The 135,602-nt window shown below is 47.8% G+C and overlaps 2 protein-coding genes across 3 annotated transcripts in view; one reads left to right on the top strand and one right to left on the bottom strand.

The window, feature by feature from the left end:
• Window positions 1-52,005: 52,005 nt before the first annotated feature.
• On the top strand, window positions 52,006-126,883 carry DNAAF9 (dynein axonemal assembly factor 9). Of its 2 annotated transcripts, none has more exons than XM_060278335.2 (37): window positions 52,006-52,347; window positions 62,037-62,116; window positions 71,652-71,771; window positions 72,666-72,790; window positions 76,786-76,882; window positions 79,260-79,366; window positions 80,339-80,416; window positions 83,390-83,488; window positions 84,634-84,689; window positions 85,583-85,718; window positions 86,468-86,549; window positions 87,475-87,511; window positions 87,918-88,005; window positions 89,039-89,115; window positions 91,274-91,318; window positions 92,946-92,991; window positions 93,736-93,847; window positions 96,019-96,089; window positions 97,063-97,113; window positions 98,018-98,105; window positions 99,831-99,934; window positions 101,398-101,544; window positions 103,213-103,301; window positions 105,974-106,072; window positions 106,495-106,612; window positions 106,943-107,031; window positions 108,050-108,208; window positions 110,165-110,290; window positions 110,669-110,706; window positions 111,206-111,341; window positions 112,502-112,588; window positions 112,993-113,099; window positions 114,356-114,430; window positions 115,241-115,452; window positions 118,774-118,839; window positions 119,647-119,740; window positions 122,276-126,883. In XM_060278335.2, exons 1-37 carry the CDS (start codon window positions 52,253-52,255, stop codon window positions 122,386-122,388), a joined length of 3,549 nt encoding a protein of 1,182 aa, XP_060134318.2. In that variant the 5' UTR covers window positions 52,006-52,252; the 3' UTR covers window positions 122,389-126,883. The 2 variants fall into 2 exon arrangements, with proteins under 2 accessions (XP_060134318.2, XP_088517281.1); XM_088661155.1 differs by having other exon boundaries at window positions 80,321-80,416.
• Window positions 126,884-130,523: 3,640 nt separating this feature from the next.
• LOC118077542 (kyphoscoliosis peptidase-like) overlaps window positions 130,524-135,602 on the bottom strand; it is a 7,228-nt gene continuing 2,149 nt past the window's right edge. Inside the window, exons 4-6 of the mRNA XM_035101174.3 lie at window positions 134,784-134,975; window positions 132,480-132,670; window positions 130,524-131,845 (exon numbers count right to left, since the gene is read on the bottom strand). Of these exons, the coding sequence (XP_034957065.3) occupies window positions 130,524-131,845; window positions 132,480-132,670; window positions 134,784-134,975 (1,705 nt within the window). The remainder of the gene's footprint in view (window positions 131,846-132,479; window positions 132,671-134,783; window positions 134,976-135,602) is intronic.

Genomic DNA, 135,602 nt, shown 5'->3' with positions numbered 1-135,602 from the left:
TGAATAGGACGTCCCTGTTTTCATCAGAGAAATGTTGGAGGGCATGAGGTATAGTTACCTCAAGCCTCAGTGCTGAAGGTGGCCTTCCAATTCTCTCTCTCTGGAATCTTTTGCAGATTAAGGTTTAACTAGCAGACCAATCAACCAAACCTTTACAGATTAAAATTGGCCCAATTAATCCATACAAAGAGGTTCAGCTCTTTTTCTCCAAGGAAGTCTGGAAGGAGTCACTCTGCTTCTTCCCCTCTGACTGCGCAACCCTTTTTTAAAAAACAGCTCCACCGTCGTTCTTGTGCTGCAACCGAGACATGGAGAGAACGAAGGCAACTCGGGTGGTGGGGAGAGAAATTATTTACTGAATTTTGAATTAAACCCAAGAGAATTATTATACCAAGAAGAAGAAGAAACAACTTGACCGCCCCCTGGCCCCTTTTACATTACATTATAATGAGGCAGGCATCTCTGCACAACAGAGACCCAAGGGCTTTGTTTGTATAGAAATAACCTGTTCTCCAGGGAAGCCAATTCTGTAGTATTGCCAAACAACTGCAAGGAGCCTTGCATTGGGGGGGGGGCGCAGATGAGATGCTTTAAGAATCTGCACACAGGTCTTTTGGAGGAGAGTGTATGGCATGTTGAAGCTGCTTTACTACTCTTCTGACGTTTCACATGCCACACATTTCAGAGGGAACTAGTGCTCCCCTGCAGGATGGATTCAGGCCCCTGGCACTCAAGTAAATCAAGAGAAACAGAAGTTCCTGGGCGGCTCGTTCCAGCTGAAGGAACCAACAAAAAATAGTCCAACTGAGGAAGCAAAACAGGAAGCCACTTTGAGATGGGTTCCAAGAAGGCACATGCTTGGTCTCGTGGACTGTTTAGATGCAGATAAATGGTGGGAGGCAGCAGCTGGGGAACCCCCGAGGGGAGAAGGCTCAGGACCCAGGGAGTGCTGGTCAGAGGAAGAAGACTGGGAAGAGGGGGTGTCGGAAGCTGACGAGGTAACAGGGCTTAGTGAGCGGGGAGAGTCTGTGGCAGAGAGAAGTCCAGAATCAGAGGCAGGAGAAGAAGCAGGAGAAGAAGGAGGCCAAGAGGGTTAAGGCTGGTGAAGAGGAACAGGTGTCTCCCGCTCCTGCTGCGGCAGGCTCCCCTCCCCACTTGTCTTCCAGAACCAGAAGAGGTGGAGGAGAAGTTGACTTCACACTTTTTTCTCCAAGGTGTCCCCCAAGGATGTTCGGCAAAATATCAAGTGAATAATGGAAACCCCAGAGCCAAGAGTTTCTCCACACGGGGGGGGGGGGGAGAAAAACACCTGAAATAATTTATTTTGCAGACTTCCAGGGAAGAAAAAGCAGGAAATGGCCATATGTAAACCAGCCTGTGGCAATGTGCTCTTTGCCTCCACAAAATTGTTGTTGCGCAGAAGGGACTTTGACTTGGCTCTGGGGGAAATCCAAACCACACCCTCCCCGAGAGTTTACACATGAAAACAGGGGTGCCCCCCCCCCGCCGGTCATACCTCTGTTTTCCACACAGAGGAGCACACATGACTCTGCTCCCCTTCTGGCATTGCTGAAAGCTCCTCTGTCCGATGCGTTGCTGTGTAACGGGCACGGATCTGAAAGTAAAGAGGCTGTTTGTTCGGTTAAAGATATACCAGAAGAAGAAGAAGAAGAAACATAATTATCCCATTGTATGCTATTGAAAGTTCAAAGTTAAACTTACCCAGCTGAAGTGTGTGAAACACAAAATGCACACAACACAGCACATTAGCATTCACGAGTTCACACACACACACTTTCTGATGGCAGAAAGTGAGGAGGAATTAAAGAACCTTTTAACAAGGGTGTTATGTACTGAGCTGAATCCTAGAACAATAGGATTCAGAATCAGCGGGAGCTACCCAATCCAACTCCAGGTGGAAGTGAATCCGCAACCTGATTGGTCTGCTGGAGCAGCCAATCAGGCGGCTGGCAAGAGTGAATCTGCTACCTGATTGGCCTGTAGGAGCAGCCAATCAGGCTGCAGGCAGAAGTCAATCCATAATATAATTGGCCCACAGGTGTAGCCCTGAAGTAGCCAATCACGCAAGGCCCATTGTGTAAATAATGTATATAAGCAGATGGTTTGGGGAAAAGAGCCATTCGTCTTCTCTTCTCCTCCTTGATGACTATGAGCTGAATAAAGAGCATGAAATTCACTCTTGACTCCGAGTATATTTCACTGGCGACGAAGGTGGGATCCTGCTGAGCTGACCGCCACCACGCACTGCACCGCAGCACCGCCACCTGCTGCACCGCTGCATCGCACCGTGCATCCAGGCTTCAGCTCCAGGACCCAAGGAACCCAGAATGGCAACCGACAGCAGCTTCTCGCCATTCAAACCAGCATCAGGAGACTGGGAAGGGTACGCCGCCCGTTTCAACTTCCTCCTGCAAGCGAAAGAAGTCACCAACGATGCCATGAAGAGGGCGACATTCTTCAGCGTCTGTGGAGAGGAGACGTTTGAAATCGCCCGGGCTCTCCTTGCACCTTGAGATGTCGCTACCGTCTCTTACAAAACAATAATGGAACGGCTGAAGGAGCACTTCTCACCACAGCCCTCGGTGGTAGCTTGCCGAAATGCCTTCTACGCAAAGCGGCAAGCCCCGGGGGAAACCATAACTGGGTTTGGGACCTCCCTCCGCCAAGCCGCCCGGTTATGCAACTTCTCAGAATTGGAGAACATGCTTCGTGACCGCCTCGTCGGTGGCCTGAGGGACGAGATGTTGCAACGACGCCTCTACGCCAAAAAAGACCTCACGTTCCAGATTGCTCTGGAGGAAGCCCTGGCAACCGAAGCCGCCGAGAGGTCAACGCAAGAGGCATGACCGGCCCCGCCATCCCAACCGAGGGTCTACCACGAAGACCTCACCGACGAATCCGAATCTGACAGGGAGGAAGTACACCGAGTACAGCGGCGCACTCAAGCAGCACACACACCACAGCAGCCTCGACGAGAAGGAGGAAACTGTGCAAGCTGCGGGGAGAACCACGAGAGGAGGACCTGTCGTTTCCGCAACGCAGAGTGCAGGCAGTGCAGAAAATTGGGACACATCGCCCGGGTGTGTCGGGCTCGACTCACCCGTCGACAAGCATCAGATGACCGACCCAGGAGCCCCAGGTCACACGGCACCATGCACCAAGGCAACTCGACGGAGATCACGGACTACCAGGTATTCCAGTTGCCCCATCCCAGCACAGAGAAAATTTATATAGAGGTACAGATAGAGGGAGCCCCATGCCGCATGGAGCTGGACACGGGTTCAACTCTATCCATAATCTCGGCCCGAACATTAAGGGAACTGTGCCCTAATGGGGGTCCCAAACTAAGGCCGGCCCCATTCACCCTCCGGGACTTCCAGAAACGTAAGGTCCCTACTATGGGGGTGGGGACCTTCAGGGTGCAATATCGAGGGCGAAAGCAACAATTGGACTTGCTGGTAGTTAAGGGCCCCTACGTTAGCTTACTGGGACTGGCATGGTTTGGACCTCTGGGGCTAGCCGTTACCGGGGTGAACCGCACTAGCTTACAAGTGGACGTGGACGCCATATGCAAAGAGTTTCCAGGGGTTTTCGATGGGGCATTGGGACGATATACAGGACCCCCCATTGCCCTACAGCTGGACCCCGCTGTACGACCCATCAGGCACAAGGCCCGCCGGGTCCCGTTCGCCCTGAAACCCCGCATAGACGAGGAATTGGACCGGCTTGTGGAGCAAGGAGTGCTGGAGCCGGTGCCCAACGCCCCCTGGGAAACTCCAATTGTCACACCCGTCAAGCCTAACGGTTTGGTCCGCATCTGTGCAGACTACAAATGCACCATAAACAAGGCTCTCACGGCCCATGCATACCCAGTGCCAGTGGTCAGCCATGTCCTCGCCACCCTGGCTGGGTCAAAAATCTTTGGCAAACTGGACTTGGCCCAAGCGTATCAACAGTTGCCTGTGGACGAAGCCACAGCAGAGGCTCAGACGATTGTGACGCACAGAGGGGCATTCAGAGTTAAGCGGCTGCAATTTGGCGTTAGCGTGGCACCAGGCATATTCCAGAATCTAATGGACTCTCTCCTTAAAGGGATTCCTGGCGTCACCCCCTTCTTCGATGATGTACTGATCGCCGGGCCCACACCAGAGGAATTTGAGGACCGCCTCCGCTCCGTCCTGCACCGTTTCCAGACGGCGGGCCTCAAGGTGAAGCGGGAAAAGTGTTTACTGGGAGTGCCGCAGGTGGACTTTCTGGGATTTAAGGTGGACGCAGAAGGGGTCCATCCAACCGGTGACAAGGTACGGGCCATTTGTGAGGCCCCAGCGCCCAAGAGCAAGCCCGAACTTCAGTCATTCTTGGGACTATTGAACTTTTACCATGCCTTCCTTCCCCATAAGGCAGCGGTAGCGGAGCCCCTACACAGACTCCTAGATAAAAGGGCCCCTTGGGTGTGGGGCCAGCGACAAAGGGCCGCATTCCAGGCAGTCAAGGACTTGCTCGTCTCGAACTCGGTCTTAGCACACTTCGACGAGAGGCTGCCAGTGGTGCTGGCATGCGACGCCTCTCCCTATGGCATCGGCGCTGTCCTGGGACACCAACTCCCGGATGGAAGAGAGGTGCCGGTGGCATACTTCTCCCAGACGCTTGCTGCAGCCGAACGAAACTACTCACAGATTGACAAGGAGGGTCTGGCAATCGTGAAGGGCGTAAAAAAATTCCATGATTTCTTGTACGGGCGGCCCTTTACCATAGTGACTGACCACAAGCCGTTGCTTGGCCTGTTTGCCCCTGAGAAGCAGACCCCCCAAGTGTTGTCTCCACGTGTCCTCAGGTGGTCAATTTTCCTTGCCGGCTACCAGTATGCACTAATCCACCGCCCTGGGAAGGCGATGGGCCACGCAGACGCCCTCAGCAGGCTACCACTACCAGAAACAGGCCCCGACCCAGCGCCTGCGCAAGAGGTTATGACCCTGGAGCTGCTTCCCGACCGACCCATTCAGGCACAAGAAGTTGCGCACCATTCCACAAAAGATAGGGTCATCTCCCGGGTCCTGGACTGGGTGTGGCGAGGATGGCCCAGCAGCAGCCCCGGGCCAGAATTCGCTGGCTACACAAACCGCAAACATGAACTGTCGGCCCACAAGGGGTGCCTGTTATGGGGAAGCAGGGTTGTTGTTCCCCAGCCCCTCCGCAAAAGGGTCCTCACAGCCCTACACGAGACACACCCAGGGGTAGTGAGGATGAAGGCCCTTGCCAGGAGTTATGTGTGGTGGCCGGGGATTGACAGAGAGATAGAGGCCTGGGTCCAACACTGCCAGACCTGCCAAGAATCCCGCCCGGATCCCCCAAGGGCCCCAGTCCAGCCCTGGGAGTCCGCCCGACATCCATGGTCACGCTTGCACGTGGACTTCGCTGGCCCCTTCCAGGGAAAAACATTCTTCATAGTGGTGGATTCCTACACCAAATGGCTGGAGGTCGCACTGGTACCATCCACTTCTACGGCGGCAGCCATCCGGGTACTACGTAAGCTGTTTGCGACCCACGGGCTCCCTGACACCCTCGTCTCGGACAATGGAACCGCATTCACGTCAGAGGAGTTCCAGACCTTCACAGCGCAGAACGCCATCCGCCACATCCGCTCAGCACCATTCCACCCTGCCACCAATGGCCAAGCGGAGCGCATGGTGCGGACCACCAAGGACAGCCTCCGCCGCATGACACAAGGGGACTGGGAATACCGCCTTGCCGCATTTCTTCTAGCACAGCACAGCACCCCAAGCACAACGACGGGCCGGAGCCCAGCTGAATTACTAATGGGCCGGCGCCTTGCAACTAGACTGGACCGACTTCACCCCGACAGAGCTCAGGATGAGGTAGTGGTGGGGAAAGGCAGGAACCCCCGGACATTTGTGGCCCAGGACCCAGTGTATGCAAAGAATTTTGGGGCAGGCCCAGCATGGGTACCCGCCACAGTCACCAAGGTGACCGGTCCCGTGTCGTACGAGGTACTAACGGAAGGGGGGCAATGTTGGCGCCGCCACTGCGACCAGCTACGACGACGATTCCCAGGAGGAACCCGGGAGGAGAGCGGGACAGAGGGGTCCCAAGGGGACAGCAGGGCAGTGAGGCCTGTAGAGCGAGAGGGGTGGGCAGGGGAAGCAGAAGCAGTAGGCACAGAGGGGCGCCCCGAGGCTGGAAGGACACCGGAACCAGAGCTACAACCTAGTGGTTCAGTGGCGCCAGACCAGACAGCCCTGGCACAGCCAGCAGCCTCGGAACACGAGCCAGAACCAGAACCCCTGACCAAGGAACACCCCAGGCCACAACGCACACGGAGGCGGCCAGCAGACCTTGGGGACTACGAATGCAACTTCCCGGGCAGGACTGGAACTTAGAGGGGAGGGGTGTTATGTACTGAGCTGAATCCTAGAACAATAGGATTCAGAATCAGCGGGAGCTACCCAATCCAACTCCAGGTGGAAGTGAATCCGCAACCTGATTGGTCTGCTGGAGCAGCCAATCAGGCGGCTGGCAAGAGTGAATCTGCTACCTGATTGGCCTGTAGGAGCAGCCAATCAGGCTGCAGGCAGAAGTCAATCCATAATATAATTGGCCCACAGGTGTAGCCCTGAAGTAGCCAATCACGCAAGGCCCATTGTGTAAATAATGTATATAAGCAGATGGTTTGGGGAAAAGAGCCATTCGTCTTCTCTTCTCCTCCTTGATGACTATGAGCTGAATAAAGAGCATGAAATTCACTCTTGACTCCGAGTATATTTCAAAGGGTGAAAGAGGAGAGCGCAAAATATGGTCTGAAGCTCAACATCAAAAAAACTAAGATCATGGCCACTGGGTTCCATGATCACTGCAGATGGTGACAGCAGTCACGAAATTAAAAGACGCCTGCTTCTTGGGAGAAAAGCAATGGCAAACCTAGACAGCATCTTAAAAAGCAGAGACATCACCTTGCCAACAAAGGTCCGTATAGTTTTGTTTTTTGTTTTACCTAGAGACCATGTTTTATTGAGTCAAAATACTTTACAACGAAACGAATGGGAACTATCAAACATAAATCAGCTGGTAAAGAAAAGCAGCTGTATTGTTTATAGACTTGTGAGTTTGAATTTGCGAAAGGACAGAAGGCATTTTCAAAAATGTGAACCCAGGTGGGTTCTCAGTAATGCAACTACAATGTATACATTAAAGGTGATTGAGAATTAATATATATTCGAGAGCATTTAAAAATTCCAATAACACAAGTTTTATTGTAAAGATTAATATGCCTGAAAAAATGAGAAAAATCAGTGATTTTACGTCATGTACTATCAGTAGGGATGGGCTGAACAGCAAATTCCAACCTCTTTCAGTCTCATTGAGGCTCAATAATAGGTTTTATGCAGAATTTTTTTAACAATACATGGGAAGTCTGCATTTAGACCATGTGCACTTTACTACGTGAAACAGGCCATTCTCTATGCAATGCATTAATTTCTAAAATGTGTGTTTCTGTGTCCACCTTTTGCAGACTAAAACTGCATCACAAAATCTGGAGAAACACATAATCAGGCTGAGAGTTGCATTCCAATCTGCAAGTAAATTTGGGATTGTTTTATTAGGCCAGTCTGCTGTGAAAAGTGGACCAAATAAATGCCTTCCCCATCCCTAGTTGTCAGCTGAGAAAATGGTGTATTAGTTTGTGCATTTCAAGACCACAGTGGCTTCTACTCACCTAATGTTTGCTAGCAGATTATTTTCTTGAGGAAAATTCTCAGTAAGGACTCACCTGCTTCCAATACAAGTAGGTGATCAGTGCCCGGGGTCCTCCGTTTTATGAAATATACACAAGTTAACCAGGTTGTCTTTTACATGCATTTTGTTTTATGATCTGTTTTATGTGACATGTTGATAAGCAACCTAAAAATCTGGAACATAATCTTGATTAAACTGAGTATGAATGAGATCCTTAAGCATATAGAAAATCATTGTGTTCTCTTTCTCTCTCTGCCACTAGTGGTTTCCCAGACAAAAACACTTTATTGCTTTAGATTTATTTATTTTTTGCAAGAAATTAGTAGTTCCAAAGGCATACTAATAAATGTGTTTAAGACAAATACAATTTATAGCCACTTCTTTAAAGCTTCTTATATCCTGAACTCCCATTTCACAAAACTGAATAAAAATATGGTGCACACCAATTATACTTTGTTTAAAAATTAGAACATATAAAGCACAGGACATAGGTCCGAATAGTTAAAGCTAAGGTTTTCCCAATAGTGATGTATGGAAGTGAGAGCTGGACCATAAAGAAGGCTGGTCGCCGAAGAATTGATGCTTTTGAATCATGGTGCTAGAGAAGATTCTTGAGAGTCCCATGGACTGCCAGAAGATCAAATTTATCCATTCTGAAGGAAATCAGCCCTGAGTGCTCACTGGAAGGACAGATCCTGAAGCTGAGGCTCCAATACTTTGGCCACCTCATGAGAAGAGAAGACTCCCTGGAAAAGACCCTGATGTTGGGAAAGATTGAGGGCACAAGGAGAAGGGGACGACAGATGATGAGATGGTTGGACAGTGTTCTCGAAGCTACGAACATGAGTTTGACCAAACTGCGGGAGGCAGTGGAAGACAGGAGTGCCTGGCGTGCTCTGGTCCATGAGGTCACGAAGAGTCGGACATGACTAAATGACTAAACAACAACAACAACTATCTATCTATTTATCTATCTATATCAGGATCTCCAAACTAAGGCCCAGGGGCCGGATGCGGCCCAATCACCTCAACCCGGCCCGCGGACAGTCCGGGAATCAGCATGTTTTTACATTAGTAGAATGTGTCCTTTTATTTAAAATGCATCTCTGGGTTATTTGTGGGGCATAGGAATTCGTTCATTTTTTTTTTTCAAAATAGAGTCTGGCCCCCCAAAAGGTCTGAGGAACAGTGGACCGGCCCCCTGCTGACCCCCCATTTCTATCCTCCTTTTCCTCCAAGGAACTTCAGGGCACACCCAGGGCTCACCGGTGGCAGGGGTGGGCTTTGGGAGGGGAAGGGGGGAGGAGATAGGCCCGGCTATAAAATGAAACGCCTTCGACCGTCCAGCCTTCATGGGACTCTCTCGTGGCAGGAGGGGGCTTGTGGGGGAGGGATGGAAGAGGGCGAGAGAATATGAAATGTATGTCTTGTTTTATTTTGTAAAACTAATAAAAATATTATATATAAAAAAAGGAACTTCAGGGCACATACCTAAGAACCTATGAAGAGCCTGCTGGATTGGGCCAATGGCCCCTCTAGTCCAGCATCCTGTTCTCACAGCGACCAACAGACCTGTAAGAAGCCTGAAAGCAGAGCCTGAATAAGAGCCCTCTTCTTCCCTCCTGCGGTTTCCAGAAACGTATTCAGATGCATTGTGCACAACGTAGCCATGGATAGCCCTCTCCTCCATGAATTTTTATTGCCTTCAAATGTAATTTACAAGGAAGACTCACAGAATGATGGAGTCGGGAGGGACCCCGAGGGTCATCTAGTCCAAACCCCCTTCAATGCAACGGCTCAAACCCACAACCCTGAAATTAAGAGTCTCGTACTCTACTATAAGAGTAATCAAGTAGATCTCTAGGAAGACAGTACTTTAGCAGTGGCAGTATTTGTGGTTCATCTTTCCTCTTTTTTCCTGTCTGTTTTATATCTACAGTATCTCTGCTTTTCTCTCAACGGCCCCACTTTCCCCTACTAATTTCATCCTGATTTTACACTCCTGTTAATCAGGGTCCTTCTCATTTATTTGACTGCCTCGTATTTTAAGGGAAGGCAACCACCTCCCAAAGTTCTTTAAAACTGCCTGCCCCCAAATTCTCAGAGTATCCTCCATCGCCACCCGCTCCAGATTCTCACAGTGAGGGAAAAGACAGCATTTTGGCCCACCTATTTTAGCTTCTCCAGATCAAAAGCTGTCAGAAGGGCAAAGCTACTCTGCTTTGTTTGTTTTGTGGCCAGTTCTCAGCCTCCTTGGGAAGGCTGCAGTGTGTTTGTACACATTGCAAAACACAAACACCAAAATCCCCCCCCCGGGGAGGGGGATTAAAAAGCTGTTCATCCTTAAAGACTTGCCCAGGCTCGCTTGTCTGCCAGGGGCTTGCATCCAGCAGGCTCTCAGACAGCTGTGTCCCGAAGCTAGAAACCTCAAGCGATGCATTTCTTGCCCTCGCTAAACCGTTTCTGATTTGATTTATAGAGACAGATGATAAGCACAGGGTTTTCGCAGGGACTTGAGTTTGTGTCACCCACTGCTTTATACAGCTTTTAACAAGGCTGCACAGGTTCGGCGGGAGAGATGGGGCACAATGCAGCCATCATTATGGGCAGCTAATTTATATTAGAACAGTTGGGCAATGGCAGTGGCCTCCTTTACGTAGGCCCAGAAACCTTGGAGATGGTTGCACCGGTTCCACTGGTCCTGTTGACCTGAATTACCAGGACAGACAAGTCAAGACAGTGGCAGACGTCTGTGTGTGTGTGTGTGCCCCAACAAGAGCCAGTGTGGTGTAGTGGTTAAGAGCGGTCAGGCCCGGCTCGCCCATTGACTCTAGTGGCGCGTTTCGCCAGGGCGCCTGGGCGATCGGGGGGCGCTGAGGGGTGCCCCAGCAAGTGGGGAAGCTGCGCGGCGGCCTCCCTTTTCCCTCCACCAGCCGCGCCGGGAGAGCAGGGAGGTAAGCGAGCGGAACAGGGGCGCTAGGACCCTGTTCCGCTCTGCAGCGCCAGGGTCATCCCTCACCCCGGCGCTGCGTTTCATTGGTAGAGGCGACGCCACATGGCAGCACCTCTACCAATAAAACGCAGCGCCCTGTTGGCGGGAAGGACACGGCCGTGGACCCAGCAAGTGCTGGAGTCGCGGGAGACGGCCGGGAAGGCCCCGGCGCGGTGCGGCCTGCCCAGGCACCCCGGCCCGCTGGGAGAAGGGAGGAAGGCCGCACGGAGCAGCGGCGCCCCCTCCCCCACTCAATCTGGCATCGGACAGGCAGGCGGCCTCCGGCATAGCGCAGCCCCGCTGTGAGGCGCAGGGGCCGCCATGAGGCTCCCCCCGCTCCCGTCGCCCGGCACGCCAGGTAAGAGCTTTCCTTTTTTTTAAGAGTGGGGGGGCGTCCGAGGGATCCCTGCACCAGGGCGCCCGATGACCTTAAGACGGCCCTGAGAGCGGTAGACTAGTAATCTGGTGAACTGGGTCCGCGTCCCCGCTCCTCCACATGCAGCTGCTGGGTGACCTTGGGCTAGTCACACTTCTCTGAAGTTTGAAGTCTCTCAGCCCCACTCACCTCACAGAGTGTTTGTTGTGGGGGAGGAAGGGAGAGGAGAATGTTAGCCACTTTGAGACTCCTTCGGGTAGTGATAAAACGGGATATCAAATCCAAACTCTTCTTCTTCTTCCTTCCCCTTTACACCCCACCCACACCCTCACATATGCCCCAAATCTTGCCCCACCCTGTCCCCCCACATTTCACCCCTCCCCTTCCAGCCCAAGACCTACCCCCTCTTAAAGGGGAAGGAGGCACCTCCCCCCCACCCCTGTTAAACCTCACTGCAGGTGCGTTTCACAGAGGGCGCAGGTGTTCCCTGCAGCAGTTTGCTAAATCCTTGCAGCGTCTCCCCTCCATCCATTAACAGCTGGCCAGAGCCTGCCGTTCATTATGCTGCAGTTGCAGAGGGTGACGACACCTTACATTTCTATGTATATAGGAAGATAGACAGACACACATGCATTCTTCTTCCACAGATGTAATGATGGGAATGGCTTTTAGCCACAGTGGGAAACCTCTGGCCCGCAGCCTCTTTAGCTCCACCAGGCATCCCTAATTAGCTCACAAGGTCATTTTGGCCATGCACCTGATCACTTCTGGCCCGAAATGGGTCACTCGCAAATGTTGTGCATGGAGAATAAGCAGCGGCAGAGAGAACCTTTCTGAAAACTGAGCGTTCGTTTCTGTTCCTGCAAGTTCCCAGGGACATTTTTAACGTCTAAGGCAGGAGCGGCACATGGTTCCCCCTAAAGAGTATTTCCTGAAGGGAGATGGCAAGCTACTGATTCCATTACTCCTGCCTGCCAACACAAGACCTTCTCGGTCACCTTGCAGTGTAATCAAGCGCAAAATCCAACAGGCAGGCTCACCATACAATTTTTCTGTATCTGACACCTCCTGCAAATAGACAGAAGGATTAAACAGGATTAAGGAAGGAGAAGGAGTTTCTTGTATTTAGATAGATATCTTTGCTTGGAGGCTGATTAAAAAGTTTTTGTTTCCCCCTCCGCTGATTAATTCAGGAGATTGACCTTGGTTGCGATAATGCTGTAAATAACATGAGTCCGCCCAAGCTTAGAGGAAACTGGCTTTGGGTTTTTGCATATTTGTCTGTCTTCTGCAGCCTCTCTTCTAGCTTAAGACCAAAAAGAAGGGGGGGACATGTAATTAAATGTTGGTGGTATCTTGGGGCTCTGCTATGCCAGGAGAGGGTGCAGTCTCTCATTTATGGGAACCAAGGGTGACCAAGGGTGTCTCTGCACCACCTACTAAAACCAGTTATCCTGGGAACTGTAATTCTCCGAAAGGAAGGGAATGAAAATCCGCCTGTCTCAGGAGGAAATGGAAGAGTGTGCCTTTGAGGGTGAAGTCAAACTGTTGGAAGATTACAGTGTATGCTGTGGCCATAGAAACCAATACGGGAGAGACATGTTTTGTTGCAGCTGGGGCAGATGAAGTCATCCGGTTGTGCTGCTGCAGATTCACCAAGGCTTTTCTTCTCTCTGTGCTTCTCCCAGTGGTCATTCCTCCACTGTTCACTGTTGTGGATGTACAACCTGATTGCCTGTCCCAAGGCACTGTTCTAGATCCAGGTTCTAGATTTCCCAAGCTCTGGGAGGAAGACCTTTCATTGCATACAGACAGCCACCCAATCTTAAACAACTCCTCACCCACAATAATACAGCAAGCAGACTTAACATGGACACTGGTACCGGAGCCTGTAACAAACCCAGATGCCAACTTTGCTGCCACATACACCCAGACGACACCATCACTGGACCCAACAACATCCAACATACCATCTCAGGACTATTTAATTGCTCACCTTCCAACACTGTGGATGCTATCAAATGCCAACAGTGCCCTTCAGCTCTCTATATTGGACAAACAGGCCAAACTCTACACCAAAGGATAAAGGTAAAGGTAAAGGGACCCCTGACCATTAGGTCCAGTCGTGACCGACTCTGGGGTTGCGCGCTCATCTCGCATTATTGGCCGAGGGAGCCGGCGTATAGCTTCCAGGTCATGTGGCCAGCATGACAAAGCCGCTTCTGGCAAACCAGAGCAGCACATGGAAACGCCGTTTACCTTCCCGCTGTAGCGGTTCCTATTTATCTACTTGCATTTTGACATGCTTTCGAACTGCTAGGTTGGCAGGAGCTGGGACCAAGCAACGGGAGCTCACCCCGTCACAGGGATTTGAACCGCCGACCTTCTGATCAGCAAGCCCTAGGCTCAGTGGTTTAACCACAGCGCCACCTGGGTCCCTAACACCAAAGGATAAATGGACAGGAATCACAAGACAGAGAAACCAGTAGAAGAAAACTTCAGTCTCCCAGGACATTCTATACAAGATCTCAAAGTAGCTGTCATGTTACAAAAGAATTTCAGAAATAGACTGGAAAGAGAAGTTGCTGAATTGCAACTTATTACCAAACTTAAAACCATGGAGAGCCCTGGTCTGAATAGAGACATTGGATTGTTATCTCATGATACATGATAAAGCTATTTTTGGCCATCTCATCCCTTGCTTTTTCCTGTAAGACCAATTGCAGTCGTTAACAGTCATCAACAGGTTCACCACACCTATCAGCCAATCACCCATTCACACCACCCTTCTGAGTAATACCCCTCCCCACCTTCTCACTATATACAGTCATACCTCGGGTTACAGATGCTTCAGGTTGCGTCTTTTCGGGATGTGCACCGCGTGAACCCGGAAGTACCCGAACGGGTTACTTCCGGGTTTCGGTGCTCGCACATGCGCAGAAGTGCTAAATCACGCTTGGCGCATAAGCGCTGAATTGTGACCCGCGTGTGCGCAGACGCAGTGCTGTGGGTTGCGAACATGCTTCCCGCACGGATCACGTTCACAACCCGAGCGTCCACTGTGTAAAGGTCTGGTGACTTCTGTTTCAGTGTATCTGAAGAAGTGTGCATGCATACAAAAGCTCATACCAAGAACAAACTTAGTTGGTCTCTAAGGTGCTACTGGACAGTTTTTATTTTTAAAAAATATATTTCCCAGGCACTGTGATTGTCTTCAAGGGATTCCCACACAGCAGGGTTGACGTTGCCATCCTTCATGTCACGTTGGCAGACATTTTTCTAACACAGAGTTGGCCTGAATTTATTCCAGCATTCTGGGACAGGAGAGGACAGGTATGCTAAGTCTTGGCTAGGTGCCAAAGCCCACAGGGCGAGGCAGGTCAGAAGTTTCAGAACCACGGATAGCTCCAGGTGAGCAGCTTTCTCTAGTAAAGGTCAGGATTTAATGGTTACGAAAGGCCAAGGAAAGGCCCTATTACTGCCACCTGCTGGCAAGAGTGTGGTCACTTAGTAGGTCTCTGAGGTGCTAGGGACGCGGGTGGCACTGTGGTCTAGACTACTGAGCCTAGGGCTTGCCGAACGTTCAAATCCCCATGACGGGGTGAGCTCCCATTGCTCGGTCCCAGCTCCTGCCCACCTAGCAGTTCGAAAGTGTTGTTGTTGTTGTTTAGTCGTTTAGTCGTGTCCGACTCTTCATGACCCCATGGACCATAGCACGCCAGGCACTCCTGTCTTGCACTGCCTCCCGCAGTTTGGTCAAACTCATGTTCGTAGCTTCGAGAACACTGTCCAACCATCTTGTCCTCTGTCGTCCCCTTCTCCTAGTGCCCTCAATCTTTCCCAACATCAGGGTATTTTCCAAGGATTCTTCTCTTCTCATGAGGTGGCCAAAGTATTGGAGCCTCAGCTTCACGATCTGTCCTTCCAGTGAGCACTCAGGGCTGATTTCCTTAAGAATGGATAGGTTTGATCTTCTTGCAGTCCATGGGACTCTCAAGAGTCTCCTCCAGCACCATAATTCAAAAGCATCAATTCTTCGGCGATCAGCCTTCTTTATGGTCCAGCTCTCACTTCCATACATCACTACTGGGAAAACCATAGCTTTAACTATACAGACCTTTGTCGGCAAGGTGATGTCTCTGCTTTTTAAGATGCTGTCTAGGTTTGTCATTGCTTTTCTCCCAAGAAGCAGGCGTCTTTTAATTTCGTGACTGCTGTCACCATCTGCAGTGATCAAGGAGCCCAAGAAAGTAAAATCTCTCACTGCCTCCATTTCTTCCCCTTCTATTTGCCAGGAGGTGATGGGACCAGTGGCCATGATCTTGGTTTTTTTGATGTTGAGCTTCAGACCATATTTTGCGCTCTCCTCTTTCACCCTCATTAAAAGGTTCTTTAATTCCTCCTCGCTTTCTGCCATCAAGGTTGTGTCATCTGCATATCTGAGGTTGTTGATATTTTATAGTTCGAAAGTGCAAGTAGATAAACAGGTACCGCTCCGGTGGGAAGGTAAACTGCATTTCCGTGCGCTGCTCTGGTTCGCCAGAAGCGGCTTATTCATGCTGGCCACATGACCCGGAAAAACTGTTTGCGGACAAACGCCAGCTCTGTCGGCCAGTAAAGTGAGATGAGCGCCACAACCCCAGAGTCTGAAGACTCCGTATCTGAAGAAGTGTGCATGCACACGAAAGCTCATACCAAAATAAAAACTTAGTTGGTCTTTAAGGTGCTACTGAAGGAATTTTTTTATTTTACTTCGATCCAGACCAACACGGCTACCTACCTGTAACCCCAGAGTCGTTCGTGACTGGACTTAACTGTCAGGGGTCCTTTACCTTTTTTTTAATGTGCTGCTGCACAATTTTTTATTTTTTTATTTCTTTTTACTGCATCAGTCCAACACGGCTACCTACCTGAACTTAGAATCATAGAACTGTAGAGATGAAAAGGACCTTGAGGATCATCTAATCCAACCCCCTGCAATGCAGGGATATGCAGCTGTCCCTCGTATCATTCACACTCCCATGAAATCCCCAGCATTGAGCCCCAGAGATTCTTGTCCTGAAGGGCAGCCCCCCACAGACAAATCTGCATGACCCAAATCACTTAATCCAGTGAACAAAGGTGAACACAGCCTTTTTAAGCATCTGCTCCCTGGACACAGACACCCTCTCCTAGGCTCCACCCGTTGTGGACAACTTAAAGGACCAACTCTGTGGCCAGAACATAAGAATAGGCTGCTGGATCAGGGCCCATCTAGTCCAGCATTCTGTTTTCACAGCGGGGGAACAGTTGCCTGTGGGAAACCAAGGAGCAGAATTGAATGAGTGGAGGAGGCTGCTTTGCTGAAATACCACAGCAACTGAACTCTTTTTGCTCCCAAATGAGGCATAATATTTTCTTTTTTTGGCTCACGGGTAACACCTTTTTAATTCAACAAACAAACAAGCCCTAATCGAGAATCTGGCATCGATGCTTCGCATAGCTCAAGTCAATGAACATATATTGCCTCTCGGTCTGCAAGAAAAAAAATCTGTGCTTCTAAGGACCCCGGCCCATGTTTCCGTGGCAAGCTCTTATACATTTTACATGACGCACCGCCTCTCTGTGCTTGTAGGTCATGCCTTAAAACAGACAAGGCCTTATCAGTTCAAGCAAAGTGCAACAGTCTGTGTGGACTCCTCGTTGCCGTTGATGGTGCCAACGGAAAGAAGAATTCCCAGGAGACAATTCCGCTTGCAGGCTTATAGGAGGAACGGAGGCCGCAGCAAATTGGCCGAGCACCTGCTTTGCATGCCCAGAGCTCCAGTATTTCCAGATCAAAAGGATTTTGGGTTGAAAGGCTGGGAAAGACCTCTCCCTTAGCCCTAGAAGAACACCAAGCCAGGCAGAGGAGATAGAGCATTAGCTCAGAATAAAGCACGTGTTTGGATTCTTCTTTGCTAAATGAATATGCTTCTTTGATTTTAGAAGTGGTTTTTGCCTGGGTCAGAACAGTTTCCACTTCATAGAGGTTTCATGCAGCATTGATCAGAAAGCGGGGAAGGGGGAGGAGGAATTTGCTTTGAAGAAAAAGCAGGATGTGTGAAGGGCAGAGAAGAACAAGAACCATTTCTCATGTGGGAGATTTAGGCAAGGACCACACTTCATTGAAGCGGCATGCGAGGGCCTGAACAGATTGCATGGATCTGAGTCACCCTTGAGCCAAAGTAGGTGTGATACGCGATTAGGACTGGCCAAATTTTAACAAGAAATTAGTGGGCAGTGCCTGGCGTGCTATGGTCCATGGGGTCACGAAGAGTCGGACACGACTAAACAACAACAGTGGGCATCCAGTTGGGAGCAGGGAATTGGATTGTAGTATAAAACTGAGGACGGGTGGACTTTATTCTCTTACCTTTTTTTGTAAACCGCTTTGAGGGCATTGGTTTTTTGTACAGGCAAGCAGTATGTAAATGTTAAGAACTAAATAAAGATAAGAGGGGGCAGTTAGGAATGTCCTGGGCAGCAACTGCTGAGTCACTGCCTTCTGAAATTATGGCGTTGGTGGTGGTGGGAGCTTAGCTGGGTGTTTTTTCCACTAGTATTAGGTGACTCGGGGCTCTTCTTCATTCTTGCCAAGCTGAAATCCAAACCACAACAAACCAGCTGACCTCAGTTTTGGCAAGCGGGCTTAACTGGATTTTAAAAAAGCACCGAGTAGGACACAGTGAGGGATGGGCGGGACACAGTGATTATATACTGAGGTGTGGGGGGGGGAGAGACACAAATTCGCTCACCAATCTGTGAGGATCTATTTGTGGCTGACCTATGGACGTCATGAAACCCTGCTGGAATAAGTGGCTATGAGGGACACAGCCTCGTGGTTTTGAACTCAAGATCCATCCATGCATGCTTCAACAGTCATGAACTATTGCTTGCTTCGTTTTAGCAAATCATCTGGGCACTCTCTGCACTTAACTCAACCCCCCCCCCCAATCCCTCTGCTGTCTCCTCCACTATCAGTATTCAGATTGTAAATGCCTTGAGTGCAGGGTGGGTGTGCACGCGGACACGAACGCACGCATGCACACACACGCGCAAAGTGCCATTCACTTTGTGTCAGGTTTCAGGGAACCCGATCCCTCCCACAGTGGGCAGCCAAGGAACAAGAGTTCTTACCAAGCCCTTTATTCAATATTCACAGAGGGAGGCTTTGAAAAGTGCCACTACATTGCAGCAATGGCGCTGCTCCAAGTAATCTCCTCCCCCTTTTACTCTCAGTCGTCAGCAGCTCTAGCCCTTATATGGTGGCTGCGTAAGGCCCTTTCTTCGCTCTCTGCTCTCCCATTTCCACAGCCCTCCTGGTTCTAGGAGAAGGGGGGGGGTCGGGAATGCTTTATAATGATAATGTGTCAGCCAGCTGTTCTGGCTCTGCTGCTTCTCCCTCCTCCCCTTCCATTATTTCCCAGTTCTGTCTGTCTTCTGTCTCAGAGTCATGACCTTCTGCAAACCACCATTGCAAATCTATACTTCTTGGGAAGGTTCAGGAGGAGGGAGGGCAGTCTCCACCACTTTGAGTCCCTGGCGCTTTGAGATGTTCTGTATCCTAATTCTCCCTCTCTTTCCTATCCTTTCCATTGGCTGCATCTCCTCTCCCAAGAGTCTCACCATCAGAGACGGATTTAGGGGAGCCTGATCAGGTCAGCCGCACTGGGCGCGAAGCCTCAGAGGCGCCACAACGATGATCACGGAATCGCAGCCTTGTAGAGTCGGAAGGGACCCCTGAGGGTCCTCTACTCTGAGCCCCTGCAGTGCAGGAATCTTTTGCCCGACACGGGGCTCAAACCCACGACCCTGAGATTCAGGGTCTCATGCTGTATGTCAGGAGTATGGGCAGGAGTCAGGCTCTGGGGCCTGTAGTGCTTTGCAGGACTGGGGCATGCCTCAACTTGTGCTGGAGAAGCAAGGCGTGGCCACACAGGTGAAGTCCTCAGCTTGTGCTGGAGAAGCAAGGAGTAATCACCCAGGTGAGGCCACTTGAGATCTCATTGCACCTGGTGGCAGGAGCTGGGAGGGATAAAAGCCCAGCATTTCCCTTCAGCTCTTTGCCACAGCAACGCTATCCCTGCCTGGTTGCATCTGGCCTCCTGTTCCTTGGACCCTTGCCTTGTTGCTGCCGTGCTTCTTGGACCCCTGCCTCGCCTTCGCCTTGCTCCTGCCCCGTGGACCTTTGCCTTGCTTCTCGTTCCTGGATCCTTCGCCTTGCTCCTTGCTCCTTGGACCATTGCTTCGCCTTCGCCTTGCTCTTGCCCCGTGGACCTTCGCCTTGCTTCTTGTTCCTGGACCCTCGCTTTGCCTTCGCCCTGCTTCGTGCCCCGTGGACCTTCGCCTTTGCCTTCAACCCTGCTTCTTCACCACCATCTTGCCTCTGGTCCTGACGCCCGCCGACCGTGACACTGTACCAGCTGAGCTGATGCAGAATGGAACATGAGTGGCAGGGGTACCACTGGGCGTCACTGCAGTTTGAGACCCCCAGGTCCGCCACTGCTGCCATCCAATCAATTATGCTCAAAAAGCCTCTTTGGAGCAATGGACCTGCCCTTTCGCAACTTTGCAAAAATCCTAGGCATAGCTCACTAAATAAATAAAAATCCTAGGCATATCTCGCTAAATAAATAAATGGCCATAGCCTGATGGATGCACAGAAACTGCTCAGCCCTGGTAACTGCCAGAAAACCAGTCAGCCGGCCAGAGATATCTGTTCTCTTGGGATCTGAAAGCCACTTTCCCTAAACCAACTGTTTTTGGGGGCTGATAGAGCAGTGGCCGTGGCCGACACTCATCCATGCACACTGTCCTCATGCCAAGCACACATATGGGCAGGTTGGCAGGCACACAAACACACACTCAGCAGAGAAGGGCCCTGGAGCTCTGATAGGTGAACATACACACTCAGGCAGATAAGTGGACAGGCAGATCCTTGCTCCACAGATGAGGGGACATGCCTACAAACCTCTTGGGCATGGGTAGGCAAACTAAGGCCCGAGGGCCGGATGCGGCCCAATCGCCTTCTAAATCCGGCCCGCGGACGGTCCGGGAATCAGCGTGTTTTTACATGAGTAGAATGTGTGCTTTTATTTAAAATGCATCTCTGGGTTATTTGTGGGGCAAAGGAATTTGTTCATATTTTTTTCCAAAATCTAGTCCGGCCGCCCACAAGGTCTGAGGGACAGTGGACCAGCCCCCCGCTGAAAAGGTTTGCTGACCCCTGCTCTTGGGGGTCTGGATCTAGCCACTTGAGGCATTTCTGCCCTAACAAATGCTCTTGATGAAGCCAGAGGTTGACTTGCAAAGAACTACCGTACTCACTTGAGTACATCCTCCCTCTGTGATTCCATGTGGCAACTTACGGAGGTTAAATGTACCTGGGTTTCCATGCTTCTCATTCTTCCATGTTTCTTTTGTTGTATTGTTCCTTTTAAGTGTTTTCTTCTCTTGCCCCTTTGTTATTAATTCCTCCTCTCACATAGCCCCCCCCCCAAAAAAAACCTTGTATCAGAATGATATGAGTCCCACCCCACCCACCCCCAAAGTAAAAGCAGGCGATTCTTCATCTTGGCTTGGAACTGTCACATTTTTCAGTCGTCCTTGAAAACTGGTTGGGGAAGCAGAGTGGAAGCTTTTTTATATATACATCTGCCGGTACTGAATTATTAACATCTTTATGAATACCAGCCGTGCATTTATCCGTCCACTTGCCCCGGGGCGTTTTCTGTTCCTCTTGCGTTCTGCAAGCAATTAATCGGCGTGATTTCTCTCGCTGCTTCCAAGAGATGGTTTTGCACAAGTCGAAAGACAGGATGGGTGGAGAAGGACAACAAAAGCCCCAGCCGTGTGTGATGAGGCCAGCCAGTCTATCCCAGCTCCGGCAAGAACATCCTCAAAAAGTCATTTCAAGGAGCTCTGTCCAGTCCACGTTGCAAAGTCCAAAGAAAAGCTTCCTTTCTGCAGCTCCGCAGGAGCAAAACTAGCAGCAGGAAGGTCATTGCCATGCACCATCCCAATCTCCAAGCAATGAAATAATCCAGGGCACTTATTCAGGGTTTGTTTTCCTTGGAATGAAGGTCAGAGGAGACTGTGGTGTGTTTAGGACAGGCATCTCCAAACTTCGGCCCTCCAGATGTTTTGGACTACAGTTCCCATCTTCCCTGACTACTGGTCCTGTTAGCTAGGGATCATGGGAGTTGTAGGCCAAAACATCTGGAGGGCCGCAGTTTGGGGATGCCTGGTTTAGGATATAGGCTTTTATTAACACATATCTATGACCCAAGCATAAGCTGGAGGGGTTCACAGCATTAACACCCCAAGAGATCTTGCTTCTTTATTAGTCACAGTTTTGGATCCAGCCAGTGCCGTCTTTACCCAGGAGTGCAAGGGGTGTGGGGCACCTGGGCGCCGAATTTTGGGGGGCACCAGGCAGCCGCCGCTGAAGCCACCTAAGTTCTTAACTATCCGAGCGAGCGAGTGAAGGACAAGCTGTCCTTTAGAGTGCCTGAAAGGGTAGTGCGGGGAAGCGCGCAGAGGTGTCACAGGGTTGCTGCTGCCGCCACCGCCTATCACCACCCCACTCCCTGCCAAGCTCTTTGGTCCCGATACCCGATGCAAAACATTTCTTTATAACATCTCTTCCCTGCCTCTCTCTGCAAATCGCCCTTAGTAATAAAAACACAGCGATAAATTCAATTCCAAACAATAAAATTACAGTAAATCAGCAGACACAGAATGATATCGAACAATAGTGAGCAGATAAAGGCCATTAAAAGACCTCTAAGGCCATTAAGAGCCTGAGATAACATGGAGGACTTTGCCTGGTACCTAAAAGATAACAGAGCTGGCACCGCCCAGGTGAGCATACCTAGAAACAGTACAGGTTATTAAGAAGGCACAGAAGATCTGTTTTCTGTCATCTCTAGTTTCTGGAAACACTAGTTCTGGAACAACCACGCACACACTTCCAATTCAGTGCTCACGTGTAGATAAGCTGTAGGTAGGCATAGACTATTGAGAAGATCTTGCCAGTGCCTGGAGATCAGTGAACTCAGGGTCCCTTCCCCACTCTCCACCCACTGGAATCAGGCATTGTGTTGTGGGCAATTGAATGCTCCAAGCTTAGACCACATGGCTTCAGCAAGCCATCATTGTGTTTCTATACAAATAATTTAGAAACATTTACCATTTTGGAACCCAAGTTATACTGCCTTTCTCTTCTTGCTGCTGTATAGAAAAGTGTTTCTCAACCGGTGTTCTGCGGCACACTACTGTGCTGCGAGACGCTGGCTGGTGTGCCGCGACGAGAAGGGCGATTTCCTTTCCGGTGGGTCAGTGTTGTGCATAGGCGGCCGCCAGGCACGTGACAATGCAAATCGCCCTTCTCGTCACCGCACGTCGCGGCAAAATTTAGAGTCGGCATCCAGCCGGAGGCCAGAGAGGGCGCCGCCGCCGCCTGAGGAGGAGGAGGCAGACGGGGAAGGCTGCGCAGGGCTTCCCTTCGCTGGGCCAGAGCGGCGGCGGCTGCCTGGGGCGGCTGGGAGGGAGGCGGCGGCAGCTGCACGCCCGTGTCTGCCCGCCTGGGGTCTGTGCGTGCCGTCTAACGTGTCCCCGCTCGCTCCGCAGGCTCTGCGCCTGGTGGGTCCGCCTGGCTACCGTGCAGCAGTTCTTCAGTGGCATGCTTTACGTCTCCCCTCCAAACTAAACTAAATATAGGGCGGCACAGAGTTGGTGTGCCGCGGGATTTTTTTTCATAGAACAAGTGTGCCGTGGCCCAAAAAAGGTTGAGAAACACTGGCTATAGAAAAGGACATGAACAGAAGTAAGAGAAAGAGGAGGCTGGGGGTCCCCGATTTAAAATTATACTACGCTGCAGCCGGATGGTGCTGGATAAAAGAATGGCTGACTTTAGAAAATCGAGAGTTGCTAGAACTAGAGGGATTCAGACATACAAAAGGGTGGCATGCCTACCTCTTGCTGGATAAAAGAGGAAATCAAAGAGAATTTAAAGATCATATAATTAAGAAATCCTTGTATCAGATCTGGCTCAAATCCAAACAGTTATTGGAACCATACAGCCCTTGGTGGGCATCACCCACCGAAATGACAGCAATGAGTAGATATCCAATAAATGATAAATGGCCTACATATCGAGACCTATTGGTAAAAGACAAGGACCAACTCAACCTAAAATCATATAAAGAAATCAAAATACATTGCTCGAGTTGGTTACATTATGGCCAAGTACAGAGCATCTATAAGATACATAAGGAAATTGGGTTCCCCAAAGAAAAGTCCAAATTACAAGAAATCATATTAGATAATGGGGGAAAAATACTTGGAAAAGTTTATAGATTTTTATTGGATTGGGAGCTAAAAGATGAACTCACGGAAAACACCATGATAAAATGGGCATCAGATATTGGCAGACCAATTATGAAAATCAATGGGATAAATTATGGAAATTCGACGCTAAATTTACAGCTTGCACAACAATCAAAGAGACTATCTTTAAAATGTTCTATAGATGGCATATGACCCCAGATAAGATTGAGAAATATTACAAAACGGGGGAGGGGAAATGTTGGAAATGTCAGGACAAAATTGGGAGCTATTATCATTGTTGGTGGACATGCCATAAAGTGGCGGAATTTTGGGACCAGATATACGAAAAGCTAAAAAAACTTTTAAAATGTACATTTAAAAAGACTCCTGAAACCTTCCTCTTAAGTATGATCCCACCGGACATACCAAAAGACAGAGTGAACATCCTGCTGTACGCTTGTGCAGCGGCAAGGGTATTGGTTGCATCAAAATGGAAAGGGGCTAGCTTACCAACGATTCAGGAATGGCAGGAGAAGCTAATTGAGTATTTAAAAATGGCAAAATTAACGGCAATAATTAGACACGTTCCGAGGCAAAGAATAATAGATGAATGGAAGTACGTTCAAGATTATTTGGAGAGAGAGAACATAGAGATTAATTTAGCGAAATGCTTAGATTAGAACTTAAAAGGAGAAAATAAAATAAATCTAAAGTGAAAATGTGATTTAGAATAGATCAGGAGGAACAGCAAGAAGAAAAGAAACAAAGGAACGCGTGCTGTAAATAACAGGAAGTGATTTTTATTGGTATTTCTTTTTTCTTTTTCTACTTTATTTGTGGTATTTCTGTATATGTTTTTTTCCCCTGTTTTTCTTTTATAGATTCATTTTGTATATATATAATTTGAATATTCTTATTACCTTTTGTTTTTTGCTTCCTTTGTTATGTATATGTTTTTAAAAATTGAATAAAGATTATGTTTAAAACTGGGGGGGGGGGAAGGACATGAATATGACCAAAGAGATTGCAAGTAAACCAATTTTAACTTACAAAACATGTGGCCTCTTTCTATGCTAAGGGAAGTGGGGGATTCTAGAAGCAATTTAGAAGGGGACATTTTAAAAGGACGAAACAACCCATATTTCCATGCTTTGCTTTGCTGCATGTTTTGTGATTTTAAATCAACAAAGAGTACTTACCCCAAACCTGGATCTAGACTTCCAGGGAATTCTCATTTTGTTATGCTATAGCTTTTATTCTTTTCCTTTTACCAAACAGACCAACAGAGGGTACAGAAGTCTGGTAGAGAAGTCAGAAGTCTTGATGTGTATTTTACGTTGTTTTTAAGTTGTTTTCGGTTGATGTTTTATATTTGTTGTTAGCCGCCCTGACCACATCCAGCTTACCATTAACCATGGTTCTTACATTCCAGGTTCCTATGCAATATTTTTCTTTACAGCATCGGACTTTCCTTTGGCTTCCAGGCATATCCGCAACTGAGCGACCTTTCGGCTTTGGCCCAGCCGCTTCATCAGCTCTGAATCTACTTGTACTTGTCCTCCGCTCTTCCTCAGTAGCATGTTGGACACCTTCCGACCTGAGGGGCTCATCTTCCAGCGTCATAACTTTTATATGCCTGTTGTCTTTGTCCATGGAGTTTTCTTGGCAGGGATACTGGAGTGGCTTGCCAGTTCCTTCTCCAGGTGGATCACGTTTAGTCAAAACTCTCCACTGTGACCTGTCCATCTTGGGTGGCCCTGCATGGCATAGCTCATAGCTTCTCTGAGTTATTCAAGTGCCTGGCGTGCTATGGTCCATGGGGTCACGAAGAGTCGGACGCAACTAAACGACTAAACAACAACAACAACAACAAGCCGCCCTGAGCCCGGTTTCCAAACCAGGAAGGGCGAGTATAAATAAAAATATATTATTATTTTTATTATTATTAGGTGTTGCTTCAGCAAACAGACTGCGTCCTGTGCTGCTGTATCCCAAGTCTTAGACCCACCCACACTGGAAGGGGCTGCATTCATGAAAGTGGTCCTGCCCTCTCCAGTAATCTCCTATTGCGATGCAGCCTCTGGCATCACTGGGCTTCCAGAAATGGAGTCCTCCAAGTCCAAGAACAGCCACGTACTTGGGTGATGGACTCTCCTTCCTTGGAGGTTTTAAAGCAGAGGTTGGATGGCCATCTGTCATGGATGCTTTAGCTAAGATTCCTGCATTGCAGAAGGTTACACCATATTTCCCTTGGGGTCCCTTCCAACTCTAGGATTCCACACTCCTACCCTAAAACTCATGATTTGGTTTCTACTGTGTTATAAGAAAAACTGCTCCCTTTCCCTTATGGGGTTTTCTGGAGCCCGTATAGAGTCCTTAAGTGGGTTCCCTATTGGTAGGAGAAAACGGAGGCCAACCAGGCTATATTGAGAAGCAAAGCAGCTAGTAAGCCTGATCTTTATTAAAGGACTGTTGCAACAGGGTCCCCACTCCCCACACGCAGGAGGAGAGAACCCTGAACAATAGTGTGCAAGCCCTTATATAGACTTTTGAAATTGGCCACCCTGTAGCCTAAGACCACCCCCCAAAACATCATACATACATCACAGAAGGAGGCAGTTGTGGCGAATTTGAAACTGTTATGTTATGTTTTTGTTTCGCAACTGACCTATCGAAGGGTTAACCCAGACTCCTGGTTAACTGACAGCAACATTCCATGGGAGGCGTGGCCTGCATGGGGTTTAAACGGAAAGGGGAACCGTTATGTCAGTTGGTGGTTGGGGGTTTTGTGTGGGAGCTTGTGTGGTTGTGGAGAAGGTAGATTTAGAGTAGATGAAGTAGTTGATAGGTATTCTGTTATTTGATTACCAAGAACGTTACCTGTGAAATTAAGTTTGTACCAATGTTACCAGAAAGCAACCATTAAGATTTAAGCCAATAAATATCCATCTTTAAAGTGTCATACCAGTAATCGTCTATTTCATTTTCCAGCTAAGGTATCCAGGAACCCAGTTGGTGGGGAACTCTTTTAAACTGTCAAAACTGCCTTTTAGAGGAGGAAGGTTAGTTTGTGGCTGAGAGTGCACCAAGAAAAGGGCAAAGGAGGAGACAGGTTCTGAATGATAATAAAGTTACCTCAGGAAGGAGGCTAGCTTTACAGTGAGGGAGTTTCTAGTGAAGTGAAAACCCTTATATGAGTACACATAGGAACAGTCTTACTTATAGCCCCAAGTCTATACTGTATAGGTACCTGGTCATGTTTAGGCTGGAAGAGGACTCTCTTTTATTTTTGAAAACCCACAAGTGCTAGAGGGTTTAAAGAAAGGCTAGAGGGATAAGTGGGAGGTTTGAGTTACCTCAGAAATCCCTGTTAGTGCTTTTAATAATTGAGAGGTCGAAGTTATAAGACTGAAAGTGAAGGAACTTTCGTCTCAGCAGTCTACAGCAGAAATCCTGCCTGCCAGGATACCTGATAATGGTCACTGATTGCTCTACCTAGGCAGCCTGGCCATTCTTTTGTGATGGTTAATACTTTAGTTCCTGAATCCAGGTCACAGCTCACCCTATTCATACACAAATATGCCCTTAAGTCAGGACGTGCAAGCGAAAAGACAATGGGAAGGCTTAAGCCTTCTTTGGAGGTCTTTAAGCAGAGGCTTGACAGGCATATGTCAAGAATGCTTTGATGGTGTTTCCTGCTTGGCAGGGGGTTGGACTGGATGGCCCTTGTGGTCTCTTCCAACTCTATGATTCTATGATTCTATAAGCAGAGGTTGGATGGCCATCTGTCAGGGATTCTTCAGCTGAGATTCCTGAATGGCAGGAGGATGGCTGAGATGGCCCTCGGGGATTCCCTTCCAACTTTGCAGTTCTATGATTGTGTGAGTCTATATGGCTCCTGTCACCTGACACTGAGATAGTGAAATATATTGCAGTTCAGAATCCACCCAGACCACGAAAACTCCAGCTGCATTGGAATCCCCCCCCCGCTGCCAGTTGTCTTTCGGTCACACAGGTGACTTGCCTTCCAGCTTTAATTAGAAAGTGCTCCAATAAGCCAAAGACAGATTGCCTAATTAAAAATACCAGTGAGGTCAACAGGACCAGGGTAGCACTCGATCACTCAAAAGCCTTGGGGGGATTTTCCAGGAGAGCAGCTTTTTCGGAACCTCAGCAAAGGACCAGCCGGGTGGATGTCTCTGATGAGAGCCCAAGAAAAGCAGGACGTGTAACAAAGGGGCATACAATGAAATTAAACATGGCTCACCCATCAGATCGGGCGGGGGGAATGGGGACGGACGGACGAACCTGCAACTCCTCCAGAGGTTGATGGACTCTCAGCAGTCAGAGGGGCAATGGCCAGCTGCAGATCAACTGATGAGAGTTGGCATCAGTCTCATTTGAAAGATAGTAGGGTGGGCCTCTGGGGGTGAAGTCAGCACCGAAGTGACCTCCCTGGGGCTTGTCATGATGCTGTCAGCGGCTCCCGGCTGGTAGCCCAGGAAAGTATAAAGGCAAAGTAAAGTTTCTTACAGCTCTTTTTTATTTCAAACTTAGAACCCAGCCTCTTGGATATAGTGGAACCTCAGTTTACGACTACCTCCGTTAATGAAAATCTCTGTTTACGAATGCCGCGGACCTGGAAGTGTTTACATTTGGGTTCTGCAGCGTTGCTACGCGCAGAAGCATCCCTTCGGCAAGTGAATGCCTCGGCGAGAGACCACCTCCGCAGAATGGATTGCATTTGCAAACTGAGGTACCACTGTAATGGCGTTATCCTGAGTGAATCTCCACACACCCGTCTCTCCCACTTCTCTACTCATCATCATCATCATCATCTCTTCTATGGGTGCTGCTACATGCCCTCTGTCTCTGAGCTCTTTGCTCTCCTACTTTTAAGGCTCGCCAGGTTCTTGGGAGATGGAAGGTCTGGAATGCTTTCTAGGGGCAATGTGTCAGCCAGCTGCTCTTTCGGTTCTGCCTCCTCCTCCTCCTCCTCCTCCTCCTCCTCCTCTCCCATTATTTCCCAACTTTCCCCCTCATCTGCCTCTGAGCTGTGATCTCCCTCAAACCTCTGTTGTAAATCTATACTGTCATCTTCCTCCTCCCTGGAAGGGTCAAGAATGGGGAGGCGGTCTCCACCATTCCTCCTCCTCTGCCCAGCCCCTGACAGGGGGCAAGCCTGGGCAGTGTGTCTGGAAGTCCCAGGCTACCCAGAAGACAAGACCCCCCTCTCGGCCTCACTGATGGGGATCCAAAAGAAAGCAGAGCAAGATGTTTGGCACCAGCTTGGCTGCAGGGGTTGCCAGAAGGAGGCATACAAGTCACCATCCAACCGACTTAAGGACTCCGCTCCAGATTTGTGTAGGGTTTACTCCTTAGCCTTTTCTTCTCACGAAGATATCCCGCAAGGCAGCGGAGGTTTAGGAGCAGAGATTTCCTTCTCTCTCTCTCTCTCTCTCTCTCTTTTAAAAATATATTTATTGATTTTTTTTACAATAACAAAACATAAAAAGAACATAACATAACATACAATACACAAAAACATAATAAATGACAATACACAACAACAAAAGCAACAATATTTTCAATCAATCTTATATTCCATATCTTTGTCGACTTCCTCCCTTCCCTCCCAACTACGTTTCTATATATCACTTACTTAAAGGTAAAGGTAAAGGGACCCCTGACCATTAGGTCCAGTCGTGACCGACTCTGGGGTTGCGCGCTCATCTCTCATAATTAATCTTGATTCCAGGGCCGGCTCTAAGGCAAGCCTGGGTGGCGCAGGCCGCCGGGCCGCCAGGGGGCCGCCGCACGGCTGCACCCACTGCAGCGGCGCTGTGCCCGCCCGCCCGCCGCGGTGAGAAACAGGGCAGGGAAGGGGACGTCAGAGCGATCATCACACCAGGGTGCCCTATATGCTTAAGACGGCCCTGCTTGATTCCAATCTTTTTCATAATTATCTAATCTAAATAATACTCTTAATACCTTCTCAATACACAAAATCTCTTATAATTAACTCATGATATAATGCTAATCTTAAAAACACAAAAATGTCATATCACTTAACTAAATCTTGACACATAATACATTTACCCAACTTACTTCTACAGCCTCCTTTTACTTCCAAATTCTTTGCTAAATACTGCTAATCTTATAATTCTTCTCTAAATAGACTTTAAATTTCTTCCAGTCTTCTTCCACTGATTCTTCCCCCTGGTCCCGGAGTCTCCCCGTCAGCTCAGACAGTTCCATATATTCTATCAGCTTCATCTGCCAATCGTCCACCATTGGTATATCTTCAGTTTTCCAATTCCTTGCTAATACAATTCTAGCTGATGTTGTGGCATACAAAAAAAAAATGTAATATCTTTCTTAGGTAATTCCTCTCTTGTTATTCCAAGTAAAAAAAGCTTCTGGAGATTTCCTTCTCCTAGATGGGCTACCTTCTGCCCCTCTTTTCCCTCCAGCATGTGCAGAAATCACATTTTTGACTGTTGGACAGACCCATGATTTCTCTCGTCCACTCAATTCGCCAGAGCCTGTCTTGGCATGCAGGGAAAGTCCCAAACTCACCGAGGGTTTGAGACCCATCGGCTACCCTTGCCTGCTTTAGCCAGGGAGTTGAAGCCATTTCCAGGGTGTGGCCACTGTCACCTGCTGGCAACTTCTAGAAGCCACAGCTCCAAGTATGACACTCTAACCACTAGGCAACACTAGTGTAGTATAATGAAGTGACAACACACAGCTGGGTTTTAACTCTGCAAGATACTCTTCAGAGCCTGCTGTATTCAGAAGGTACAAGCAGGCCAGTTAGGTGCTAACCAATTTACAAGAGCATTTCCTGGAGGTAGTCACTAGCTTTCCAGCTATTCTGGAAATTTTATTTTATTTAAAATAAGCCATTTTTTTTCGGAGGGGAACCAGGAGAGCAGATGATTTCCCCCCCCCCATTTAATTTGCTTTCCTGACATGTCGGTGAAGGTGTTCATAGGATCATAGAACTGTAGATGGGACACCAGGGGTCATCTAGTCCAACCCCCCGCAATGCAGAAATCACAACAAAAGTTAAAGAACACCACAACTTTTCATTATATCATGTTAGTGAAGCCTTTCCTACCACCACACCTGCAGGCCAAGGAAGCATCTGCTTCTCATGAAGCTTTGAAAGCTACAGAAGCCCAAACAGGAGAAAAGTTGGCAACTCCATTCATCATTGGAGAACCTTTCTGCTTCCCAACACTCCTTCTTTTAGAGCAGTTCTGGATGTTTGTATAAATGCACATCCACCATCCCAACATAGAGAGCGAAGATAATATTCTCTGCTGCAGCAGAAAGGTTGTTTTCTGCTGCTCCAGAGAAGCGGACACGGAGCAATGGATTCAAACTACAAGAAAGAAGATTCCACCTAAACATTAGGAAGAACTTCCTGACAGTAAGAGCTGTTCGGCAGTGGAATTTGCTACCAAGGAGTGTGGTGGAGTCTCCTTCTTTGGAGGTCTTTAAGCAGAGGCTTGACAGGCATATGTCAAGAATGCTTTGATGGTGTTTCCTGCTTGGCAGGGGGTTGGACTGGATGGCCCTTGTGGTCTCTTCCAACTCTATGATTCTATGATTCTATATGTTTTTTTAAAAAAACAATTTAAAATGCCATTCATATAAATAGAAATTTGACTCTCGTTATTTTGAATTGGAGCGGGGGAGCATCCATATTGCCTAGCAAGGAAACAGCAGGTGAGACAGAGGCTGGCAAGCACTGCCCTTAATTTCTTTTACTCTTCTTTCAACAAGGCAATGGTGCCATCAGAGGCCAGAAGTATTAAAATGAGCCGTTTCTTTTTGTGGGAAATGGGAAGCTGAGAGGTTGCACGTTTGAAGACAGACGATGACTGGGCACTCTTGCATTCTGCTAGACCAGCACCTCCTTCCCGAACAGTGGCTCCCTCAGTCAATAACGCTGGCTGGCGATGACTGACAAGCCTTTAAAAACCTCGCTTTCCCCCCATTACAACTCGATGCCTGTGACGGTTTCAGCACCTGTTTGTTCCTGGGGAGAAGAAGGACGGCACTTTGTCTCTGCCGTTGTTTATTGACCTCCATCTCTCCAACGCCGCGCAGGAGCCCATTGATTCCTCTAAATCCTTTTGTAAAAGAGTCTAAAAATCTAACAAGCCATGATTCAGCTCAGCACCACTTTAGCAGCGGGGCCATTGATATGTACTGGACCTGCTGATGCAGAGAGTCGGAAGAAATTGCTGGAAGAAAGCTTGCAGCCTGCTGCTGCCCCTGCATACTTGGAAGTGTATTCCCCTGGGTTCAAGCGGGCTTCCTTCCAAGTAAGTGAGCATAGGATCGCAACCTTAATTTGTATCGCCCTAGCCTCTCACAGCAACACCATTAGGGAAGGACTTAATGGCAGTCGTACAATTATTATTATTATTATTATTATTATTATTATTATTATTATATTTTTGCTCTTATTTAGCCTAGCTCAGTTACTAGTGCATGAGAATCTTAATCCCAGGGCTGAGGGTTTGGAGCCCCACGTTGGGTGAAATATTCCTGCATTGCACAGGGTTGGTCTAGATGATCCTCCCGGTCCCTTCCAAATCTACAAATTGATGGTCCTATGATTTATTATTGTATTCCTGATTATCGCAGGGCCTCCAGACAGACAGGTCTTGTTTCCACAGCAATGACCAGAGGATGACTGACCGCTGTGAGGAGGACAGAGATAAGAAATGCCACGGTGAATCTGCAGCAGCACAACCAGACGCCTTTATCTGCCCCGGCTGCAACAAGACATGTCTCTCCTATGTCGGCCTCTACAGCCACAGCAGGCGCTGCCTGCAACCTTTCAACTGTTTAACTTCACCCGCAAAGGCACCTTCCTCCGTTGTCTCTCGAGACAGAACTGTTAGGATGTTAGCGATTTCACTCCTCCGATGCTGCTGATGGGATTGTTATAAATCACATGCCTGTCTGGGACGAGTCTGGGAAAGGAAGACAGTCTTATCTCTTCCACTGCGGGTACTATTAGGCTGTACTTTCGCTTTTATTTCTTTCTGTTTTGTTCTCTCGGAGCTGGAAGGAACAGACACCATTATGCTTTTGTCTGTACATAGTGTGTAAATAAATAGTAGATTAGCTCTGCGATGTCTCACTCTTCTTACTGTGTTATGCCAGAAGATTAGTGTGCATATACCAACTGGTATATGTCGCTAGAAGCGCACTGGAAGAAAAGGGAGAAGCCTTTTCCAGAGCTGCACATACCGGAGGACGATCAGAGTTTCGAGGGCTTGCAGGAACCCCCAGGGCATTTTCCCAACAAGAACAACAGTTTTTGCTCTGGTTATAAAATAGCTTTCAGGTACCTTTTTGTAAGGGATGCAAGTGGCGCTGTGGGTTAAACCACAGAGCCTAGGGCTTGCCAATCAGAAGGTCGGCGGTTCGAATCCCCACAATGGGGTGAGCTCCCGTTGTTCAGTTCCTGCTCCTGCCAACCTAGCAGTTTGAAAGCACGTCAAAGTGCAAGTAGATAAATAGGTACTTCACTGCTCCGGCGGGAAGGTAAACGGCGTTTCCGTGCGCTGCTCTGGTTCGCCAGAAGCGGCTTTGTCATGCTGGCCACATGACCTGGAAGCTATACGCCGGCTCCCTCGGCCAATAATGCGAGATGAGCGCCGCAACCCCAGAGTCGGTCACGACTGGACCTAATGGTCAAGGGGCCCTTAATCTCTTACCTTTTTGTAGTGGGAAGCAATATATAAACTGAATAGACCTAAGCAGATCTAATATTCACCTCTAATTCTAGGTACTGGTAAATTCTCCTAGGGCTCCCCCAAGCAACCTGTTTATTGAGCATTCAACCTCATTTGTTTGCACAGAGCTCATGGGCACGATAGATTATATCCCCTCTTTACTGAGCATTTGTTCTGATTTGTTTATGCAGCCGTTAAACAGCAGTAAGCGTTTGCCCTGAACCCATCCTCATTTCCTTGCGCGGTGCTTATATATCTCTCCGGCAATCCTTCCACACCTTTCCGTGCATTTCTCTCTCGCTTTCCAAATCACAAAAAGTTTAATTCTTTCTAAAATGCGGATTTGTTGTGACAGAGTGCTTTTGTGCTGGAAGAGTCGGAGACAAACAAAAGAAAAGGACTTCTTCACACAGAGACCATAGTTAAGCCAAATCTCCACATTTCCACCCTACATTTCATCCTCCGCAGTTCATCAGCATCTTATTGCAAATTTCTCATAACATACACATATTTGTTTGCAGTTTTGACCCATGTACACATTTTTGTAAGCAACCTCTCCCAACCTAGCACATTTTGTATGTCATTTTTCACTTTCTCCTAAAACATTAACTTTTCAGGGCCTTCTCGGCAGTGACGCCCTCTCTGTGGAACAGCCTCCCTTCAGATGTGAAGGAGATACCGTAAAGAACTGCATAACTTTTAGAAGACATCTGCAGGCAGCCCTGTATCGGGAAGTTTTAAATGTCTGATGTTTTGCTATGTTTTTATATATGTAGTAAAACGGTCAAAGCGAATGAGGAGACCGAGCAGGATGGGTGGGGTATAAATAATGAAATTATTTATGAAAGAATTATAATTATTTGTACATACAGTAATGGGCTTGAGAACTGCATTGTAAAATTCGGAGAGGGGCAAATTTTGAACGATAGCTGTGTTTTGGTTGGTGTATTAGCTCAAACAGGGCAAATTAAGTAGTTTCTCATTAAACCCTATTTTCAATAATAATACATAATTTTATTATTTTTTATAAATTGTATCCCGCCCTCCCCGGCCAAGGCCAGGCTCAGAGCAGCTAACATCATAAAAACAACACAACATGCATAAAAACAGACATCAATGAATTAAAATACATCTTACACTTAATTCAGAATAATAATAAATTTTTATTTTTACTCTCTCCTGCTACTTGTGGAAACGGAAAAGGAGGCATACCCCCCCCTCTCTCTCTCACACACACACACTCCTGCTTGACCACTAAGATGACTCTCTTCCCACCGGCTCCCTGTCCAGCTCCTGACTTCTAAAAGTTCTCCAAAAATTGCTCACATTTTGGCACATTTTTCTCCTTGGCCAAAAAGCACGCTGCCAGAAAAAGCAGCTGGCTGGCCTTCCCTTCACCTCCTGCCTAGACCCGAGAGAGGCCTCTCAGGCAGTGCAGATACTTTCTGCTTTTTTGACCGGGGACATTCTCGGCAGTGGGGAAAGAAAGGTTGTGTGAGTTGTCATCTCCAGCAGCTCTGCCTTGTTCTTGGGCATTTGCTGCCTCCTTGTGCCGGAAGAGTAATTGACATCGGATTAAGCTCAGCTTCTGCACTCGGTTGAGGCGCCTCCTGCACAATTGATTGTTCATTATGATTAGGCTTTGTTTTGAAAATGTAATAATAATAATAATAATGCAATGTTTATAGGCCCCTGGGCACCCAAAAATCTCAGCGCAGTGTACAAAAGGATAGGTGCCAACAATCACACTTCGTAGCAGCCAACAAGATATACTGTGGTACTTCAGTTTACGAACTTAATTGGACAATCTAATAGTTTCCCAAGCCACTCGGGGCAGCTTCCAACAGAAATATTAAAGGTAAAGGGACCCCTGACCATTAGGTCCAGTCGTGACCGACTCTGGGGTTGTGGTGCTCATCTCGCATTATTGGCCGAGGGAGCCAGCGTATGTGGCCAGCATGACAAAGCCGCTTCTGGCAAACCAGAGCAGCACATGGAAACACCTTCCCTATTTATCTACTTGCATTTTGACGTGCTTTCGAACTGCTAGGTGGGCAGGAGCTGGGACCAAGCAACGGGAGCTCACCCCGTCGCAGGGATTCGAACCGCCGACCTTCTGATCAGCAAGCCCTAGGCTCAGTGGTTTAACCACAGCGCCACCTGGATACAAAAGGATAGGTGCCAACAATCACACTTCGTAGCAGCCAACAAGATATACAGTGGTACTTCGGTTTACGAACTTAATCCGTTCCGGAAGTCCGTTCTTAAACCAAAACCGTTCTTAAACCGAGGCGTGCTTTCCCTAATGAGGCCTCTCGCCACCAGTGCCCTTCCACCGTTCGGATTCCATTCTTAGACCGAGGTAAAGTCTGCAAACCGAGGACACTATTTCCGGTTTTGCGGAGTTTGTAAACCGAATAGTTCATAAACAGGGCTGTTCTTAAACCGAGGTACCACTGTAGTCAAATGCACAACCAACATACTCCAGTAAGGCTTAGAGGGGAAAGAAAAGGATTTTGCATGCGGCAGAAACACAAGGTTGTCAGCGCAAGGCTTGTTTCCTTCCAAGGAGCTCAAGGTGGCATGCATCGTTCACCCCCCTACCTCATTCAACCCCACAACAACCCTGTGAGGTAGGTTAGGCTGGGAGGCAGGGATTGGCCCAAGGTAGGTAAAGGTAGGTAAAGGACCCCCCCCCCGGACGGTTAACTCCAGTCAAAGGCGACTATGGGGTTGTGCTGCTCATCTTGCTTTCAGGCCAAGGGAGCCGGCGTTTGTCCACAGACAGATTTCTGGGTCATGTGGCCGGCATGACTAAACCGCTTCTGGCACATTGGAACACCAGAGCGCACGGAAACGCCGTTTACCTTCCCGCTGCAGCGGTACCTATGTATCTACTTGCGCTGGTGTGCTTTTGAACTGCTAGGCTGGCAGGAGCTGGGACAAAACAACGGGAGCTCACCCGTCGCGGGGATTTGAACCACCGACCTTCTGATCGGCCAGCCCAAGAAGCTCAGTGGTATAGACCACAGCACTATCCGCCGCGCCAGGCCCAAGGATGCCCATTGAGCTTCATGGTCACCAGTGGGGATTTGAACCCTGGACTCCCACTCTAACAACTGCATACTGTCACCTATCGCCATGGAGCTGCAAAATTCAGAGAGATGTAGGTGTTTTTGCCCATAGCTCTGCCCGAATCACACCAATTATCAGAATTCACAAATAACTAAGCATTTGCAACCCCCTTTCTTTTACATCTGATCCTTCCATGTTTCCAAGATCTGTGTATCAATTTTCCACATTTCCTGCCTTGTCCAGCTGGTCCGAAAAGGCCTGTTTATAATTCTCCTCTCTCCTAGACCTTTCCCATGAATTCCCCCAGCGGATCCCATGTGAGTGACAAATGATATATTATTTCTCCCCATAGGCACAATATTTCTTATTTCTGCTGAACAACAGTTTAATACGTTATCTTTGCTCATTTCCTGGCTAAACCTCTGCTGGAAGGAAAGATATCCTTTTGTCTGCTGTTCTATTTCTAACTGCTCTGCTTTGCACAGGAAAACAGAGATTTCTGGGCCCATTTATTATTTTTTAAAAAGTGTTGTCTCTTGCAAAACAATGCATGCTGAATACATTATTTAAATAACAAGGACCATCCTCCACCTTGGAACAAATAGCAATCATCCCATCTGGGACACTCCAAGGAAGGATTGGCTCCAAAAGTCTGATGGTAGCCTGATTTAAAAAAAGGAAGCGACTGTTATCTGGGATTCGCTGAATAGCCCAGCTGAAGGAATTATCTTGTCATTGATAACAAAGACAAAATTAGCTGCTTAAAAATGGAGACGAGATAAAGGGCTGGTATTTAAATATAACTTGTGTGTTTGTGTGAGAGTGAGCGCTGAAACAAACAGTTCCTTAAATATGCACTCTGAAAGATTTCATCATAGAATCATAGAATCATAGAGTTGGAAGAGACCACAAGGGCCATCCAATCCAACCCCCTGCCAAGCAGGAAACACCATCAAATATTATTTCATTCTCTCTCTCAAATGAGCTACAATCCCATGAAAAGTTCATTGCAAAAGAGCCATTTCATTGGCCATAGCTGCCAAGGCAGTCAACGGATCAGAGGGATTTGCAGTTAGGTGGATCTCTAGGTATACCCGAAGGAGTGTCTCCACCCCCATCGTTCTGCCCAGACACTGAGGTCCAGCGCCAAGGGCCTTCAGGTGGTTCCATCGTTGCAAGAAGCCAAGTTATAGGGAACCAGGCAGAGGGCCTTCTCGGTAGTGGCACCCACCCTGTGGAACGCCCTCCCACCAGATGTCAAAGAGAAAAACAACTACCAGACTTTTAAAAGACATCTGAAGGCAGCCCTGTTTAGGGAAGCTTTTAATGTTTGATGGATTACTGTATTTTAACATTTTGTTGGAAGCCGCCCAGAGTGGCTGGGGAAGCCCAGCCAGGTGGGCGGGGTATAAATATTATTATTATTATTATTATTATTATTATTATTATTATTATTATTATTTGTGTGGTCTTGGATGGCATTTTCCAAAATCTTCCTGCATGGATAAATGTTGCCATGCTTGAAGCAAGCCTTATACTGTATATCCCCAAAGCAATGGGGCTTAATCCCCAGTATGTGTCAGAACGATGTCAAATAATGTAGCAAGTTTCTGTGCAAGATCGATCGGCCCCTAGTGACTCGGTGATCTAAGGCGGGATTTGAACCCTGCTCTCCCAGCTCCTGGCCCAGCGCTCTAACCACTATGCCACACTGGCTTTTCCTCCTCTCCCTTCCAGATGGCAACAGCCACCGACCCACTCCCCTCCCGCCCAGCTCAGGACTTCCAGGAATCACTGCAAAAGCTGTTTGCAGAAAACATTCAGATGGCTAAAGCAGCTTCTGCCTGGAGCTCCGAGAGAGTCGAGCTCTCGCCCCAATCTCAGGAATAAACAAAGCGATCAGTTCTCGGGTGAGACTTGGCAAGACAATAACATTTCTTTTTTTGCCTTCTTTCTTCCTGACTGAGGTTGAGTCATTTTTCTCCCCAGGGTTTTTTTTTTTTTTGGTCTAATGATGAAAATTGGCTGCAATTGCTTCCTCTTTGATAAATATGTCCACACACATACAGACAAGAGCTCTGTGCATTTGTTAGTCCAACCACGTAGATTCCAATGCTCTGTATATACAAAGGACAGCCCTAGTTTTCTGACCTCCATGGCTAGCATTTTATTGGTCTACCTGCATACAAACTACAGGTTAAGGTTAAGGTCTTTGGCAGAGGGTAAGCTTGTTATTATACAGGTGGCGCTGTGGGTTAAACCACTGAGCCTAGGGCTTGCTGATCAGAAGGTCGGCAGTTCGAATCCCTGTGACGGGGTGAGCTCCCGTTGCTCGGTCCCAGCTCCTGCCAACCTAGCAGTTCGAAAGCACGTCAAAAATGCAAGTAGATAAATAGGAACCGCTCCGGCGGGAAGGTAAACGGCGTTTCCGTGTGCTGCTCTGGTTTGCCAGAAGCGGCTTTTGTCATGCTGGCCACATGACCTGGAAGCTGTACACCGGCTCCCTCGGCCAATAATGCGAGATGAGCGCCGCAACCCCAGAGTCGGTCACGACTGGACCTAATGGTCAGGGGTCTCTTTACCTTTACCTTTAAGCTTGTTATTATAGGATTGGGAGAAGAGAATTGTAGGTTTGGATGCCCTCGCTGGGTCCTCGCCAAGCCCATGATTCTACAATTTTCTGAAGTTGGCTGGCATATCTCCTCAAAGTCTCCTCTGTCCTGTCTATCATCCCACCCACCTGCCTACCTAACAGTTGAATTAAACAATAAAAGTAAAACAATATAATGACAAATAAAAACATAACAGTGCATCAACAGCAGAATAAAACAAAGCAAAACTGGAGAGTGAAAGCAGCTGCTAATCCCAATTTCGTTTCATTGGAAGAGCTAAAACATTTACTTCTCAAAGGTCTTCAGGGGCAAGTTTGGGGGGCAGTTTTAATCAGGAAGGGGGAATCAGACCCCCTTCTCCTGAGCCTTATTGTTCCAGTGTTGACTAAGGGATCGATGGATGAGAGGACAGCTCCAATTTCTTGGAAAAAAAACAAAGCCCAGCACCTGCTTCTACACTCATACACATTAAGCGGCTGCTTAAAAGCACAAGAGCAGTCCAGGTTGAGATTTTTTTGCAGTCAGTTGGCAACCTTATATGTTGGGTAGAAAAAAAATGCAGTCCTAATTAAGCAGCAGTTAGGAGTGCCAGTGTTTTTACTTGCCCTGTGGCTGACACGATAAAATATTGCAGGGCTGTAAGCACACACACCTAAAAGATACCATCTGCTGGGAAGGCTCCAAATAAGACTGGCGTAGATGAATTTAGATCACAAGCCACTGTGTCAACCACAGCCATATTTGTCCCTGCAGTTTTATTTGCCGGCGCAACTGAGATTTTTATTAAACAAAGTAAAGAAGCAATTTCCTTTTTGTTTTGTTTTTCCAATGGGGGGAAACCAAATTGCTCAGCTCCCAAGCACTCAAGGTCCTTTGCAGCCTTCGCTGCTTGAGGTCAGGCGTTCCCCAAGGATGTGTACTTAACCTAGATTCTGCGACTGCATGTCGGAGGAGAACTAGGTCAGGAAGCAGCGGGAAGAACCGGTAATCAGCATCTATCTCCTTTCTTGTCTTGCTCCCCTTCTCTTGGGGGGGGGGCAGCTCTTATTGGAACACCTGCTCAAGATTCTGTGATTGTAGGATTCCGCCCGCCCCAATATTTTTACTGGTTTTGTGCCAGAAAAGTTACATACCCTCCAACATTCCTCAGATGAAAACAGACATTGCTCACTCACTGAGCCTCCTTGACACCCCAATTTTTGTATCTCTCTCCCCCCCCCCAGTGCATCACCCAAGGCTGGGACGAGGTGGCACAGCCTCTTCTCCTCCTCATCCGCTGTCCAGCAACCACTTCGAGCTGCCCAAAGGAAGAGGTTTGCAATCACAGCCATGGAGAAGCCATGGAGAGGCAATGGGACGCTCTCTCGCTGGTGTTGCTGTAGCTGTCTTTGCTTGAGACAAGCACCGCTCATCCTCCTCCCCCAGCTCAGTGGTGGCGGCAAGGAAAATAGGGGCATTCCAGGATCAAATCAGAAGCTGGAATAGTTTTTGTAATGATAGGACTGCCCCTGGAAAATTGGGACACCTGGTTAATATCAGTCGGACACACCAAAACTAATCAGAAGCGTTTTTCCTATTACAGTATGGGGATAAAGCAAGGGGCACTGCCATACCCTCCAAGTGACTCTACTTTCCAGGGACAGTCCCAGATTTACAGAAGACATTCCGGTTTCTGAATCGATCCCGGAATGTCCCACATTTCCTTGTTGTTGTTTAGTCGTTTAGTCGTGTCCGACTCTTCGTGACCCCATGGGCCAGAGCACGCCAGGCACTCCTGTCTTCCACTGCCTCCCGCAGTTTGGTCAAACTCATGTTCGTAGCTTCGAGAACACTGTCCAACCATCTCGTCCTCTGTCGTCCCCTTCTCCTTGTGCCCTCCATCTTTCCCAGCATCAGGGTCTTTTCCAGGGAGTCTTCTCTTCTCATGAGGTGGCCAAAGTATTGGAGCCTCAGCTTCACGATCTGTCCTTCCAGTGAGCACTCAGGGCTGATTTCCTTCAGAATGGATAGGTTTGATCTTCTTGCAGTCCATGGGACTCTCAAGAGTCTCCTCCAGCACCATAATTCAAAAGCATCAATTCTTCGGCGATCAGCCTTCTTTATGGTCCAGCTCTCACTTCCATACATCACTACTGGGCAAACCATAGCTTTAACTATACGGACCTTTGTAGGCAAGGTGATGTCTCTGCTTTTTAAGATGCTGTCTAGGTTTGTCATTGCTTTTCTCCCAAGAAGCAGGCGTCTTTTAATTTCGTGACTGCTGTCACCATCTGCAGTGATCAAGGAGCCCAAGAAAGTAAAATCTCTCACTGCCTCCATTTCTTCCCCTTCTATTTGCCAGGAGGTGATGGGACCAGTGGCCATGATCTTGGTTTTTTTGATGTTGAGCTTCAGACCATATTTTGCGCTCTCCTCTTTCACCCTCATTAAAAGGTTCTTTAATTCCTCCTCACTTTCTGCCATCAAGGTCGTGTCATCTGCATATCTGAGGTTGTTGATATTTCTTCCGGCAATCTTAATTCCTGCTTGGGATTCATCTAGTCCAGCCTTTTGCATGATGAATTCTGCATATAAGTTAAATAAGCAGGGAGACAATATACAACCTTGTCGTACTCCTTTTCCAATTTTGAACCAATCAGTTCAAAGAATGCTCCAACTACCGCAAAGAATGCTCCAACTACCGCACAATTGCGCTCATTTCACACGCTAGCAAGGTTATGCTTAAAATTATACAAGGCAGGCTTAGGCAGTATGTGGACCGAGAACTCCCAGAAGTGCAAGCTGGATTTCGAAGGGGCAGAGGAACCAGAGACCAAATAGCAAACATGCGCTGGATTATGGAGAAAGCTAGAGAGTTCCAGAAAAACGTCTACTTCTGCTTCATTGACTATGCAAAAGCCTTTGACTGTGTCGACCACAGCAAACTATGGTTCTTAAAGAAATGGGAGTGCCTGATCACCTCATCTGTCTCCACATTTCCTTAGGACGTCCCTATTTTCATCGGAGAAATGTTGGAGGGTACAGAGTTATGTAATCCCTGAACCAAGGAGATAACTATACAACCTTCAGAAGACGTCTGGAAGCAGCCCTGTACAGTATAGGGAAGTTACAGGTAGGTAGCCGTGTTGATCTGCCGTAGTCGACACAAAATTTTAAAAATTTATTCCAGTAGCACCTTAGAGACTAACTAAGTTTGTCATTGGTATGAGCTTTCGTGTGCACGCACACTTCTTCAGATACACTTGTATCTGAAGAAGTGTGCATGCACACGAAAGCTCATACCAATGTCAAACTTAGTTGGTCTCTAAGGTGCTACTCGAAGGATTTTTTAAATTCTGTATAGGGAAGGTTTTTTAAAAAAATGCTTAATGTTTTATTATGTTTTTATATATGTTGGAAGCTGCCCAGAGTGGCTGGGGCAACCATGTCAGATAAATCATAAAATGGTGATGATGTTGATGGAATAGGACATCCCTATTTCATTGGAGAAATATTGGAGGGTATGCCCTGCTTATAACCCAGCGTTCTTCTGTAGTGTCTGGACCAGCTGTAAGGGATGCCTCACTAAGGACACATTACAGTGGTCCAAAATTAAGGTTAGCCATAGATAACTCACAGTAGCCAAACTATCCTCATCCAGGAACGGACGTACTGTAGTTGAGGCACCAATGAAAGCTGTTGAGATCACCACTTACCTAGGAGTAAGCCCCCTTGAATTCATGAGGACGTTGCCGAGTAGATTTGGGCAAGACTGCAGCCTGAAGACATTTACTGGATGACACAGAGGCCTCTTTGTGAACCGAACACTCGCTCTGCGATTGCTGGGGTGATGCCAGGGCAAAACGCCTTTGTCCCTTGGCTGGTATAATGACAAGATCTGCAAGCTCACAGATTCAGCTCCGTTGAATAATTGGACAGAAAAGGAGGCACGGGTCTTTCTGCGGTTAGTAGGTCACATGCTGGGCCCGAGGTTACGAAGCAGGGTCTTTGGTAAAGGTAATGACTCAGCCAGCTTAGTTAGCATCAAGGGAGATGGAAGTGTTGTGGTATGGCAAATCTTGCACATTGCTAGCAGCATTTATTCTTCCCTGAGTTGATGGAATGACCTCTCCAAGGTAAATTTCTTTTGGAAAAGGGAGCATAAATAAACCTCTCTCTCTCTCTCTGTGTGTGTGTGTGTAGAACTGCCTTCTTAATAAAACATAACACTCCCAGTCCTGTGCAGCTCAGCCAATACAGATCGCTTATTGCTAGAATAACACTTGCATAAACTGAAAGGAGCTGTAAAGAAAAGTGAAATATACTCGGAGTCAAGAGTGAATTTCATGCTCTTTATTCAGCTCGTAGTCATCAAGGAGAAGAAGAGAAGAAGAATGGCTCTTTCCCCAAAACCATCTGCTTATATACATTATTTACACAATGGGCTTTGCGTGATTGGCTACTTCAGGGCTACACCTGTGGGCCAATCAGTTTGTGAATTGACTTATGCCAGCAGCCTGATTGGCTGCTCCTGCAGGCCAATCAAGTTGCGGATTCACTTCTGCCAGCAGCCTGATTGGCTGCTCCTGCAGGCCAATCAGGTTGCGGATTCATTTCCACCTGAAGTTGGATTGGGTGGCTCCTGCGGACCAATCAGACTGCTGATTCTGGATCCTATTGTTCTATGATTCAGCTCAGTACATAACAAAAAGTCTAACCTGGTAGTGATGGTGTTTAGATCCAGCCCATGAAAACAGGATGTTCTAAATTTAACTCTGCAATGGTTCAGATTAGGGTGATCTTAACAACCGCCTGTGGATCTGTTGCATGCTTACAGGAGCTTATATGGCCAATAATTTAATTTCTTACATGTTATACACAGACCTCTCTGTTGCCAGGTTATTTAATGCATTAGTGACAGGTTAGCTAGCAGCAATATTGTACTAGCAAAGTCATAGCTAAGAGCAGTGGTTCCCAACAGGTGGTCCGCGGACCCCCAGGGGTCCGCGAGCTATGCCAGAGGGGTCCGCAAGATGCTATTAGAATAAAAAATATATTAAATATATTTCGTATGATAACAGATTTTTTGTTTTGGCCGCTTCCTGCATGAGCAGAGTCTAGCGCAAAACTAGAATTAGATAGAGGCAGTAGTTCTGCTGTGTGCCGTTAGGTGGCGCTTTACAAACACTACTGTTTTGCAAAGAGGCAGCGCACGCATTCTACTAACGCTCACCTCCCCAAGATGCTTTGCACGCGTCGGCTTCATTTGTGCGCTACTGCGCAGGTACCCTGTCTTCTCCATTCCCCTCCCTCCTCCCTGGCGCGCGCTGCCTCTTTGCAAAACAGTAGTGTTTGTAAACAAAGCGTTGTTTTTCGCGGAAGCTAAGTTCGCGTAGTTAAAAATGGACAGTTGGTTAAAAAGTGGTTCATCTCATTAAGAACTGAAAATTAAAACTAACTGTATACTGATGGAGTACTCTGTTGTAACTGTAAAAAACGTATAAATATAAAATATAAAAAGACTCTTAATTTGGCTCTCACTTTTTAATTTTAGGATTAGGAATTAATGGGGGTCCTTGTCACAATAGCGGCTCGATGAGGGGTCCTCGAGAAAATTTTGTTGGGAACCCCTGGCTAAGAGGGATGATATCATGCTTTCACACACTCTCTCTGTGTTATCAATTTAGCATAAATTATCAAAAATAGAAAACCTGAAACCCTAAAGGTGGCCTACTTTAGATTGTCATCTTTTGGACATATTATGGGTGATGCATTTTGTCCTGAGTTAAAACCACAAAGAGTCCCATGGCACTCTGCAAACTAACACAAACTTATTGTGGATTAAGCATCTCTCTCTCTCTGTATATATACACAGTAAGATAATGATGGTAGGGATTTAATAAAAATATGACATATTCAAGGGAGTGCCATGAGGGGTGTACACTTTTATATGCCCACAGGCCCTGTCCCTACCTCTCTCCACCTGGTCTAGGGCGGGGCCTGGAAGGCCTCATAAAGGACTGCTGCCGCTGCTCTGCTGCTGGTGCTGCCCAGGACTCTCTCCTGCTGTGAGTACCCACAGGCCCTGTCCCTACCTCTCTCCACCTGGCCTAGGGCGGGGCCTGGAAGGCCTCATAAAGGACTGCTGCCGCTGCTCTGCTGCTGGTGCTGCCCAGGACTCTCTCCTGCTGTGAGTGCCCACAGGCCCTGTCCCTGCCTCCTTCCACCTGGTCTAGGGCGGGGCCTGGAAGGCCTCATAAAGGACTGCTGCCGCTGCTCTGCTGCTGGTGCTGCCCAGGACTCTCTCCTGCTGTGAGTGCCCACAGGCCCTGTCCCTGCCTCCTTCCACCTGGTCTAGGGCGGGGCCTGGAAGGCCTCATAAAGGACTGCTGCCGCTGCTCTGCTGCTGGTGCTGCCCAGGACTCTCTCCTGCTGTGAGTACCCACAGGCCCTGTCCCTGCCTCCTTCCACCTGGTCTAGGGCGGGGCCTGGAAGGCCTCATAAAGGACTGCTGCCGCTGCTCTGCTGCTGGTGCTGCCCAGGACTCTCTCCTGCTGTGAGTGCCCACAGGCCCTGTCCCTGCCTCCTTCCACCTGGTCTAGGGCGGGGCCTGGAAGGCCTCATAAAGGACTGCTGCCGCTGCTCTGCTGCTGGTGCTGCCCAGGACTCTCTCCTGCTGTGAGTACCCACAGGCCCTGTCCCTGCCTCCTTCCACCTGGTCTAGGGCGGGGCCTGGAAGGCCTCATAAAGGACTGCTGCCGCTGCTCTGCTGCTGGTGCTGCCCAGGACTCTCTCCTGCTGTGAGTGCCCACAGGCCCTGTCCCTGCCTCCTTCCACCTGGTCTAGGGCGGGGCCTGGAAGGCCTCATAAAGGACTGCTGCCGCTGCTCTGCTGCTGGTGCTGCCCAGGACTCTCTCCTGCTGTGAGTGCCCACAGGCCCTGTCCCTGCCTCCTTCCACCTGGTCTAGGGCGGGGCCTGGAAGGCCTCATAAAGGACTGCTGCCGCTGCTCTGCTGCTGGTGCTGCCCAGGACTCTCTCCTGCTGTGAGTGCCCACAGGCCCTGTCCCTGCCTCCTTCCACCTGGTCTAGGGCGGGGCCTGGAAGGCCTCATAAAGGACTGCTGCCGCTGCTCTGCTGCTGGTGCTGCCCAGGACTCTCTCCTGCTGTGAGTGCCCACAGGCCCTGTCCCTGCCTCCTTCCACCTGGCCTAGGGCGGGGCCTGGAAGGCCTCATAAAGGACTGCTGCCGCTGCTCTGCTGCTGGTGCTGCCCAGGACTCTCTCCTGCTGTGAGTGCCCACAGGCCCTGTCCCTACCTCTCTCCACCTGGCCTAGGGCGGGGCCTGGAAGGCCTCATAAAGGACTGCTGCCGCTGCTCTGCTGCTGGTGCTGCCCAGGACTCTCTCCTGCTGTGAGTACCCACAGGCCCTGTCCCTGCCTCCTTCCACCTGGTCTAGGGTGGGGCCTGGAAGGCCTCATAAAGGACTGCTGCCGCTGCTCTGCTGCTGGTGCTGCCCAGGACTCTCTCCTGCTGTGAGTGCCCACAGGCCCTGTCCCTGCCTCCTTCCACCTGGTCTAGGGCGGGGCCTGGAAGGCCTCATAAAGGACTGCTGCCGCTGCTCTGCTGCTGGTGCTGCCCAGGACTCTCTCCTGCTGTGAGTACCCACAGGCCCTGTCCCTACCTCCTTCCACCTGGTCTAGGGCGGGGCCTGGAAGGCCTCATAAAGGACTGCTGCCGCTGCTCTGCTGCTGGTGCTGCCCAGGACTCTCTCCTGCTGTGAGTGCCCACAGGCCCTGTCCCTGCCTCCTTCCACCTGGTCTAGGGCGGGGCCTGGAAGGCCTCATAAAGGACTGCTGCCGCTGCTCTGCTGCTGGTGCTGCCCAGGACTCTCTCCTGCTGTGAGTACCCACAGGCCCTGTCCCTGCCTCCTTCCACCTGGTCTAGGGCGGGGCCTGGAAGGCCTCATAAAGGACTGCTGCCGCTGCTCTGCTGCTGGTGCTGCCCAGGACTCTCTCCTGCTGTGAGTGCCCACAGGCCCTGTCCCTGCCTCCTTCCACCTGGTCTAGGGCGGGGCCTGGAAGGCCTCATAAAGGACTGCTGCCGCTGCTCTGCTGCTGGTGCTGCCCAGGACTCTCTCCTGCTGTGAGTACCCACAGGCCCTGTCCCTGCCTCCTTCCACCTGGTCTAGGGCGGGGCCTGGAAGGCCTCATAAAGGACTGCTGCCGCTGCTCTGCTGCTGGTGCTGCCCAGGACTCTCTCCTGCTGTGAGTACCCACAGGCCCTGTCCCTGCCTCCTTCCACCTGGTCTAGGGCGGGGCCTGAAGGCCTCATAAAGGACTGCTGCCGCTGCTCTGCTGCTGGTGCTGCCCAGGACTCTCTCCTGCTGTGAGTACCCACAGGCCCTGTCCCTACCTCTCTCCACCTGGCCTAGGGCGGGGCCTGGAAGGCCTCATAAAGGACTGCTGCCGCTGCTCTGCTGCTGGTGCTGCCCAGGACTCTCTCCTGCTGTGAGTGCCCACAGGCCCTGTCCCTGCCTCCTTCCACCTGGTTTAGGGCGGGGCCTGGAAGGCCTCATAAAGGACTGCTGCCGCCGCTCTGCTGCTGGTGCTGCCCAGGGGAACTTGAAACAGCACAGAGTTCTTTTTAAAATGCTTTTTAAAGAATTTTTTATGTTTTTATCTTCTTTGGGGTGGTAGGTGGGAGGGATTTTTAGTTGGGTGTGGGAATCTGTTAAATTTTAGTGTATTTGTAATTTTTATTGTTTTTGGTTTTATTGTTTTATTGTGTTTGGGGTGGTAGGTGGGAGGGATTTTTAGTTGGGTGTGGGAATCTGTTAAATTTTAGTGTATTTGTAATTTTTATTGTTTTTGGTTTTATTGTTTTATTGTCTTTTTTGTACTCTTCTTTTGTTGAGTTCTTGCTGTTTTTTACAGAGGTTTTATTTTGTTTTTAAGGGGAGGGGTCAGGGCTGCCCGGGAGGGGGTCCCAGCAAGCAAAATGGCTGGGGCAGATTCCACAGGGGTGTGTGCACTGGAACAACCGATCTCAGTGGTCACGGGTAGGAGGAGGAGTTACGCTAAGACCAGACCATGTCATTACCGAGGAGGCAGACTTAGTCGTTGTCTGAGGACTATCCCTGCCTCCAGGTCTGGTCCTGACCGGACGGATATTGGAATAGGCAAGGGATACCCACATGACCTGAAGGTGCTGCTGTGCAATGCCAGGTCGATGATGAATAAGACCACCGCCATTCACGACCTGATTGTGGATGGAGGATTTGACCTGGCATGTGTGACAGAGACCTGGTTGGAGGAAGCCGATGGGCCCGTTCTTGGCGCTGCTTGCCCACCAGGTTTCTCTTATGCACAGCAACCCAGGCCATCTGGGCGGGGAGGGGGGGTTGCAGTGATTTTTAGGAAGTCATTAGTTTGCACCAGGCGTCCTATTGGGAAGACCCAGTTCTCTGAGTGCATGTTCTGGAAGTTGGGCAATAGAGGCAGTACAGGATTCCTTTTGGTGTACCGACCTCCCCGCTGCACCAAGGATTCCCTGCCCGAGCTGCTTCAGGTCGTGTCGGATGTGCTCCTGGAGACACCTAGCTTGGTTGTCTTAGGGGATTTTAACATCCATGCCGACACGACCTTACAAGGAGCCGCTCGGGACTTTGTGGAAAGCATGGCCACCATGGGGCTGTCCCTGAATAAGTCTGGCCCAACTCATAGCCGCGGACATGCCTTGGACTTGGTGTTTACCTCTATGGATGTTGGTGATCTGACATTAAGTAAAAGTGAAACAAAAGAAGTGCCATGGTCAGATCACTTTCTGGTGCAACTGGACTTCTCCGCAACCCTTCCCCTCTGCAGGGAGGTGGGACCGATTCGGATGGTCCGCCCCCGCTACTTAATGGATCCAATTGGCTTCCAAAGAGTGGTAGGGGATGTTTTATCCCATGTCGATGGCCTTTCAGCTGATTCCCTGGTGGCCCGCTGGAATGCGGAGTTAACCAGCGCTATTGACTGTCTGGCTCCGAAGCGCCCTCTCAGATTGCATGGAGCCCGGACAGCCCCGTGGTTTTCCCCGGCGCTGAGGGCAATGAAACAGTCGTTGAGACGGCTAGAGCGCCGGTGGCGGAAAACTCATTTTGAATCAGACCGGACACGGGCTAGAGCTCAACTTCGAGCCTACCAAGTGGCAATGGCGACGGCGAAGAGGACCTTCTTCACCGTCTCCATCGCATCTGCAGAAAACAGCAGCAGGAGACTCTTCCAGGTGGTTCGCAATTTAGCGGAACCACCTGCTCCATCCGGGCCCAGTACGGGCCACACGATCTCCTGCAATGATTTTGCAAAGTTTTTTGCAGATAAAGTCGCTCAGATTCGGGAAGAGGTAGACTCCACCGTGGGAGCAGGGCCGGGGCGGGGGAGTGCTAGAGTCCTGTCTAGTCAAGTTTTGTGGGATCAATTTCAATCTGTTACCTCCGAGGATGTGGACAGGCTGCTTAGACGAATGAAACCAACCACCTGTCTCCTTGATCCTTGCCCATCCTGGCTTATAAAAGCTAGCCAGGAAGGGCTGGGCGATGGGCTTCGCGGGTTGGTAAATGCTTCTCTCCATGAGGGAGCCTTCCCAGACCCGCTGAAAGAGGCGGTTATTAAACCGCTTCTTAAAAAACCATCTTTAGATCCGGCCAATATGGCCAACTATCGCCCAGTCTCAAATCTTCCATTCTTGGGCAAGGTGATTGAGCGAGTGGTTGCGGAACAACTCCAGGCACGCCTGGAAGAAGCGGACCATTTGGATCCCTTCCAGTCAGGATTCAGGCCTCATCATGGGACTGAAACTGCCTTGGTCGCACTGGTCGATGATCTCCGGCGGGCTAGGGACAAAGGTAAGAGCTGTTTCCTTGTTCTGCTGGATCTCTCAGCGGCTTTTGACACCATCGACCATAACATCCTTCTGGACCGTCTAGAGGGCTTGGGAGCTGGGGGCACTGTCATGCAGTGGTTCCGCTCCTTCCTCCTGGGCCGTGTTCAGAAAGTGGTGGTGGGGGATGAGTGTTCAGACCCCTGGGCGCTCACTTGTGGGGTGCCTCAGGGTTCTGTCCTCTCCCCCATGCTTTTTAACATCTATATGCAGCCGCTGGGAGAGATCATCAGGGGGTTTGGGCTGGGTGTCCATCAGTATGCTGATGATACCCAGCTCTACCTCTCTTTTAAATCAGAACCAGTGAAGGCGGTGAAGGTCCTGTGTGAGTGCTTGGAGGCGGTTGGAGGATGGATGGCGGCTAACAGATTGAGATTGAATCCTGACAAGACAGAAGTACTGTTTGTGGGGGACAGGAGGCGGGCGGGTGTGGAGGACTCCCTGGTCCTGAATGGGGTAACTGTGCCCCTGAAAGACCAGGTGCGCAGCCTGGGAGTCATTTTAGACTCACAGCTGTCCATGGAGGCACAGGTCAACTCCGTGTCCAGGGCAGCTGTTTATCAGCTCCATCTGGTACGCAGGCTGAGTCCTTACCTGCCCAGTGACTGTCTCTCCAGAGTGGTGCATGCTCTAGTTATCTCTCGCTTGGACTACTGCAATGCGCTCTACGTGGGGCTACCTTTGAAGGTGACCCGGAAACTACAACTAATCCAGAATGCGGCAGCTAGACTGGTGACTGGGAGCGGCCGCCGAGATCACATAACACCGGTCCTAAAAGACCTACATTGGCTCCCAGTACGTTTCCGAGCACAATTCAAAGTGTTGGTGTTGACCTTTAAAGCCCTAAACGGCCTCGGTCCGGTATACCTGAAGGAGCGTCTCCACCCCCATCGTTCTGCCCGGACACTGAGGTCCAGCTCCGAGGGCCTTCTGGCGGTTCCCTCATTACGAGAAGCCAAGTTACAGGGAACCAGGCAGAGGGCCTTCTCGGTAGTGGCACCCACCCTGTGGAATGCCCTCCCACTAGAGGTCAAAGAGAACAATTACCAGACCTTTAGAAGGCATCTCAAGGCAGCCCTGTTTAGGGAAGCTTTTAATGTTTGATGGATTTCTGTATTTTAGAATTTCTGTTTGTTTGGAAGCCGCCCAGAGTGGCTGGGGGAACCCGGCCAGATGGGCGGGGTATAAATAATAAATTATTATTATTATTATTATTATAGTGGGGGGACTCATTAGGAGAGGGCTTGCATAATACCTCTCCTGCTCTCATTTTATATAGCACAGTCCTCGGTACAACTACTCAGAAGTAAGTCAGAACCCCAGCACATTAAGGACTGTCTCTCCCCATATGAAACACCCTAGACCCCATGATCAAGATCTGAGGCCTTTCTTCGTGTGCCCCCTCCACAAAAGTACCAGAGGGTCAAGGGCAGACTTTCATAATCTTTTGTAATATGGCGTCCCGTGTGAGGCCAACATTTGGCGTCTCCAAATGGATCTTCTCTGTTATGGGTCTTCTCAGTTTTGTGCCCTCTGGGCTTCGTGTCTTGTGCGGTGGAACTGCCTCGGATGCATTAAATCCAGTGCTAAGAGAGTGGCAACATGAAAACAGGGCCTTTTCAGTGGTGGCTCCGTTTGTGGAACCACGATATCTTCAGGTGCCTCCCCTTCAAAGCCAGCAGGATATTTTAATGTATTCCGCCACACATAAACACAGAGCCAGATTTTAATGTACAGTATGCATGCACGTTTTTGTTTCTTTGTTAAGCCTTTTTGGCAAAAAGATAAAAAAGTGAATAATAAAATCAATGTATGAAATGTATAAGTGGTTGATGGGGCTTCCTCCTCATTTGGGACTCACCCTGCAGGTAATAGGGTGGTATACAGATTTAATAGCTAATAATAATAATATCAATAAGGAAAGCGAGGCAGGGCTGGGCGCCCCCTTTCCGTCGAGGGAGGCCTAGCGCCAGCCTCGCAGCCCCTGTTGCTAAGGCGAAATCCTGACGACGAGCGCCGTTGCTAAGGAAGGCCCTTCTTCCGCGTCCGCGTTAAGGAGAGTGCGCGTTGCCAGGGGGCGGGGCGGCGCGTCGCCCGGCAACGGTTGCTGCGGGGCGGGGCCGTTCCCCGCCTCCTCCTCCTCCACACTCTTCCTCCCTTAGAACAGCTGGTCCTGTCGGGACGTACCATTGCGAGCGATTGAGGAGGGGGGCGCAACGAGAAGAGCCTGCGGGCGGGGGGCGCCGTGGGTGGGGCGGAAGGGCAACGGCTCGCCTCCTTCTCCCTCCAGCTGAGGCGCAGTTGGCGCGTCCCCCGCTCCTCCTCCCCCCCGCTCGGTGCTGCGGGGAAGACGAAGCCGAGCAGGAGAGCAGGCGGCGGAGGCGGCGGGTGCTGGGCTGACAGGACAATGGCGCTGCTCCCCTCGGCACGGAACCCCCTGCTGCTGCCTCCGGCCCGAAGAGGGCGCCCGAAGGCCCGGGGAGGCGCCCAGCCCAGCGTCAGGTGAGGGGCGAGGGAAGGGGGGGTGACAGTGGAGCTGCCCTGGGTGGGGTCTGGAGAAAGGAGAGGAGAGGGGCAACGGGAGGCGGGGGGGGAGGGGAAATGAGAGGGGTGGGGGACAGGGGGAGGGGGGAGTGAGGGGTAGGTGGGGGGAGACGAGGAGGGGGAAGGGGAAGAGAGCAGGGGGTGGGGTGGGGCTGCCCTGGGTGGGCTCTAGAGGGAGTGGCCACCCGTGCAAAGGTGGTGGTGGGGTGAGCATGCATCATTTTATACATGCATGTGTATTACATATACAGACACACACCATAAGGTCCCAGGGCAGGTTGCCACAGCACAAAATCAAAAATCCAATGAAACAAAGCCAGAACATGTGGCCTTAAGCAACAAAGGAGTTGGCCTTGCAAAAAAAAACACGCATCTGCCTGAACAACTGTCAAAGGGTTAGGGTCGTGTGGGGTGTAAGGGGCAGGGAATGTCATGATGCAGATATTCAGGGGGGTTGCTTTGGTGCAGGCGTGGGGTGAGGTGTGCCTGGCGAAGGTGTGCTTTGGTACAGAATCTGGGTGCATTCTGGTGCAGACTATGTATATGGGGGTGTCAATAAGGGCGGGGGTTGCTGGGAGTTTGGAAATAGGGGAGTTGTTGTGCAGCCAAGAGCTGAGGGTGGGAAGGGTTAGGGGGCGCTAGCAGTAGGTGCTGCTTGAGGGAGGCAAGGCAGGGAGTGGGGAAGGGCTAGAGCAGGCATCCCCAAACTCGGCCCTCCAGAGGTTTTTGGGACTACAATTCCCATCATCCCTGACCACTGGTCCTGTTAGCTAGGGATGATGGGAGTTGTAGTCCCAAAAATATCTGGAGGACTGAGTTTGGGGGTGCCTGGGCTAGAGGCAGATGGTGAGGGGCCTGGTTGGGGGGTGGACTTGAGGTTTGGGTTGAGCTGAGGTGGGTTCTGTTGGAGGGTCTGCCTTGCTGCATAAATATGCAGAGGGTCAATGAAGGAGAGGGGCTGTTGGGTCTAGGTGGAGGTTAGTATGGCCGACATGGGGTCACCTCAGCACAGAATATGTGTCGGGGGGTGAGTAACTGTTGTAAGGAGCCTGGGAGGCTAGAGGGCAAGATGTGTAGGGAGTGGGTTATTGGGTGGTGGGTCTAGGAAGGGTAAGGGCTTAGTGGTAGATGTTTACAGAATACAGTACAGGAAATTGGTGTGGGGTAGGAAGCATAGGGGGCTCCCAGAGGCAGGAAGGCTGTGGATGCAAGACTGGGGAGCTGGCTTACTACAGTAGTTTCCATTTGGCCCTCTCTGTAAGGGCTCATATTGGTTTTGTGGCACCCTTTTTCAGGGACCAAATAATTCGAAAAATTTAAAGTCTCATCGCTAGCTCACCTGAGCATACCCTTGGCAGCAGATCCTGTTGATTTGGGTTCCAGGCAAGTTTAGGGTCGTAGATCAAATTCCTAGTTATTCTTCCACCCCCACCCCACCCACCGCCAAAGTGTTTTCAGAGGGCTAAGAGTTTGCCCAAGGCCCAACCCCTATGTGGATGAGTAGTTAGGTTGATAACAGAGGTTGGGAGATCAATGTGCATTGAGATACCAGTTACTGAAGGCAGCTACTAGGATGAGTTGTGTGAGTGTTGCAGGGTCTGGGCCAATAAGCAGTGCCCTGTGGGTGCATTTGAGCTCTCCTGGCACCTTTTCGAGTTGTAGTTTATCAATCATAGAGTCATGGGTTGAAGAGAGAAGAGTCTTGGCTGGATGCTTTGGGTCTGGTACAGATTCAAGATGGAAGGTCTTCAAGGGAGGGTTCAGAGTCAAAGAGTGTGATGGAAAATGGCTGATGTTGGTGTGGGGCTGGAAAAAAAGACTTGGGAACACATACATAATCTCTTGGGTTATTTCCCCATCCTTCATGCAGAATAGGCTGATGGAGGGAGGTGGAGAAAGCTGTGATGGTGGGTTCAGAATGTTTGGGCTAAGTGAGATTGGTGGAAGCTCTAATAAGGAGGTGGCTTGTGGTGGTGATGGGACTGTAGAATGGGACAGTTTGGGAGCTTCTCCTCTGTCATTTGGATGGTTGTTGAGTATGTTGGGAAACAATATTATGAACTGGAATATTGAACACAATTATATTTAAATATGCTTGCAGAGAGCTGGATAATGTCCTGTACCACTGTAAAGCCAGGGCAATGCATCTTTTAAATCAGGCCATAATAAAAGCCAAGGCGTTTTGGTGCGATACCCCTTTGGAGTCTTGGAACGTGCGAAAATATTTCCGAGCATCTTTCTTTTGTTCCCAGCCTTCCCTCTCCTTTCATAGCAAATCCACAAAGCAAGGATGAGATCAAATTCTTAAAAGTGTGTGTGCGCATGCCTCCTAAGCCCTCCCAGACAGGCACAAAGAATAGCAGCCTTTCTCTTTGCAATATGTTTACATGGCTGCCTGCGTGAAGGTTAAATTCCTCTTTCTTGTGGGGTGGTAAATTAAATTAGTCACAAGTGTGTGCGTCGGGGGTGGGGGGAGATGCCTAGGAGGGGGGAATTTTCTGCAGGCCTGTGTTTTACAGTTGTTTGTGTGAGAAAAGCCCCGTCTCCAGATATTCCTGTTCAGTAATTGGAAAGAATGCAAGACTTGGCTTCTGATTTTCTTCTTTTGAGTTCTGATTATTTAAGCTATTTTTTTAAAAAAGCAAGCAAGCAAGCAAATGGCTTCTAATGAAGCTCTATTAGCTTAGCAGAGCGAATGACCTTGGGAAAGGAGCTGCTGTTTCAGAGCTACCTTGGGGATTTGTTCTGGAGAAACAGATGTAAGTGCTGAGCAGCCTACAACATTTGCCCGCCCCTTAGAATGTCATCTGTTCACATTCTCTTCCCAGATTGCAATGGCATTCCATTCCAATTCCCCCCCATTCCTTGTTTAACTTAACGGTACTTTGCAAATCAAATGGTGCTAAGAGAGAAGCAGTTGCCTCACTGCAGAAAATGTACTTCCTGGGTTGCTAAATGACGCTTGTGAACTGCTTTGCAAATATAACAGTGTTTGCACAAAGGCTGGTTGTGTTTCTGTGTGCCTGTCTTCCTATGCTACAACTGGAGAAATGTCACAAGATGATATTTCTTGTGTCTCTTTCAAGCACTTCAAAATGAGCGGGCTGGAACTAGAGGTTGGCGCGCAAACAACCAAAAGCCCTGGCTGCCTGTCAAAAGGGAAAGGGAAACATTTTCCATGTTCCTTAAATAAAATTCCGTTAAACCGCTGAATGCGCAGCTCTCATAGAGCATGAAAGCTTATTTGAATTTATAAGTTCCCTCTTCAAATGACAGTAAGCGTGAAGACATTTGGAGCCCAGGATAATATTATAGTGGCGTGTCTCCTTCCTTTCCTGCATACTGGGGTCTCTCTAGCAAGCCCACTCTGGACTACATGGCTGGCGTCCTTTCCTTAGTGAGATCTTCCAGGCCTCAGTAAACCAGTCCTGCTCAGTTATAATAAAAACCCTTGCATTCTTTGCATGCTCTCTTTGCAGCTGGGAGTGGAGTGGTGGGTATGGGCTTGGACGTGGGAGAAGCAGACCACCCCTCTTTACTCAGACCACTCCTCTACCCAGTGACTTTATGGGAGCTATAGCAAGTTAAGGGTCCGTGCCCAGTCCATGGTCAACTCATACCCCTTCCACTCAACAAATATGTTGGTTTGCACCAATGCTGAACTGAATTGACTCTGTGAGCATCTTGGATGTTCATTCTCTTTGTCAAACATATCCCTTTTCATCTCTCTTCAGTTTCCCTTCTTGCTGGTCTCCCAGGCTGCAACCCCACCATTGACCTAGGCAGTCCCACCACTATACTTCTCCCTGTTCTTTTCTAGGATTGCTTTTCCTCCAGCTTGGCATCTGATCTTAGGGATAGAAGCTGCTGTGTGGAAGCCCCTTGCCATAGGAGTCTTTCATTACTATACCTGCTGCAGCGGGGGAAGGGAGACTTTTGGCTTGCAGTGTCTATTAGACACCCCGAGATCTAACTGGATTTGGGTGCAAAAACTCAGAAAAAAATCATTTCCTGATTACCCCAGGGAATGGCTCGGTGCCTGAGGATCTTCTTTGTACTGTATGCCAGAAGGTCCCAGGTTCAATCCCTGATCTACTACAAATCACCCAGTGATGCAGTAGTAGATCTTGCCCTATCTTCTGCCCTTCCTCTTGCTACAGAATCGATGTTTGGAGGGAAGAAGCACCCCGGTTTCTTTTGCACCCCTAGTACGCATACCTAAAGCACCCTTGCAAATAAGTCCACAACTGTTGCTAGCTCACCTGACCTCGTATACCCATAGGTGTGGTGTTATTTTCCCCAGGCAGTCTAGATAGCGCTGTGGCCATCCGTATCAAATGTAGCACAACCTGTTGGTTGACTTTATCCTCACAAAGGCTTGAGATGAAAGTGAGGCACACTTCTTGCCGGCTGACTCTTGATATCTCCAAAAACATCTCTCCCCACCCTTTTGTATATATCTCTGCCACGTGAAAACAACATTGAGTGCATCTGATGAAATGGACTCGATTCCATGGAAGCTCCAGCCACAATAAATTTGTTAGGTGAGTATTCGGTGTTAGTCATACTCAGAGTAGACGTGCTGAAAGTAGCTTAAGTCAGGGGTCAGGAAAATCTGAAGCCGCACCAGCGTTGCTGCCCGCCCAGAGGTGTCCGTGGCTTTGGATTGGCTGCAGGAAGTTCTGTGGCAGCATCGTGGAAGTCAGTCCCCGCGTGGCGAGGCGTCCGCGGCTTCTTTTCAAGGAAACGCCACACCGCGCCGGTTTAGCTCAGCATGGGGACTGACCAAGCGGGCAGCAGGGTCCACGGGCCAGATTTACTAGCCTGGCGGGCTACAACCGGCCCCCGGACCGTAGTTTGCCAACCCCTGACTTAAGTCCATTGGTTTCAGTGGGTCTGCTCTGAGTGTGACTAACTTTAGTTATCACCCTTAGTCTTTAAGCTGGCACAAGCTTCCTTGTTTGTTACCACAGACAAGCATAGCTATTATTATTATTATTATTATTATTATTATTATAAATTTGTATACCACCCTATGCCTGCAGCTACTCCTCTGAAAGGTTGTGTGAGGATTTGTCTAGCTTAGGCATTAAAGTTTACTTGGAAATATAACTGAAGAACATTACAAATTGGATGCTTAATTTTACTACAGACATGCAACTGCAAAATTACTAGTGAGTAAATGTGACCATTCAGAATAAATTCTATCACTGGCCCCAGTGACTTTGCGGCTTCATCTGTGGCAGGTGAACGGGTTTCTGGAATGGTTTTCTGGCTTCCATTGTGCATGTAGCTTCCAGCTGCAATATAGAACTAGGAAATGGTGGTGAAATGTTTTTCCCCCGCTAACCTCCATTGCTAAGCATACAATACTTTCCTCATTTACTTAAAGCATGGAACAAGTGAGCGTAAGAGACATGCTGGATCAGACCAAAGGCCTGCCTAGTCTGGCATCCTGTTGTCACAATAGCTGACCAGACAACCCCCAAGGGGAGGCCTCAAGCAGAACAGGAAGGCAATAGCCCCCTCCCATTGTTGTGCCCCAGCAACTGGTATTCTCAGCCATGCAGCATCCAATTTTGCAGGCAGTGTGAAGCCATCCATCATAACTAGCAGCATGTCTTATCCTCCATGACTTGGCCCCCGATATAGCTTTAGAAGGGGATTAAGGAACCACCACAGCTTGGGGTAGCGAATTCTAAATTTGCTATGTGAAGTACTTCTGTTTGTCCTGAGTCTTCCAGCGTTTAGCTTCGTGGGATGATCCCAGCTTCTAAATGAGAGGGAGAAAAACTTCTTTCTATTCATTTCCCCCACACCATCCATAACCTTACACACCTGCTTATTGTTTCTCTCCACCCCATTTTTTTTTTAAAAAATGTGCAATCTATCTTCTCCTGCACCGTCAGACATTGAGCATGCACCTTTGTCTCATGATCTAGTGCATCATAGACAAACATTGCCATCCAGATGTTTTTGGGACTACGACTCCCATCATCCCTGACCACTGGTCCTGTTAGCTAGGGATGATGGGAGTTGTAGTCCCAATACATCTGGAGGGCCGAGTTTGCCTATGCCTGATCTAGTGACTCCTTGCTGTGACTGTGCCGTTTGGCTTGTCAACTTTGCAAGCAAATTCTTTTGTGCGCGGGATGCTGTTTCTGCATAAACAGGAAGAGGCATGTCAGTGACTCTATAACCAGGGCAGCAGCTCATCCAGCCGACTGACTGTGAACTTTTCAGTTAGGGAAGTTCACAGGAAACCCCCTTCCTCTAAGCCTGTATATAACGCTGTTTGCTCAGAATTACAGCGTTATTTCCCCCCTATGTGTTATTTTGATAACACTTTCACCTGCTGTTTCAGGAGAAATAAATGAATGCTTCTGATCCAATATACTCTTCCTTGGGGTATGCTTGGTTCATGGGCTGCATCTGCTCCCCAACACACTTGCTGAGATCTTTAAAACAATAGATGTCGACCATGGTTATATCCATATGTTTAATGAGACAGTACGGACCCTTAAGAACAGATAAATCATTTTGAAAATTACTATATAATTGCACAAATTTTGAATTATGGTGCTGGAGGAGACTCTTGAGAGTCCCATGGACTGCAAGAAGATCAAACTCATCCATTCTAAAGGAAACCAGCCCTGAGTGCTCACTGGAAGGACAGATCCTGAAGCTGAGGCTCCAATACTTTGGCCACCTCATGAGAAGACTCCCTGGAAAAGACCCTGATGTTGGGAAAGATTGAGGGCACTAGGAGAAGGGGACGACGGAGGACGAGATGGTTGGACAGTGTTCTCGAAGCTACGAACATGAGTTTGACCAAACTGCGGGAGACAGTGGAAGACAGGAGTGCCTGGCGTGCTCTGGTCCATGGGGTCACGAAGAGTCGGACACGACTAAATGAATAAACAACAACAACCTTATGAAATAAATAAACAATGCAGATTTTGTGAATGCAAAGATTTTCCACAACTTATTTATTGTTGCTATTTAATAAGTTTATTTACCACCCTTCATCTGAGAATCACAGGGCAGTTTGCTACACGCACCCCCCCCAAAAAAACCTCTTCACCCACCCAAGGCCAGCAAAGAGCAGGATCACCAAAGCCTCCTCTGAAGTTGTTGTTGTTGTTGTTGTTGTTGTTGTTAAGCCTTTTGCTTTTTTCAAAATTTACCCAGCCAGCATCACAAAACATCTGGAGAATGTGAGGTTGGTTAAGGCTGGTGCAGCCAGTACTGAGCTGAATGGATTGTTGATCTGATAGCATCCTATGCTGCCAGCGGACCTAAGATCTCCACCTTGGCAGCCTCTCTGATTTGCAGAGTTCGCTGGAGGCAACATCTACAAACTCCCCTTCCTGTTACAGTCAAACCGCGGTTGTCAAATGTAATCCATTCTGGAAGACCGTTCAACTTCCAAAACATTTGACAACTGAGGCGCGGCTTCCGATTGGTTGCAAGAGCTTCCTGCTCTCAAGCGAAAACTGCGTCAGATGTTCGGGTTCCGAAAAAGATTCGTAAACCGGAGCATTTACTTCCGGGTTTTCAGTGTTCGGAAGCCAAAACTTTTGAAAATGGAGCCGTTTGAGAACCGAGCTTTGACTGTACATCAGTGTTTCTCAACCTTTTTTGGGCCAAGGCACACTTGTTCCATGAAAAAAATCACGAGGCACACCACCATTAAAAAAGTTAAAAAATTTAACTCTGTGCCGCCCTATATTGACTATATAATTATGACTGTAAGAAACACTTGCCAATTGCTGTGTTGGTTGCAATCTCCTGTAATAAGGCTTCACAAGCCGCTGATTTCTCTGCCAGCACAATCCTTTGCTCAGCAAGTTTCAGGTTGAGCTCATCCAGCCAGCTTCTTTAAGTTTGTCTAAAACCACCCTCTAGTCGTTTGCACTGAGCTTTGGGAAAGAGGAGGAGAAATATTGCCATAAAGATGTGTCCTGTAAAAATAGCCATTGGAACCCGCGTGACCCCCTGGGAGCAACGGGCCTGCCCCTCCTCAGTCCAGGCCAGGCGCCTCACCTTCTGCAGGGCGCGCACGTGCTCCTCGCCGAAGAGGCCGCTCACTCCCTCGTAGACGCTGCTGGCTGCCCTCCGGAGGCTGTTCTGCTTGTCGGCCCGCGGCCTCGCGCCGATCAAGCCCCGGGCGCCGCCAGCAAGAGCACCGAGAGCGAGACAAACAGCAGCAGCAGCACCCGCCGGCCGCCTCTCACGTCCAAGGCCGTGGTGGTGGCTGTTGAGAGCTGCGCTCGCCCTGCGTCGTGACCCGGCCGGCTTCCTTACCGGCGGGTCAGTGTCGTGTATTGGCGGCCGCCAGGCACGTGACAATGCAAATCGCCCTTCTTGTCGCCGCACGTTATGGACTAAACAACAACAACAATTGCACAAAGGGTAGACTGGCAAATTTATATCATAGTCGTGAATTCATATAGTCTAAAGGGAACATTTATAAAGAAATGAGCAAAGTTACCTGGGTGAAAGGAGATGGATTTGGCTGAAAGTTCCAACAAGAATCATGTCCACACATCTAAAAGAAATTTTATACAAGATCCAGGTTCAAAGGGAAAAAATCATTTGGTTCCATTGTGCTCCCGCCTTGTAGATAATGGAATAATAGCAAATTGTATACATAGTGATCAAACTATCAGGCTTTGCAAATGTTAGATAACGGTTGTCATCCGGGGACCTCATAACTAACTTTGGTTGTAGAGATGATTGCAATTCAGCAATATATAAATAGTTGAAGTAATAATTCCTTTTGACACTTTCCCATAACTGTGGTCTCGCACATCGCTTGCAAAACTGTCTTTCAAAAACCAATAATGAGGCAAGCATGGAGGGCCCCCTCTTTGCAGGGGGGGAAGTCCAGTTGGGTGTGCCCATGCAGTTCTGAACTGTGTCTGATGAATATGGGAGATGGATGATAGCCATAACTCTTATGTTGCTAGTTTTATGGGCTCCTCTTGCATTATGTTCATTAGCTCTTTGCATTCAGAACGAAGGTCAACTCTTTGCATGTCAAGGCATGCCTGTTTGGCCACCCTGGTGTGGTTTGAGAGTAAAATCATGCACTGGTCTGTTGACAGGGTTACTTGGTGTTTATGATCAAAGGGAATGTGCTGCAATTCAGATTAGGAATGAAACCCCTTCTGGGAGTACTCAAAGAGAAAGTCAATCCTCAGGACCTCACAGGCCAGCACAAGGCACACCCTGGCTTGCGGTGGACGCTCAGCCTGAGTTCCAGTGCACAATTGTGTCAGTGACCTCCTGGATATCTAACGCCTACTTTGCCAAGTGCCCTGAATTGAGTGAAAAATACTTTTGTTTTCAGCAGGCACAAAAGGTGGAAGATAAATTAATCCAACTGGTAGAAATGCTTTAAAGTGATGAGGCAGAAATCACAGAGGAAAAGCGAGTGGGCTGATGGTTGGAGACAGAGAGAGCATTTTGCAAAATGATGTGGAATGAGCAAAGGCCTGCTTCCACTAAGTGTATATGAATACTGACAGTTTCAGAACTGCTGGTTTGCCAGATGACAGATCTCTTTCAGCAAGCCTTGGCTCCCAACAGATTGAAGTCCTTTTTAAGCATCGCCTCTAACCGTCTCCCATTTTTCTTCGCAGTTGTAGCCGCCTTCGACAAATTCAGAACATCCTGACGCAGAGCAGCAAATCCCAGCCAGATGGAATACTGTGCATTTTGGGTAAGTTCTCCCTAATTATTAAAGTGAATCGACAACATTACTGAAATGTGCACGCTAAAGCCAGAAGTTGTGTTTCAGGACCCTATAGATATTCAAAGAGGGCTCAAGCATTTGAGGAATGTTACTTGTCCTTAGCAGCTGAAATCTGTTGATGAGTTGATGAACAGTGTGCGGAAATGGAAATAAGTGTGTTTGCTGCTTCTAGGAGAGCAGAGCCCCAGATAAAAGAAATCAGATGTTAGGGACTGGCTGGATGGTGAAGAATGGTGGGAGGCTCCTGCCAGAGAACCCCCTGCAGGCATGGCCAAACTTGGCCCGCCATATGTTTTGGGACTACAACTCCCATCATCCCTAGCTAACAGGATCAGTGGTCATGGATGATGGGAATTGTAGTCCCAAAACATCTGGAGGGCCAAGTTTGGCCATGCCTGCTAGGGAAACCTCAGGAGAGGAAGGCTCAGAGCCAGGGAAGTGGTGTTGGGACATGGAAGACAGGTCAGAGGATGAAAGGGGGCAGGGCAGAATGCTTGAATGCTGAACAAGCTACAGACTTGAGTGAGACCAGCCTTGCAGTCTACATACCTGGAGCAGCCTTCCTTGTTGAAAGACAGATACTACAAAAAAGAGTGATTCTCTCTTGAGTACTGGAGGCTGAAAAATGCGACTGGCCTGAAAGATTTGTTTCTAAGCATGGAGGCAGTGCTGGAAAATTTTCAAGCAATCTCGTCATGCTTCCTGGACGGTCGTGAGTAAGGCTGACGGTGGAGTGAGTTGGGATGTGAGACATTTTCCTGCTTCCTTTCTCCCTCCCCGTCCTCAGTCCAAAACATATCATTAGAAGAAGGATTGTTTTTCGCTGTCGTATTCTGTGTTTCAAGTTTGTAAAATTTATGTGCGAACTTGCGTTGCGTTTAATTGTGAACATGCACCAAGGACTGGCTAGCAGATGGGTTGGAAATAGGAGGATTAAATGAGTTGCAGCTTGGAAGAAAAAAAAGATGCATGGTTTTGTCTGAGTAGTTAAACATTCTGGGCACTGTATATTATCCATCCATGAGTCAGGGAGAAATCTCTGTGGTAAGGGAAATGGCTAAACACAATTAAGCAGACTAAGGCTCAATTTAGGAATGTTTTGGAGGAAATCTTTGCAATTTGCATGATGTGCCACTTCTAGCTGGCCCTGGCTTTCTCGGTGAAATCTAAGCCATGCAGAAGGGCACTTGCCTGGACCCTAACCAGAAAGTTGTGGTTAGGTGGCTGAACCCAAACTTTGATAACTCTCTGAAGTTAACGCCATTTGTAGGACACCAGGAATGTGACAAGAGGCTTTGTGGAGCCTGAACTAAAACTCTAGGGGGGGGGGAAATAACTGAGTGTTGTGAAGAAAACTGGCAATCCAGGAGGACTGCTGTAGCTCCTAATCTGTTTTGTTAAAAATGTAATGAATACAGAAGATGGAGCAAGCTTTTTTTCTCCTGCTCTAGAGGGTAGGACCTGTACCAATGGATTCAAGTTACAAGAAAGGAGATACCAGCTAAACTTCAGGAAGAACTTTCTGACAGTAAGAGCTGTTCAGCCGTGGAAGAGTTTCCCTCAAGAGGTGGTGGACTCTCTTTCCTGGAAGGTTAAAGCAGTGGTTGGATGGCCATCTGTCATGGATGCTTTAGCTGAGATTCCTGCATTGCAGGGGGTTGGACTAGATGACCCTTGGGGGTGTCTTCCAGCTCTACAATTCTAGGATTCTAATACTTGACTTTCATGAGAAATATAAGTGACACCTGATTGGTTGTGTGTTTCACCATTCAGTTGTTCCACGTGAATATCCATTGCCTTGCCTTCAGCTGGAGGTAGCCCTTGACAAAAGTGTAAAACAATTTGGCTATCAAGCCTGCAGCCCTACGGCACGCTCACCTGGAACCTAACCCTGTTGAATTCACCGGGAATTGACTTTGGAGTAAGCACGGATAGAGTTGGAGCCAGAGTTTCTGGATTTTCAAGAGAGCTGTCGACACTGCTTGCTGGTTTTCAGAATAATGAGCGCTTAGGTTTAATAAACCGAACCAATGTGTTGCCATTGTAAATGCTGCTATATTTAAAAAAACGTGTTTTGCAAAGAGAAGAAGGCAAGCGTGGCCACTCCATCATCTCACTGAGAAGCCAGCTGCCATCAGGTTGCCCCCTGCATCAACTGTCACCTGGGGGTAGCCATTCCATCAGGCTGCAGAGGAAGGGAAGTGGGGCCACTCTGTCAGCTCAACTGCAAAACCAGCAGCTTTTGATTCCTCCTCTTCCTTGAACTGTATCATGCCAGCTGGTCATTGTAAGCGCTTTGCAGCTAAGCCTTAAAAGTGTGCTATTTTTCTTGACATGTATCTTCGCACCTCTGGAAGTCTTTTTTGCCTGAAGGGTAGGGTAAAAATGCTCTTAAGTCAGGGTTTCCCAAACTTAGGTTTCCAGCTGTTTTTGGACTACAACTCCCATCATCCCTAGCTAGCAGGACCAGTGGTCAGGGAATTATAGTCCAAAAACATCTGGAGGGCCAAGTTTGGGAAACCCTGCTCTAAACAAACAAATAATAATAATAATAAGTATTCACATTTTTCTTCCACCCTGACTTGCTAATCTTTGTCAGCTGCCCTGGGAGCCTTTTCAGCGGAAGAGCAGCATAAAACTGCTATAAATAATAAAATCCATTCTTCCCCAGTAATGACCTTTTGTGCCCCTTCCCTTCCCCGTAAGAGTTATCTCTAGAATTGCCCCCTGGCACTACAGGATAGCTTTTAGGTACTTCCATGATGAAAGGAGGTTGCACAGCCGACAAGAATTAATTTGCAAAGCTTGTATCCGCAGACCTGTATATTATGAACGGTGCAAATGTTGCTTAGATCAGGAGTTAATAGAGATGTATCAGGACTTGGGAGCCTTAGCTAGGAAACCCTCAGCTGTATCTCTGGAGGCAAAGACCTGAAAATAAGTGGAACTGCTGCAATATCAGTATGGGAAGAACCTCCTGAACGTACAGCATAAATTGCAAAGATAAAATGATCACAGAGCTGCGACGATAAAATGATCACAGAGCTGCGCTGGCAACATTGCAGAAAAAGGGTGCTTGGCGTGTATGTATGTGGGAATGTTATAATTATAGCTGCATTATTGTGATAGGTCTTTATATTTTTTACAGTTCATGGATTTCATGTTGTTGTTTAGTCGTTTAGTCGTGTCCGACTCTTTGTGACCCCATGGACCAGAGCACGCCAGGCACTCCTGTCTTCCACTGCCTCCCACAGTTTGGTCAGACTCATGTTCGTAGCTTCAGGAACACTGTCCAACCATCTCGTCCTCTGTCGTCCCCTTCTCCTTGTGCCCTCCATCTTTCCCAACATCAGGGTCTTTTCCAGGGAGTCTTCTCTTCTCATGAGGTGGCCAAAGTATTGGAGCCTCAGCTTCAGGATCTGTCCTTCCAGTGAGCACTCAGGGCTGATTTCCTTCAGAATGGATAGGTTTGATTTTCTTGCAGTCCATGGGACTCTCAAGAGTCTCCTCCAGCACCAGAATTCAAAAGCATCCATTCTTCGGCGATCAGCCTTCTTTATGGTCCAGCTCCCGCTTCCATACATCACTACTGGGAAAACCATAGCTTTAACTATACGGACCTTTGTCGGCAAGGTGATGTCTCTGCTTTTTAAGATGCTGTCTAGGTTTGCCATTGCTTTTCTCCCAAGAAGCAGGTGTAGGGAACCAGTCAGGTGTCAAGCCCACACCTGGGGCACGTTGAATGAGCAGAATATAAATACTCCTAACTTGTATATAAAGATTCTCACTTCTGTGCCCTGTGCAACTATGAGAGGCACCTGAGTGCCCTAGATTTCTTGCCATGGTCTCCCTGGGCTTTTGTCTAGCCCCTGCTTATAAGTCTGGATTTACTGGCAGCCCTTGAGTTGTATCCCAGCGTAACCCCGTGTGAAAGCCGAGACAGAACAATGACACAGGAAGCCAGGCTGTAGAGAGAGCTGCAGCTGGTTCCAGCCACAAGAGAAGCTGCCAGATATTAAGTGTGATCAGATCCTGGACAGTTTTTATCCTTTCTCAGGTAGCACAGGCTAGATGAGGCTAATTAAATGCTTATGGCACGACATATCAAATTTTTCTGTGCTTGGTCCCATCTGAAACCCTTTTGTGAGCCAGTCCCCCCAAATGCACCCCGCTAATACCGGACTGCTGCATTTCCAGCTAGCTTCTCCTGAAAGAGTTGAATGTGGGTTGAATGTCAACCCAAGCCTGGGAATTTCTGTCCCCTTCTGTTGCTCTGCTCTAAGCTGGCTTTTATTTTCCTTTTATTCCCCCCCCCCCGCCCCCCGTTTCATTGGGGAGGATCTGCTGCAGTATGCAGCCTTAGGGAAATGTTCCAACTCGAAGCTGGAAAATGCATTTTAAATGCATTGCGGTCAGTATCAGAATTGTAGCAGAGGCGGATTTAAGGGAGTGTGACATAGTCGCACTGGGTGCAGAGCCTCGGGAGCGCTGCAACTGTGATGTAGAATGGAAGGTGAGAGGTGGGGGGGGCACCAAATTTTGGCATCACACAGGGCACCGCGGAAATTTGAGACCCCAAAGTTCTGCTGCTGATTTTCGGCTCCTGGGTAACCAGGTGTTCTGGAAGTATTTCCTAGTCATAATCAAAATAATTTGCTCTAGCTGACTGGGCAAATAAGCCTTACACTAACTGGTGGCTCTTTCTCTCTCTTTTTTTGGGGGGGGGCGGGGACGGGACGGGACACACAGATTTGCTTACTTAGGTATGTGTACAGATTTGCTAACTGAGATATGTGTATGAAATAAATTTTAACAAATTTTTTAAAAAACTGTCTAGTAGCACCTTAGAGACCAACTAAGTTTGTTTTGGGGTATAAGCTGTTGTGTGCATGCACACTTCTTCATACGCATATCTACACACATATTAACCAATGCACATATCTACCAATATGCACACATATCTACCAATATGTGTAGGTCGACTGGCTAGTAAACCTATTGGCAAGGCCACCATATTTGATGCTGATGCGTGGCGTGTGCCCCCCTCCCTTCAGTATCTGTGTGTCCATGCAGGAGGGCACTGTGTGGTTTGACGGGCTTGCTTGCACGATTTATAAAGTATTCTTTGCCTCGGTGTTACTAACATCTGGGGAAAAGCTGCGGTGAAATTCCTGTAAATATATTCTGTAAGCATGGATGGCTTTGTAATCAGTTTGGTCACTTCCTTGGCTGCCATCCTAAAGCTGTTGGTAGCCGGAAACCATTATTTCCTCCCCCATATGTTGTTCAGTGCATTTCTGCAAGTGAAGATCCCTCCCTCCCAAAAAACAAAGAATAAAGCTCTAGCTGTGGAGTGAATTGCACCCCCTTTTTCTCCAGGCCCACCCTCCTCCTCCTGGTACCCCTTTGCTTTTGATTTCCCCCAGAAATATGGAGGTTGACATTAACCTAATGTTCTGGTTTTGTGATGCCACAATGGGAAATTTCTTCCATTCATTGGGGGGGGGGGGTGTTTGCGTTTTTTTGCATAAAATCAAAGCAGTTTTGGAACTGCATGTTTGAAAGGATAGGGGGAAGCTTCCACCGCATCAAAGCTACCATTAACACACACCCCCCATCTGCTTACTAAATTTTGTAAAAATTCGACCCCTTTATTCATATAGGATCCAGATTCTGCATGTTATGATGATCACGCAGGGCTGTTATGGGCCAAAACGTGGGGAAGTTACATGCAAACCAACAGGGCGAGGATGTCATCAGGAAAATATGGAAACAACTGAACTTGATTAAATTGTCAGTGGTGTTGAGGAATGGGGTTAATTAGCTAGAAGGAATAAATAATGGAGTCTGTTAAAAGCTTGTGTAGAAAGAGGTATTTTAGGTGGTGGTGTAGACTGCTTTTTGTTATGAAAACATTAGTTCAAGAAAGGATAGCTCTGAATGAAAAATTCAAAGAACAAAATGTTATTGGCACTCGAAATGTGTGTGAGATTCCATTATAAAAAGGATGCTTTTCTTCTTTTTTGTTGTATACTATATTATATATATATATATAGTGTGTGTGTGTAATAGTTGTTGTATGCTCTATTGTATTGTATTGTATTGTATTGTATTGTATTATGTGTGTGTGTGTAATATATATAGTAAAACTATATATATATATATATAGTTTGATTATTTAAAAGAAAAACCAGAAATTAACCTGAAGTGGCATGTTGCGAGTAGGACTAGATTCCCTGGGGGTCTTTCTCCCGAGCCTTTGAATCTCACCTTACTCTTAACATTTGCCTTCTGCAAAGCTGGAGGTTATTTCTTGGAAAGCTGTCAACTCTCTCCTGACGTGACTCAGGGATTTATTCCATAATTCTCATGGGCTCATGTTTTAATCATAAATCTTGCGTTGGAAGAATTAGGTCACCAGATTAGCTTAATAGGAAGCTTCAATCAGCAGCATATCAATTAAGGAGAAATGGTATTTTCAGAGGCAGATGTGGAACGATTAAGGAAGTGCCCCCAGTGCCCTGCTGCTCAGCACCGTGGCTTCTCAGCATCCTCTTCTCCCCACTGTCTGGGGAATCCAGTCAGTGATAGGATGGGTAAGGTAAAGGTACCCCTGATCGTTAGGTCCAGTTGCGGACGACTCTGGGGGTCTCGCTTTACAGGCCAAGGGAGCTGGCGTTTGTCCGCAGACAGCTTCCGGGTCATTTAGCCAGCATGACTAAGCCGCTTCTGGCGAACCAGAGCAGCGCATGGAAACGCCATTTACCTTCCCGCCGGAGCAGTACCTATTTATCTACTTGCACTTTGACGTGCTTTCGAACTGCTAGGTGGGCAGGATCTGGGACCGAGCAACGGGAGCTCACCCTGTTGCGGGGATTTGAACTGCCGACCTTCTGATCAGCAAGCCATAGGCACTGTTTAAAGCATATACAGTACTGTATTTAAAGCATGAGGATCGTGCAGATAACACCAGCAATGGAAAACGGGAGGATGTGCCGGGATGCATATTGCATCCTGTGTACCGCAGTAGCATTTGATCCAACAGACGACTTATTGGACACAGCTTGGGGCGTGTGATATACATAGAATCATAGAATTGTAGAGTTGGAAGGGACCCTCTGCGATGCAGGAATATACAGCTGTCCCATACGGGGATTGAACCTACAACATTGGCGTTATCAGCACCATGCTCTAACCAACAATCCGTGAGATGTATGTTGGGAAACAGAGTGGAAGCGTATCAAATATCAGCCCCTGCAATTGATGGGCACTATGAGGATCCCATACTGGCCAAACCTTGATATAAAGACTGGCCTGAGCCTGGCCTTCTGACCTTCTCTGGCTTGCAGTCTATGATCTTCTATTTCTCGTGGGTCAGACGTCTCCAAAAACTAGTCTTTGGAGTTCTGGTTTCGAAAGCAGGAAGGTCCGACCTGGATTTTTGTATGGCAATTCCCAACATGACCCAGATAGGTAATGGTTTTGTGTCGCCTTAATCCACGTGAGAGTGGAAGCCCAGGGCAGGGTGCCCACAGATCTCCAGTTACTGTTACCTGTCGGTCGCCAGCCAAATGTTGCGAGGAACCTTAGAAGCAGAACACCATGGAAGCAGCCATCCTTTGTTCTCAGTGGCTCGTATCTAGCAATTAAGGGCTGGGGAGCAGGAGAAAGGAGAGGCAGAGAGACTGGGGAAAATGGACGTCGCTCTCCTGGGTATCTTGGCCAGTAGCCACTGATGGACCTGGGGTGAAAAAAGCACGCAGCCCCACTTGAGCTGGATCCACCGTCAAGGAAGGCAGAGCGTTCCAAACACACAAGAGAACCAGTTCTGTGCCTTAAATGACAATAGCAAATGTTGAAGCAAAGGCTGAAGTATTTTGGATTTGGGGACAGATTATTTGCACACAAGGAAAGGTGGGGCATGACCTTGGCGGCACCGTTCAAAAATGCTTGTATCCTCTTCATTTGTTCCTGGCACCATCTGTTGCTCAGGAGCTCTGTCCCCTTCCAAACTGTCCTCCAGTGCTCCCTGGTTGACCTTGCCATCCCAATTCCCAGCTCTGCACTTGCCGTTCGTCGGCTTAGTGCATCATAAAGGGATTTTTGTGAAAAAAATGATCCTCAATTGTTCCAAACTGGGTAGTGGCCTGAGGTCAACCGGCGTGCCAATCCCTTTCTGAAAGGGGCAGCTCTGGGCTGGATTTGCAGCTTAGTGGGGGCGGGGGGGGGGAATAAATATGAAGTGCCTCCCGCCTCCTTAAATTGCTTCTGTAGCATTGTGCCACAAGGCTTTTCTACTCATTGTTTTTAAAGCAGCTTGCACCTGACTATATCTCTGTTCCAGTGTCCCCTTTCAGCTGCTCTTCATTCTCCTTTTTGGCCCACTGTCATCCGTTACGAGCATTTTGTGGCTGGTGCAAGCATTATAGATATTTGGAGGCCTGATGCCACCACAAGAGCTGTTCTTCATGACTAGGCTTTCTGGGAACCTTGGTTATACTCAGTGGTCTCCTAGCTTCTTGTAGGTCCTTGGCTTGCCCTCTTAATTTCAGGGATTGCTTACTGTTGGCTTGCCTCGCCTTATGCAATCAGCTGATTTGCTCTGGGAGCGTGCCTTCAAAGTCCATATGGAACAAGCAGTTTAGATCAGGCTTCCTCAACCTCTGCCCTCCAGATGTTTTTGGCCTACACCTCCCATGATCCCTAACTAGCAGGACCAACGGTCAGGGATGATGGGAACTGTAGTCTCAAAACAACCTTGCAGGGCTGAGGTTGAGGAAGCCTGTTTAGATTCTGCCAAGGGGTGGGGCAGGGGCGAGCAGCTCCATTCATAGGAAGCACATTGAATCCAAATTGATGGTTTGTTTGGAGCAAGCGGTTTGGGAGAAAGTGAAGCCCTTGGCTGCCCTGGGGAGTCCCTCCTAGGGAACACTCCCGGACAGCAGCTCCACATGAGACTTCCCCGTTAGTGGCTGTTAGCTGACAAGGAGCCCTGATTTTGCAGAGCAATCATTAGGAGCTCAGTTGAGGCTCCCGATGTCCCACTCCTGATGTCACAAATTGGGACCTGTGTCAGACCTATTTAGGCCCATGGGCTAGAGATTCCCCCTGCTGCTCTTCGGGACCCATTGCAATTTCAAAAAGGACTTGATTCCCACCACACACACACCCTCGTATATTCCTTTGTTTTAGTGGTCAGGGTATGTTGGAAGCTGCAATCTGCTTCCAAAGCATGGGAGACTTAGGAAGAAGGCAGGGACTCCAAATATTTCCCGTTTTAGTTGGTTATTCTGTGATTTTAACCCTGAGGATTGTCATTTGTCCAGTTTTAACTTTAATTTTAATTTATTTGAATTAATGTTGGGGTGCATTTTAATCGATTGCTTGTTTGTCTTTATGCATATTGTATTTATATGATGTTAGCCGCTCTGAACTCAACTCTGGCCGGGGAGGGTGGGGTACAAATAAAAATTTATTACTATTATTATTATTCCTTCTGCAGGGATTGACAGCCGGTACAACGAGGGCTGCCGGGAACTGGCAAACTACCTTCTCTTTGGCTTGTACAACCAGGGCAACAATGAATTTGAAAGATCGGGGTTTCCTGAAGAGGTCCTTGACGGTAAGGGAAAGTGGTGCTGTGCACTATTTTAAGATGAGCACTCAAGGGGGCGAATAAAAAAGAAATGCGGCTGCTTGGCCATGAACTGTTTGGGTGGCCTTGGGTTGTTTCCTACATTACTGCCTTCTCCACCTCCTTTGTAGGTAATTGTGCCAGCCTAGATACTACGTGTGATTTTTTTTTTACACATGCCAGCACATAGCTTTTGAACATTATAAAAGGAAAATATTGAGTGCAAAGTGGTCCTCTAACTCCCCTGCCTGTGCCATATTTTGTCATTTATAAGGGAGGGATCAAAAGGACTTAAAACAAAAACAAAAAACCCAAAGTCCCTGAGTTGGTTTTCCTTCACCCTCCCCATCTCTTTTTCCTTTTGTGTCATGTATTTCCAGTTACCATATGAAGGGCAGACACTGTATTGTTTGTTAATGAGGTCCAGTGCCAAGAGCCTTCTGGCGGTTCCCTCGCTGCGAGAAGCCAAGTTACAGGAACCAGGCAGAGGGCCTTCTCGGTAGTGGCACCCGCCCTGTGGAACGCCCTCCCACCAGATGTCAAAGAGAAAAACAACTACCAAACTTTTAGAAGACATCTGAAGGCAGCCCTGTTTAGGGAGGCTTTTAATGTTTAATAGATTATTTCATTTCATTTTTCTGTTGTAAGCCGCCCAGAGTGGCTGGGGAAAACCAGCCAGATGGGCAGGGTATAAATATATTATTGTTGTTGTTATTGTTATTGTTATTATTGATATTACATAAATTGCTCTGGGAGCCCCATTAGCTGAAAAGCGAGTAAAAATGTATCAAATAAGTAAGGACCTGTCTGAGTGTTGCATCAGGAGGACAAACAGGTTAGTGACTTAAAAATAACATTAGGTTGATTTCTTGTTCCTTTTAGATGTGATCCTACTAATAAAGCCAGACAGCGTCCATCTCTATTGCAACCCTGTCAACTACAACTACCTTTTGCCATATGTAGCATTCTGGAGAAACTTGCATTTCCACTGCCTGACTGAAAACGAGGTGAGTGGGCGAGTAGCAAACATAGAAAGAACAGCATTTGTTTGAGGCCGTCCTGAGCGGCAGCAGTTCTGGCTTCCCATGGAGGCCTTTGGCGTTGTAGAAGGTCTCCTAATTCTGTGGAATTGATATGATCCTATGAGACGCTGTTGCAGTGGTCAGACTCCCGACTCCCTGCTCTTTCATGGAAATTAAATTAAAAATGGCTAAGAAATCAAAGCGGAAGATTTGCCTGACTTGCAGCTTGATATTGTGCAAGTTCACGTGGAGGTGCCACTGTGTTCTGAGGGGCTTACTCTCAAGTAAGTGTGCACAGGATAGCAGCCTTGATCTCTGCTTCATATCACCATTACGTCAAGGTGGTGACTTTCAAAAGGCACAGCGAAACCCTTGCTTGTTGCTATTCCACAGTTCTTGCCATTTGGGTCATTTTGTGAGAATACAAAAAGGGGAGAAAGAGACCCAATAATTGAGTCTGAGCCTTGATCCCACCTGGTGCTTATGCTGCAGTTCTCAAGTTGGTCAACAGCTGGGGCACAGGACAAATGTCAGCAGAGCAATCCTTTCTTGCCTTGGTGGCGGCATCAAAACTCCATGGAAGGTGGCTTACAACCTCCCTTTCCTGTCAAAATAACCCCAGTGCAGCAGTTAAGCCATCACTCTCAACCTGGGGCTTAAATACTTGCCTTTTGGCCAACATCATCAGTAATCCTTTGAGCTGCCAGACACACCCAGCTTCTAGGGCTCTGTGTGATCTGAAGTCCAACCCGCTAATTCGTCCTTTGGGATTTGTAAAAGAACCTTTCTGGAATAAAAATACCGCAAAATGCCTTGGGTGCATGCACAGGGCTCCCCACTCTGCTTAGCCCACAGGAGATAATAAGGAAGCTTCTGCACACCTGGAAACTGGTGGGTTGTGGTACCAGTTGATCTCCTCCTTGGCAAGGACCTGGAGGTTTGCTGCAATTAGATTAAGTGAAACACCTTTCACATAGTTCAGAGTGCTTTTGCCTTTGAAGCCTGGTGGTTCTGGACTGAAAACCGTTTCTTGGAGCCAGGCTCATTATGTTCTAGTGCTGAACCTGATGAAACCAAACAGCTCTCCAGGTCTGTTGGGATCTAAACGCCCACAGCCTTCAGGAGAGGCAGTGTGGTCTCCCTCCTTTATCTGCATATATACATTCTACCTCTGTCTGGATTATCCAGCCCCCGACTTAGCATCTCCCTTGAAACTCAACAGTGCTGTTTGTTCCTTTGTCCTGTGATCTGGCTCTGCCACTCAGAGAGTGAGAACAGAATGTTATCTGCTTAGGCGTGTTGTACATTCTACTCATCTGAGACAAGCACACCCTGTCTGTCTGTTCCCGGTATGTTTCCGAGCACAATTCAAATTGTTGATGCTGACCTTTAAAGCCATAAATGGCCTCAGCCCTGCATACCTGAAGGAGCGTCTCCACCTCCATCGTCCAGCCCGGACATTGAGGTCCAACTCCGAGGGCCTTCTGGCGGTTCCCTCCCTGCGAGAAGTGAGGTTACAGGGAACCAGGCAGAGGGCCTTCTCAGCGGTGGCACCTGCCCTGTGGAATGCCCTCCCATCAGATGTCAAGGAGATGAATAACTATATAACAATTTAGAAGACATCTGAAGGCAGCCCTGCATGGGGAAGGTTTTAATGTTGGATGGTTTATTATGTTTTTTAAATATTTTGTTGGAAGCCACCCAGAGTGGCTGTTACAGTAACAAATGGTAAACAAAATCATTTAAAAAATCACAAACCTGAAAAACAATTTAAACAACACAGTTTAAAACACAGCTGCCATCTCAGTGTTTCTTCCTTCTACCAAGCATACATTTTAATGTTCTGTAAAATAATTGGGTGGCATCCAGTGAAATTTTACTAAGAGTAGACCCAGTGACTTGGTCATGTTCATTAATTGCAGTGAGCTTACTCTGAGTAAAACTCAGCCGAATGCCACCCATTATTTATTGAAATGTAATGGTTGTAGTTTATTACTTATTGCAGTGAGCTTACTCTGAGTAAAACTCAGCCGAATGCCACCCATTATTTATTGTAACGTAATGGGGACCCAGGTGGCGCTGTGGGTTAAACCACTGAGCCTAGGGCTTGCTGATCAGAAGGTCGGCGGTTCGAATCCCTGTGACGGGGTGAGCTCCCGTTGCTTGGTCCCGGCTCCTGCCAACCTAGCAGTTTGAAAGCACGTCAAAATGCAAGTAGATAAATAGGAACCGCTACAGCGGGAAGGTAAACGGCGTTTCCATGTGCTGCTCTGGTTTGCCAGAAGCAGCTTTGTCATGCTGGCCACATGACCTGGAAGCTGTACGCCGGCTCCCTCGGCCAATAATGCGAGATGAGCGCGCAACCCCAGAGTCGGTCACGACTGGACCTAATGGTCAGGGGTCCCTTTACCTTTACCTTTTAATGGTTGTAGTAGTAATGTAATGCAAGAGTTTTCTGCAGAGGACTGTATTCTGTTGGCTGGCTCTGTCTCCTGTTCCAGGAGAGAGATGCCTAGAGGCGATCTGTGAGCTCCTCTTTCCCACTGAAGTTTCATACGTTAATGATTTAGGTCACTTCCATGCCATGTTTTCAACACACTCTTATCACACTTGAACCATCATGGCCTCTCCCATGGAATTCTGGGAACTGTAGTTTTTTTAAGGGTGCTACTTTGCTTCGAGGACTCTTAAATCAAGCTTTCCAAATTCGACAACACCTTGAGAGTGAGCAGGACCCCTCTCTGGTTGCTGGGCTTTGTTTACTGGTGGTGCATTTACTGTGTTTTGCTTTCTGTAATTGGGTTTTTTCATATGCCGCAAAATAGGCACCTATGTTGGGTTGAACCAGTCGGCTTTTTTGCAATACAAATGTTTCTGCTGTGCCTCTTCTCCCCCACTCTGCCCGGTGCTGCACCACATGGTTTTTTAAGTGGGCCGACTGGATAATGATGTACTAACCACAATGAAAATGAGTTCTTTCATGGAGCTCTGGCACCCGCAGAATAGAGACCCAGCAAATGATAGGGATATGATTTAACCGAAGAGACTCCCAGTGTTCCCCTAGAAATAGCAAACAAGCTCTTTTTGCCTTTATCCTTTCACTTTAAAACAACACCGTTAACAGGTTCAGTAAAATAATTCATTTTATATGGCAGTCGGCAATGTTCGCAAGGCAGTTTCTGAGCTTTTGAGTTGCCCTGAACTCCTTGGTTGGGGATTGGAAGGAAGAAAGCAGAATAACATGGTTGTGCATGAGAGAGGATTCTTGAGCTTGGTCTGTTTCCCAGTCTTGAGAAGCTGATAACAGAAGAAGCTTATTTCAGATTTAACTGCAGCAGAATTACTGCTCTGGACTGAGCTCATAACTGATGTGCGTTTTGCATATGGCTGCCATGGCTTTGAGTTGGCCTCTACTGACTTCAGGGAGAGCCAGTGCAGCACAGTGGTTAGAGTGTCGGACTAGGACCTAGGAGACCAGGGTTCAAATCCTCCCTTGGCCTTGAAGCTCACTGGGTGACCTTGGGCCAGTCGCTGCCTCTCAGCCTAATCTACCTCGCAGGGTTGCTGTGGGGATTAAATGAGGAAAGGAAGAACAATATACGCCACCCTGAGTTCCTTGAAGAACAAGGTGGAATATAAATGCAATGAACAGTAATAATAATCGATGTGAGCTTGCAGGCACCATGTTCACAATGGAAAGTGGGTCAGCTTTTCCTTGCACAGTGAGTGCTCTTGCTTCACTTTATACATAGCCATCCCCTGCTAGCTTCTGTGCTTGTTCTCAGTGTGAAGATGGTCTTTTCAGTCCAAGATGGCCGTGCCTGAAATATAGTGCGGATTGACTTAAAGACGGCAACTGCTGTGAGCTGAGAGCGTTACAGGCAGAATAAGAAAGGCATTGCGACATGGGCATTGTTTTCCAAATCTTTGGACAGTGGTTAGAGTATCGATTTGCAGGGTTTTCTTTCTGTTTCTTTTAGTACGAAGACGAAGAGGCTGCGGAGGAATTCAAAATTTCCAGCTTCGTAGACATGGTTCGTGACTGCAGTCGAATCGGCATTCCCTTCAGCTCACAAGGTAGGTTTGAAAAAGCCATGCGCACCTCGAACAGCAGTGCACTACAGTACGAGCCAACTCCACAGTTCTATGCTCCTGTAATACTTTTAAGTCAGGGGAAAATGAGTACCTGGGATCCATTATTTATATTAAACATGGTATGTGTAGTTCAACAAACAAAGCTCTCTGTGTGTGCCACATGAGGAGTTCTTCCGTGTAACTCCTCCTTTATGTGGGGAAAGAATAGGCACCCTTTTTAGAACAGGAAACAAGCCTTCCTGTTAATTATGTGAAGTTGGGGTATACAGCCACAGCGCAGTCTGGATTTTGTTTTGCTGGAAATAACCAGCAAACATGCTGATGCAAGAAAGCTGCAACAAGCGCCTTGCTTGTAGTTCCATTAAAGAAAGAAAGAACTCTGAACAGAGAGGAGTGTATTTATAGTTGCATCAACTGTGGGTTTCCCAGCAACGGGCTTCCCCTGGTGACCGTCCTAGCTATGGGGCTGAGCCACTGAGCCGGCACCGATTCCCCCCTCCTGTTTTTTCAAAACTAGGCATTCCACTGGTCTTAACGAAAGGCTTTTTGGCACCCTTGAGGGAAGACAGCTGCTTTCTGTAATGGTGCAGGGAGCATTTGAGCAAATGCCTGGAATACAGTGGTTGTGTTGGATGTTGTTCGTTTTTCTTTTCAGGTGGGATTTGTACAGTCATTTTCTCTCTCGATGACTCGTATGCCATAGCAGTTGTGGGACAGGCTCCTCTTTGTCCTGCATTGGACTTTGAGAAATACCTGTGAAGTTCATGGGAAATGTGCAGTTAAAAAAAAAAAGTTGCAGAAAAAAAGTATTAGGAATCATCAACTTCAGAATTAAGCATCTTCTAGTGAATTGGCCTTAGACTGTAGACTTAAGTTCCTGAGTTGCATTGGCACGCAGTGGTTTTTCAGGCGGTGATGAAACCCAAGAGGCAAATGATGCCTGCTTTTCCAGGTTAAATAGAAGGGGAATGGAAACTTGGCAGCCAGACTCCTGATTGGAACTGGTCTCAACTGGCAACGGCATCTCAGTCCAGAACATGCACAAACTTAGCAGTGCCTCCTGCTGAGGACCTGACCACACAACGCAGCTGCATTCTGTGCAGATGTGTCACAATGTAGGAGAGGGTCTGTGTTTTAACTGGGAAGACATCCCAGTGATTTTTAATATGGCAGCCATAAGGAAGAAACATGGAGTCATGTGCAAACAGCAAAGAAACCAGAATGGTGGTCCGCAATAAACAATTGCTACAGTATTCTGGATTTAAAAGCGTCCTTTCTTGGAAATGAAATATGCACATAAGCAAAAATGAATAAATAAGCCCAAATCTTCTTTTCTGCCACATTTTTCTAATCTCGCAGGAAGCTGCTTTATACTGAGTCAGAGTATAGTGGTCAGTAGCTAAGTATTGTCTACACCAGGGGTGGGGTACTTGGCCAACCTTTCAGGAGCCATATTTGAGTGATGAGCAGGCCAGAGGGCTGGGCGTGACTCTTCCTTTTCTACAACTGGCACCATTTTGATCACACACATCAGCGGGCATTTGAGGAGGGTGTGGGAGGGAAGGACGTTCACCCAGGGCTGGGCAGAAAGGCCTCGGGATGTGTGATTGCTTTTGTCCCCCTAGGCCTGAGGTTTTCACTGACCACCAGCAGCTCTCCAGAGTCTTGGCTGAGGGTCCTTTGCAACCCTTCATGGAGATGCCAGGGATTGGAACTGGGACTTTTTGCATGCAAAGCAGGCGCTCTGCCAAAGATCTAGGGCACTTCTCAAAGGGTGGGGGAATTATATTTTTCTCCCTTTAAGGAGAACATTGCATTTACTTCCACATCCTCTTTTTGGCCAAGAGGCATCCTGTGTGTCAGCTTCATGCTCCCCCACACACTCACATCCTAATCCTATGATCTTCTGAATATATTGATTCAGCAAAATGGAGAACTTTAGGTTTTTTTCCATGTACAAATGCTTCATTCTGTAGAAAGGTTGCATCGGAGGAACTTCAAAACTTGTTTTATTATTATTATTATTATTATTATTATTAATGTATTTTGTAACATAGCTTTTATTTATTTTCACCTTTAAAGTGCTTTACACAGTTGCATGGGGACCCTGTGGTGCAGTGGGTCAGTGTGTCTGGCTGTTAACAGGGACAGCTCTAGAATTCTAGCAGTACGTCTTAGTTTACATTAGAACATATGGCAGCCTGAAATCTTTATATAATAACCAACAGAACCGCATCAGCAAGGGAACCCTCTCTAGATAAGCAGAACCATTGCATTAATACATTGGCAGTGTTGCAGTTTCTTCACAAAAGCTGAGGAATTGCACACCCACCCAAATAAAATTGCTTTGTTTCTTCAGGACATCTGCAGATATTCGACATGTTCATTGTTGAAAAGTGGCCAATCGTGCAGGCCTTTGCCCTGGAAGGAATTGGCGGCGATGGCTTCTTCACAATGAAATATGAGGTAAGAGGCTGGAGGGAGGTTCCCCAGCTGAATAACAAGCCCATCACGATTCCCCCTAAACCAGGACTTTTCCCCCTGCTGTGGTTCATTGGATGCTCTGGAAAGATTGTGACTGGGGAGAGTTGTTTCATCATCTTTGTATTCTAGAGCACCCCAGACCTCTTCATTTTATTATGGAGTCCCTAGTTTCAGGCTCCACACTTCCACAGCATCTTCCTATTCCTGTTTCAATGTATATATTATTTTGCTTTGTGTAAGCCAAAGAGAAAAGCAGAGGATAGGAATCTTGCGTTGCTATGGCTTGAGTATGCCACCGTTCTCAGGAGTGTCTGCTGAGCAATTTTTGCAACATCTGTCTTGGAAACCCCTGTGTTATGCTTTCCTTTTCCCAAACCAAGTAACTGAGAAAAATTCCAATAAAAGAAATTAGCTTTTATCATTACTCTTCCAGATTGCACAGTTACACTTTCATCCCTGTTGCGAGCTGCCGGGGGTGTTGTCTCCTGTGGGCCCCAGGGGGAACATATCCGTGTAATAGTTATTTTGCAGAAACTGTCAGGTGCGGAGTGGCACAACGGCGCTTCACGTTCATGGCACTATTCACCAGCCATAATGGCATATTGTGAACGTTCCCAGCTGAATGGGGTCTCTGTGAATGGGGATTGTGTCATACAGGGCAGTTTATTTCCAAACGGAAAGGAAACCAGACGCCTTCTCCTTAAGCACTTTTGGTGACTGCTGTGTGTTCTTAATGCCCCTTTCAATCAGCCAGATCATCCTGGCACTGTCGCCTGCTTGGCTTTGGGAAGAACTGTAGCGCTTGAGCTGCCTTCCCCAACCCGGCACCCTCCAGATGTTTGGAACTATAATTCCCCGTTCCCAACCCAGCTGTTGAGGAATGCTGTGTTTGAGAATAGAAGGGAGAGAAACACAGAACGTTCATGCCCCTTTCAGAACTCTCTCTCTTTGCAGCTGATGGATGTCAGTGTGGACTTGTGGAAAACGTACAGCAAGATTGATCCTGTTTCTCTGGAGAGTTTGCTTTACGAGGTAATGTGCCAGATTCCTCTTCCCCCTCCACCACCCTCCCCCCAAGGCAAATTTGACAGAGAATAAGCCCATGGTTTAGTTATTTAGATGTACGATTGCATGGAGAGAGAGAAGGGTGCTGGTATTCTGATGGTTCATCATGCTGTGGTTTATTCGGTTTCCCTTTTAACATGTTTAGAACTAAAATGACTTTCTACAGAAAATGGCTTTTGTGTGAATCTTCAGAGAAGCCTGGGGCGCCCTGGGACATGCCGTGTGAACTGACCCCACCCTACAGAGTTCCACAAAGTGCTAGCCAGGCCCGTTGGGTATAAGTGTGAACTCAAGAGTACACACTGCATCATACCTGATGCTCACCTGTTACACACATGGCTGGGGAAGATCAGCGGTAGTAGGCAAGCTCTCTGTTGAGAAACTGCGATCCCGCTTGCGGATGATCTGGGTAAGGTGCCAAACATCCGTGGTTCTGAGAAGTGCTGAGTCATTTCTGCATTGCATAAAAAGACGTTGGGTCAATTCACATGTCATGAAAAACCATAGGTCTCCCCACCCCAATGACTGAAACAAGAGGCAGTGAGTTTGGTGCTTTGTGCTTCTTCCCTTCTGTTTCTTCACATCTATTTTGATTAGCCTCGGTTTAGGGTTATTTCTGAACCGGTGTGCAAAACTCCCATTGTCCTAGGCACATTTTGCAACAGGGAATTGCATTAGCGCGAGCAGTTTCTGAGTTCTGGGCGCAGTACCGCCCCCAAGATTTCAGAATAAAACTGCAGAATGAAAGGAAAGGAGGACCTTTCTTCCAGCTACTCTCTTAAGACTGGAGAAGAGACCCTCTTAAGAATATTAGAGAGGTGGGCAGGGGAAGGACTAGAGACCACGTGAAAAAATGAACATAATATTTTAGCTGCGGTTCATTCATTTTCAGCTTTGTATTCTTGCTATTCAAAAAGCGCGCCTAGACATTCCGTTGTTGCACCCATAACCTCGGTGTAAGGTGCCATGTAGTTAGCTTTCATATCTAAGTTTCTTACACTGTTCGGAACCCCATACTGTGTGTTTTGTTGAAACAAGCCATCTTCGTAATACATGGTAATAAATTGGCTTGTTTCAAATGACTTTGTCATGTTCAGATACAGAGGCGGAAAGCTTCTCATCTCCTCGTGACCACGCGGGAGGAAAAGTGGGAAGAGGAGGAACATCTCAGTCTAAGGCCTCCCGCATCTCATACCCGTTAGGATCAATCACATTTTATTGCGATATCTGAATTGGCTTATTGTGTATGAACCCTGTGGCTTTGGCCTCATTAGTTCCAGACAGCATGGGCAGAAGCCACTAGGAATGCCTTGTGTGCAGACACTTTGGGGGATGAATGAGATCCTGTGCAAAACCACAGAAGGAGACATCACCAGTGATCTGTCTTCTTGCTTTCAAAGGCTGATTGTGTGACTAAGCCCTTCTGCCTCTCTCCCACTTGCCACAATGACCTTTGCATAAGCTCAGAGCATTCAGGGTGTGCATTGGAGTTGCATTGCTGTTTTTTCTCCTTCACGCATGTGATGATCCTTGCGCTTTTCTTAAAGCGACTTCTGCAAACGCAGAGGCCTGCCTGAACCCTTTCGCCTTCTCATTCCGGTGTCTTTAACAGTCTGGGCAGTTTTGTGTGAAAGAGTGGCTGTTCTTAAAGAGGGTTGGAAAATGGACCTTGGCTGACACACAGTGGCCGTTGGTTGAGTTGCCTCCTCCTTTTTAAAGAAACAAAAGCCCTCTTTGCACACATCTTTGTGGGCATCTTTATAGGCGCACACATACCATTGCCATTCAAAATGTCACAGTGCAAAAGTCACAGGTGTGTTCGTCATAAGATACAGAGTTCTTACGCTGAAGCCAATAACGATTTTGCACAAACTCAAATGTACTGCCATTATTGGCCTTCCCAACCCTGAAGCCTGCCATGCCTTTTCATTTTTGTGAAACCTTCATGTGCTTGCTGAACAGTGTTCTTCCTCTGAGCTTCCATCTGCTCATATATTTTATTTTATTTTAAATAGGAAGGCGAGAGCCCCTTTCAGGAGGTTCTTTAGCCGTAATCTGACTTGCTATCTTTTTTGTTTTGTTTTGTTTTGTTTTGTTTTGTTTTCCTATGCGGTGCTTTAGGGGAATCGTAAATTGTAGAGTTGGAAGGGACCCCGATGGTCATCTAGTCCAGCCCCCTGCAATGCAGGAATCTCAGCTAGATCATACATGACATAATAGAATCATAGAACTGTATACAGTAGTACCTCGTTGTGAGTCCACCCCATTTAGCGTCCATTTCGTGGAACGTCTGCGGCAAACCCAGAAGTTCTGGAGCAGGTTACTGCCGTTCGCACACGCACAGAAGCGCTAAATCACGCAGAAATGCCAAATGGTTCACACGCGTGCGCACAGCAGCTCTTTGTTGAGCGTCCCTTTCGGCGAGCGTCCGGGGCTCCGGAACAGATCCCGGACTCAAAACAAGGTACCACTGTAGTTGGAAAGTGAGGAATTTTGGTTTTCTGTTAGAGGGAAAATACTAGGTATAATATAAGGATGCCTAAGATCCAGGTTTGGGGCAAGCACTCTTTGCTAAGAGAACCCTACGCGAGCTTTAAAATTACAAAACATGCAGTGTGGAAATATAGGCTGATAGACCTTTAAAATATCCCCATTTCAGTTCCTTCCGAAGTTCCCCTCTTCCCTTACTGTAGAAAGTAGCTATATGTTTGGTAAGTTAAAAAATATTTACTTACACATTCTTCAAAGCTTTTCCATACAGCAGTTAGAAGACATGGGCAGTAAAACTTACGTTCCAAATTGGTGAATGTTTCTAAATTATTTGTATAGAAACACTCCCCCGTGCTCTGTTTAATTGGATTTTTGTATGCCACAGACTCGGTCACAAATGCAAAGTAAGCTCCTTTAACGAACTGATGGCTGATGTGTTTCTCTCCTCAGGATTTGATGACTTTCGAACATCAGTGGACCAATTTCTTTGCCAATTTTGACACTGAAATCCCTTCCATCCTGGAGCTGTCAGAGTCACAGGCAGGAGAGGTATGTATCTCATTACGTGAAAGGGGAAACTCTCTTTTTCGGAAACCCATTTTTGGGGTGGGGGAGGGGTGCCTTTTGGCATTGCCACTCTTCAACAATTGAGACAAAGAAATCCTTGCTGATTTACAGCAAGTCACCCAGAGATCTACCAGCAGACTATAGGTCTAACCTTCTGCCCACCCCCAAATTATAGCGCACACATGATATTTAACAAGCCTTGGTAAGGAAGGGATCTAGCTATCATTCATCACTGGAATGGGAATCATTTCTGGGAATTATTATGTTGGTCTTCTTGTAAATCAGGGGTCGGCAAGGCTTACCGGGCATGGGCCGGATCACTCCCGCGGAGATCCTCCATGGGCCGGACCAGCGCAACACGATGCCGGAAATCGTGTCTGCGCATGTCCACGGCACCAGAAATTGCTTCTGCGCATGCCCAGACGCTGGAAATCACGCCTGTGCAGAAGTGATTTCCGGCATCTGGGCATGCGCAGAAGCGATTTCCAGAGCCGCGGAAGAGAGTCCCTGCGCTGTGCTGTGCCAGTTTGGAGAGTTGTTTAAAAAATCACATTTGCTAAAATCACATGGCCAAGAACAATATGACTCTCTTATGCATCCAAGGTGTCACTGATGCCTTGTGAACACGTTAATTATTGTCTTTGGGGGGCGGGGGGGGGACATAAGCCGGTGTACATAAGGTCATGGCTAAAGTAGCACAGCAGTTGATTGACAGGCTAGGAATTTAGTCTCACAATGAGCAAACTTTCATCCAGGATCCAAAAGAAAGTAATTTTTAGGTATACAGTAGAGAGGTGTGAAACCCTTGCACATTAATCCGTTGGCTGATGAGTTATGAACCAGGCAGTAAATTACCTAAATGTTACTCCAGCAATTGCCATAATATTTCTGCCACTAATTATGTGCATGAGATTGTCATTATATTTTTGGTGGTGTAAATGCCGTGATTAAGAAAGGGGATAAATAAATTTAAAGAAATTATATGCCCTATGTACAGTCTGAAATAGTTTATAATGCAGTGCTACACATTTCTGTTGTTGCTTGGATGTGTCAGTTATTTCTTGAAGCTGCTTTTTTTTTATATATAAAAAAGACATTTCTAATATTCAATATCTTTTCTTCCATAGCCATTCCGAAGTTACTTCAGCCATGGAATGATTTCCAGCCATATCACGGACAACAGGTACTCTAGCTGACAGGTTCTTGAGCAAATACAATACAGTACAGTATAATGCATTTCATAAAACCCCTGCATGTAAAAAGAGTGTTTGCATCTCTAAAACCAAAAACACTCTGCTATAACTGATTATGTATTTTTCCCATTAAGCTGTTGACAGTCATCTTGGTTTCGACAAAAGACAAAGCTAGAGTAACCATTAGCTTGTTGGGGAGTCTTTATTTATATGGCTTATCTTTCTAGCTGGCAAACATTCCAGAGAACAACACTGATACAACCAACACACCTAGTTAATTGCTTCTGCAAATGAGCCTCTACTATAGGTATGCACACCTTACTTCCAGCAGCTCTCTAAGTTCTTAAGGGACACAAGAAGCTGCCTTTTCCCCGTCATAAGAATCTTAGAATTGTAGAGTTGGGACCCCAGGGATCATCTAGTCTAACCCCCTGCAGTGCAGGAAAAGTCAAATCATTGGTCTACCCAGCTCAGGATCATCTGCTCTAACTGTTAGCCAGAATTTCAGACAAGGGGTCTTTCCCAACCCTGCCTGGAGAAACCCAGTGCAAGGCAAATATCCTATGGCCCTTCCCCAAGAAGCAGGTGATATGAAAAAGCTGAGGTTTTCCATATCATTTGCTACCTGAATCTTTTAACTGGAGATCCCTGGGTTTGAATCTGGCACCTTTCATGTAAAGAAAATGCTCTACCACAAGCTATGCGCTCTCCCTTGTTTGAGCTGTGTGTACTTTGGACTTAATAAAAACAAAAACCGTAAACTCTGCACCAGGAAACACTGATTCCTGAAACTGGAATAAATGGTGCAAATGAAGCATTTCATCATTTCCCAAGTGCGAGTTGGTGGTGATGGTTGTTTTTTTGTGTGTGTGTGTCTGATTAGCCCCAGCAGGCAGCCATTTGTCCTGTTTGGCACCCATTCCTCAAAAGAGAACCTGAACTCTGGCAACTTCAATTTCCCTTCCGAGGGCCACCTGCTTCGCAACACTGGGCTTGGCGGGAGCACGGCCAAGCACATGGTAAGCATCACCTGGTGAGGTTTTGATAGGCACCTGTTAAAATAGCACTGCAATAATGCTGCCTGTCAGCAGTTCTCCAACCCAAGAGCTGCGGGATCTTCCAGACGGGTGGGTTCTTTATTTACATGCAGATATATTCTGCAATTTACCATTGACACAACAGTGAATCAGCGGAAGGTTTGTACAGGGCTGTCCACACATCCTCCCGCGTCATTCAATGTTCTGTGATGCTTCCCCAGTTTTACTGAATCGTTGCCGATGGGAGGGCAGCTCTGGCCCTGGAGCATGACAAAAGTGGAACATTTGTGGTATGATCAGTTAACAGAATTGCAGCAGGAAGTTAGGGGTGTGCAGTGAGATGACCACCCAGAGACCTTTGCAGGCACGAACAGTATTGCAAGAGGGGTTGGTGTGTCCATGAGATGCTTTTGAAGTGGCAACAGGCCCTAAATGGCAAACACCGGCCTCGCATTGGAGCTTGGGTCCTCACCCTTTAGGGAGCAGTTACTTACAGTTCAATCACTGTTCATAGCAGTTCTTGGAGCACAGAGCATATAACCCCCTTCCCTTTCCTTTCCTGATGCCCTGCAGAAGTTGTTGGACTCCCAACTCTCATCGTTCATCCTGGCTGGGGCTGGTGGGAGTTGTGCTTCAGATGCCGGAACTGCGTCAGGTTAGGGAAGGCTAGAGTATGCAGGACCCTTCTTTCTTGTCACCCACCTCTGCATTTTGTGTTTGCTGGCAACCAGGTTGTGCAGTGTGTCTCTCCAAAGGGACCTCTGGCTTGCTCCAGGACCTACTTCTTTGGCGCCACTCACACGCCTTACCTTGGTAAGTTCGGTTTCGGCTGCTCTTTCTGTGCGTGCCTCGGTGTGCCTGTCCTTGTCTGTACACGCACACCCTGCTAGCCTTTGTAATTCCTGGGACTTGGGGTGGGTTGCAGTCCATACAAATACGCACACGCATTTCCAAATTAAAACCAGAAGAAATGGGTTGAAGCATGAATGGAAGAGAACAGATAAAATTCAAGGACATAGTCCAAGAGGATAAATCAACCTTCCTCTTTTTGGTGTGCTCCAGATGTGTTAATTATTCTATATGATTTATGTTGAGTTTGTGATTGTAGCCTTATCAGCTACTAAGGGTCCTTTAAGTTGCGCCCAGGCAAGGACAGAGACAGTCAACAAGACTCCAAGGGTTGAATTAAGAGAAAGAATTTAATTTCTTATTAATAAGAGACTCTAGGTGATCAGCTCACGACAAGAGTAAAGAACGCAAGGGGGTCACAAGTACATATAAGGATCTTCCTGTGTCCGGTCCTGTGCATAAACACATGCTGACTCATGCTACCCCAGTAGCATCTTCCAGCAGCCTTGAGTAAGACTATGCGTCAAGGATAGCAGCTTCCAGCATCAGGCTGGCAGTACATCCGCTTATAAACCTCTTTGCCTCTCATTCTGTGTTCCAGACAAGGTCAGCTCTTAGCCTTGATAGCAACCTGTCTTACTGTTACATTGCACTTTGGCACACAGAGAGGCAAAGAGAGCAATGGGGGGTGGGGTGGCTAAGCCATGCACTCAGAATTATACAATGCAGACTGTATGATCAGATTTAGCTCAATAACACAATTGGCAAATCTCTCCCTTCATGATGTCCTATTGCGTCATCATTATTTATTGTTTGCAATTCATGTGAATGAAAAGCAGCACATAAATCTAACAAATCAAAAATGACACGTCCCTTTGGCTCCTAACAGGCAATGACAATGAGATGGAAAAGAAAGCCGAACAAGTGTAAGTTGGTTTTTAGTTTTTTCCATTTATGCTGCTCTCTTGCCTGTTTCAAATGTTATTGGCTCATCAGTTTAATGCAGTTAGAATGTGCACCAATTTCTGTTGCTCGTGGTGCATCAACGAAGCCTTGATGGCTTTTTTCACTTTCCTGGCCCGTGGGTTTGTTCCACACCTAAAACTCTGACATTTCTAGCTTTCCGTGTGACTCCGTTCAGCTACTTCGTGATTCTAAACTCTTATCACTGCCGTAAACAGTTATTTTAATCCTTCGTGAAACTTACGTATGTGGCCCTGTTGTATTTAAAGTATTCAGCTTTGCGTTAGTCTAGGAGCCTGTGTCTCAGTTGAAATACCCATTGAGTGTCGTAATTTGCCCTGCATTTGCTTTTCTATTTTTATTTTCTAGCAAGCTGCTCTCTCAAATCTATGCTGCTGCCGTAGAGGCTGTCCTGGCTGGTATAGACTCCTATTCAAGAACATCCAATACCAGCAAGGTACTGATGCTTCTTCTTATACCTGAAATCGAGCCTTCCCCCTTTCTCTAACTTCCTCCAAAGGTTTCACAAAGAGGTTGTTGGGGATGCTGGAGGCAGCGCCCCAACAGCCTTGGAATAAGTTTTGAAGAAAGGATGCTTGCTTTCCCACCTCCTGGTAAGAAGTGGTGGGAGAATGAGACCCATTTTTCCTTTCTGGTGAGTGAAAGAAAAAAGACACTCATGACCCCAGCCACCGCAGAGGGGACGAGGGGAAATCGAAAGGAGTATGGCAGGGCCTGCTTCTCAAGTCCCCCCCCCCAAAGCCCAGTGGCTTCATTGGGGCTAGTTACCTTTTGTTTCCCTTGCTCTCAAATAGCTGCATCATGTGACTTTTTTCATACACCCCCCTTATCTATATTATTTGTGGTGATTAGCTATTAATGCATGTGCTACATGTTAGCATAGCTGCCAAGTTTCCCCTTTTCTCGCGAGGAAGCCTATTCAGCATAAGGGAATTTCCCTTAAAAAAGGGGAGAACTTGGCAGCTATGCATGTTAGGTTTCTATTCCTCTCACTGTGCAGGTCACATGCCTGCGTTACGCATTACAGCAAAGATTGTTGGAGTCACGGGAGCGGATGTTTGCTGTATTCTGTTTCCGTTTGTTTTTTTCTTCTTCGGACTTGTTTTCCTTTTGTTCTGCTTTACGCTTAATAAAGTAGCTTTTAGTACACAACCTCAGCCTGGCTCCATCTGCGTTTTATCTCTGCCGGACTCTGAATATGTGCTCAGTGTCTCCAAGACATGGGTCTTAATAAGTCATCGGGAAAGGGCTGTCGGAGCTCTCTAGAACTGAACGCCGATGGGAGAGATAGGCTGGTTTTGTTCCTGCATTATATCTGTGGACCAAAACAGGCATCTCAATTTTTTTAAGCTGGAAGGTGGGCGTGTGGACCTGTTTGAAAGTCCTCTGGGCCTCAGATCCCGCTGCTTCTCACAACTTCTTGGTCAGAGATGGCTTGACGTCACTTTCTCTGCCTTTGTCTTTTGTAGGCAAAGGAAGTAGCCGAGCAAACGTTCTTCAGTTTCCTCGATGCCTTTGAACTGGCTTACTTTAAAACTCCACTGCGGTAAGCTGAATTTTCTTGAGATTAATTAATTAAATTTTGAAAAAAGCAAAAGGCTTAATAATAATAATAACAATAACAACAACAACTTCAGAGGAGGCTTTGGTGATCCTGCTCTTTGCTGGCCTTGGGTGGGTGAAGAGTTTTTTTTGGGGGGGTGCGTGTAGCAAACTGCCCTGTGATTCTCAGATGAAGGGTGGTAAATAAACTTATTAAATAGCAACAATAAATAAGTTGTGGAAAATCTTTGCATTCACAAAATCTGCATTGTTTATTTATTTCGTAAGGTTGTTGTTGTTTAGTCGTTTAGTCGTGTCCGACTCTTCGTGACCCCATGGACCAGAGCACGCCAGGCACTCCTGTCTTGCACTGCCTCCCGCAGTTTGGTCAAACTCACGTTGGTAGCTTCAAGAACACTGTCCAGCCATCTCGTCCTCTGTCGTCCCCTTCTCCTAGTGCCCTCCATCTTTCCCAACATCAAGGTCTTTTCCAGGGAGTCTTCTCTTCTCATGAGGTGGCCAAAGTATTGGAGCCTCAGATTCAGGATCTGTCCTTCCAGTGAGCAGTCAGGGCTGATTTCATTCAGAATGGATAGGTTCGATCTTCTTGCAGTCCATGGGACTCTCAAGAGTCTCCTCCAGCACCATAATTCAAAAGCATCAATTCTTCGGCGATCAGCCTTCTTTATGGTCCAGCTCTCACTTCCATACATCACTACTGGGAAAACCATAGCTTTAACTATACGGACCTTTGTCGGCAAGGTGATGCCTCTGCTTTTTAAGATGCTGTCTAGGTTTGTCATTGCCCCAAGAAGCAGGCGTCTTTTAATTTCGTGACTTTTAATTTCATAAGGTTGGCACACTTGATTTGTACACGTTTGCAAACCACCCTGAGGGTTTGGTGTTGTTTTTTTTACAAACAGAATGAAACGATAAAATTCTCAGTAAAAACAATTAAGAACAACCATTGGAAGCACTCTGAAGCAAGTCAGCAATGAACTAGAAATAGATTAAAGCACATATCAACACTATGAGCCTCGGGTAGGCTTGTCTTAACGAAACTGTTTTTACAGCAGGCATGGGAAAGTGTGCAGAGAAGGCAACCCAACCCGCCGCATATCAATAGGTGGGGAATTCCAAAGTGTAGGTCCTGCCACAGTATCTCTCATAGTTCTCAGAGTATCTTTTAAATCTGGGTATACATAAGATATGTATGTATTCATATTCTTCTTCTTTGGCGATCACTTGTAGCCGAATAAGATTGTCTTCCATAATCACGGTTTTGACAATGAGTCCATAAGTGACTGTGGAGGCCAATTCTGGATCCACATGTCCTTCACAGTAGGGACATTGGTTTCCGGGCAATGATAGATCACAGTGAGGGTTTGCCAAGCGTACCTTCCTCTTAGCATGTTTCTCCCTTGCGTCCTGAGTTTGAGTGTCTTCAAAGCCCATGACACCTTTGGTAAAAGCTGTTCTCCAATTGTTGTGCTTGCAGGCCAGTGTTTCCCAATTGTTGGTGTTTATACTACATTTTTTAAGATTTGCATTGAGAAAGTCTTTAAACTTCTTTTGTTGACCACCAGCACTACACTTTCCATTCTTAAGTTCAGAATAGAGTAGTTGCTTTGGAAGACGATCATCAGGCATCCGCACAACATTACCAGTCCAGCGAAGTTGATGTTGAAGAATCATTGCTCCGACACTGGCGATCTTGGCTTCTTCCAGTACAGAGGCATTAGTTTGCCTGTCTTCCCAAGTGATGTGTAAAAATTTTCGGAGACACTGTTGGTGGAATCTTTCGAGGAGTTTTATAAGATGAGAAGTAGCCTTTTGGAAATATTTAAACTGCTTTGCATTTATATGGTGCTGTATTCAACAGACGCCTGTGTTTACAAGAAGAATATGCCTCACAATCCTATTAGAATTATAAGTGCGCATTTCGCAGGAGTAAATATGCAGCTGGAACTTTTGGGGAAGGGTTTTGGTGGAATCTGGAGCAGAGAAGTGTGGTTGCCCTTAGGAGGGCAGTTTCACAAGCCTGGCAGTGTGTAAAATGTGGTTTGCCCTTCAAGCTGCGCCAATGTCACTCGTTTGAGTATAAGGCTTTGTAAAAAAAAGAAAGGATATTCTCTTGATTTCCCCGCTTTTCTCCTTTACAGCACCAGAATAAATTTTCAGATTCAAGCTGTGAACAACCATGGAAGGTCAGTTTCTTTATGCTTCACTTTCAGAAGGCTGCATGTCTTTTTGAACCGACAGCTTAATAGAGAACAGAGTTTGCCTTTAGTCTAACCAAGCGAAGCAGAACAGATAAAGCGCTTGGTGCCGTGATTCCTGTGGCTGCCAGATGAATAGCATGGGTATTGTTCAAACCACCTAGTCATCTAAGGTTGCAGTCTTAAAATAATAGAAATAGAAAAAATAGAAAAATGGAAGCTTGCATAGAAATATCCTTGCTTTGTGGCTTCAGTCACGTTCACACCTTGTTCACACCTTGAGATCATAGTCATATTATAGTGGTTTAAATGTGCCGTTTACAATTTCTGGAGGACTTGGGGTGGGTCACAGTGTAACATGAATGACTGCATTCAATCAATCAATCCATCAATCATATCTTGGTTGAGTCTCTTGCACACATCTGCAGCTTCTTTGCTTTCTCTCCACAAGTTGCAGTTAATTCAGGAAGTTCCTAATTAGCCATGGTTTCCTATCTCACCTGCTTTGAAGCAAGCCAGCATGCTAAACCAAAAATCAAATGGGTTCAATATCCGGTTTTGTTCTGTAGATGATAACCATTGCTTCCCAGTTCTGGTGAAGCAGGAAACGGGTTAATTGGAGGCTTTCTTAATTGATTTGCAGCATGTCCGAAGGGAGAAGCAAAACGTCTCTGCACTCGAACAAAATGTCCCTACATTCCTTGGCTTTAATCATTGTCTGAACTGGGCAAATATGTATTTATCTGCAGCATTTCATCTTCAGCATTAAAACGTTTGTGAAAATATATGGGGGGAAACTGCAAAAAAACCCACTTCTTTTATTTATTTTTATTTCATAAAATATATATACTGCTTGATTGGAAAAGCAAACAAACCTCAAAACAGTTTACATTACATTTGTTAATATGGAGTTGAGCAGCAGAATATTAAATTGTCTCAAAGGGCTCCATAAATAGCAAAAAGGTGAGCCGTGTGATTGAGCCAGGCAGGCCTTCCTTGGGTCATGTAAGATTTTGAACTCTGTGCTTGATGATTCACTGCTGGAGTCTCTAGGGCCAGTTCTGACCGCATATGATGCTACCCAGGGGTCTCTGGGAACACACTCGGCAGATACAATTCCTTCTGCTGCTGCTTCTTAGTAATGTCCAGAGAGGTCTACAAGTGGTGGCTCATTTTTAAGCTCCTGCAATCATGAAATCGCTCCCAAGGGGCAGCAGTACTTATAACATGGACAGAGGCTGGCTCAGGTGATCCTATGAATCCATCCTCTGAATGCATTTTTTAAAATATTCCTCATTTGCTGGCAACTCCTGCAGCAAACTGGCACCGAACGTATTGCTCCGCTTTCCTTTGGACCACATCAGCAAGGCTGGGAGAGGGGGGTCTTGTTGTCTGAGCCACTCAGGACCTTCATCCACACTCGTGCTCCAGATTGGTCACTTTGGTGCTGCTGGTGCAGTTGTTTCACTTCACCTCGAAAGGCACACTCCATTGTCTCTCAAGACGGACGGACGCCAGCAACAAAGAATTGTCTTGTTGGTTTTCTCGATTTTTGCTGGTAGGGCCAGTTTCAAGCTGCAGAGGAAGTTTTCTAACAGTGTGTTTATCCTTCCAGAATTATTCCGCTGGATAATGAGGACAGCCTCTACTTAGTGAAAACAGTGAGTTGAATTTAAGTTTGCTGCTTCCTAGATGTTCATGTCATTGTACTAAAATGTCTTAATTGAGAGAGCCAGTGTGGTGTAGTGGTTAAGAGCGGTAGACTCGTAATCTGGTGAACTGGGTTCGCTTCCTGCTCCTCCACATGCAGCTGCTGAGTGACCTTGGGCTAGTCACACTTCTTTGAAGTTTGAAGTCTCTCAGCTTCACTCACCTCACAGAGTGTTTGTTGTGGGGGAGGAAGGGTAAGGAGAATGTTAGCCACTTTGAGACTCCTTGGGGTAGTGATAAAGCGGGATATCAAATCCAAACTCTTCTTCTTGAGAGGTATTAGCAAGTTCAGGAAGGCTCTAATTTTTGGGAAGTATCCAAGTTGGTTGCCTTCACTGCCTCCAGACTAGCCTACGGTACCAAGATAAAAATTAACATTCATTGCTTTTCCCACTTATGCCATTGGCCTCACCACTGACGCATGGCCCTCAGAAGGTTGTGTTTGGAAGGGAATCTGGCCCCCAGGCTGAAAAAGCTCCCCACCCAGCTATTCCGTAGAATTCCTTTAGTCACAAAAATGTGAACTCTATTTGATTTTCCTGCTTGGCAGGGGGTTGGACTGGATGGCCCTTGTGGTCTCTTCCAACTATATGATTCTATGATCTGGGGACTGTGATGGATAAAATTGGGAGTATTGACCCACACTCTTGTTTGCTCCTCCTTCTCTCCCCACCTGCTCCCTTGGTTTGCTGCAGGTGTCCATGACAGTATATGACATTCCTGACTTGCTTGGCGGAAGAGGCTGCCTTGGGTCGGTGATCTTCTCAGAATCATTCCTGGCGTCACAAATTCTTGTGAAAGAAAAAGGTATTTTGTCGCCCAAGAAAACCTGCAGTGGGAAAAGCTCTTTCAAATGCAATGTCAAACTACGTTGCATGTGGAATAGCTTGGTTCACGCGTAACAACACCAAGCCAGCTTGGACACTGTGTGAGCAAACTTCAGGCTTGCAGACTCCTCCTACCCCCTATTATTTTCCTCTTGCATACTTGGATCGCCTCTCTTTCACAGTAAAGTACGGCTTGCTGTTACACCTATAGTTTGACCGTCCTGATATGGAGGGCAAGCACAAACTATAGGTTGCCTGTTTGGGTGTAACAGCAACCTATAGTTTGCCAGAAAAGAGTGGACATGGGAGGGCGGATTAAGCAGAATGGGCATCACATGACCCCCAAGGCTCTTCCATTCATTGGCTGATGGCAAAGCATTTCATGCAAACCAACCCAATGAGTAAATGCTAAATTCTTATCAAGCACACACTAGCAAATGGCTCAGCTTCACTGTGAAGTCTGCATATTATTTATCTGGGGAGGCATATAATAATAATTTATTTATACCCCGCCCATCTGGCTGGGTTTCCCCAGCCACTCTGGGCGGCTTCCAACAGAATATTAAAATGCAATAGTCTATTAACCATTAAAAGCTTTCCTAAAGAGGGCTGCCTTCAGATGTCTTCTTACAGTCTGATAGTTGTTGTTCTCTTTGACATCTGGTGGGAGGGCATTCCACGGGGCGGGTGCCAGTACCGAGAAGGCCTTCTGCCTGGTTCCCTGTAACTTGGCTTCTTGCAGTGAGGGAACCGCCAGAAGGCCCTCGGCGCTGGACCTCAGTGTCCAGGCAGAACGATGGGGGTGGAGACGCTCCTTCAGGTATACTGGGCCAAGGCTGTTTAGGGCAGGCTTCCTCAAACTCAGCCCTCCAGATGTTTTGAGACTACAATTCCCATCAACCCTGACCACTGGTCCTGCTAGCTAGGGATCATGGGAGTTGTAGGCCAAAAACATCTGGAGGGCCGAGTTTGAGAAAGCCTGGTTTAGGGCTTTAAAGGTCAGCACCAACACTTTGAATTGTTCTTGGAAATGTACTGGGAGCCAATGTAGGTCTTTCAAGACCAGTGTTACGTGGTCTCGGCGGCTGCTCCCAGTCACCAGTCTAGCTGCCACATTCTGGATTAGTTGTAGTTACTGGGTCACCTTCAAAGGTAGCCCCACATAGAGCGCATTGCAGTAGTCCAAGCAAGAGATAACCAGAGCATGCACCACTCTGGCGAGACAGTCTGCAGGCAGATAGGGTCTCAGCCTGCGTACCAGATGAAGCTGGTAAACATGCCCCCCCCATTTGCCTTCACAAGCCTGTCCACACCAAGCTAGTTCCTTAAACTTATCATGGCACGAAGCTAGAGCACGTGATAAATTATTTCACTTTTAGGAGCCTTCCACTTATGGGTACATGGGCCAGGAGGGAAGAGTCATAGTGGTAGGACATCTGTCTTGCATGCAAAAAGTCCCAGGTTCAATCCCCAGCATCTCCAGGTATAACTGGGGTAGACTCCATGTCATTGTACACGGACATGTACACTGCAGTCATTGTACACCAGCCTTTGCCAGCCTGACTCTCTCCAGGTGTTTTGGCCCACGTATCGGCACCAGCCAGCATCACAAAACATCTGGAGAATGTCAGGTTGGTGAAGGCTGGTGCAGACAGTACTGAGCTGAATGGATTGTGGATCTGATAGCATCCTATGCTGCCAGCAGACCTAAGATCTCCGCCTTGGCAGCCTCTCTGATTTGCAGAGTTCGCTGGAGGCAACATCTACAAACTCTCCCCTTCCTGTTACAGTCAAACCGCGGTTGTCAAATGTAATCCATTCTGGAAGACCGTTCAACTTCCAAAACATTTGACAACTGAGGCGCAGCTTCCGATTGGTTGCAAGAGCTTCCTGCACTCAAGCGGAAACTGCGTCAGATGTTCGGGTTCCGAAAAACATTTGCAAACCGGAGCATTTACTTCTGGGTTTTCAGTGTTCGGAAGCCAAAACGTTTGAAAATGGAGCCGTTTGAGAACCGAGGTTTGACTGTACATGGCTCAGGAAATGAATCCCTCCAATGAAACAGCCCCATCGAGCCACAGGCATGCAGGATGTTACCTCTCCAGAAGCTCAGGAGCTACACTAGTTATGCTTTTCTTTGCTTTCCTGCAGATGGCAGCATTAGCACAGAAACCAGCTACGTCATTCTCACTGCAGCTATCCCGAGATCTGTTTCTTGGCTGGTAGGTATGACTTCATTCCCTTAAAATCCCCCCCTTTTTTTTCTTTTAATGATATCATTGCGGAACTTTTTCTTACGAATGTGCTGAAAGCAAGGAAAACTACTCTGCTGAGCTTGTTCCAAGTGCAGCTGTGAAATTGGGCTTGAAATGAATTCTGTACTTGGCTTTTTTCAATGATACTGGGAGGTGGAAAGCTGATGAAATAGGAACAAGGACCGAATCGTGTAAACTTTTCCTGTGTGCACATTCAGCCAAAGTGCTTTTGTCCAGTAGGAAATGAAAAGTAGAGGGGATTCCAAGATAGGAGGAGACTTTGGCACGAAGTGTGAGAATCACACAAATGAAGAGACATAGAGAGATGGACTAGTACAGGCATAGGCAAACTCGGCCCTCCAGATGTTTTGGGACTACCAATTCCTATCATCCCTGACCACTGGTCCTGTTAGCTAGGGATCATGGGAGTTGTAGTCCCAAAACATCTGGAGGGCTGAGTTTGCCTATGCCTGGACTAGGACCCAGGATAGACCGAGGTTCAGTCTCTACTCAGCCTTGAGAATCACAAGATTACCTTTGCCCAGTCACTGTCTTTCAGCCTAAGCCCGACACCCAAGTAAAACTGTCATATGGCATTGTGGCTGAAGACCATTTTATGCTTGCTCCGTAAAACTGGGGACATGGATGATTGCCATGGTGAGCCCATAAGGGATAGCTCAGTCGATGGAACATGGGGCTGTTGATCTCAGGGTCATGGGTTCGAGCCCCACGTTGGGTGAAAGATTCCAGCACGGCAGGTGGTTGGACTAGATGACTCTCCTGGTCCCTTCCAGCTCTACAGTTCTGTGGTTCTAAGTTGCGCACCTCGAAGCAGTTCGGGCGGCACAATCTGCAAGAGATCCACTGCAGTTATATTACAGGATTTCCAATTTGCGAAGGAAATGCGCTAAGCTAAAGCAATTGTTGGCTTTGTTTATAGGTTGAAGATAACGAAGTGAAACTGTCGGAGAAGGCCCAGCGAATCCTGAAGGTTTGTAACGCAACTTGGCCAGCTGATTAAGCTTCAGGTCGTGTCAGTGTGTGAGTGTGTCTGGGTCTAACGCTATGCTGGCGGAGGTTCCCAAGAATATTAAGTTTTGTGTAATAGTGTCCGTTTCTGTCTCAGTGCTTGTCCTCTTGTTTTGCAGGCTTAGCTATTTAAATGTGGTTTGCATGCACAATGAGAAGGCTAAAAGCAAGTTTTCTGAGCCTGTCCTCAAAAGGAATGAGGCTAAGGGGCCGTCGAGGGCGCAGTCCTCTGCCATGCATCCAGTTTAGATGAGGGGACATTCAGGCCACTATTATGCACACACAGTCCTGCTTGATGGAGACGGAAGACAGCCCTAGCTTCAGGATGTCGCCTCTCTCTAAAACTCTGCACTCCTCCCTCCAGGTGCCCCACACCTCCTAAGGGGAGGCCTCTCAATCATTCTGAGAACCACTGGGGCAGGGGTAGGGGATCTATGGCCCTCCAGATCCTCCCCAGCCAACGTGACCGAGGGTGGTGGAAGACCAAGAGAAGACCAAGGGCCACTGGTTGCCCATTCCTCCCGTAGGGTACAATCAGAAAAGACAGAGGTTTTGCCATTGGCTCAGGGGTGGCTCATAGATCAGTGGTAGAGCATGTGCTTTCCGTACCGATTTGAAAGATCACATAGCAACTGAGAAAACAACTCCTTTCCCCCCAAGACTCTGGAGAACCCCTTGCCAGTCAGACCATGATGAACTGGACGGACAAATTGTCTGAGCTGGTACCAGGCACCTTCTAGTGTTCCTAAGGGGTGTTGTGGATCAACGTCCAGCCGATAGGGAGAGAGTATCTTTCAGATATAATTGGTCCGGTTCAGAGAATCCGTTGCCATTGTTTGATCCTTAAAAACTCTCCACCTTTATAGGAAGAAGAATCTTTCCTGGGAACCTTCCTGACGGGAGGTGACGGAGCCTATATTGCTTCCAGCAATTCCCTGTGTAGACCAGAGGAAGGTATGTGACCTGCCAGATGGGACATTTGAATGAACAGGCAGCGAAAGGAGAGACCCATGCGCGTGCCCCCCCCCCCACTCACCTTGGGTTTCTCAACTTCCCTGCTTTTTTTATTCTCCCCCTGTTTTGGAAAGTCTGCTACAGTGATGCCTTGCAAGGCGAAATTAATTCGTTCCGCGAGTCGTTTCATATTGCGAACATTTCGTCTTGCGAGTCACCAAAAAAATCGCGAACCCCTTTCGTCTTGCAAGTTTTTCGTTGCGCGAGGCATTCATCTTGCGAGGTACCACTGCATTTTGTTGATGCCCGCGAATTTGAATCTCAAGTGAAATGTAGTGGTCAAGAGTCAAAGGACTTCATGTCTAGCCCTGTGCCTGGACATGTGTGCCAGTTTCAGGAGCAGCCCCTTCCTTGTTGAATAGCAAGCCTCTTTTAAAAAAAAACAGAGAGCTTCAGGAGCAGCTTTTGACGTGGCAGGAGGTAATAAAATGCCATCAGTTATTGACACATCTGAAATAATTCTTAGGTCCTAGTCATCATCCTCAGCTAGTGCTTTGTCTTTATTTTTTCCTGTTAGAACAATTGTTTTATTATGAAATGGAATCCTCTCAAATAAACCCCCTTGTTGTGCTGCGATTTTGTATCTCGTCATCTCCCCGTTTTAGTATGAAACTGCTCTGAGCTTCAAGCTCCACATCTAGCGTTGCCACTCGTGGCGACATTTCCTTGGGGGTGCAAATCAGCCCCATGGATCAGCAGAGCTGCTCTGCCCCTTAGCCGTAGGGACCTCCCTGAGTCCCCTTTCATCTTGAGTCAGTCGCAGATGACTGTCTAGACACGCCACTCAGGTGCTCTCGCTTGGATTTGCATGCACGCACACACACACACGCACAAATACACACGCACACAGTGTCCCACCTGAGCTGCTTTGACAAGGCCTTTGCTAAGATGTTCACTTTAGGAAATCTCCTTTAGACTTCTTTATCCATAAGGCTTTTCGGATAACCCGGCACTGCATGGGCTGCAAGGTTTTAGCTTGCCATGTTTGGTTTAAGTGACAAAGTGAAACTGCAAATGTGCTTTTGCCCCCAAAGGGTAGTATTTGCTCCTAAAATATTGCTTCCTTAAAAGTAAATACTGACTCTGATAAGTTCCAGTACCTGGTAGATTTAATCATTGGAGTGAATTTTTATGCGTCATTCACATTTTAAAAAAAATAAAAGTGGGAAGAGGGTGAAAAATTAATTTGTGACTACGACTCTACTCTCTAATGGGAGAGGGACTGAGAAATGCAGAAGAAGGAGGGGGCATTTTGCATAGTTGCATTTCCTGATCTCTGTCTCAGATTCAGCTTCTGTGGAGTCATTTCTTAGGAATGACTTTCCCTAAAAGGAATTTTGCCACACTTCACTGCCCTTAAAAGACAGCGTACAGGCTATATATGAGCGATGCACCTGAAACACAAAAGTAGTTTGCTTATTTAAGGCAAGTCTAGTGTGGCTGTGTCCATAGGCAGCGTCCGGGCCTGCTCTTGTTGGGACTGTTGCCTCCTTCTCTCGTGTTCAGTTCAGCCTAAAGGTGGGCAGCACCATGCATGATCCTCGAGTTCGGAACATGGTTCAGCAAAAAGATCCGCCTGGCTCCTTATACAGAGGGGTTTTAAGCTCTTGCATGAAGCATCTCATGTATTCTTCTCCCCACCCCCACCCCTGCTTCCCTTTGCAGGCAAGCTCTATTTCTTCTCAGAGGGCCTTCTGTTTTGCCACCCCCACTACGGAAGCATCCCCATTTCCAAGTCTCACATGACATCCATCAGGTTCTACGATGGGGTGAGTGATCTCCCATTCTGAGCTCTGTTCTTGCCATAACTGCTCAGGCGGAAAAACTTTCTCCATACTCGTGCAACGCAGGAGTCCAGAATTCTACAGGGCAGAAATTGGGGAGATGCGGGGATGAATTGCAATAAAATGGGGAGGGGGTAGTGGTGAGTGTTGCCACCCCACAACATCAGGTGGCGCCAGGGGGGCTGCCTGTGCTGTAGAAGGAAGACTGGCCTAACAGTGGAATCAGCAGGGATCGTGTGCTCTTTTGCCCTGCCACCCAACAGCTTAAGTAGGGAACTTTTAGACGTGCTCAAAGTATGTGTGTGTTTTCTTCTGCCTCGAGTCTTCGATTACATCACCACTCCACAATCTGCAAAAGCATTTGGTGGAAGCGTGGCTTATTATACGTGAAGAACAATGCATAATGGAGGGGTTAAGCTTGAAAAGCTCCAGATTCAAAGGCCATGAGCGCGCACACACACACGCCCCCTTGAATTCTTTCTCCCCCTGCCTGCCTGCCCCTTTGTAGCATTGCAAGCTGTGTGGGCCCTGACCTTCCTTCTATTGTTTGGCTTCAAGACACCCAACTCCTATAAACCTCTGGCTATTTATGGGGCCTGGGCTATCGCTTCTGAACGGCTGCCAGGTATTCTGCGCGGAGCAAAAACTCTGAAAGGGAATTTGCATTGTTTCACTGACCTGGCAAGGCATGAGGCTGGAGAGCTAAAAATAACACAAATGAGATGAGAGGTGGCGATAGTTGGGAACATCTGTAGCCTAGCAATAATGCAGATATACAGGAAGAGATAAGCATTTTAATCTCTAAATGAATCAGCGCACTGGCGGCATATTCTATGAGCTGCCTCTCCCCCCCCCCTTTACGCTGACCATTTCTCTTGATAGCTGTCCGGGAAAAGTGGGGTGTTTCAGAATTGGGAGTGCAGAATTTGAAGTGTTTGCATATTGCTGCTGTGTTCCAAAAACCGACTTCCAGAGGGAACCTCCAGGATGCTAAAAACAGTTTCAGAGAACCTGCTTGCAAAAGCAGTCATCAGCTCCCTGTCGGTTTCACTTTGGTTCAGTGTATGTTGGTTTTTCTTCTTGACCAGGTTCAGACATAAAGGTCAAGGTAAAATGGGCTGGTGGCAACTAAATGGGGGGCTTACCTCCCCATGCATCTCCCCCATCAGGGAGCTAATCCAGGAGCAGGCCAGTCAATCTTGCATGGAATCAAATACTGTACTGCGACGTCCCTTTTAAACAGAGGTAGATAGTAGTGTTGCATTCTTGTACAAACGGCTCTTTCTAACCAACTGTTTTCAAACCTTGGAAGTATATGCAAAAGGATGTCCATGATGTCAGGTTTTTATATATGGCGGACGTCCTTCGGGGTGGGCAGGGGCTCTTGGATAGCCAGTTTCCCACCTGCCTCCTTTCAGAAGTGGTTCTCTCCCTTTCCTGTTCCCCAGGACTCTACGAGTGTGGTTGCCGCTCTCCTTATCGACTACAAGAGCTCCTTGCTTGCTCACCTGCCGGTCCAGCTCCACACTCCAGGCAACTCTCTGATGATCGCGCTTTTCCCAAAGTCAAAGCTTTATAAAGCTTTCTACTCACAGGTGACATGAACAAGAGATCAGTCTAGAAGTAAAAAAATGCCCTTTTCGATAGGGTGGGCACGGGGCGCCCCACAGAGAGAGTGTTGCTATGATGTTCTGCCGGCCGACTCCCCTTTGCGGTTGGTTTCCACGGGTCAGGAAGGCTCAGGAAGAACAATGAAGCCATCGGAGGCTCTGCCCCTTCCTGTCTCTCAGCCAGGCCCTGATCCGAGCAGGTGTTTCCATGTACACCCCCTTTCTCCCAAGTAACCCCACAGAGAGCAGCTGCGGCTCTGAAGTTATTTCCTGGCTTGCCACCTGCTCTGCTCCTGTGGCCCTGCGGGAGATGGGAGTGGACCGAGAGGCAGCCAGGAATATGGGCGGTTGGCATGGGGACTTCCAGTTTTGGAGTTGGCATATCCACAACCACTAGCTTGAGGGTAACCAACGTGGTGCTCTCTCTCTCTCAAGATGTTGCTGGATTCCATCTTCCATCAGCGAGCGGCCAAAGAGGATGGGAGTTGTTGTGCCTGACACTATCTGAAGGCCTACCCCTGCGATTCCTCTTCAGGGTCACAGTGAAAATGGGGGAGAGGGGGCCACATCCTCTGCATCTTCTCCGCTGTGCAGACCTCAATTTTGAGGTCTGGGCAGGGCTGAACCCTGGGACTTTGCTTGGTCAAAATGCCTCTGGTTTACTCTGACACAAGCGAGCGATGAATCTTCTTTGCCACTGCTGTTTGCCTTCTCTGTCGTTGACTGTCTTTTGAAGTCCCACAAGATGCTGTGTTCACCGATGGATAAATGTGCAAGTAATAATTTGCACATGTGAAAGGGTCAAGGCAAGTCAAACATCACTGACAGCGTGTTCACATTGTCTTCATAGCAATGGCTTTCCAGGGGAAGCACAAATCATAAAATTATTGAGCGGTAAACTGTGTGGCGAGAGAGTATTGTTTGTGTGGTTTTGTGTATGTGAGAGAGAGAGAGAGAATCTGCCTTTGGCTCTATGGAGAAGAGGCAATATTTTGTATTAATAGAGTTCCCTATACTGTATTGTTAAACAAAACGCATGACAAATACAGAATAAAAATGGGTAATGAGTCAATTGAAGTAAAATCAGATTTTAAAAAAATATTGGGAGTTACTAATCCACCAAAGCCCAAAATCCAAAGGGAAGTTGGTTAATATAGATAGTGCCATTTGTTTGTTTGGAGGAAGGGGGGGCTAACCCACCTCCCAAAAGCATGTCTTGAAGAACATGAGCCACGCTGACACATTAACCTTCTTCTCCAGAGTAATGATTTAACTGCTGTTGATTACTGGTAGAGGAAGAGCAAAGCATAATCTCATTAATGCTGACATGAAAAATAGCTCGTTTTCCTCGTTATTAAATAAACCATTTAAAGCGGCGCAGCTCTGTTCAGTTTCCATCTCTTAGTGTTAGCATTTATTACCAGAGATGACATCAGGCTCCAGTTGTTCTGGGAAGCACGGTTCAGTTTTTAAAAGCCTTCTGCAGAGAGGATTCCTAATTACAGGTGTTAATAACTAGTAGTGCCCCAGGAATCCTCTTGGCCATCGGTGGCGGTTCACTTTCCCAAACAAATACCACCTTGTAACTCTGCTGCAACTATTAAATGCAGCATTAAACCATGTAATTTGAATGTTTTGTATTCTTCCTTGTAGGTCTGCTCTGTCTGGCAACAGCGGGGGAATTCGGGAGTAACCTTGAAGATGACCCAGGATGGCTGCCTGCCTGTAGAACAGGAGAAATTGTGAGCAGATGGCTCTTCCCCCCACTCTATAGGATGGCATGGAACAGGGGGGAGCCACAAGAAAACAGGGCAGAGTGGAGTGCTCCTGCCCCAGGAGGCTTGCCTGCCCACCTTGCCCTTTTTCTAGGATGTTCCATTCCATCCCATCTCCCCGCTCAGCTTTTCCATTTTTCACCAATCAGCCAGCATTCAGTGAGCACATTTAGCCCCTGTTGAGCTCAGCCACTGCTTGTCCCCCCTGCCGAGGATTTTTCGTGCGTCTGCAAACCTTAGGGTTTCCTCCTGTCCCTGCTCATTCCTCCCCCTTGTGTGCAAGTGGTGCTGTTTGGGCAAGATAAGGATTCACGCTTGAGAGCAAATTCACTCATAGTGTATCTATAGAAGGTTCTGTGTGTTGTGGAGTCCCTCTGTGTGTTTCACGCTGAAGCAAACTAAATATCGAGCCATTTCCTTGTTTGCTTGGTGTGTGTTTTTTTTTGGGGGGGGGAGCCATTGCTTATTCCTCTCCTGTCCCCTGATCCATGGCATTCATTCTCTTGTGGAGTTAGCATTACCAGCTTACCGGTATATTAGTGGAGGTCCCTCGGGCCTCCTTTGAGGCCACTGGCCCTTCAGCTGGTGGGTCAGGACCCACAAGGAAGTCTCCCTGCAGCCTAAGGTAAGTTGCAGGAGTGCCAAAGCCATTTTCTTTTTGGGTGGGTTTCTTTTTAAACTGGAGCACAGATGCAGAGAGAGAGAGAGAGAGAGAGAGAGAGGTAACAATGGAATGGAGGAGGAGAGTCACTCAATAGTTTAATAGGAGCCCATTTATAGGTTCATCTTCCAAAGGCCTGGAAATGATGCCTTATGAGGAACGGCTTATGGAGCTGGGTATGTTTAGCCTGGAGAAGAGAAGGTTAAGGGGTGATATGATAGCCATGTTCAAATATATAAAACGATGTCATATAGAGGAGGGTGAAAGGTTGTTTTCTGCTGCTCCAGAGAAGCGGACACGGAGCAATGGATTCAAACTACAAGAAAGAAGATTCCACCTAAACATTAGGAAGAACTTCCTGACAGTAAGAGCTGTTTGGCAGTGGAATTTGCTACCAAGGAGTGTGTTGGAGTCTCCTTCTTTGGAGGTCTCTAAGCAGAGGCTTGACAGGCATATGTCAAGAATGCTTTGATGGTGTTTCCTGCTTGGCAGGGGGTTGGACTGGGTGGCCCTTGTGGTCTCTTCCAACTCTATGATTCTATGATCTTCTCTAAGCCTTGCATGGCAAGCTGCCCCTGCCCCAATTCCCTCTTCTGTTAAAAGCTCTTAAAATTTCAGAGCTCTGCTGCCCTTTGCTATTTAGTCACCCTAAAAAGAAGGGGGGGCAAGTGTGTGCATGAAGAAATCTGAAGTTTGCCATTAAAATGTGTGTCCTGGTTCCAAAGATTTTGAAGGCTAACTGTCCTGATCAACACTGATGCAGCCAGAGTGCATTCGCAGCAGATAGATACGGTGGAGAAAATTACAGGCTTTCAGTAGGATGCTCCAAGGCCTGCGCTGATTGGAAACACAGCAGGATTTCCACTCCTGAAGTTCTGCATGGACAAGCAGTGTTGAGGGAGAGTTGCGTCTCTCCACCCAGTGCCATCACGAGCACAGATCATCTTGTGGAATGCAAAGGATACCTGGAGGTGTCGTGGGTCACAGCGTGTCCTGAGTGGTCACTCCAGCAGAGCCACAGCTGTCTTTTGGCAAGGGGGAGGGAAGAAGTGAAAAGGGGAACACTCTAGAATCATAGAGTTGGAAGAGACCACAAGGGCCATCCAGTCCAACCCCCTTCCAAGCAGGAAACACCATCAAAGCATTCCTGACATATGCCTGTCAAGCCTCTGCTTAAAGACCTCCAAAGAAGGAGACTCCACCACACTCCTTGGTAGCAAATTCCACTGCCGAACAGCTCTTACTGTCAGGAAGTTCTTTCTAATGTTTAGGTGGAATCTTCTTTCTTGAAGTTTGAATCCATTGCTCCGTGTCCGCTTCTCTGGAGCAGCAGAAAACAACCTTTCTCCCTCCTCTATATGACATCCTTTCATATATTTGAACATGGCTATCATTTCACCCCTTAACCTTCTCTTCTCCAGGCTAAACATACCCAGCTCCCTAAGCCGTTCCTCATAAGGCATCGTTTCCAGGCCTTTGACCATTTTGGTTGCCCTCTTCTGGACACGTTCCAGCTTGCCAGTATCCTTCTTGAACTGTGGTGCCCAGAACTGGACACAGTACTCCAGGTGAGGTCTGACCAGAGCAGAACACAGTGGTACTATTACTTCCCTAGATCTAGATGCTATACTCCTATTGATGCAGCCCAGAATTGCATTGGCTTTTTTAGCTGCTGCATCACACTGCTGACTCATGTCAAGTGTGTGGTCTACCAAGACCACAAGGAGGGAGAGAGGCTGAAGAGAGAGCAGTTATATTACCTGGCCACAATGCAGGAGGAAGGGTCTCTTGTACAAGCTGCATTGAATGAGTGGCGTATTTCACTCCCCTGCCAGACCATTCCCTTGGCCTCAGGTTGAAAGGTGAGTTTGAGGCGTGGTGGTTTAGCTTTGCAGCAATGCCTGTCGACTAGAAGGAAACGGAGACAGTATTTTCCTACAGCCAGATCCTTAGTTCTAAATGTGTGTCCTTGTTCCAGGCATACCAGCATGCAGAAGCTTTTCACCGTCATGTCCTGTCCCCCCGGAGAAAGATGGAGCCAGCTGAGAATATCGGTCAGCCTCCCAGATCTGGACAGGTGAGATTTCTGAAAAGTAGCCTTTGTGCTGACCGAAGGACAAGTTATCCCATGGAATCCCACTTGTTTGTTAGCTGGGCACATGTCTCTCCAACTGTGGGTGGGAATCGGGTCTTGTTATGGAGCAAGTTCTTAGGCCACAACTTGGCTGGTTTTGAAATTAATGGGGGAATGTGCTTCGAGAAACCAAGATAACAGGCGGGGTGTGTGGAGAAAGGGAGGCTGGTACGCACAAGCACACGGCTTATACTTGGTCCCAAAAACTAAGGTTTATTGGACCGAGATGATTCCATGTAAATTGGGCCTTCGCTGGATTATCAGCCTCTTTGTGGGCTCAGTGGCAGCCGTGCAGGCCTCCAGGGATTCCTCTTGAAAAGTAAGTATGGCTGCGAACAACTCTGTGCTGTCTTCTTCCTTCGAAGATTTTTACAGCACTTTACAGTCAGCAGCGTAAGCCGAGAGCCAGTGATGAGAGCCCATTTGCCAACGTTGCTGCAGCAGTCCAAAACGCTTCCTGACAACGAGGCGGAGAATGATAAGGTAAGACAACTAATCTGAGAATGCGATATTTTTTAAAGGTTCTCTGTTTGCATTACAGTGTTTTTATTTCATTTTTGTGCATTTTCCGCCAGTTTAACCCATCTTGGCAACTTGATTGCAAGGGTTTTTACATACTTGTCTGCCATTTTTTTTAAAAAAAAACTTCTTTTTGAATGTGGCTTTCCTGCCCTTAAAATTGCCTCTTGTCTTGCAAAATAACATACACACATGATTACTTCATCCTGCCTACAGACCCCCTTTTCACCCCCTTAAAAACTAGTAGTGCAGTAACGATGGCAATGATTTAACTAGTTCTTCTCCTGCTTTGAGGTGGTGATCACCATCTTAACTGGCCTCCCGGGATGTCGCTCGAGTGATCTCTGTTCTTTCCTGGTCACTTTTAACAAAGAATATGGAAGGTTAGTTGTGTTTTACTTTGGTGCTGTTTTCCTCCTCCTGCTTTTTTTTAAAAAATAGTGGTGGCTGATGGAAAAGGATGTCCTGCTAAAGCTGTTCGTAAGGGAGCAATTAGTGGTCAGAACCTTCTCCAAGTATGACCGTTCATCTCCTTAGAGGTCTGTCTGCCTTGGAGCCTGGTTCTACTGAGGTGCTCAAATGGTTTATCCCTGTCTTTGCCAACTTGATGCTGCCCAGATGTTATGACTAGCTCCCATCAGCCCCATGGTTCCAGGCAGGGGTCATTCCCTGGGAGATGCTTGGGATGGATCCTGTGGCCTTCTGTATACAAGGCAGATGCTTCACCACTGAGCTGCAGCCTTTTACCGAGGGTGACTCCCAGGGTGGGTTTTCCTTCCCCCCGTCCTGATTTAGACAAAGCAGAGGTGGGTGGGAAGTATTATTATTTATTACCACATATTCTTTAAAGGCATTTGTTTTACCACCTCCTATGTTAAGTCTCAAGGGGTCTAAACCACAGAGCCTAGGGCTTGCCGGTCAGAAGGTCGGCGGTTCAAATCCCCGCAACGGGGTGAGCTCCCGTTGCTCAGTCCCAGCTCCTGCCAACCTAGCAGTTCGAAAGCACGTCAAAGTGCAAGTAGATAAATAGGTACCGCTCCAAGTGGGAAGGTAAACGGCGTTTCCATGTGCTGCTCTGGTTCGCCAGAAGCGGCTTAGTCATGCTGGCCACATGACCCGGAAGCTGTACACCGGCTCCCTCAGGCAGTAAAGCCAGATGAGCGCCACAATCCCAGAGTCGTCGGCGACTGGACCTAATGGTCAGGGGTCCCTTTACCTTTACGTCTCAAGGTGGTGTACAACACTATTAAATTGCAGGAAGAAAGGGGAGCTGGAAAAAAAAAACTTAGGGCAAAATAAGTTACAATGTGCTGATGATAACGTACTAAGGATAGGCAGTGCTGCGGACCGTGTTGACAATGAAGCAAGCAGCCTTGTTCTGACCTCGTTATGCTCTTTTAGGTGGCTTGTTTATCGCCAGACCATGGACAGCCCTGAATGTTTCAGCGCAGCTCATTTCCAGCGGTTCCTGGCAAGCGTCCTTGAACCCCAGCACAGCCGGAGTGGCCGTCTCTCGGCTTACAGTAGGAAGAAAGTGCGGTTGCTGGTGGTTCTGCAAGGGTAAGAGACTGCTTTTAGATTTGTGCGAGCTTTTAGCAATCTGCCGTCTTCATATTGCCGCTTTGAGGTGTGTTAGACCTCAGTTCTGTAAAGTGGGAGGTGGGTTGAGGTGGACTGGGATCTTCAGGTAGATCTCTGGATGATGTGCAGTAGGTTGATAACAGTTTCTGGCTCCCAGTTCTCTTACAGTGGCAGCAACTGAAACCCACCTCTTCCCACCCCCCACCCCAAACCAGGATTGCTGAAAAATGAATGTTTGGAGCGGGGAACCAGGAGTGGATTTTTTTTCTCCTGATCACAGATACCTTGACTCTGAGGGATTTCTCTTATTTAATTCTTAGTTTATGTCCACCCAGCTGAGATACTCTTTTGGACCAGGCTCCAGCTGGTGGATCTTAGGATTCTAGTTTATATATGTGTGTGTGTGTGTGTGTGTGTGTGTGTGTGTGTGTGTGTGTGTGTGTGTGTGAAGTAGATCCCACAAGCCTGAAGTCTGCCTTCCCCTGCAGTATGGTAACAATACTCGAACAAACTATTCATAAGTATAGCCAACATCTTGTAGGCAAAGGGCACCTACCCCCCCCCCACACACACACAAAGAGAGGCACTTGATGGTCTTTTCTCATGTTCTCCTTGATATAAAGGGATGCTTTTAGAGTGTTCAGAAGCCTTTTGCTTTGGTACATAGCGGCATGTTCCAGAAAAATCCAAAATAACACTCATGAATGCAGGTGAACGCGCGCACATTATCGAAGCATAAGTTTGGAGCGAGGGAGACGGTTTTTGTAACTTTTAAATAGCCCCAAGATAGCAAGTAGAAAGGCCTTCATCGTCTTCCTTCCTGCCTAAAAACTCCCATCTAGCGCATTTTATCAGACTGTGGGGCAGGAGCAGCCTTGGCAAGCGTTGTTTTGGTCTTGGTTCAAAGCATCATGAACTCGCTCTCCAAGGGAAGTGCTGCTGAGTGGAGGGGAGTTCTGGACCCAACACGGAAGCCCTTTAAAATAATGCACCAAGGCATTTGCCCGCCAACACAGAACAAGAGATGGCAAGAAGCCTTTGAAAAAGCTGTTTGCGGCAGATCAGATCACCACCTTTGGCATTTTGAGAAAGAGATGAACACAATGGAAACGGGGGGGGGGGGACGGCAAACCAATTGGTGCACGACCCCTTGTCCTTTTTCATTGTTGTCCGAGGCAAGCATGTTGACATGGTTGATGGGCGGGCAAGAACAGTGTGGGTTTTATGGCCTTGGTGAAAGGATCTCTTCCCTGCTGTTTTCATCCTTGCTCCATCCACTCGAGTCAGCATTAGACCACTCTCCAAAGAACTTCACCCAGACTGACACCATCCTCCACTTAGCCAGGAGGTGGGATTGACGTTAACGGCAACAAAAGCAGTATTCTTACCATGCATCTGACCCTCTGCGTCCCCTCTCCTCTCTTTGCCTGCATCTCGAGAACGATGCTCTTGAGACCTCTGCTGGTTGGAGTCAAGGGTCTCTCTAAACCACAATAATCCTGCTCTCTGCCAGCTGCCTAAAGCGGCGGCAGCTGTCCCTGCTGTGTGTTCCCTTCTGTGCACCTGATGTTCAGATGTGTATGGCAGTCACCCCCCAGCAGAACCAGGTGCCCTCTAAATGTTTCACACTACAACTCCCATCACCTCCTAACCTGCACAGCTGGAGGTTCCTCTTCGATATTCTGGCAAATAACTGCTGTCTTTTTGTGAATGACTGTGGAAAGCAAGAGATGCCCTTGCACAAATCACAAGAGAAGAGCCATCCTCCCCCCCCCCCCCCGGCCCCGAGAATTGGATAAGAAGTGCTCTCTCAGAATCGAAGCTCATTGCTCCATTCATGTATACCCACGGTCTCTTTCCACCTAGGCTGGCAGCACCCATAGTCCTTGTGCTTCCCCTTCGCGTCACAACCCTTTGCTTTCGTTCCATCTGCAGATACACAGATGTGATTGACGTTGTCCAGGCCCTCCAGACTCACCCAGACGCTGACGTGAAGGCTGCTTTCGTCATTGGAGCCATCAGTACTTGCATAGAGCCGCTGAGTTGCTACATGGAACACAGGTACCCCTTTGCAAGCCCCTGCATGTATGGCATGGACATTCCACCCCCCCACCCCCCGTGTACCTGCAAGTTGTCATGCCGGCCGCCTTAGAAGCCACAGATTTCTGTAGCTGAGGAAGCCGCACCTTGCGAGCTTTCCTAGATGAGATCAGAAAGGTTGCAGCATGTCTTATCCGGAGAAATGTCTTGGCTGAAAGGTTCTTCCCTGGGAAGTGTTCTTGCCTGAGCGCTGCCATCAGTTGAGGTAGATAACCTTATGCTTGAGGAACCAGTGATCTTCCTGAGGGTGTGGTAGCTGCAGGGGGACTTGGAAGACTAGCAGATGATGTCTGCCTGTATCCCTAATCCTCTTAACACTAATGCATTTGTATTTTACAGGCTTCTTTTCCCCAAGTTCCTGGACCAGTGCTCACAAGGTAAATACTCTGTATGCAAAAGTAAGATGCACATTTCATTTCAGGAATGAAGCCGTAAGCCTCTAAGGTGTCCGGGGGAGACTACTGCCTTATGGGATGGTGTTGGCCAACCATATATCTGGCTAGCGGACGGCAATAATTAGGATGCAGCAGCAGACCAGGCGCTGAAAACTTAGTAGCAAATGGCAACGTGGAGAGCCGCTCGCAGAAGTGTCTGGTAGCTCAAGAAAAGCTTTAAAAAGTGGCTCCTGATGGACGAGAGGGTGGCAGTCTGACAAGCAGACTCTGCTGACAAGCGAGCAGGAGAGCTGGATTGCTGTGTGACAGCAGTTTCAGGAAGGAGAGTTGAGCTGACCTTTAAATACCCACAGCAGAGTCTTGTCCTTTTACTGAACGCCTTGGCTTACCACCTTTATGCTTTGGTCTCCCAGGAGCACACAGTGGCTGTTGAAGACATTCCCTAAGACGGCTGACCCCGTTTGCTTTCTTTCACCCCCAGGTTTGGTGAGCAACGTGGTCTTCACAAGCCATACAGCCGAGCAGAGACACCCACTCCTTGTTCAGCTCCAGAACCTCGTCCGAGCCGCGAACCCCACCGTTTCGTTCATCCTGGCAGAAAACGGGGTCGTGACCAGGTAATCCTGGATTATTATTATTATTTATTATTATTTATACCCCGCCCATCTGGCTGGGTTTCCCCCACCACTCTGGGCAGCTTCCAACAAAGATTAAAATACATTAAAATATCACAGATTAAAAACTTCCCTAAACAGGGCTGCCTTTAGGGGTTTTCTAAATGTCAGGTAGTTGTTTTTCTCTTTGACATCTGATGGGAAGGCGTTCCACAGGGCAGGTGCCACTACCGAAAGGGCCCTCTGCCTGGTTCCCTGTAGCTTTGCTTCTCACAGTGAGGGAACCACCAGAAGGCCCTCAGCGCTGGATCTCAGTGTCCGGGCTAATTGATGGAGGTGGAGACGCTCCTTCAGGTATACTGGACTGAGGCCATTTAGGGCTTTAAAGGTCAGCACCAACACTTTGAATTGTGCTCGGAAACATTGGCTTGGGACCGGTGTTATATGGTCTCGGTGGCCGCTCCCAGTCACCAGTCTAGCTGCCGCATTCTGGATTAATTGCAGTTTCCGGGTCACCTTCAAAGGTAGTCCCACGTAGAGTGCATTGCAGTAGTCCAAGCGGGAGATAACTAGAGCATGCACCACTCTGGTGAGACAGTCAGCGGGCAGGCAGGATGTTTCCACCTGCCCTCTGCAGCACGTGGGCAGTCCTTGTTAGGTGCTTTGCAAAGGAATGAAGCAGATGTGACAACTCTGATGAGCATTCTCGGTCGCCTGGGCTTCCATTTTGCAGCCGAGACGCCTCCGTGCTGGCGGCAAGCTGGCATTTCCCATATCCTCCTCCGTTGCTGCTCTCCAACCAGATGTTCCGAGACTATGACTCACTGAGGGTTTTAAATCCTTGTTTACATTACATTAACATGGCCGCAAGCGACAATCAAGCTCCCTTTCGGAGGGCTGTGGGAAAACGGGTTTGAAATGCTTTGGATCTTGAAGAAGAAAATGGTTCTTAGGGGGTTGAAGACAATGTTTTGTTGTCTCCAGGATCAGGAAGACTAGAAGCCAAAAAACACCTGCCATGACATTAAAATGGCAAGCCAGAAAAGGCCCCTGAGGTTGATCTGACTCAGGTTTAAAACAGTTGCCTCTGCTTCTGGACAAGTGCACTTTAAAGGTGATTTTTTTTCCCTGTAAACAAAACCTCGCTCTCTCTCTCCTACTAGGAATGAAGACATCGAACTAATCCTATCTGAAAACAGTTTCTCAGCTCCGCAGATGCTGACGACTCGCTACTTAACATACCCTGGCTGGCAAGTACCTCCTCTTGGCAAAAATGTTTCAAGTGCAATATCCTTTAATAAACATGAGCATTATAAAGCACTACTAGATTTATTTCCCCCTCCGTTTAATCTGCCCAGATAAATCACTTTGGTAATGAAATGCTGCAATTAGTTTCTTAGAGAAATCCATTCAGTTGTCTTGTTGCTCTCCTGCCCCATTTTCTAATTAAAAGATGGCTGTCCGAACTGGAGAGCACGGTAGAAATTTCACCAAACAGGGACAGAACCTCTGAAAGGCCTCCTAGTCCATCTCTTTTCAGCGTTGCCAGGTCTTCACCAGTGTGGTTTTTGCTGTTTGGGCAACAAAAGGGAAATTGAAAATTGACGCACTGACATGATTCCTTTCTTCTTCTCCTCCTCCTCCTCCTCTTCAGGTACGAGGGCAAATTCTGCGCAGGTTCCACCTTTCCTCCGATGGTTCAGATCTGTGTGTGGTTTAACCGTCCTTTGGAGAAAACACGATTTGTGGCCAAGTGTAAAGGTAAGAAGCAATTGAATGCAGAGATTAATTTTAGTGGGGTGTTTTCTCTCTGAAATTGCTAGCAAATGACATTTGTGGCCAGAATGCCCCCCCCCCCCGCGCGCCTTTACAGTTGATTTTAGGTGTCATGAAATTTAATGGCTATTCTCCCCCCCCCCCTTATTTTTAATGACCCGGCTATGTGTGTTGTCTTGAGTGCAAAAATATCTCGACCCAGCTGAGGGTCCTGTGCACCTTGACTTGGGGAAAGGGTCCTCTCTTCTGCCTCACTATCTGTTGCCAAGTGTTCTGAGCTGCCCTTGCCCCCTGCCACCCCACCGACCCCCAGCATAGCCAGCAAACACTTCACATCCTTGCATCTGTTCATCGTTTCCACAAGCAGAAGCCTGAAAATTTGCAACTGCAGACCTTCCTGCTGTGTCGTGTGTATGTCAAGGAAAGGGATGCCCTGGTGTTTGGTTTTTCTTTTGCCCAAATTCAGTTTGTCTGCTTTAGCACGCACATTTCTGCGATTAGGTACAAACATTTCCTGAGCGTTAAAAAAAATGTTCCCTTAACCATGAGGGCTAGAAACCATTTTAAGCCAACAATGAGATTTGAGGGAGCTTTGGGTTTCCCAGGTACCAGATTTTGGCATGAAATCTCAAGCCCAGTAGTTTGTATGTATTACAACACACATCCTTGTATCATTTTATATACTAGAATCTCTGCCTAGCAATTACATGTATTAAATCTCTGCTTTGTTCGTCTTAGCTTTTAAATCTTTCTTGGAAGCTGCCCAGAGTGGACCTGCCAGATGGGCGGGGTACAAATAAATTATTATTATTATTATTATTATTATTATTATTATTATTATTATTATTACCTTGCTTATGTATCTGATCCTAGAAGATGCTTGCTTTAAAGGGGGATTGTTTTTAAAAAGCAAAACCTACTTGTTTCCTGTATGTTTAATGCAGGCTTTGCCAATGTTGCCGCTGGCCTGATAGTAATTGCACTCCAAAACGTCTAGAGAGCAGTATATGGTCAAGGACTGCCTTAATGTTTGCGGCATGCCGGGTGTTCAATAAAGGGTTACAGTAAAGCTATGCAGGTGTCTTATTTCTCCCATACATATTTTCTTGCCTCTATAGAATTAATTCTAGGGTGAAATAGGCCTTGCAAATGCTTTTCATTCCCCATTGCACCCCCTCCTTAGTCAAGAAAGATTAATTAACTTGGCTGTGTTTTCTCTGTGTCTTTCTGTTTTCAAACAGCCCTGAAGTCCTCCAATAAGTCAAGTCCTTTCTCTGGAAACGTCTACCACATTTTGGGGAAAGTTAAGTTTTCAGGTAAGGGGCGAGTCATCGGTCGCCATTTATCTCCTTAGGGAAATACTATGGGTGGGATCCTTAGCTGCCAAACTCCGCTCACAGGTGCTCCTGCTGCAAAATGGGCCGGGGGGGGGGGGGGGGGCTGAGGAGGTTTCTGCCAATTCCCTTTTCCTCCTGCAGCCCCTTATGCCTCCCCCTCGCCCAAGGAAACAGGCTCCAAGGTGTTTAGGGATGCTTCCAAACAGCAGAGGACATGATGGTGGGAACTGCAAGGGGGAGCCGGTGAAGGTCGCCTCTCCTCTTCCAGCTTCCGTATCCCTGGGAGCCTCCCCCTTGGATTGGGATCCTTTCCTTTTACAGGAGGAGTCCTTTCATTCGTGTCCAAGCTTTTATATCTTGGCTTTTACAGCATTGTTTTGAAGTTCCTTGGACTGAAATTCCCCTGGAGGGTGGGGGAGATCTGCCTCCCTCCCTCCCTCCCTCCCCCCCCTCTACTTACTTATTTTATTGTGCCGTGGAAGAAGTTTGTTTCATTAGAGTGTTGACGGAATTAATCCCCCCCCCTTTTAAACTTTTTTTTCTTGGTGGGAAAAAATGTAGTGTTTTGTGTAAAGTATGAAGTCATATTAATAGGTTTGCCGGCTAGCATTAGGAAACATTTAAATATATATAAAAATTAAAGTGAGGCAGGGAGTCCAATCAATCGAAATTTTGCTTAGTGCTGGCTGAGACGTGGAACGCCCCAGGGAGCAATTCCACCCACTGTTCCTCTCTAAATGAAACTGGGGTGCTTAAGGAATAACACCCCGTCCTGCTCTTCCGCATCAGATTCAGATCGGACAATCGAGGTCTGCCACAACACCTCGTCCAACTCCTTAAGCCTGGCGCCTGTTCAGGAGGGGCCAACCCCGTTCCCTCCTCCTGATTCAAGAAACGAGAGCCGAGACCACAGCGGGCCTCAGGAGTACTTCCTGGTCTTCGTCGGCTGCTCCCTCAAGGAGGACGACATCAAGGACTGGCTGAGGCAAACTGCAAAGCAGGTGGGTGAAAATTCCCTTTGGGGGTCTCTGAGGGCATTCCCATCAGCACACAGCCTTTATAGCAGCTGTTCTCAAACTTGGGTCCCCAAGGGCTGCTGGACTACAGCTCCCATCATCCCTTGCTAGCAGGACCCAGTGGTCAGGGATGATCACCTGGCCCTGCCCATGAAGAGGCATGTGTGAAGCATGGCTTGCTCCCTGGGGCACCTGAGTGGGATGTGGTAGGGATGAAGAAAAGGTGGATGGGAGAGGACAAGGGGGCAGGGATGCAAAGAGACTCTGGACTCTATTTATGGGTGGTATATTTTCTTATTGGACAAAGAAATAAACAACTACAGTCAAACCTCGGTTTACACCTACCTCGGCGAGCAACTGCCACAGACCCGGAAGTGTTTACATCCAGGTTCCACAGCGTCGGATGCGCAGAAGCGATCTGCGCAGCTTGTGCATGCGCAGAAGCGCTCTATCGGCGCTTCGTGCAGAAGCGTGCCTTCGGCGAGCGTCCGCCTCCGCGGAACGGATTGCGGTCGCAAACCGAGGTACCACTGTATCTGACATTTAGAAGACATCTGAAGGCAGCCCTGTTTGGGGAAGTTTTTAATGACTGATGTTTTAATGTATTTTTAATCTTTTGTTGGAAGCCGCCCAGAGTGGCTGGGGAAACCCAGCCAGATGGATGGGGTAGAATAATAATAATAATAATAATAATAATAATAATAATAATAATAATAATAATAGTTGTAGTCCAAGAGAAACTGGGAACCCAAGGTTGAGAAACACTGCTACATAGGAAATATTTGTCACATTGGCTGCTTGTTCTCCAGCCAAGCTACCTTCTGCCATCCCAGCACCTCAACATCTCTCACCCATTCATAGTCACTGGGAACTCTTACTCAACCCAAGTTTCTTGCTTTATGTGCAGAGCCCTCCTTGCACCTCAGCCGGCCTAACAGGATTTTTGCCCAGGCCTGAGATGCTGTGGTGACCCTGCTCACCAGTGGAGGACTGTCAGTGGTAGAGTCGCGACAGCTGAAATAGAACCTGCATGCTTAGAGGCAGCCTGCAGCTGAGTGCCGGTTGTTTGCTAACAAGCAGCTTGGGAGAGCCTTTGTGCTCTGCTTGTGAAGAGACCGTGTGATCAGCCAGTGGTCATGTGACTAGGAGGACTTTTGCTCAGTTTGGCAGGGCTTAAGTGCAACAGTCTGGGATCAATCTGCTCTTCTTTGCATTTGAACTTAGTACAGCGCATGCATTGAATCGGAAGCACTTCTCTGTTATCGTTATTTATTACATTTATATACCACCTTTATTTCCCAAGGACCTCAAAGTGGTGTACATGGTTCTCCTCCCCATTTCATCCTCACAACAACCCTGTGAGGGAGGTTAGGCTGAGAGACGGTGACTGACTCCAAGGTCACCCAGTGAGCTTCAGGGCTGAGTGGGGATTTGAACCCTGCTCTCCCAGGTCGTAGTCCAACACTCTGACCCCAGGGGTCAGCAAACGTATTCAGCAGGGGGCCGGTCCACTGTCCCTCAGATCTTGTGGAGGGCCAGACTATATTTTTGGGGGGAGGGGGAGAGAACGAATTCCTATGCCCCACAAATAACCCAGAGATGCATTTTAAATAAAAGGGCACATTCTACTCATGTAAAAACACGCTGATTGCCGGACCATCTACGGGCCGGATTTAGAAGGTGATTGGGCAGGATCCGGCCCCTGGGCCTTAGTTTGCCTACCCATGCTCTAACCATTACACCACACTGTCACATAGATGTTTGTGTTAGATTTCCAGCCTTGGAGCATTGAAATACCGGAATATTTATTTGTGTAACACCGTCTGATTGCCAGGTTCTGGTAACCATAGATTCCTCTCCAATTCCGCTTGCCATTCTGATACACAAACTGGAGGAGTGGGTGGGATCAAAGCGCAAGGGCTTCAAAGCACAATGCCTTGCTCCTGTTTTGTGGATTAGTTCCATAGTTGGGTTTCTTTCCCCTTCCCTCCACCCTTACACACACACGCACACAGACACAGTTATGTATCTACCCAATTTGCATATAAAAGATAAACACCCTTAGAAGCTTGACATTTAAAAAATTCATAAACGGCATTTGTAACAAGATCGCAATCCAGCAGCTGTGATTCAGATAATTAATGTTTGTCAATTCTGCATATCACATGGAAATGAATATCTGCAACCTTAATCAAGTTAAAAGTGGGATTGCTCTGCCCTCAATGTATGTCAGGTCTTTATTTTTTTAAAAAAATAAAATCTTTTGAGAGTTTGCTGCATTAGGGCATGCTGTGTACAATAATTTTTTTAAGCTTGTTCACAGATTGCATTTGAACTATTCTAAGGGATTCTGGTCACATCTGCAGCGTACTTTTAAAGTACTCTTATAGCACTTTGGCAATCATGCCTCCCCCCCCCAAAGAATCCTGGGAACTGTAGTTCTTTAAGGATGCCGACTTCCCAGCACCTCCAGCAAAGCGCAGCTCCCAGGATTCTGCACGGCTGCCAAAGAGTGCTTTAAATAAGTGTTGTGTTTGTGACCTCGGTTCATTCGGCCCAAATTGTCTACAGTTCTAGGGTGGCCTTGGGTTTTTATAACTGCTCAGTCCTGAAGCGCTGAGTGCTGCACCCGGCCTCATTCTCTCCACCCGCAAAACACGAACGAGGACACTGTGATGGCTGCTATTTGTACATGAAGGCTGCAAACCTACAGGAAGAGCCTCTGGGCTGAGCAGAGCTCCAGTACGCCCAGTTTTGCAGTCTTGGGAGAGCTATATAAATATTCACAGTGATGGAGAACTGTGTGGCTTCTTTGAAGCAGCCTCTTTCAGTCGAGATGAAAGAGTAGGATCTCCAGACAGCCTATGAAGGGGTGCCCCCAATAATCCTGTGCCCAACAAGCACACCTGACCGGAAGGCCAGGTAGCATCACCCAGCCTGCTCTGGTCTACCTGATCTCTCCCAGCTGTCATTCCAAGCCTTCTCCTGACAGCTCTCTGGTCCAGAGTATGGGCTCCAGAGAAGCTTTTGCCCTGTGTGTTTGCAGCCTTAGCAGTTTCCCTTGGGCCGTGTTCGAAGCGCACTTTCCCCTTCTCTTCCTCTAATGCAGGGTTCCCCGACCTTGGATCTCCAGCTTGTTTGTTAGACTACAACTCCCATCATCCCTAGCTAGCAGGACCCCAGGGGTCAGGGATAATGGGAACTATAGTCCCAACAAGCACCTGGGAAACCCTGCTCCGATCATGTCACACTGTCACGTTCAGAAGCACTGATCTGGGCTTTTCTTGTGTCTTTATCCAAACACAGAAACCACAGAGGAAGGCTCTGAAAACCCGGGGCATGCTGACCTCGCAGGAGATCAAGAACATCCATGTAAGTCAAAGCCAAATATGCCTTTCCTATTCAAGGGGGGGGCAACCTTAGCTCAGTGGGCAGGACTTTAGCTGAGACTCCTGCATTGCAGGGGGTTGGACTAGATGGCCCTTGGGTTCCCTTTCCAACTCTACATTTCTATGAGTCTATGGCTAATGAGGAGACGAGAGAAGACAGCCTTTTACCACTAGTCGATGCAAGGCAGCCTTATAGCCCCTCCCACTGAAGCAGCGATTCCTGTAACTGTCATTATTATTATTATTATTACATTGATATCCCAACCTTCCTCCAGGGAGCTCACGGTGGAATGCACAGAACTTTCCCCTCCCCAACTTCATCCTCACAACAGCCCTGTGAGGTAGGCTAGGCCGAGAAGCAGTGACTGGCCCGAGAACACCTAGTGAACCTCCTGGCCAAGTGGGGATTCGAACCCTGGTCTCCCAAGCCCGAAGCCGACGCTCTAACCACTATGCCACATTGCCTGCTCTTTAAACACAGAGGGTGATGTTCAGGTTTACGCTGAAATTAATGGGCCTCCTTTAGTCATGTTCCTTAATTTCAGTGGGCCTACTCAGGGCAGGATACCACCCGGAAGAAACAGAGAGCCCCGCATATAGAAAGCGAAGCTATTTTTAGCCTCTGTGAAAGATTTCCTTCCTTGAACATAGCTGCTTAGCTGTGCACATTTTTTTTCTCGCCGGGGACTCGCCCCATCAGCAGTTCTGACAAAAGACTCCTGAAATATGACTGTGCGTTCTTGCGAGCTCAGAGAGCAGCTCTGAGTGATAGCTTTGCCTTCCAATGCAGGTGAAACGCCACTTGGATCCTCTTCCAGCTGGCTACTTCTACAACGGGACGCAGTTTGTGAATTTCTTTGGCGACAAGTTGGATTACCATCCACGTATCCTTTTAAAAAAAGAAACGAAAAGCATGCATCTGTGCACTCTGCAGACCCTTTGGAGCCATATTGTACCAGTAAACTGTGTCTAAAAGCAACTGGGCAACGGCAGGCAGCTTCCTAGGGTGGCACAAAGTGGAGGCAGGTGTGCGAAAGGCCCCAAATAGTCGCATTCCATCTCCTCCTTATTGAAATATATATATATATAATAAGAATAATATTGGAGAAAACTGGGTATTGAAACTTGTTTAACCTAAATCATATATCCCAGTTTCCAGTGGCCCTTTAAAGTACGCTTCACGCAGAGTATACGCAGTCATAAGTCGACCTGGCTAAGAAAACACCACCAAGAGCGTAGGGAATTATCTCCCTTAAATGAAACCCCTAACTAGCTGTACGCTTGTAAAAGCATACAGAAGAAAATACAAACTGTTGGGTTTCTTTAACTGAAAAACAAACTGACTCTAAAGAGACTTTAAACTAAAGATAAATGCTTTCTCTCTTAGCAATGTTATCTACCCACTTTCCAAACCCTCCCACAAAATTCCCACAAAACTCCCATTAAACGACCCGAGAATTAACAGCAAACTAGCATTATAACTAAGCAACTCTCAAGATTCAACTAAGGAATCTCTTAAACTGAGAGTCTCTCTTAAAGGTAAAGGTAAAGGGACCCCTGACCATTAGGTCCAGTCGTGACCGACTCTGGGGTTGCGCGCTCATCTCGCATTATTGGCCGAGGGAGCCGGCGTTTGTCCGAAGACAGCTTCCAGGTCATGTGGCCAGCATGACAAAGCTGCTTCTGGCGAACCAGAGCAGCACATGGAAACGCCGTTTACCTTCCCGCTGTAGCGGTTCCTATTTATCTACTTGCATTTTGACGTGCTTTCGAACTGCTAGGTTGGCAGGAGCTGGGACCAAGCAATGGGAGCTCACCCCATCACAGGGATTCGAACCGCCGACCTTCTGATCAGCAAGCCCTAGGCTCAGTGGTTTAACCACAGCGCCACCTGGGTCCCTTTTTCAACTTGGAATCTCTTAAACTGAGAACAACTGAGAGAGTGATCTACTAAGAGATGGATCAAACTGAAAAGATCTAACTAAGAGATACAGAAGGCTTTCTGGCAGAGCCTTATATACAAGAAGCAGAGCCCACGCCTGTGAGCAATTAACAAACACTGGCACCTGTTTCTCTTAAACAGACAGTATTTACATTAGACCGGCTCTAAAGTAACTTGACTATTCAAAAAATCCAACACTCCTCTGTGGTGCTGAGCTCTGGGTCCTTGCTTTTGGCAGACTGTCTTATTAGAGAAAAGAAAGCCTAGTTTGCTTGTGACAAACTCAAACGTGGTCTGTAAGCTGAGGTGAGGGGTTTGTCTCCAGGCTGAGGGCTGCTTCCCCTTGTGTGCAATCTTCTGAGGGCCACTTGCCGGTGGGAGGGAGGGCTAGAAGCAAAATTAGGCAGGGCAATGAACGCACAGTTTCGCTTTCTACGCTAACTTGCGCACGCGAAACACACCCCTCTCCATCCCCCATCCAGGCCAAGAATGAGGCATTATCAGAGTCCAAGAACATCTCCCAGCCTGGCAGAAACAGTTTAAGGAGTGAAGCAAGGCTTCCGGGGGGGGGGGTGTAGCCTGGAGTAGAGTTCTGAGGGCCGGGCAGATAGGCCTGGAGGGCCACATTCTGCTGCCAGGCCAGTCCCGCCGTGGACCTTTCAGCAAGCAAGACTTGACAACTTCTCACTTGATAGCTCGGTTGGTTGGAGCATGGTGCTGATAACGCCAAGGTTGCAGGTTTGACCCCTGCCTATTCCAGAATTGCAGGGGGCTGGACTAGATGATCCGCAGGGTCCCTTCCAACTCTGCAATTCTGTGATTCGGTGACTTCAGATCAGATTTTAGCCAGGTCAGGAAATTGCAGGCCTTTTTAAGCACAGTATATGGGAAGCTGCCCTATATGAGTTCACACTATTTGTTCCTCCTGCCTGGGATTGCCTCCTCCTGAGAAAGCCTGTGTGGTGCCATCCATATGCTCCTGAACTGCCTGCACGGCCAGTAATAACAGTGGATGCTGGGGAGCTTTAGTTGGACAACCAACATGTTGGTTTCCCCCAGTCTACTCTTTATCTGGCAGCATATTTCCTCCAGGGTCTCAGGCAGAGAGAGAGAGAGAAAGAAAGAAAAGAGAGAGTGGGTGTCCTTCCCCCTCCCTTCTGCAAACTGGTGTTTTTAACTGGACACAAGCCAGTGACCGTCTGCAGTGGATCCAGCAAGTGAGCTCCGCCACTGAGCAAAAGGTGGCCAAAGCAGATCCATGTGCCCTCCAATGCCTTTAGGCCGCTGTGCAACCCTTGATCTTTTTAGCAAGGACTGTAGGAAAAATTCCCCATGGATTGGGTCCCATGCTAAAATGGGGTGGGTGGGCGGTGTCACACTTCTGGCCGTCCTTCAGGAGCTGCTGTGTATTTTTAAAGTCCCCACCTTAAATGGCTTCTGGCAGGATTTCTTCTCCTTAATAGCCGATTCCCCCCAGTGATGGATCAGTTCATGAACGACTACCTGGAGGAGGCGAACCGTGAGATTGAAGAGTACAACCGAGAGCTGGAGGAACTGGAGTTCCACGACCTCTTTGAGCAGAAGACCTAAGCGAGACCCCCGCCCACCCACCTGTGCCAAGGCACACAACCCTTGATGAGATGGGGGCAAAACGTCAGTGACCAAGAAACGCTTTTTGTCCTTGCTGGCTAACAGGAAAATGAAATCATCCGTTTTTCAACTATTCTTCTAATATTTAGCTTCCATTCATGTAAAGTTGGCCTTTTTTCTTTTCTTTTTTAAGAAATGCCTGATGCACTTCCACGTTAATTTTGAGCTCTTGGCCCTTGAATTCTCTGGCTTACAGTGGAAAGGAGAGGTGTGGCTTGCTTCTTGTTTTAAATTACAAAGCTGCATTTCCTAGTACATGAAGCTGGTCCTGACCATAGTTTTCTGACATCCCACAATTGCCCCTCTCCAAATTGCCCCTGGTGTGTTCCTAAAGCGAGAAATGGGGGAACACGTAAGCTCTTGAGGGCTTCTCTTAACCAGCATGGTGGTTTTTTGGGTGTTCCTAAAGCGAGAAATGGGGGAACATGTAAGCTCTTGAGGGCTTCTCTTAACCAGCATGGTGGTTTTTGGGGTGTTCCTAAAGCGAGAAATGGGGGAACACGTAAGCTCTTGAGTGCTTCTCTTAATCAGCATGGTGGTTTTTGGGGTGTTCCTAAAACGAGAAATGGGGGAACACGTAAGCTCTTGAGGGCTTCTCTTAACCAACATGGTGGTTTTTGGGGTGTTCCTAAAGCGAGAAATGGGGGAACACGTAAGCTCTTGATGGCTTCTCTTAATCAGCATGGTGGTTTTTGGGGTGTTCCTAAAGCAAGAAATGGGGGAACATGTAAGCTCTTGAGGGCTTCTCTCAACCAACATGGTGGTTTTTGGGGTGTTCCTAAAGCGAGAAATGGGGGAACACGTAAGCTCTTGAGGGCTTCTCTTAACCAACATGGTGGTTTTTGGGGTGTTCCTAAAGCGAGAAATGGGGGAACATGTAAGCTTTTGAGAGCTTCTCTTAACCAGCATGGTAGTTTTTGGGGGTGTTCCTAAAGCGAGAAATAGGGGAACACAAATCCTAAAGTGAAATTTGGTATCACACTTGCAGTTTCTGTGACTGTACCTTTGCTGTAAAACAGAACGTCTGTGCTTCCGTTTGGTACATTAACAGCAACGTGCCAGTTTGTTCCAGGCTGAAATGAGAGCAGCAGTCACTTCTTGAGTGTTAAGAGTTCTACTTGAGTATTAAGAGCACACCAGAGAGTGTTTCCAGTAAGTCTCCAAGATGCACATCTTTGCAGTGTTGGGAAAGTTGCAACGCATTCAGGGCCAGCTTGGATAAAATGCTTACCGCTTTTGGGCAGGATGGGACTGTTGCCTGCTAGATGCATTGGCTGTCATGTTGGCACAGCTTCTGTGTGTGCGCTGGAGTCAGACCCCATGTCTTGAGTCTTCTGTGGGCTCATTCCTGTGTGGTTCTGGCCTGTGCACATTACTCCTATGTAGACCCAGCGCATGCACAAAAGACGGGCCTGGAGGTACAAACCCTGCAATCTGGCCGCCTGGTGACGGTTTGCATGTGTGTCCACTGCGGAGTCCAAACCACATGAAAGCAGTTGCTTGGTGGTTTTCACGCCGGCTGTGGCATCCTGATAATTGAAGGCTAAAGGGCAGGATCTCCACCTTCTCTGCAATATGTGCATCTTGGTAGCTGGAGCGATTCAAAGCCCCGCCTCCTGAGAGGCGCTTCTAAAACTCAAGTAGAAAAGCAAGCGTGTCAAATCAACCTACTTTATCCATCGGAAATAATAGGAACACGGCTGGACTCCAAAAGCTGAGCTGGCCTGGGGCTTCCTATAAAAACTCGTTGGGTAGTGTACTCTGTATCCCCAGTTGAGCATCTTTCACTCCTGGTGGATTCCAGACAACTCATCCTTAGAAAAAGAGCCCCGGCTTAGCATTCTACGTAACGCAGCTTAAATTTTGAATGTTTTCATAGGTTTTCATTATGCCTGTTGAAGTTTCCCCCCTCCCTAGCCTAAATTACTGTTGCACTCCATAGGCCCTTGAACAGGCATGAAGCGGTTTCCGTAAAACTGAAGGCCGGCTTTTTTTCCTTGTTGACTAAATATTATTTTAAGCTTTCTGTGGGGGTCGTAAATGCCCATACTACAGGCAATAGGGCATCCTCCTAAGGATTGTGAATTTATCTATGCATGACCGTTACCTTAGTTAACTCTTGGAATAATATACTGATAGTGCCTGGTAGTATAAATGGTAGCTAGAAAATTAATTTTGGAGGAGGAGTTGGTGTGTTTGAGCTAAGCCAGCTCGGCTGGAACATGTGAAAAGGTAAGGTGTCCTCTTCAAGTGGCTCCCACAGCGAGCAGGGGGAACCTTACTCCGTACGCTTTGAGACAGGAACCAATTTCTGAATCATCCCTCCAGAAAACAAAGAGCAATACCGAGAAGCAACTTCTCAGGAGCTAGTGCACAGGTTGGCATGAGTGTATTGAGTGACTGTGGACCTGTGTTATCCTGCTCCTCAGATGAAGAGCATGGTGCGTAGGCCCCCAGGGCTACACAATCTCTGCTGTCTTCCTCCCCCTTTGGAGCTGACCTCTTCCATGGAAGCCAGCAAGAAGCCGTCATGGGCCAAGAGGGCTCCGAGTGGGTGGATCTGTGCCCAATCTCTGGCAGAGTCCAGGTCCAGAATATAGTCCTGTCAAGAGCAAGACTTATTAGCAAAGAGAGATTCTGGCAAAAGGAAGCCGGTTGCTGGAGGTGGCACACCGTTTGCCCCTCTTGTGGCTGGCTGACTGGCAAATTTAAAGTCCTTCTCTGGTGATAAGAGTTCAGGCAGCAAAGCCTGGCTTTCCGGGGGGAGCATTGAATTCTGCTGTTGCCTCTGACTTGCTTCTCTGCTCTTAAACTCCAGATTTCTAACATGTGCTCCTTTGTGTATCCGGCCCAAACGATACTGTTGCCGAGTGTGGCAAGTATTAAAAAGCATGCCAAAGGCAAAGCACCTTCAAATCAGCCACAGCTCAATCGCATAAGCCAATCAAGAATTGGGATGTCTGGAGTTTTCTGGAGGGATAAAAGGTCAAAATGTGCTGGGCCACGATCCACTGAAAACCTTCCCTCTTGCAAGGCTCCAAATTGATGCCAGTGAGGGTTCCTTGTGGATTGCACCAAAGCCGATGGGCGGAGAGGGTGTTAAGCAACTCCCCCCTCCCCCGTCAACATAATTTAGTGCAAACCCCAATTGCTCCTCTCTCTTTAGTTTAGATTGTCTAATGATCTGCAAAAGCCATATATAGAGATAACCGCGTTTGCTACGCAGCTTCTCGAAGGTGAGGCAAACGGCAACTTGGATGCATTGCCTCACCTTCTTCGTGGATAATGATCATAGATTTTAAGTGCAATTGTTATTAAAATAGGTGAAGAGATTGTAGCTTACTTAGCTCTGCTGAACTCTGAAATTTACAAAACAGAAGGGGCAGATCCCGAAGGGCAGATCCTCCGGCAACTGGTTCTAACCATTGCCTTTTTCAGCCACGAGAACTGCTTTTGCAAGAGACTCACCCGGCTGCCCCGAGAATTTGCTTCAGGGCAATCCCATGCCTTGCAGCTGTAGACTTGGCAACACCATTGTACGGGACATTGCAGCAAGCAGTGTCCGGCACGCACAACTTCCTCCGTGCCACTGCATGCCATCCAGACCTTTGGGCTGGGGCTGACGGAAGTTGGGATCCCACAGCACGCGGAGGCCTCAAACCAGGAAGATCTTCCTCCTTGGCTGCCTCTAGGGGTTTGCAGAAAATGGGCTGAGCCTCTGCATTCAAACAGCTTCCCGGTTTGGTGATAAACCACCATGTGAAATGATTTCTGTAGCAGCCACAGAAGATGTGCTGGCCTTAAATGGGCAGATCCCTTTTGAGCAGGCATCAGTGAGGCACCAGGAACGCTCTTGAGAGCAATCCTCACATTGAGAAGCTCAGGCTCCTCATTTCAGTGCAGTTCAGTTGCTGCTGCGCAGGCAGGGAGGCTGCCTTGGCCAGTCAGGAGGACCGCAGGGCGGACTGTGAGGAGGAGGAGGCTGCTGGGTTTGTTTCGCCCCTCCATTTTTTCCTGGGGGCAACCAAATCGGCTGTTCGGGGAGTTGGCACAGGGCCAATGCCCTAGGCTCCATCCCATGACTTGCCAATGGCTGTTGGGCAAGCTTCCAAAGGGACCCTTTCTGCTTTTGGACCCCCCTACACTGTGGGGGCCAAGCAGGAATGGCCGAGGTGTGTCTGTGTGTGGACTCTCCCACCCATCCCAGTGGGACTGCACAGACAAGTCAGAGCTTTAGCAGAACAGAGGCATGGTAGAGAGAGACATATATCTATATCTATATGTATACGTTGTACTGCATGCTAAGTAAGAACAATACCCCTGTAATAACTACAAAGGCCTTTCACCATTCTGGTACTGCGATGACTTCTATTTTGGTATTGACGAAATTTTCTCGATTACCTCAATTTTCTTAACGTTCAACTGTGATTTTTTTAAAATTAAAAAAAAAGAAATTAAAAGGGGGGGAGTGTTGGGGAGGGGGATAAAATAGCCAAAATATCGAAACTGTGACAATGGGATCCTGTTCAAGACATAGCAGTGCCTTGCTTTACGGCACCGCCGGCGACGCGGCACAAATTTTGCAAGCAGGCGGGTGCCGTTGGTTCCTATTGCTCACTCCCTCTTTTGAAGGGAAGGGGGGAAAAACCATTTTGGTGAAAGGACTCTCCACCTAGCGGAGAATATTTAGCGCACATCGTTAAGTTGTTCGGGTTTGTTGTGTCTTTTAAAAAAAAGAAAACTCTTTGAGGACTGAAAAGATTGAAATACTTGATCCTGCCGGCATTTTTAAGGCAATTCTATTTAGAGAATTGCTTCAATGACCCGGCAGCATTTTTATAAAGGGGTGGGGTGGGGGTGAAGAACTAACTTGTTTGTTTGTTTGTTTTTTACAGGGGGGGGGCTTGCATCACCGAACAAAATAATCTAGTTTTGAAATGTTTCAAGCTACTGTAAAACGCAGAGCACCGTTATAGTTGCAACTATTCAAAGTCAGAAGTGCCATTAACACTGTTCTTGCACTGCGGCCGTTTGCGGTGAAAAAAAAGGAAAGGAAAAAACGGCGGCAGTGCCAAGAGTCGGAGCTTTCCTTGTGTATTTGTGTTTTTCTGGTGGAAATGCACAAATCGAGTCCTCAAGGGGTTTCTCTCTGCTTTTGCTGACCTTCCCATTAGCAGCCTGTGTGGTTTCATATCACCTGAGAATGAGTGTGGTCAGAAATCGCTGAAGTTATATTGTGGGTGGGCTGGGAGGGGAGGGAGGAGGTGGGGTCGCAAACTTTGGAAAAGCGAGGGGGGGTACATTTGCAATCCAGACTCTGTGCTGCTAGGGCGGGTGTTGCGGTAAGACAAGGGGCTGCCTCTGAAAATGGCAGTCGCCCTCCTGCAGCGACACAGGGACACGAAATGTAGATTTTGCAGGGAGAAGTCCACGCCAGTTTCGGTGGGAGCCCCGCGTGTGATTGGGGTTTTTACATATGCAGAATCTACTTCTCCTGTCAGCTGGGGATCCTGGGCGCAGTGCTCCTGCACAAGTCCGCCTTTCATGCCAGTGGGACTTTTGAAGGAGAACTACCCCCCCCCCCGGCGGTTCTGTCACTCTGGATCCTCTGCAGAGGCCCAAATGCGACAGTGTCGGCAGCGTGGAACGCCCGAGTCAGCAGCACAGAGCCAGATTGTGCGCTGAAAGTGTTCCCTGTGTTCTTTTTTCTCTTTTGAGATAATTTTTTTTCTCTCACTCCAGAATTTTGCACAGCTAATAAGCTCCGGAATACCGTTTCGGGTATCCTCAAAAGGGAAAATTGTAACTAGCATAGCGAGGGAAGGTAAAAATGTAAACTGTGAGTTGTTAGAACTGCGTTGCTAAATCTAATTTTAGATGTACCTCAGAAAACTAGTAAGAAACTGCTTTGTCCTTTTACCTAGTTGTGAAAGACTCGCATAACAAATTCTTTCTTTTTTTTAACCAGGTGCCAAAATTAATTTTTCATACTAGTTTTCAACCCGTTAATATTTGCAACGTTCAGTAAAATGTTATTTTTACAAACTCTACTGTAACTTCAGTTAAACTGAAATGAGTGAATGAAGCTTTTTTGCTTATTTGTATTTATTACACTACTTGATTCAGTAAATATATAAAAGTACCTTTCCCTTTATTTTTGTATTGTTTTACACGTTTATACCTGCTGTTTGTGATTATTATTTTTTACACTTGTAACTTGGATGCGATTCTAAAAAAAAAAAGCCCAATAAATTATATCCATCAGTTCTATAGGTTTATTTATGTGTGGGTGGGTGAATGCGGATTGGCTCACTTGCTTGAGTCGTATTGTGCTAGTTTTCTCTGCATGCACCTTCTTGTGGGTTGTGACTGCTGGGTTGCAGCTGGTGGCCTAGGGCGGTGTGGATTCAGTTGGCCAAACACTTTTGGTTCTGCCTTTTTCAGCTCTTGCCCATATTTTATCATCATCATCATCATAATTTTATCAGATTTTCAAAGGTTTTAGCAAATTTACTGCATATGCATTATATAATATATCATTCACTTACATTTTGCTTTTTGACTTCCCACCCCTCCCTCCCTGATGTTTTTATTCTTATTCTTAGTTGTTGCATTATACTGCTTGGTAAACCTATTATTATTACTAGTCCTTCATCTGAAGGTCCCAAATCAGGCCACAGCATTAAAACACAAAATTAAAAACAATGCAAAATAACTTACAACTGTAAGGTAGGTCCTAAAAACGTTTTAAAAGGGCAAAGGACCCCTGGACGGTTAAGTCCAGTCAAAGGCGACTATGGGGTTGTAGCGCTTATCTCGCTTTCAGGCTGAGGGAGCCAGCGTTTGTCCACAGACAGCTTTCCGGTTCATGTGGCTGGCATCACTAAACCGCTTCTGGTGCAATGGGACACTGTGACAGAAACCAGAGCGCATGAAAACGCCGTTTACCTTCCCACTGCAGCGGTACCTATTTATCTACTTGCGCTGGCATGCTTTCGAACCGCTAGGTTGGCAGGAGGAAGGACAGAGCAACGGGAACTCACCCTGTTGCGGGGATTTGAACCATTGATCTTATGATCAGGAAGCCCAAGAGGCTCGGCGGTTTAGACCACAGCGCCACCCGCTCCTCAAGGGGTCAAAAGCCAGGGTAAATGGTTCTGTCCCAGCTTGCACGGCTGGACTAAGATCCCTTCATCCAACACTGGGGCGAAAGGGTTGCAGAGGGAGGCTTCCCAGCTGCGAAAACAGTTGCCCAGGTTGGTTTTCCCACCCAAAAAATGGATGCAAGAAACAGCTTCCTGCACAGCCCAGGACGGAGAACGGCAGCGGTGCTTATTGCCAATTTGGCTGCAGGGTGCCCGCAAGATCGCCAGGCGCCAGGGTCAAGGCAAGCCTCTCTTGGCGACGGTCCACCCCCAGCCCTTCAGGTAGGCCCCTGCCTGTCCCCATCGCTTGGGTTGAAGGACGAGAGACACCTTCAGCCATGTGTCCTTCGCAAGGGGACTGGGCTGCTTGCCACAATGGCTGGCGAAAGCTGTCTTGTCCAGAACTCCCTTTATCTCCTGCCCGGGAGTGATGAGCTGCCAAGGCCGCTACTGCAATTGCTGCTAAGTTGCGGAGGGAGATAGCGAGGTGCTAATAAAGCAGCTGGGTGAGAGCAGGGGGGTTGTTTTGTGGGGGGGGGGGAGATTTTGATCTCTCCTCCATTACACATTCTATTCCCCCCTCTTTCTTTAACAGAATCAGAATTTTAGAGTTGCAAGGGACCCACTTCTAGTCCAGCCCCCTGCAATGCAGGAATTGCAACTAATTAGCTGCCGGTTCTTAATTGTGGCGTCCAATTCTGGGTGCCACAGTTTAAGAAGGATATTGACAAGTTGGAACGTGTGCAGAGGAGGGCGACCACTTCAACTAATCCTCATAAGGCTTGGTTTCCAGACCGTTGATCACCTTGGTTGCCCTTGTGTCCATGGCTTGGCTGGAACCTGGCCCAGGACTTGCATCCAATCCAGCTGGAGACTTGGGGTGGGGCAGAGATTTAAGTTTCCTGAGAGTTCACAGACCCCTGGACCATTTTACCCTGAAGCGTCACTTAGAATCGATGAATTGCCTTCGACATCGAACGAGAGGATGACATCCATGCTTGGGGAATCCAGGGAGAATTTGATGGCCACCTTCAGCATCGTCGCAGCGAGGCCAGTGTAGACCTCTCCCTCCCACACTTTGTTCTGACCCAGCTGCAGCTCCCATCGTGAAGGACCAACGATGTGAGCGCTGCAGGCCTCGGGCATCTTGATCCGAAACCTTACCCAGCTTTTTTCTTGCAGGACTCCTGACCTGGGTTCTAGGAGGACACAACCCTTCCTCCACAAGCTGTAGACCCGGGGAAAGGGGAGCCACTGGGGGTTGGTGAAGCAGCGGATGATGTAATCACATACATGGACAAATTCTTTGTTTTCGGCGTCCCTCCCGTACAAGCTGAGCCTGAAGACTCCCGATTCAGGGAGCAAGATGGAGACGCTCACCTTGTTCTCCAGGTGGGTAACCAAGACGAACCGTTCCATCGGGTATGTTTTGCGGGTTATTTTGTCCTTGCCCAAAGTGGTGGTGACTTCAAAGCCTGGCTGAGTACGAAAAGTGACAGTGCACCGTCCCTTTTTAGTATTGATGATGGGGGCGGTGTGGCTCGGGTTGGAGAGCCCTCTCCACAGGGAGCTGATCCCTGCTCCGCAATGCGCGCTGAGACCCGATGGGAAGAGCTCGTTGTGGTTGATGGGGCTGGGGCAGCGTATGAGGAAGTTTGCGGCGTTCTTGAACTTGTCTTCGTCGAGCTCCTTAACAAACACCGAGAGCCTGTAGTGGCCCACGAAAGGACAAAGGACGTGGCAGCTGAGTTTCTGCTCTTCCACTTGGGACGCCAGGCACTTCCTGCTCAGAGAGGTATCCATCTCTGGATGAACTAACTCGTAGGTGGCCAAGAGAGGCCTCTGGGTCTGCAAAGCCAGCTTCAGGGCCCCCGCGGTGGCAACGATCAGGTCTTCTTCCCAGTTGCACTCCTCAATCCCAAACTCTCTTGCTTTGGGATGGAGCCCCCAGAAAGCGAAAGGATTCTCTGGCAGCCCCTCTTGCCGGTGGGGTTCCAGGCACTCGATCTGGTGGGAACACACCCAAGTGCACGGCTCCGGGGAATCGGAAGGGCGGGCAAAGATTTGCACTTCGAAGAGCCCCTCGGTAGGGGGGAAGACTTTGAGGACCATCTTTTTGTCAGACATGGTTAACATCCCGTGAGTCTTGCCCATATCCTCTTTGCTGTTGTCGTCATGGCAAAGCTTCAACAGCTGGTAAGTGAACTCTGTTGTACGGGCACTTGCTAAAGAAATGGTTGCTTCCCCATGGTCTGTGAAAAGGAAGGGGGAGAGGCATTGTTTTTGCCTGTTTTTAACTGCAGAGCACCACACTAGAGCAGTTAACCTTGGGTTTTTTTTTTGACTGCAGTCTCACAATTGCCTAACTCTTCCCTTGGGGCAGCTCACTCTGCCACCTTTATGTATCTGCCCTAAACACCCCCAAAGCAGCACCCCCCAACCTGCTGCCCTCCAGATGTTTTGGACTGGCTCGGGTGATGGGAGTTGTAGTCCAAAACATCTGGAGGGTATCAACTTGAGGAAGGTTGCCTTGAATTTTAGAGAGCTTTTGTTAGGGGCGCAAAATTTCAACATCCGCTGCTGTCTCAATATAGCTCTGCATTTCTGTCCCTGGGCTCCATTTAAAACAGCTTCTCCATGCGAACCAGGAAGTGACCTCTCCAGACAATGGAACGACTCTTTTCTTATCTCTGTGGCTGCGATCCCCTGGGTGACACAGACGCCGTTAGGCAATTGAATGCACATGCTTACTCCTTCTGTTTCCCTCCCACCCACCCTGCACGTCCCCGGGCACTGGCAAACCATGCTACGCCACTGACCCCATGCCACTTCTTTTCAACGGGCTTAAATTTCTGAGTGTGCCAAAGCATCCTGCTGTGAACATACCTGTTTTAAGCCTGGAGGTGTCTGGAGAGAGGAGGGCAAGCTGAAGTTTGAAAAACTCTGGTGTCTTGAAAACTCTCCCTTCAAAAACCTGCAGTGGGACGAGGGGCTGAGTGAGCTGCCATTTTGGATCATCGGGCCAGTGGCTTTCGACAAAATCTTCAGGGTCGGTTAGGAAGAAAAAATCCTCGTGCCTGCGGGAATGGGGAAAATGGGGGGGGGGCGCCTTAGACATCACATGAAACAAAACACATCCCAGAATGGCAAACAAGGAAGGGGGCAGGAGGCTAATGGCTTGTCTGTTGTTAAAAGATCAGAAGTGGGTGTATTGACTGCGTAAGGACTACCCTGCTGGGTCCGGCCAAGAATCCATTTAGTCCAGCATCCCTCCTCTCATAGTGACTGACTAGATGCCCCAAAGTAAATTCGACAAACAGGATACGAGCACAACGGCTCCTCTCCCCAACAGCTCTGTATAAATAAGGTGTGCAGCCTAGAAGAAGTCCCAGGATCCTTTGCAGTACATGATGCTCAGTCAGCATGCTGCTATTTATTTTTATTTATTGAATTTATATACCTGGAGGTCTCAAGGCGATTCACAAAAAGATCACAATATATAAAAACAACAACCCAAATAACATACCCACCCACCCACCCCAAAAGGGACATTTTTGCCTGGAGCCTAAAGGTGTATCATGAAGGCGCCAGGTGAACTTCCCTGGGGGAGAGCATTCCACAGACGGGGAGCCACTGCAGAGAAGGCCCTGTTCTCGTGTTGCCACCCTCCGGACCTCTCGAGGCAGCAATCTCCTAATGTAAAATATTGGGGAAATGCATGTTTAAAGGAAAGTAGTGTGGGCTGAGAGTAAATGTGAAAATGTGGGTCCCCGGAAAGCACCTCCAGAGTCTCATTTTAACTCTTCCCGTTTCAAGGCCTTGCGTCTCTCCCCTTGCACATTCAAAACGAACAAATTGATCTCTCTTCCCCATGCATGCTTACACACACACACACTCACAACCCAGAGCAAATGTGTTCCATGTAACACAATTAGATGTTGCAAATGCCACACGGGCTCTTGTTATTTAGCATTGGCTGGAAAGTGACAAGTGCGTAATGCATCTAGCGGAAAATAATTTAACACGATTAATAATTTTTAAGGCAAGTCATTATTTACTCTCGGTCCGAAACGTGCAGAGCAGACTCGAGTAATTACATATCAGGCCACCTAATAAACCTGCTGGGGAGCGGGAGATTAATCATTTTATCAAAGGGTGGCTCTGGTGTCTAATTCAGGCAGCGAAGGGGAAGAATCAGAGCATCCAATCCAAAGTTCTTTGCCAACTAGTGGCCAGATCGGCTGCTCCCTGCAGATTTCTCCATCCCCAATAACATGCTCTGAAAACTCTGGTTTCTCTCTTAAAAGGGGAATAAGTTAAGGGCCGCGATGTGTCCTGAATTTCCTGGACATATGCAGGATTCATCCGCCAAAAATAGTGTCTGGGTGGAGTTTTCAGAAATGGATTAAAATGTCCGGGAAAATCCGGGCGTATGGCAACCCATATCGGAAGTTCAGTCGTACCTTGGATCTCAAACGCCTTGGCTCCCAAACAAATTGGCTCCCAAACCATCGGTTTGTGAAATATTTTTGGAAGCCGAACATCTGGCGGGGCTTCCAATTGGCTGCAGGAGGTTCCTGAAGCCAATCAGAAGCCATGCTTTGGTTTGTTTTGAAAGTCGAAGGGACTTCTGGAACGGATTCCGTTTGACTTCCGAAGTACGACTGTAGTGGTTTTTTGGGTGAATTTCCTTGGTTGGCGGTTCGAATCCCCGCGACGGGGTGAGATCCCATTGCTTGGTCCCAGCTTCTGCCAACCTAGCAGTTTTAAGGCTCACCCAAAAGTGCAAGTAGATAAATAGGTATCGCTTTGGTGGGAAAGTAAATGGTGTTTCTGTGCGCTGCTCTGGTTTCGGTGTTCCATTGCGCCAGAAGCGACTTAGTCATGCTGGCCACATGACCCAGAAAAACTGCGGACAAACGCCAGCTCCCTCGGCCTGTAAAACGCCCCAGAGTCGTCTGCGACTGGACTTAACTGTCAGGGGTCCTTTACCTTTACCTTTTAGTGCTAAAATATTAGCAACCTGTAAGACAAAGCTTAAGGCAGCCTCTCAATTGCTTTTAACCTTAGGCCAGGAGAATATGCATTCTGGTTTTCTTACTTTAGGAAATTCTGAACCACAGGCTACTGGTCTGATCTGGCAGGGCTGCTCTCGCCTTCCACCCACTTAGAAGTGCCGAGAGATCTCACCGAGGGATGAACAGCCTCTTCTCGACATCCACGAGGCCCGCTCCCCAGCAGACGTCCAGAAGGAACCACTGGCCTCCCAGCTGCACTGCATTCCACATGTGGTCGGACTTCTTCTGCAGGCAGCTCTGGCCTTGGCTGTACCCGGCCCCTCTGCCGTATCCCGAAACTTCGGCACAGGTCAAGCCCGCTTCCCTGTAAGGATTCACAAGAGAGCATAGAGGCTGGGCAAGCTCAATGTACAGGGGGTGGGCAGCTGGATACAAGAGTTACAGTGCCCCCAAGTTGCTTCTTGCGCTTGGACGCCGGGTGCAGACCATAGCATGGCTCAATGGCAGAGCGTCCCCCAGAAATATTTACAGGTACAGGGCTGGGAGAGACCCGCACATGCATCCCTGGACAGCCATTGCCAGTCTGAAGCCAGAAGCCAGATGGTCTAACTCAGTATAAGGCCATTTCATGTGTTCCTACATTCTGCGTTTCTTAACTGGCTGTCTCGCTTTCATATCGGAAGCTCTGGTCAATAATAACTGACCCTTATATTATGACGTCTGCCATTATCCCCACACTTTTTCTTATCACTTTTCCTACCGACAAAAGATAAAATAAAATAAAATAAATAATCATTGGGGGTTTATTTTGGAAGAGGATTGTGCAAGTGCTCAAGGGCACTGAATTAATTTTAGTTGCACAACCAGAATTTGCTGGTATACAATGAAATCATGCCTGCACAATAGTGGAAGTGGCCTGGAAGCAGGTTATGAATGGCCGAGGATAGATTTTGGACTATTTTCCCCTTATGTGCCATCTGTTCCATTTAAA

This window comes from Zootoca vivipara, chromosome Z1 (genome assembly GCF_965207765.1).
Source record: "Zootoca vivipara chromosome Z1, rZooViv2.hap1.1, whole genome shotgun sequence".
NCBI classification, from domain to species: Eukaryota; Metazoa; Chordata; class Lepidosauria; order Squamata; family Lacertidae; genus Zootoca; species Zootoca vivipara.
This window is presented reverse-complemented; position numbering and strand designations above follow the sequence as displayed.

Excerpts from the sequence above, each read along its gene's own strand:
- DNAAF9 (XM_088661155.1), top strand. The coding sequence starts at position 52,253 with ATGGCGCTGCTCCCCTCGGCACGGAACCCCCTGCTGCTGCCTCCGGCC. Across the intron at positions 101,545-103,212 it reads ATAAAGCTTTCTACTCACAG|GTCTGCTCTGTCTGGCAACA; the intron begins GTGACATGAACA and ends TCTTCCTTGTAG. Across the intron at positions 106,073-106,494 it reads AGCCTCCCAGATCTGGACAG|ATTTTTACAGCACTTTACAG; the intron begins GTGAGATTTCTG and ends CTTCCTTCGAAG.